The sequence below is a fragment of the Heteronotia binoei genome, chromosome 2 (assembly GCF_032191835.1).
Source record: "Heteronotia binoei isolate CCM8104 ecotype False Entrance Well chromosome 2, APGP_CSIRO_Hbin_v1, whole genome shotgun sequence".
NCBI classification, from domain to species: domain Eukaryota; kingdom Metazoa; phylum Chordata; class Lepidosauria; order Squamata; family Gekkonidae; genus Heteronotia; species Heteronotia binoei.
This window is the reverse complement of record NC_083224.1, coordinates 19,968,768-20,108,695: the sequence shown is the minus strand read 5'-3', so window position 1 is coordinate 20,108,695 and position 139,928 is coordinate 19,968,768. Positions and strand designations below refer to the sequence as shown.

General features: G+C 44.7%; 3 protein-coding genes across 8 annotated transcripts in view; 1 reads left to right on the top strand and 2 right to left on the bottom strand.

Moving 5' to 3' along the window:
• SLC17A9 (solute carrier family 17 member 9) overlaps positions 1-22,847 on the bottom strand; it is a 25,683-nt gene extending 2,836 nt beyond the window's left edge. Inside the window, exons 1-4 of the mRNA XM_060232938.1 lie at positions 22,810-22,847; positions 10,005-10,202; positions 7,740-7,879; positions 5,222-5,316 (exon numbers count right to left, since the gene is read on the bottom strand). Coding sequence (XP_060088921.1) covers positions 5,222-5,316; positions 7,740-7,879; positions 10,005-10,202; positions 22,810-22,847 — 471 coding nt within the window. The remainder of the gene's footprint in view (positions 1-5,221; positions 5,317-7,739; positions 7,880-10,004; positions 10,203-22,809) is intronic.
• Positions 22,848-30,353: 7,506 nt separating this feature from the next.
• On the bottom strand, positions 30,354-54,292 carry GID8 (GID complex subunit 8 homolog). The gene is made up of 5 exons (XM_060230648.1): positions 54,180-54,292; positions 49,117-49,246; positions 45,616-45,812; positions 37,153-37,350; positions 30,354-34,349 (listed from the first exon to the last, which is right to left on the bottom strand). The coding sequence occupies exons 2-5, from the start codon at positions 49,232-49,234 to the stop codon at positions 34,176-34,178; spliced, it is 687 nt and encodes a 228-aa protein (XP_060086631.1). The 5' UTR covers positions 49,235-49,246; positions 54,180-54,292; the 3' UTR covers positions 30,354-34,175.
• Positions 54,293-67,381: 13,089 nt separating this feature from the next.
• DIDO1 (death inducer-obliterator 1) lies at positions 67,382-139,613 on the top strand. 6 transcript variants are annotated; one of them, XM_060230646.1, is made up of 17 exons: positions 67,382-67,610; positions 83,437-83,635; positions 84,854-84,934; positions 86,017-86,893; positions 89,030-89,348; positions 92,957-93,163; positions 95,656-95,881; positions 114,283-114,766; positions 116,933-117,092; positions 117,492-117,608; positions 117,733-117,840; positions 118,683-118,818; positions 119,370-119,928; positions 120,848-121,001; positions 123,928-124,017; positions 124,736-124,931; positions 134,295-139,613. In XM_060230646.1, the coding sequence occupies exons 2-17, from the start codon at positions 83,461-83,463 to the stop codon at positions 137,612-137,614; spliced, it is 7,209 nt and encodes a 2,402-aa protein (XP_060086629.1). In that variant the 5' UTR covers positions 67,382-67,610; positions 83,437-83,460; the 3' UTR covers positions 137,615-139,613. The 6 variants fall into 6 exon arrangements, with proteins under 6 accessions (XP_060086629.1, XP_060086626.1, XP_060086623.1 ...); XM_060230643.1 differs by lacking the exon at positions 67,382-67,610 and adding an exon at positions 81,725-81,909 and having other exon boundaries at positions 84,857-84,934; positions 86,014-86,893; XM_060230640.1 differs by lacking the exon at positions 67,382-67,610 and adding an exon at positions 81,725-81,909 and having other exon boundaries at positions 86,014-86,893.
• The last annotated feature ends 315 nt before the right edge of the window (positions 139,614-139,928 follow it).

Sequence of the window (139,928 nt, the reverse complement as noted above, 5' to 3'; positions counted from 1 at the left end):
CACAGCTCTGGTATTCCTTGGAAGTCTCCCATCCAAGTATTTGTCAGGGCCGACTCTGCTTAGCTTCCAAGATCTAACGAGTTCCGGCTAGCCTAGGCTATAGGAACCCACCTAACAAGACAGAACCATCTGCTTGTGTTGGCTTTGTGGGAGGGAAATGCAGTGAAGTTAGTGCTGCTGTGACTGAGTGCCATTGTACTCCACCTTGAGTGCACAGGGGAAGGGACAGAGAATGACAGAAGTCAGTTGGGGTTTGAGATTTTTTTTTTTTTCCCCACAAGGAAAATATGCACGCTTAATGGATCTGCAGTCCACAGAGATAGGGTTGCCAATCCCCAGTTGATACGCCCTGGAAATGAATTTCTCACAATACAAGAGCTCGTGGGCATTCGATGAAATTGCTGAGCAGACAGGTTAAAACGGATAAAAGGAAGTCCTTCTTCACCCAAAGAGTGATTAACATGTGGAATTCATTGCCACAGGAGGTGGCGGCTACAAGCATAGCCAGCTTCAAGAGGGGGTTAGATAAAAATATGGAGCAGAGGTCCATCAGTGGCTATTAGCCACAGTATGTATATATGTGTGTGTGTGTGTGTGTATATATATATATATATATATATATTTTTTTTTTTGGCCACTGTGTGACACAGAGTGTTGGACTGGATGGGCCATTGGCCTGATCCAAGATGGCTTCCATCCAGCATCCAGACAAGAATAAAAGTACATGAAAGACACTGCAGACTTTTGCCGACCTGAAAAATCAGCCGTGGCTGAACATAAAGGTAAAGGTTGTCCCCTGTGCAAGCACCAGTCGTTTCCAACTCTCGGGTGACGTTACTTTCACAACGTTTTCACAGCAGACTTTTTACAGGGTGGTTTGCCATTGCCTTCCCCAGTCCTCTACACTTTCCCCCCAGCAAGCTGGGTACTCATTTTACTGACCTCAGAAGGATGGAAGGTTGAGTCAACCTTGAGCCGGCTACCTGGCCCCAGATTCCTCAGGGATCGAACTCAGGTTGTGAGCAGAGCTTAGGACTACAGTACTGCAGCTGTACCACTCTGTGCCACGGGGTTCTACGTGGCTGAATATAGCCTAACTCAAACAGGACACAGCATCTTATTCCAGGACACTGTAATGCTGGACAACACATCCAATCACCATGTTAGATTACAGTGTTCCCTCTAAGCTGAGTTGGTGTGAGCTAGCTCACAGATTTTTAGCCTCCAGCTCACACATTTTTGTCTTAGCTCAGGAAGGATGACCTCAGAGCACCCTAATTTATGCAGCAGCTCACAACTTTAATACCAGTAGCTCACTAAGTAGAATTTTTGCTCACAAGACTATCCAGCTTAGGGGGAACACTGATTACACAGAGAAGCCATTGGAATCCAGAAACATAAACACAATTTCAACAGGAAGGAAGAAAGTTTAAAAATGAATAGGGTATGGCTTCCAGTTCTGAAAAACGCATAATGCCCTACAGCTTACAACAGCACTACAGATAAGATTAGAATTTCAATAGCCAATCCATATACAAAAGAATCCCCCCCCAGGTAAGCTCCTCCATTAGCATGTCACAACCCAGGAAGCTCCCACAAGATAATGACTCAGTCCTACCCCACCTGCCTGAGTAAGTAACATGCCTACCATCTTCTTCTCAATTTGACCAAGAGAGACTCCAGTTCTCTGGGTTACACCTCTGAGGATGCCAGTCACAGTTGCTGGCGAAACATCAAGTCTCACAATGCCAAGACCACAGCCACACAGCCCAGAAAATCTACAACAGCCAATGAAGAGAATCACGGAAAGAGACTGAGATAAGCGAAGAATCCATGACAAATAGCTAATACAATTCCAGCACTAATTCTGACCAGTGTTCCCTCTAAGCAGTGTGAGCTAGCTCATGGTTTTTTAGCCTCTGGCTCACATTTTTGTCTTAGCTCAGAAAAAAATGGCCCCAGAGCCAACAGATCTATGCAGTAGCTCATAACTTTAATGCCAGTAGCTCATGAAGTAGAATTTTTGCTCACAAGACTCCGCAGCTTAGAGGGAACCTTGCTTCGGACCAATTCGTACAAAGTGTCTGGACAACATGAGTACACATATAAAAAAATCAAGTCACCAAACAGCACACAAAATTTGTAAGTAGCTGCAAGCTTCACAATTGATTTTTGACAACAAAGTGCTTGGGCAAAAAGTCTCAGTAATACTTTTGAAGTCTGCAATGTATCCAAATCTGGTGAGCAAACGTCCCAGTCAATGTTCCCTCTAAACTGAGTTAGCGTGAGCTAGCTCACAGATTTTTAGCCTCCTGCTCACACGTTTTTTTGTCTTAGCTCAGGAAGGATGACCCCAGGGCACAATAATTTATGCAGCAGTTCACAACTTTTAATGCCAGTAGCTCACAACTTTAATGTTAGTAGCCTCACAAAGTAGAATTTTTGTTCACAAGACTTTGCAGCTTAGAAGGAATGTTGGTCCCAGTATTGGTCCCTCGACATGGATTGCCAATGTATTCTGCTCTTTCCTCTCGAGAGATTTTTCTCCATTGGAAGGACATTGTGCTTGTTACTCTGTTGACGACTATGAATGGATCTGGCGAGATCGGGCTCGCCTGGGCTATCCAGGTCACAAGGCAACACTTGCTATTTGCTATATGTTACTGGGCACCACCTGTTAGGGCTTGCCCTTTTCGGCATGTCCTTTCTGATGGTCGCTGAAGATCCTGTCTCTACAACGGTTGCTATGTTCCTAGCAATTATGACTCAGTTATACCTGTGGCTGTAAAGTGGCTGGGTTTACAATGAATCTTTGTTTGTGAAAACTATAACACCTTGAACGTGGGTGTGTTTGTTTCCCCATCAAGCGATTTCACAAGGGTGTTGTCATTTATTGATTTGAATCCCCCACCTCCACCCCTCTCCAATCGTAGGAGATAATTCAGGAGAGAAATATAAGTAGTCAGGATTCCACTGGGTTATGCATGCAGCCCCCAATAAGACAAACAACACCCCCTGAGCCATTTCAGGTCATTAATATAGGGTTGCCAAGCTCTGGGTTGGGAAATATCAAGAAGAAGAAGAAGAAGAAGAAGAAGAAGAAGAAGAAGAAGAAGAAGAAGAAGAAGAAGAAGAAGAAGAAGAAGAAGAAGAAGAAGAAGAAGAAGAAGAAGAAGAAGAAGAAGAAGAAGAAGAAGAAGAAGAAGAAGAAGAAGAAGAAGAAGACGACGACATTGGACTTATATCCCGCCCTCCACTCTGAATCTCAGAGTCTCAGAGCAGCTCACAATCTCCTTTACCTCCCCCCCCCACACACACACACACACCAGACACCTTGTGAGGTGAGTGGGGCTGAGAGAGCTCTCTCAGAAGCTGCTCTTTCAAGGACAACCTCTGCCAGTGCTATGGCTGACCCAAGGCCATTCTAGCAGCTGCAAGTGGAGGAGAATCAAACCCGGTTCTCCCAGATAAGAGTCTGCACACTTAACCACTACACCAAACTGGTTCTGGAGATTGGGGGGTGCGGGGTGGAGCCCAGGGTAGGCGGGGCTTAGAGAGCGGAGGGACTTTAGTAAATTCAATGCCACAGAGTCCACCCTCCAAAGCAGTCATTTTCTCCAGGGCAACTGATCTCTGTAGTCTGGAGATCAATGATAAAAATAGGAGGTGTCTAGGCCACACCTGGAGACTGGCAACCTTAGGCACAGGGGGTAGGCTTAAGCTTCTTCTCTCTGGGTCCACACACATCTGGGATGCACAGAATTTCAAAACATTCTTCTCCACTTGACCAGGAGACATTTCCTGGAGAAAAGGTGTGGTTAGGCCCACAGAAAACCAAGAATTCTATGAACATAAGATAATAAGAAGAGCCCTGCTGGATCAGGCCATCTAGTCTGGCATCCTGTCTCAAAGTGGCCAACCAGTTCCTTTGGAGTGCCAACAACAGGGCAGAGAGGATGAGGCCTTCATAAGAACATCAGAAGAGACCTTAATCCAGTAACCTGTCTCACACAGGGCCAACAACAGACCTTAAAAGCCAAGGCCTTCATAAGAACTTCAGAAGAGCCCTGCTGAATCAAACCAGAGGCCCATTTAATCCAGCATCCTGTTTCACACATGGGCCAAGCAGTTCCTTTGGAGGGCCAACAAGAAGGCAGAGAGGCCAAGTAGGGTTGCCAAGCCCAATTCAAGAAATACCTGGCGACTTTGGGAGTGGAGCCAGGAGCAAGGGTGTGACAAGCATAATTGAACTCCGAAGAGAGTTCTAGCCATCTCATTTAAAGAGACCGCACATGTTTTAAATGCCTTCCTTCCATTGGGAATAGAGGATAGGGGCACCTTTTCGGGGGCTCATAGAATTGGACCTTCTGGTCCAATCTTTCTCAGACTTGGGGGGGTGTTTTGAGGACAGGCACCAGATGCTATATTTGTGCCTCTGTCTCAAAAAACAGCGCCTCCAGAGCCACAGATCAGTTCTCCTTTATTTCCTATGAAAACTGGTCTCCATGGGGTATTACGGAGTCCCCAGCAGACATTTCCCTCCGCCCTCCCCGCTTTCTGATGACCCTGAAGTGGGGGGAGGGCCTCCAAACTGGGGAATTCCCTGTCCCCACCTGGGACACAATTAACTTGCTGACCAGATGGAGGCAGCAGCGTTTCGATTCTGTGCATGAATCTGTGAAAGATCTGAGCATTGTGAATATTTTCTACACATATACCGCATGTTTTGCAAGACAGTCCCTGGAAGAAGGACCTGGCCATCCGAAACGGGCTTTACTCTGCTAGTGATCCGTATGAGCTCTTTTTGGATTTATGATTTGGACTTATTTATGATTTGGACTATTTGCACACTGTTGTATATAAGTGCATAAATATGCACATGCAGTATGTAAAATGATGAGGTTGCTGACATGCACTTTTTCCCTTGTATGAATTATGTTTTGTAATAATATTTTGCACAGAATGGTTTTGATTTATTTGGTCCCACCTGGGGATTGGCAACCTTAGAGGCTGAGGCCTTCCCCTGATGTTGCCTCCTGCTTCTGGGATTCAGTCCCTCTGAATGTGGAGGCTCCCTTCAGTCACCACAGCTAGTAGCCATTGATAGACTTCTCCATTCTGCCTGTTACTGTCAAGGCAGCCTCAGATAAAAAAAGATTGCTCAACTAGAATTTCATTTATATTTACAGCTACGCCATCTGTTCAAGGAAACTCACCCAACTTGAGATCCTGTTCCTACTGTGCTACAGGTGAATGCTCTTTCGCTCTCCCGCACCTTCTGGGAAAACAAGCTGGCGAGAGCAGGAAAGAAAACCCCTGATAATAAAAGGAGAAAGAATCAGCAAAGTATTGTGGGCAAGGTCTTCAAGCATCCTACAACATTTTTTGGTCTTAGGGTCATTCTTAAGGCTTTCCTTGGAGGAAAATGGACATTACAGTGCAATCGTCCTATGCAGAGTTACTCCTTTTTGAGCCCATAATCTGCATAGAACTGCATTACTGATTTCCTAGAGAAGTTGTAGTGTTTGCTAAGATTCTTTTGCTGACAACTTTCTCTGTAACATCTGTAGTGGTTGTGAACATACCATTTTATTTAGTTTTCTTGGCCTTATCTGTGGCAATTTGTTGTTTTAGCACAGGGGTGTCAAACATGTGGCCCGAGGGCTGAATCAGGCCCCCGGAGGGCTCCTATCAGGCCTGTGAGCAATTCATTGTCATCTGCTTCCTTCTCTCTCTCTTGCTTCCTTCTGCATCACAGCTTGCTTTGCCAGCCTTGATCAATTGCACAGGAGCTACAGAGCAAAGCCTATATTTTCTCCAGTAGCTGACTAACACATGAAACAGTTTATGTACATAAGCTCGCAATGCCCAGCCAGTTCATGTTTTCCCTTGGGTCTTAGGCTCAAAGCATTGACCATGAGATTTCTGTAATGAATGTCAAAAAATCAAAAGCAGGTTTGCAACTTACACATACTCAAGATTGCTACAGCACAGACATTGTCTGCAGATTGCGATGCAATAATCAAAGCAAGAGGTGTCAGTTATCAGAGTCTGTTAAACAAAATATTGCAAGGGTGCTGATCTTTTAAGCATCTTTTTTAAAAAAAAAATCTTTGTGTTTGTCTGTGTCCTTTATAAAGTGTATATTTCTGCTGGCTGCCATTACATTTTATGACATACATGGCCTGGCCCAAAAAAGTCTAATTTATGTCAGATCAGGCCGTCATAATAAATGAGTTTGGCAACCCTGTTTTAGCATGTTTTTAGTGTACTGTTAAACGACCATGTAGGGCAGGGGTGTTGAACATGGAGTTTGGGGGCCAAATCAGGCCCCCGGAGGGCTCATATCAGGCCCCCAGGCAATTGCCTATCATCTGCTTCCTTCTCCCTATATCTTGCTTCCTTTTGCATAACAGCTTGCTTTGCAAGGCTTGCTCAATTGCACAGGAGCTACAGAGCAAAACCTCTGTTTTCTCCATTGGCTGAGGCTCCTCCCTTGGGGAGGAAGGGGGGGAGGGAAAGTTTGCTTTGCCAGGCTCTCTCAATTGCACAGCAGAGCTACTGAGCCAAGCCTCTCTTCCTTCTACTGGCAGAGGCTCCCCCCCCCAGGTCCCCTGAGGAAGGAAGGAAAGATCCAGAGTTTCCTTTGCACAGTTCCCTGGATCCCATGGGAGAAATACAAAGAAAGCATCTTTAAAACCAGGGAGTGCTGTTAGTGTACTGTTAAACGACCATGTAGGGCAGGGGTGTTGAACATGGAGTTTGGGGGCCAAATCAGGCCCCCGGAGGGCTCATATCAGGCCCCCAGGCAATTGCCTATCATCTGCTTCCTTCTCCCTATATCTTGCTTCCTTTTGCATAACAGCTTGCTTTGCAAGGCTTGCTCAATTGCACAGGAGCTACAGAGCAAAACCTCTGTTTTCTCCATTGGCTGAGGCTCCTCCCTTGGGGAGGAAGCGGGGGAGGGAAAGTTTGCTTTGCCAGGCTCTCTCAATTGCACAGCAGAGCTACTGAGCCAAGCCTCTCTTCCTTTTACTGGCTGAGGCTCCCCCCCCCCAGGTCCCCTGAGGAAGGAAGGAAAGATCCAGAGTTTCCTTTACACAGTTCCCTGGATCCCATGGGAGAAATACAAAGAAAGCATCTTTAAAACCAGGGATTGCTAACGTTTTAAGCATTTTTAAAGTTTTTTAAAATATATATTGGGGTTTGTCTGTGTTCTTTAAAAAATATACATCTCTGCTACCTAATCTTAGATAGGTACACCCATGGCCCGGCCTAGCATGGCTTGGCCCAACCCAACATGGCCCGGCCCAAGAAGGTCTCATTTATGTCAGATCAAATGAGTTTGACACCCCTGTAGGGTTTTCAAGGCAACAGATGTTCAGAGGTGGCTTGCCATTGCCTGCCCCTGCATCACACCCCTGGATCTCCTTGGCAGTCTCCCATCCAAAGACTTGAACAGCATATTCAAGATTGCTACAGCACAGACATTGTCTCCAGATTGTGATGCAATAATTCAAAGCAAGAGGTGCCCGGTATCAGGTGTCAATTATCTAAAGACTAATCAGGGCTGACCCTGCTTAGCTTCTGGAACTGGGCTAGCCTGGGCCATCCAGGTCAGGGCATGCAAATCAATTAGTGGGGTGTGGCCTAATATGCAAAGGAGCACCTGCTAGAATTCCACCCCTGCCTGTCCCCATTCCTTGGGAGTCAAAACTGGGACAAACGGATCTTCTTACCTTGCAAGAGTCCTATGAGGAACCGAGAGATGGTGATGAGAACGAGGTGGGCAGAGCCGAGGTAGATGAGCAGAGGGGTGAGGGCAGTGATGGATCCCCAGGCGGATGCTGAAAGGAGGAGGACTTTCTCTCCTCCTATCCTAGAAAGACAGAAGGGAATCAGGACATGTCCGCAAGGGGGCTTCCCAGATGTCTGAGCTGGAGCTCCGACGCAAGAGGAGGAGGAGGACGAGGAGGAGGAGGATCTGGAGACTTTGGGGGTGGAGCTGGGAGAAGGCAGGGCTTTTTTTTGAGCAGGAACGCAGTTCTGTCTGGCTTGGCGTCAGCAGGTTTGGCCTAATATGCAAATGAGTTTCTGCTGAGCTTTTTCTACCAAAAAAGCCCCGGGAGAGGGTGCGGTTTGGGGAGGGGAGGGGAGGGGCCGCAGCATGGTCCAATGCCATAGCACCCACCCTTCAAAGCAGCCCTTTTCTCCAGGGGGGCTGATCTCTGCCAGCTGGAGATCAGCTGTGAGAGGGGGAGATCGCCAGGCCCCACCTGGAGGCTGAGCAAAACAACAGGAGCAGAACTAGGCTGAGTAAAACTAGAAGCAACCGTGCCATGATAAAGACATAATAAAGACAAGACTATAATGTAACGTAATCATTGCTGTGTGAGACAGGATATTTCTGCATTGCTGCCTTTTTCAAACTTGGCATTTTGAACTCTGAAGATGGACTTTCTCTTATGATGGACTTGCAATCAATCGTTTATTATGGAACCATATATTGTGTTCACAGTAATGTTTTGCATGATTATGTTGCATTAGAGGAATAATCGCTCAGAAAAGTTTTGGTGGTTATAAGACTTGACTTTATTGTGTCTATTATAGCAGAGGTCCTCAACCCCTGGTCCATGGACCGGGACCGGTCCATGGCATGTTAGCAACCAGGCTGGGAGTTGTTAAACTATTTCATTATATATTACAACTAGGGTTGCCAAGTCCAACTCCAGAAATATCTGGGGACTTTGGGGGTGGAGCCAGGCGACACTGGGGTGGAGCTAGGGGGAGGGGGGGAAACGGCGCTGGGGAACGTGGCGAGCCGCCCCATCTCGGAGCGGGCGACGCCGCTGCGCAGCTGCCGCCTCTTCTCCGCTCGCCGTGGCTGCTCCTCCGAGATGGTCTCAGGCTGGGCCCATCTCGGAGGAGCAGTTGCGGTGGAATCAGAGGGGGGGGGTGGAGGCGGGCCGGGGCATGGCGAGCCGCGAGTCCGGGTCCTAGAAGGGCCCAGATTCGCAGCTCGCCATGTTCCTGGCCTGCCTCCGCACTCCCCTTCTCTGGTTTTGCCTTGGAGGCGGGGCGGGCGATGCCGCTGCGCAGCTGCCGCCTCTTCTCCACTCGCCGTGGCTGCTCCTCCGAGATGGGCTCAGCCTGGGCCCATCTCGGAGGAGCAGCTGCAGTGGGGGAGAGGGGGCGGCAGCAGTGCGGCGGCGCCGCCCGCTCCGGGATGGGGCGGCTCGCCATGCTCCTTGGCGCCGTTTTCCCCCTCCCCCGCTTCCATTTTGGGGGGGAGCGGGGGAAGAGGCTGGAAATCCTGGGGTCCCCCGCCAGGGCGGGAGGGTTGGAAAGCCTAATTACAACGTGGTAATAAGAAAAATAATAAAAAGACAACATTGGATTTATAACTTTCCTTCCGCTCCCAATCTCAGAGTGGCTCCCAATCTCCTTTATCTTCCTCCCCCACAACAGACACCCTGTGTGGTGGGTGAGGCTGAAAGAGCTCTCCCCAGAAGCTGCCCTTTCAAGGACAACTCCTACCTGAGCTATAGCTGACCCAAGGCCATTCCAGCAACTGCAAGTGGAAGAGTGAGAAATCAAACCCGGTTCTCCCAGATAAGAGTCTACACACTTATTCACCACACCAAAATAAACTGCACAACTGTATCAACCGGAAACCATGCCCCCTCCCCTGGTCCGTGGAAAAATTGTCTTCAGCACAAAACTGGTCCCTGGTGCCAAAAAGGTTAGGAACCACTGTATTATAGTACGGTTTCCTCCAGTTTTGCCCCACCTGGAGATTGACAACTCCACACTACACTAAAAAAAAATGTGATTTTTGCAATTAGATTCTTACTGTGTAAGAATAGCAAAAATCCACGTGCAAAATGCATTATTTAGCAAAGCGTGAATGCACCCTGAACGTTCTAGGCAATTTCAAAAGAAGGTAAATTCTTATTTCAGCATGAGAGTGGTCGTAAGGCATGAAAATGGCGTGTTTTCCATACCGGTCGCTCAGGTGACCTCCAATGACCTGAGTTAAACAGTAGCCCCAGAAAAAGCTACTGAGAACGAGGCCCGACTGTTTCTTGTCCCAGTCGAAGCGAGCGCTCATGGCGACGGCACAGATGGGCATAGCAACCCTCGTGCAGTACAGAAGGCAGGTTCCCAAGAGCAGAATCACGGTCCAGATGCGAGACTCAGGCCTGCAAACAAAAAGGTCAAGAAACAAAATTCAAATGGGAGATATCAGAGAGTGGTCAGGTCTTCTGGGTTTGATTCCTCCACATACACCTGCTGATTTCATTCAATTAAACTGCTGAAGAAGATGATTTTGGATTTATATCCTGCCCTATACTCTGAATCTCAGAGTCTCTGAGCGGTCACAATCTCCTCTACCTTCCCCCCCCCACACACACACACAACAAACGCCCTGTGAGATAGGTGGGGCTGAGAGTGCTTTTACAGCAGCTGCCCTTTCAACGACAGCTTCTATGAAAGCTATGGCTGATCCAAGGCCGTTCCAGCAGCTGCAAGTGGAGGAGTGGGGAATCAAACCCGGTTCTCCCAGATCAGAGTCCGTGCACTTAACCACTACACCAAACTGGCTCTCTGTCGGGTTAGAACTGAGCAGTCGGGTTCGAACGGATAAAAGAAAGTATTTCTTCACCCAAAGGGTGATTAACACGTGGAATTCACTGCCACAGGAGGTGGCGGCAGCTACAAGCATAGACAGCTTCAAGAGGGGATTGGATAAGCATATGGAGCAGAGGTCCATCAGTGGCTATCACCTACAGGGTGTAGATGGAACTCTCTGTCTGGGGCAGTGATGCTCTGTATTCTTGGTGCCTGGGGGGGCAAAAATGGGAAAATGTGGCAAAAAATCACCATCACTGCAATAGAAGTGAGGATCCCCTGAGGATCCCCTAGAATTGCAGCTCATCTTCACACTACAAAGACCAGCTCCCCTGGAGAAAATGGAGGCTTGGGAGGGTGGACTCTATGGTGTTGTGCCGCACTGCAGTCTCTGTCCTCCCCAAGCTCCATTCCTAAATCTCCAGGTGTCTCCCAACCTGGATCTGGCAACTTACCCCCATCTCAAACCAGTGGCCAGGGCCAGAGAGGACTTGGCAAAAGTATCCATCAGTCAGTATTGTCTTCTCCGAGTGGCAGCGACTCTCCAGGGTCTTATGCAGAGGTCTTTCACATCACGTACAGCCAAATTCTTTTATACTGGAGATTAGGGCTTTTTTGGAGCAGGAACTCCTTTGCATATTAGACCACACCCCCTGATGTAGCCAATCCTCCTGGAGCTTACAGTAGATCCTGTAATAAGAACCCTGTAAGATCTTGGGGGATTGGCTACATAAGAGGGGTGTGGCCTAATATGCAAAGGAAGAAGATGATATTGGATTTATGTCCCGCCCTATATTCTGAGTCTCAGAACGGTCACAATCTCCTTTACCTCCCCACCACACACACACACACACACAACAGACACCCTGTGAAGTAGGTGGGGCTGAGAGGGCCCTTACAACAGCTGCCCTTTCATAGACAACTCTTGTGGAAGCTGTGGCTGACCCAAGGCCATTCCAGCAGGTGCAAGCGGAGGAGTGGGGAATCAAACCTGGTTCTCCCATATAAGAGTCTGCACACTTCACCACTACACCAAAGCATTCCTGCTATCAAAAAAAAGCCCTGCTGGAAATGCCAGGGATTGAACCCAGGCCCCTCTGCGTGCTGAGCCGCAGCCCTTCCTTCCAAGTACTGACCCTATTAAGCTTCCAAGATCTGATGAGATCAGGCTATCCCACACCACCTTCCCTCCCAAGGGAGACCTTGCCCTCCTATATATTAATGAGATATCACGGGACTCATTGTTAACAATGATAACTCCGTATAAACTAAAATGCATTTCAGGTCTTCAAAGCACTTTGCAAGAATCCCCATTGGGTAGACCAGCCTTAATATCACTCAGTCCCAAACGGATAGCTGGCTGGCTTAAGAACACTCAGTGAGTTCACATCTGGGACGACATTTGAACCCAGAAGAGGTTTTTTTGGGGGGAGGGTTGCATTTTTGTATCTGTGTGTGTGTGTGAGAGAGTGTGTGTGCACCTGGAAGTCATGGCGACCTCTGGGGACCTGCAGGATATTTAGGGAGGTGGCTGAGTAAAGCCTGCCCCTGCCTCCCGACTGCTGGTATTCCATGGGGGTCTCCCATCCAAGTACTTGCCAGAGTCGACCCTGCTTAGCTTCTGAGATCTGGGCTATCCAGATCAGGGCAAACCGGGAACATTTCAGTTCACCAATCAGTTGCTTGCAGGGGTGGGATTCTAGCAGGAGCTCCTCTGCACATTAGGCCACACACCCCTGATGTAGCCAATCCTCCGAGAGCTTACAAGGCTCTTTTTTGTAAGCTCTCGTAGGATTGGCTACATCAGGGGCGTGTGGCCTAATGTGCAAAGGAGCTCCTGCTAGAATCCCACCCCCGGTTGCTTGGCCGCTGTGCTCTTGCAGTGTGTGGCTTTCCTATCCCCAGCCACCCTTCATGCTTGTTACACCCAATCTGATTCACATCACATAAACACAGGCAATGCTGGATAGGCAGGCTTCCTTCAGGGCCTCCCCGTGCCCGTCTCCACCGTGCAGTGCCACATCAACGTCACTGCCCCCCGGGCTCCTCGCGTTGTCACAGCACTTCAAACAATCTGCCACTCACCTGTCATTCCAAACCGAGCTGGTGCGTTTGCCTCCGCAGTGAAGGAACCAGCCGCCCTGACAATAACTTGGCAGGACTGGAAAGGTTTTGCTTCAAGCGAATGGAGGAGCCTCTCTCATGCCACCTGCAAACATGGTTGCTGGCAACAGATGCCCTCTCTAACCACGTTTCCAAGCGTCCTGGAGGGGCCTGGACATGAGGCTGCCAGTCTCCAGGTGGGGCCTGGAGTTATCCTGCTTTTACAACTGAGCTCCAGATGCCAGAGATCGGCTTCCCCGGAGAGAACGGCTGCTTTGATGGGTGAATTTGATGGCATTGGACTATGCTGAGGCCCGGGGCCTTTTTTGTAGAAAAAGCCTACCAAGAACTCATTTGTATATTAGGCCACACACCCCTGACGTCAGCATTGTTTCACACAGGGTTTTTTTGTAGAAAAAGCCCAGCAGGAACTCATTTGTATATTAAGCCACACACCCCTGACATCACCATTGCTTCACACAGGGCTTTTTTTGTAGAAAAAGCCCACCAGGGACTCATTTGTATATTAGAGCGCCAGTTTGGTGTAGTGGTTAAGTGTGCGGACTCTTATCTGGGAGAACCGGGTTTGATTCCCAACTCCTCCACTTGCACCTGCTAGCATGGTCTTGGGTCAGCCATAGCTCTGGCAGAGGTTGTCCTTGAAAGGGCAGCTGCTGTGAGAGCCCTCTCCAGCCCCACCCACCTCACAGGGTGTCTGTTGTGGGGGAGGAAGGTAAAGGAGATTGTGAGCCGCTCTGAGACTCTTCGAAGTGGAGGGCAGGATATCCAATATCTTCTTCTTCTTCTTCATTTGTATATTAAGCCACACACCCCTGACGTCACCATTGTTTCACACAGGGCTTTTTTTGTAGAAAAAGCCCACCAGGGACTCATTTGTATATTAGGACACACATCCCTGACATCAGCATTGTTTCACACAGGGCTTTTTTGGTAGAAAAAGCCCACCAGGAACTCATTTGTATATTAGGCCACACACCCCTGACGTCACCATTGTTTCACACAGGGCTTTTTTTGTAGAAAAAGCCCATCTGGAACTCATTTGTATATTAGGCCACACCCCCTGACACCGAGCCAGTCGGAACTGTGTTCCTTTGTGTTCCAAAACTGGCAACTCTAGAAAACAGTGGCAAATCATACCAATACAGCTTTTAAAAGGCACTTTTAAATAGCTAACACAAAAGAGTGGAAAAGATTTCCAGTGACAGGTAACAAAAAAAAAAAATAGGGACAGGTTGGGTTGCCAACTTCCAGGTGGAGCCTGAAATTCTCATGGAATTACAGTTGATTTCTAGACTGCAGAGATCGGGGGCCCTGCTGAAAATGGCAGCTTCGGAGGGTGGAATCTATGACATCACATCCTTGCTCGGCTCTCTCCTAGGGTTGCTGGTCCCCTCATTACTCCAACAGGAGGATTTGGGGAGCATTCTCAGATGTCCCTGATGTAATAACATTGCCCAGAAGCGTCATCATCACATCAAGGATGTTGTGTGGCGACACTCCGGTTTGAGGGCAAAACTCTATGGTAAAACCAGCTTCAAACCATAGAGTTTTGCCCTCAAACCAGAGCATCACCATGCAATATCCCCTGACGTAATGACATCACTTCTGGGTGATGTCATTGTGTCAGGGACATTGCACAGCGATGTCGCTGTTTGGGGGTGAGGTTTCCCCCACGGCCAGCAGCAGGGAGAAGCCCCCAAATACAGGGAAACCCCCCATCAGGATCTGGGGACCAGCAACCCTACGCTCTCCCCTCTGCCCTCCCCAGGCTCTGCCCCCAGACCACCAGGAATTTCCAAATCCAGATGGGAAAACCTAGACCAGGGGTGGCCAAACTGTGGCTCTTTCACACATATTGTGCGACTCTCAAAGCAACTTGGAGAATGCATTTAAAGTCACTTTATTTCCACCTCTCTCTCCCTCATCTATTTTCCTTCCTTCCTTCCTTCCTTCCTTCCTTCCTTCCTTCCTTCCTTCCTTCCTTCCTTCCTTCCTTCCTTCCTTCCTTCCTTCCTTCCTTCCTTCCTTCCTCCCTCCCTCCCTCCCTTCCGCTCTCAAACATCTGACATTCATGTCTTCCGGCTCTCAAACGCTATTCTATGTTGCTCTTACACTAAGCAAGTTTGGCCACCCCTGTCCTAGAGAGAGGGCATTTGTATTCTAGAGACAAAACACATTGGCATTCACAGAATCACAGGGTTGGTAGGAGCCCTCTGGGGGCCTGAAGGATAATGAGAGAGCGCTCACATGGTATGCGCTCACGTCTAGTCCCCTGCGCAACGCGAGATCCACTTCAAAGTATCCGTGACGGGTGTTAGTCCAGCCGCTGCTTGCGGTCTGCCTGTGAGGGGCAGTTCACCCCCTCCCCAGGCAGCTGATTCCACTCCTGAACTGATCTTCCTGTAAACAAATTTCCCCTAATATCCAGCTGGTACCTTTCCGCCCGCAATTTAAACCCATTCTTGCGAGTCCTTTTCTCTGCTGCCGTCCCATTCATTTATTCCGTCCATTGATTCAAGACTGCCCATTACGTCGGATCCCTGAATACGTCCTCTCCCACGGGCTGCGGTTCTATCCGGCTGCCGGAACACAACTACACACAAACAGATGTTAATCATTAACGAGCGACGTGTGGACCAAATCTTTTTTTTTTTCCCAGAGGAATGATTAAGCCAAGGCTTTCACGCGCTCAGATTTCACGCATCGTGTCTTGGCAAAGAGTTATCCAAAGTGCCCTTCGGGGACGGCCGAAGAGAGACAGGAGAGCCATATTAATGGAATCCAGAACAAAAATTGTACGCGCTCACAAGATTCTCCCTCCACCTGACAAAGTGACCTTTTTTCCCTTGTAACACTTCTGAAATCTGACTCAGACATGTAGCATGTGACCTAGTTTGTTTAATGTAACAGCCAGGGTTTTTTTTTTCCCAGCACAAACACACAGAGCACAGTTTGAGCTGGCTTGGCATCAGGGGTGTGGCCTAATATGCAAATGAGCTCCTGTTGGGCTTTTTCTACCCCCAAAGCCCTGTGTGAAACCATGGTGACACCAGGGGGTGTGGCCTAATAGGCAAATGAGCTCCTGCAGGGCTTTTTCTACCCCAAAAGCCCTGTGTGAAACAATGGTGACATCAAGGGGTGTGGCTTAATAGGCAAATGGGCTCCTGCTGGGTCTTTTCTACCCAAAAAGTCCTATGTGAAACAGTGGTAACATCAGGGGGTGTGGCTTAATAGGCAGATGAGCGCCTGCAGGGCTTTTTAAAAATTTATTTATTTATTTACTTTTTCTACCCAAAAAGCCCTGTGTGAAACCATGGTGACACCAGGGGGTGTGGCCTAATAGGCAAATGAGCTCCTGCAGGTCTTTTTCTACCCCAAAAGCCCTGTGTGAAACAATGGTGACATCAAGGGGTGTGGCTTAATAGGCAAATGGGCTCCTGCTGGGTCTTTTCTACCCAAAAAGTCCTGTGTGAAACAGTGGTAACATCAGGGGGTGTGGCTTAATAGGCAGATGAGCGCCTGCAGGGCCTTTTAAAAATCTATTTATTTATTTATTTATTTTTCTACCCAAAAAGCCCTGTGTGAAACCATGGTGACACCAGGGGGTGTGGCCTAATAGGCAAATGAGCTCCTGCTGGGTCTTTTCTACCCCAAAAGCCCTGTGTGAAACAATGGTGACATCAGGGGTGTGGCCTAATAGGCAAATGAGTTCCTGCTGGACTTTTTCTACAAAACCCCCCCTGGTAACAGCAAAGCTAGGAAACTCATCTCAGTGTCCAGTTTTGCAAGAGGTACAGAAAGAGGCTGGCGAGGGATATCAATGCTGGTCACCACACCTCAACAAAGATATAATGACATTGGGGGAAATGCAGAAAAGGGCAACTCAAATGATGGAACACTTTCCTTATGAAGAAACCTTTAAGACGTTAGGGCAGGGGTGTCAAACATGCAGCCCGGGGGTGTCAAATCAGGCCCCCGGAGGGCTCCTATCAGGCCCCTGAGCAACTGACTGTTGTCTGCTTCCTTCTCCCTCTCTCTTGCTGTCTTCTCCATCACAGCTTGCTTTGCCAGGCTCTCTCAATAGCACAGCAGAGCTACGGAGCCAAGCCTCTCTTCCTTCTATCGGCTGAGTCTCCACTCCCTCCTGGTCCCCTGGGGAAGGAAGCAAAGAGCCAGAGCTTCCTTTGCCCAGTTCCCCAGATCCCATAGGAGAGATACAAAGAAAGCACCTTTAAGATCAACAAGTGCTAATGTTTTAAGCATGTTTTATTTTAAGTTCTTCTTGTTGTTGTTGTTTTAAAAAAAACCCTTTGTGTTTGTCTGTGTCCTCTATAAAGTTCATATCTCTGCTACCTGGCATTACATTTTATGACGCGCATGGCCCGGCCCAGCAAGGTCTCACTTATATTAGATCCATCCCTCATAACAAATGAGTTGGACACCTCTGATCTATAGAAGAAAAAAGAAGAGGAATGCAGATTTATACCCCGCCCTTCTCTCTGAATCAGAGACTCCGAGTGGTTTACAATCTCCTCTATCTTCCCCCCCCCCCCCACAACAGACACCCTGTGAGGTAGGTGGGGCTGAGAGGGCTCTCACAGCAGCTGCCCTTTCAAGGACAACTCCTACAAGAGCTATGGCTGACCCAAGGCAGGTGCAAGTGGAGGAGTGGGGAATCAAACCCGGTTCTCCCAGATAAGAGTCTGCACATTTAACCACGACACCAAACTGGCTCAAATAGCCACTGATGGACCTCTGCTCCCTAAAACTAAGATGCATATGTAGGGTACGTGGGAAGTCTTTTAATTTAAAAAAAAATAATCAGACAGACAGAAAGGCACAAACACACATGAAAATTAAAAAAACTATGAATTTGCAACACTGCAAAACAAACCGACCCAAACCTGTAGACTTGTCCATTATTTGTCCTGCCGATGCATGACAAACATTTCCTATTTGTCCACTCTGTACTTTGCTACTTGTTCTTCAATCACAAGTTACCTTTGACATTACCCCCCCCTCCCAGCTTTATATATCAATCTGAAACAGGAAGTGGCTGTGTTACAGGGGTGCCAGCCTCCAGGTGGGACCTGGAGATATCCTGGAATTTGAACTGCTCTCCAGATGGCAAAGATCCATTCCCCTGGAGAAAACAGCTGCTTTGGAAGGTGGATGCTATGGCATTGTTCCTCGCTGAGGTCCTCCCTAAATCCCTCCCTCCTCGGTTTCCAGCTTCTAAATCTCCAGGTATTTCCCAACCAAGCATGAAGAGCCCTATCAGATCCAAGTTCAATTCAAAAAATATCTGTGGACTTTGGGGGTGGAGCCAGGAGACTTTGGGGGTGGAGCCAATTGTGCTTGTCACAACCTTGCTCTTGGCTCCACCCCCTAAAGTCTCCTGGTTCCACCCCCAAAGTCCCCAGATATTTCTTGAACTGAACTTAGCCACCCTACTGCAGGGTCAACAAGGTTAAGAGATCCTTCGGTTAGATTGTCAAACTAGGACTTGGGAGACTCAAGCTCCAAACTCCATTCGGCCAGGAAATGTACTGGGTAGGGTTGCCAAGTCCAATTCAAGAAATATCTGGGGACTTTGGGGGTGGAGATAGGAGACTTTGGGAGTGGGGTCAGGAGACATTGAGGGTGGGGTCATGAGCAAGGTTGGAACAAGTACAATTGAACTCCAAAGGAAGTTCTGGCCATCACATTGAAAAGGACTGCACACCTTTTCAATGCCTCCCGTCCATTAGAAATAATGAAGGATAAGGGCACCTTCCTTGGGGGCTCATAGAATTTGCCCCCCTGGTTCAATCCTTTTGAAACTTGGAGGGTGTTTTGAGGAAAGGCATCAGCTGCTATGCCGCAAATTTGGTGCCTCTAACTCAAAGAACATCCCTCCCAGAGCCCCAGATACCTGTGGATCGATTCCCCATTATTCCCTATGAGAATTGTACTCCATAGGGTATAATAGAGTGCCCAGTAGACATTTCCCTCCCCCCACCATTTTCTAAAGCAGGGGGGGCCTCCAAACTAGGGAATCCACTGTCCCCTCCCTCCCTCACACTCACGCACACACTTACTGGGTCTGGTTCCTCCACAACTTTACTTGCTCTGAAAACAAAAGCAACACAAACAGAGGGTCTGTGCTCTGATGAAGCTGCTGCTGACCCTTCCCCATGAAGCGCTTCCTGTTTCCTGCTTCCTGCTCAACTTTAAAGGCACACATTTTAAAAACGGACCTGTTTGCAGGTTTCTAAACCTGCTGGAGCTCTAGAGGTACATGGTGACTGTGAAGGCGGGGCTTCCCTCTGCCGGCCAGCTGGCTGGGGATGGGAGGAAGCCTGTAAAACCAGGGGATCCCCTGCTGGGACCTGGGGATTGGGAAGCCTAGTACTGGGGGACATCTCAGTCATAACCTGCCTCTCAGGGTTGTGAGAATAACAACAAGGTGGAACCCGTATTCACTGGACAAAAGAGGAGTGAAAAAAACAATAGAGAAGGGCCTCTGCTCCATTTCGCACTACAGGAAAAACGTCAGGCTACTCAGTCTGAGATAGCTTAGGCTAGCCCAACGTCATCGGATCTTAGACATGAACCAGGGTCAGTCCTGAGGAGTTCTAGGGTTGCCACGCGGAAGCAGGCAATGGCAAACCACCTCTGGTTGTCTCTGACTTTGAAAAACCCATGAGGTCCGCGACGACTTAGAATCATAGCGTTGGAAGGGACCTGCAGGGTCCAACCCCCTGCACAATGCAGGGAATTCACAAAGACTTCCCCCGAAATTCACACAACCCACATCGCAAGATGGCAACTCCCACCACCATTACCACCAGCTAGGGTTGCCAATCCCCAGGTGGGGGCAGGAAATCTCCTGGTTTGGAGGCCCTCCCCTCCCCAATTCAGGGTCATGAGAAAGCAGGAGGGGGGGAATGTCTGCTGGGCATTCCGTTATTCCCTATGGAGACTGATTCCCATAGGATATAATAGAGAATTGATCCACTGATATCTGGGGCTAAGCGGGGGGAGGCTTTTTGAGATAGAGGCAGCACATTTTCAGCATAGCATTCAGTGCCTCTCCCCAAAGTATCCTCCAAGTTTCAAAAGGATTGGACCAGGGAGTCCAATTCTATGAGCCCCGAAAGAAGGTGCCCCAATCCATTATTTCCAGCGGAGGGAAGGCATTTAAAAGGTATGCGGTCCCTTTAAATGCGATGGCCAGAACTCCCTTTGGAGTTCAATTATGCTTTTCACAACTTCACTCTTGGCTCCACCCCCAATGTCTCCTGGCTTCACCCCCAAAGTCCCCAGATATTTCTTGAACTGGACTTGGCAACCCTACCACCAGCTCAGCTTCAAGTCCAGAAACACAGGCATGATGCACCTCTCTCACCCACACAGAGTGCCTAACATCCTCCACGACCTCTCTCACACAGGCTCAGGCTTACGGGTAGGCCAGGCAGTCACATATCACTACCTGCCTTGCCTCTTTTAAACATATATGGAGAGCCATGATTATTTCACACCCTGGAGCCTCCCTCTCACTCACAGACACGCTACCAGACAGGGTAGCCTAGTTCCTTTTCATCATCTCCCCTCACTCAGACACTGCACAGAGCTATTGGGGTTGGGGATTCAAAAACTATGTCATTCACATGCATATCCCAAAAATATACAGAGACTAGGGCTGCCAATTCCCAGGTGGGGGCAGGGAATCCTCCGGTTTAGAGGCCCTCCTCCTACTTCAGGGTTATCAGAAAGTGGGGGGGTGGGGAGAAAAATGTCTCTGGGCACTCCATTATTCCCTATGAAGACCGATTCCCATAGGGTATAATAGAAAATTGATCCGTGGGTATCCAGGGCTCGGGGGGGTGGGGGGTGCTGTTTTTTCAGGTAGAGGCACCAAATTTTTAGCATAGCATCTGGTTCCTCACCTCAAAACACCCTCAAGTTTCAAAAAGATTGGATCAGGTGGTCCAATTCTATGAGCCCCGAAAGAAGGTGCCTCTATCCTTCATTATTGCAAATGGAGGGAAGGCATTTAAAAGGTGTGCGGTCCCTTTAAATGTGATGGCCAGAACTCCCTTTGGAGTTCAATTGTGCTTGTGACAACCTTGCTCCTGGCTCCACCCCCAAAGTTCCCAGATATTTCTTGAATCAGACTTGGCGACCCTAACAGAGACTGAGATCTTTGCTTGTTTGTGTGTGTGTTTCTTTCCCTGAGACAACCAGCCCACAGGGTGAAACAGAAAGGAGTTCACTTCTATTTATGATTTGAAGAGAACACTGAAAAAGTCAAGTGGAAATTACAAAACTTCTTTTCAATTGAACTTTTGAACCGTTTCCCCCATTCCAGTATTTTGGGATATTTCGTTAGAAACTGAACCTTTTCAGTCAGCGTTAAGCTGCTGCTCTCCACAGCTTCACTCAGCCAGACGCAATCTCAGCTCCCTAACAGCTGCCTTCGGCTCACTTAACTGCTGTTTTCTGCTGTTCCTCTCACTAACACTCCACAGCCACCACAATAATTATGCTTTCATAGAAAACATGGGCGAGCCCTGTCTGTCTGCTTCCTCCTACCCATTATGCCTCAAAAAAGTGGCAACACAGTATATGACAGAAAAAAAACAACTGTGTACAAAACACACACTCTCTGTCTCTGTCTCTGTCTCTGTCTCTCTCTCTATATATATAGTCTCTCTTGTTTGTCTCTGTTTTCAATAATACCAAATACGCAGTATACAAAAATATGTGAGATATTTTTGAGCACTGTGTATTTGGTATTATTGAAAATGAACAGAGACAAACAAGAGAGACTTTCTATATAACTGAAAAGTCTCTCTTGTTTGTCTCTGTTCACTTTCAATAATATATATAATACTGTGTGTTTTGTACACAGTTGTTGTTTTCTTCCTCCCCATTATGGACAGAATGCTCTGAATAGGAACAGTCTCGCTCAAAATGCCAAATGTGCCACAGCCTTTCACTAGCCTTGCTGTGGGTGGGTGGGTACAGATGCGACACATGACGAGTGTGTTTAATATAAGGGAAGGCGAGCAGAAGGAAAGAGAAACAAAAGAGGAAGCGGCATGGCCCAGGAAGAACAAAAAGAGACAAATAGACCAGCAAGAGTTTTCCTGCTTATCTCTCTGGTTACACCGTGGATGCACACGCGGGGTTTGGACAGTGGCCCAGTTCTGCTTTTGTTCCCCAATCAAAACAGAACATCCTTCAAAACCTTTATTTCGTTTCCATCTCCAGACAACCCTGTAGCTAAGAGTCGGGGGGGGGCACAGGGGGCCCATAGTAGGCGGGGCATGGGGGTAAGAGCAAGAAGCTGGAAAGGGTGGGGGCCACCCCTCTCCCTCCCCCCTCCAGTGTGCTTTAAATCGCATGTAAGCGCCGATCCCCCTTCTACCTTTCCTGGAGCTCAGCCTGCAGTGATCAGCTTCCGATCCTGAAGTTCAAAAGATTTGTATCTCTGCGCTCCTTACCCATTACTCTGCTTTCCTGTGCCTTTCCCCAACCGGGAGCAGTAGGGAACGCATGCAGGTTGTACACGCTGTCTGGGGGAGACATGTCCTGGTATTATAACTGATTCCCCACTCTTCCACTTGCACCTGCTGAAACGGCCTTGGGTCAGCCATAGCTCTCGTAGGAGTTTTCCTTGGAAGGGCAGTTGCTGGAAGAGCTCTCTCAGCCCCACCTCATTCACAGGGTGTCTGTTGTGGGGGGGGGAAGGGAAAGGAGATTGTAGGCCGCTCTCTGTCCTTGAAAGGGCAGCTGCTGTGAGAGCCCTCTCCAGCCCCACCCACCTCAGAGGGTGTCTGTTGGGGGGGGGGGCGGAAAGGTAAAGGAGAGTGTGACCGCTCTGAGATTCAGAGTATAGGGCAGGATATAAATCCAATACAATCTTCTTCTTCTTTGCATTTCTGGCTTTCAAAGCCGCCCTGGAAGTTGGAACCCCAAGGAAATAACAAAAGACTGGCTTGAAGAAAGGCAGAGATAATCCCCCTCCTGCCCCCCATTCGCTGAGACAGACCACCGGAGCCTTACCTGGACCAGAAAGCATCCCCGGCTCCATCTTTCTTCATGCCTTTGTCGGGATGGTGGTGAAGGTGATGGGCACATCTGGCGGGCAGCAGGGGCTGGTGGAGGTGAGCGAGGAGCTGGCCGCCGTGCACCTGCGCTCCGCCTTTCCCGGGACCCAAGGCCATCCAACTTGGAGCCGAGGCGGAGCGATGCCGACCAAAAGCCCTCCTCTCTGCTGCCCGAAAGCTACCAGGATAACGGAGCGAGAGGCGCAGAAAGTCAAGAGAGAAAGAAAAAAAACGAGTGACGTTTTGCACTCAGTACTTTCCTGACTGCTTCTCTCTTTGGGATGCTTGGAAGGGGGGGGGGACACCCAGCGTTCCCTCTCAGCTGAGTGAGTGTGAGCCAGCTCCCAGATTTTTAGCCTCCCGCTCGCACAGTTTTGTCTTAGCTCAGGAAGGACGACCCCGGAGCACAATCATTTGTGCAGCGGCTCACCCCCTTGAACGCCAGGAGCTCACCAAGTCGCATTTTTTTGCTCACAAGCCTCTGCAACTTGGAGGGCACGCGGGGAGGGGGACCCAATCCTAACTCGCCAGACGCGACTGATTCCCGAGGACAGCTACACCCGCCGAGGAATCCTTACCCGGCTAGCCGATTGGAGCTGCGATGGGAGCTTTCCCCGGCTGCAACGAGAGACATACGCGCCACCAAGTCCACGTGTCACTTTCCGCGGCGTCTCTTCCTGTTTGGGACTTTTCCAGGAAGTCTAGGGGCAAGCGGGGCTAGCTCGAGGCGGTTCTTCCGAGGGGGGCGAAAGCAGCAGCGATCGTGCGCCCGGACGCAGGAGGAGAGAAGATCTTCCCGGGAAAGGAGAGATCCACTGGATCCCCCGAGAAGATCCGGAGCTCCCCAGGCTGCTGCAAGTGCCGGGGAGAGAAAGAGATGAGATCAACGGGGGAAGGGGGGGGGGGAATACCCAACCCAGCGAAAGAGGACGTTTCCTAACAGGTAGGGTTACCAAGTCCAATTCAAGAAATATCTGGGGACTTTGGGGGTGGAGCCAGGAGACACTGGGGGTGGAGCCAGGAGACACTGGGGGTGGAGCCAGGAGACATTGGGGGTGGAGCCGAGAGCAAGGTTGTGACAAGCATCTTTGAACTCCAAAGGGAGTTCTGGCCATCCCATTGAAAGGAGCTGCATTCCTTTTAAATGCCTTCCCTCCACTGGAAATAATGGATAGGGACACGTTCTTTGGGGGCTCATAGAATTGGACCCTCCGGACCAATCTTTTTGAAACTTAGAGGGTGTTTTGAGGAGAAGCACCGGATGCTATGCTGAAAATTTGGTGCCTCTGCCTCAAAACCCAGCCCCCCCCCGAACCCCACAGATCAATTTTCCATTATACCCTATGGGAATCGGTCTCCATAGGGAAGTTTCCCTCCCCGACCCCTGCTTTCTGATGACTCTGAAGTGGGGGGAGGGTCTCCAAACAGAGATCCCCTGCCCCCCATCTGGGGATTGGCAACGCTAGGAGCAAGATTGTGACAAGCATATTTGAACTCCCAAAGGAGTTTTGCCCATCACATTAAAAAGGGCTGCACTCCTTTTAAATGTCTTCCCTTCACTGGGGAGGGACGGTGGCTCAGTGTTAGAGCATCTGCTTGGGAAGCAGAAGGTCCCAGGTTCAATCCCCGGCATCTCCAAAAAAGGGTCCAGGCAAATAGGTGTGAAAAACCTCCGCTTGAGACCCTGGAGAGCCCCCTGGAGAGCTGCCAGTCTGAGAAGACAATACTGACTTTGATGGACCAGGGGTCTGATTCGGTATAAGGCAGCTTTATATGTTCAATGAAGGATAGGGGCACCTTCTTTGGGGGCTCATAGATTTGCAGGCTGCTTTGAGTTGAACCAGATGCATGCTGAAAATTTGGTGCATCTGCCTGAAAAAAACAGCTCCTCCCACCAGAGCCTCAGATACTCATGGATCAATTCTCCATTACACTCTGTGGGAATCGGTCTCCATAGGGAACAGAAGAAGAAGAATTGCAGATTTATACCCCGCCCTTCTCTCTGAATCAGAGACTCCTCTCCCCCCACAACAGACACCCTGTGCGGTGAGAGGGGCTGAGAGAGCTCTCACAGCAGCTGCCCTTTCAGGGACAACCTCTGCCAGAGCTATGGCTGACCCAAGACCATTTCAGCAGCTGCAAGTGGAGGAGTGGGGAATCAAACCGGGTTCTCCCAGATAAGAGTCCAGGCACTTAACCACTACACCAAACTGGCTCTTTTAATGGAGTGCCCAGCAGACATTTCCCTCCCTCCCCCCCCTCTTCTGGTGACCCTGAAGGGGGAGGGCCTCCAAATGGGGGGGGGAGAACCCTTCTACGAGTGCAGGGGAGGGAAAGAGATGAGATCAATGGAGGAGGGAGGGAAAAAACCCAGCCCAGCGAAAGATGGCGTTTCCTAACAGCCTGCGAGGCTGTGCATGTTTTACACGGGAGCAAGGCCTGGGGGCGTCATGGGGATTACTTTCCCAGCTGCCCTGTCCCTCTTTTTTTAGGGCCTGGCTCTGAAGCTTGAAATCAGAATTAAAATGCGTGGTGTCTTAAAGGTGCCACTGGACTCAGACTCCGGAGATCGGAGTTCAACTCCGCCCTGGCACTCAATTGCCATGCCGCTCGGAGGGCAAAGACGTCCCAGCCTCGGAAGCGAGCGGAAGACCGAAGGGGAAAAAAGGGGGCACCGCAGTTGCCACCATTTGAACAGCCATGGAGCCAAGAGGCAGCGTCAGGGAGGGTGAGGGACGGTGTGCTCCCTTCTCCCCCACACCTGTTCTCAGCCCCTGAAGGAAAAGGGGTCACAGGCAGGGGTCCTTTGGTATAAAAATAGAAGGTGGAGCTCATTAGCATATGCTGCCCCCCCACCAGCCAAAAGCGACCCGAGGCAAGAAAGGATAGCCCCAGGCTAATGAGGCCTACTTGGGCTGGCTAGAGATCCAGCCAGCCCAAGCAGACCTCGTTCGCCTGGGGCTCTCCTTGGCCGCCACCCCGTCAAAAGGCCAGCAAGCCACCTGCTGCCCAAAATCACATAAGAAGCGGAGACAGGGTGGGGTGGGCTTCTCCGGGGGTTAATGAGGGCTGCTGGGGGTGTGGCAAGGCCCCAGGGGCTGGCTGGCTGCCAACTCTCCTAAGCCAGGGATTGTTATGCAGCTGCACCTACTATTCAGTGGACAAGGTAGGTGGGGGGAGGAGGGGGAAACCTCAGAAAGGTTCAGGAGCTGTGCTCCTGTGAGCTCCTGCTGAATTCAAGGCCTGGTCATAGGACACAAAGCACCCCTTGGAGGTTGCAGAAATAGCCTCTTCCTCAGCCTACTTCTCAGCTTCACCACTTTTGTGGGAAGCGCAAGGGAGATCTGAGACAGCCAGGTTCAGACGACATCCCCAGAGCCAGAACCCTGTCGTCTGGGGTCACCTGGGGCCAGTCACTCAGCCTGGACCACCTCACAGCGTGGTTGTTGGTGAGGATGGTGTGGAGGGGGAAGTCCAGTGTGCTGGGCACTCCGTTAAGAGAGCCAGTTTGGTGTAGTGGTTAAGTGTGCGGATCTGGGAGAACCGGGTTTGATTCCCCACTCCTCCACTTGCACCTGCTGAAATGGTCTTGGGTTAGCCATAGCTCTTGTAGGAGTTGTCCTTGAAAGGGCAGCTGCTGGGAGAGCCCTCTCAGCCCCACCCACCTCACAGGGTGTCTGTTGTGGGGGAGGAAGAGAAAGGAGATTGTAAGCCGCTCTGAGTCTCTGATTCAGAGAGAAGGGTGGGGTATAAATCTGCAATTCTTCTTCTCCTTGAGATCCTCAGTGGTAGGATGAGACCCCAGGCCAACCCCCCCCCCCCACCGGCAAAGCCCACAGGCTTACCCAAAGATGCATGGCTGTGATGTGTCAGTTCAGGTTATCCTCTAGGCCTGGGGTGTCAAACTCATTTGTTATGAGGGCTGGATCTGACATAAATTAAACTTTGTTGGGCCGGGTCATTTTGGTCCATGCTGTGTGTGTAGCATAAACTTTATAATGGACACAGACAAAAACAATTAAAGGGTTTTTTTCTTAAACTTAAAACATGCTTAAACATAAGCACTCATTGATCTTAATATACAGGTGTTTTCTTTGCATTTCTCCGATGATATACAGAGAACAGGGCAAAGGAAGCTCTGGCTCTTTCCTTCCTTCCCCAGGGGACCAGGAGGGGGAGGAGCCTCATTAAACAGAAGAGATGCTTGGCACAGTAACTCTGCTGTGCGATTGAGAGAAAAATCACACACATGATTGAGAGAGCCTGGCAAAGCAAGCTCTGCCACCCCCCCTTCCTCCTCAAGGGAGGAGCCTCAGCCAATAGAAGCTTTGGTCTGTAGCTCCTGTGCGACTGAGCAAGCCTAGGAAAGCAAGCTGTGATGCAGAAGAAAGCAAGATAGACAGAAAAAGCAGCAGATGACAGCCAGTTGCTCGAGGGCCTGATGGGAGCCATCTGGGGGCCTCATTTGGCCCCCAGGCTCCATGTTTGACACCCCTGCTCTAGGCCTTGCCATCCAGCCAGCTCACAGGAAGTGACCCAAAAGCAACACGTTTGTTCCTTGTTCAAGACCCTTCGGGTTTCATCCCGAAGCAGCAAAAGAGGCACTAAGAAAGGCATTGGGTAGGCACACACATGAGGGAAGCTGGATCATCATCTAGCTCAGGGGTGTCAAACAGGTAGCTCGGGGACCGAATCAGGCCCCTGGAGGGCCCCTATCAGGCCCCCGAGCAACTGGCTCTTGTCTGCTTCCTTCAATATCTCAGCTTGATTTGCAAGGCTTGCTCAATCGCACAGCAGCTACAGAGCACAACCTCAATTTTCTCCATTGGTTGAGGCTCCTCCCCCTCCTAGTCCCCTGGGGAGGGAGGGAAAGCTCCAGAGCTTCCTTTGTCCAGTTCCCTGGATCCTATGGGAGAGATACAAAGAAAGCACCTTTAAGACAAATGTTTTAAGCGTGTTTTGTTTTAAGTTTTAAAAAAAATTTAGTCGTGTTTGTCAGTATCCTTTAAAAAGTTTATCTCTCTGCTACCTAATCTTAAATAGGTACACACAAGGTCCTTTCCCAACAAGGCCTGGCCGGACAAGGTTTCATTCATGGCAGATCCGGCCTTCATAACAGATGAGTTTGACACTCCTGATGTGGCTGAAACCAGCCTCTTAGAGCCGGTCTGTACATAAACAGAAGGGGGCTGTTATTATGCCACTTCTGGATGTTCACATAGCAATACTGGGCTACTGGTGTCATTCCTTGTGTGAACTGCACAGGCTGAGAATCCGCTGGTTCCCATTTTACCCAAGAGCCTGCTGGATCAGACCAGTGGTCTGTTCTGCTCTCTGGAGGCTACTGGATTAGAAGTCATGGCGCCATTCAACCAGGGGTGATTCTTTGCCAATTGCAATGTGACCCGTCATCTACCCATGTGAGAACACTGGCCATCAGCCATGAGTGCATGTACACTGCGATTCTGCAGGTTTCAAGCAGTTCCAAACATGAGAGCCAGTTTGGTGTAGTGGTTAAGTGTGCGGACTCTTATCTGGGAGAACCAGGTTTGATTCCCCACTCCTCCGCTTGCACCTGCTGGAATGGCCTTGGGTCAGCCATAGCTCTGGCAGAGGTTGTCCTTGAAAGGGCAGCTGCTGTGGGAGCCCTCTCCAGCCCCATCCACCTCACAGGGTGTTTGTTGTGGGGGAGGAAGGTAAAGGAGATTGTGAGCCGCTCTGAGACTCTTCGGAGTGGAGGGCGGGATATAAATCCAATATCTTCTTCAGGTGTGTATTCTTGAAGAGCCCAACTAGCTAGGTATTATCGCTGCAGAGGCGTGTTAATGCTTACTGAAATCACAGAATGAAGTAGCCAAGACTTGAGCTATGCCCTTGTCCGAGTCAGAACTATGTGCAATCAGAAATGACATGAGTTGATCCTACTTGCATATTTTGTACATTTTTTTAAAACAAAAATTTGGCCTAAACTGTCTATACACTTCCCCATCATAATGCTGCTGCCTGTAAGCAACAAGTATTTGGGGAGGGATGGTGGCTCAGTGGTAGAGCATCTGCAAGGTAAGCAGAAGGTCCCAGGTTCAATCCCCGGCGTCTCCAACTAAAAAGGATCCAGGCAAATAGGCGTGAAAAACCTCAGCTTGAGACCCTGGAGAGCCGCTGCCAGTCTGAGTAGACAGTACTGACTTTGATGGACCGAGGATCTGAATCAGTAGAAGGCAGCTTTGTATGTTCATATATATGTTGGAGAGGGATGGTGGCTCAGTGTTAGAGCATCTGCTTGGTAAGCAGAAGGTCCCACGTTCAATCCCCGGCATCAACAACTAAAAAGGGTCCAAATAGGTGTGGAAAACCTCAGCTTGAGACCCTGGAGAGCCGCTGCCAGTCTGAGCAGACAATATTGACTTTGATGGACGAAAGAGGGTCTGATTCAGTATAAGGCAGCTTCATATGTTCACTTACGGCATTCCTAAGACCACTGATTTGATCATGAAGTTGTTTCACAAGAAGCTAATCCTTTATTCTGGCTGAAGAAGCCTTCCCCTAGAGCAGTGGCGCCCAATCTTTTTGGCACCAGGGACTGGTTTCATGGAAGACAATTTTTCCACAGACCGGTGGGTGAGGTGGCACTGGGTTTTTTGCCACCCCAGACTGCCTCCCCCGCCCACACCACATCCCTGCCCCCTAAAGGGATCTTTAAATGGGGGGGGGGGAGACTAGGGCTGTTTCTGCCTCCCCCACCCATTTAAAGACCCCTGCCAATCAGCTTATCGGTGGAGGTCTATAAATGAGGGGTAGGCTAAGGTCACAGCAGTGCTGTCCCTTCTGCCGGCCCGGCCCGGGTCCCTGGTTGACGAAAGAGGAGGTGTGGCAAGGGGAGGCAGCCTTGGAGCAAGACTGTACCGTCTCTTTAGTCTGGGGCTGCTCTGCGTCGCTCCAAGGCCCAGTTGCTAGCAGGCCACAGCCTGGTATCGGTCTACGACCTGGTGGTTGGGGACCCCTGCCCTAGAGGGCAAAAAGCTTCCTGGGAGAAACCTCCTGTCACTGGAGAAAAAAATGTTGCCACTAAGAATGGATCTGCCAGATCCAACACCACCTCCCCTAGTTTGAAGAAGAAGAATTGCAGATTTATATCCTGCCCTTCTCTCTGAATCAGAGACTCCGAGCGGCTTACAATCTCCCATATCTTCTCCCCCCACAACAGACACCCTGTGAGCTGGGTGGGGCTGAGAGGGCTCTCCCAGCAGCAGCCCTTTCAAGGACAACCTCTGCCAGAGCTACGGCTAACCCAAGGCCATGCTAGCAGGTGCAAGTGGAGGAGTGGGGAATCAAACCCGGTTCTCCCAGGTAGGAGTCCACGCACTTAACCACTACACCAAACTGGCTCTGGTTTGGAACATACATCGAGCTACTGATTACACAGCAATTTACTGTAAGCAGAACGAGGGCATTTAAGGGTGAAAGGGAAAAAAAATAACACATCCAACGTAACCACACACATTGATCAAAGTGGTATTTTAATGCTAAGCAGGGAAGAGTGGTAATCTAACATTATGGAGCTAACAAAATTGCAACCATTCATCCATAGCCACCAAATAAGACATTTCTCATGCACATGTCAAATTTGTTTTTATGTATGGAGGACTGTGTTTCCTGTGTACAGTTTATTTCCATAAGTTACGTTTTCCACAGCCCTCTCCCATTTGAGAATAATTCAAAACCGATTATATATTTCGTATATGCAAACTATTTTATATACACACGAATATAAAGATTCCCTTAAAGAGTACCACTGGGACGACACCCTTGAACTTTCTGTAAAATGCATAGCTTTCTTTCATACCATTTTTAAATACTTCTCTCCGTTACCCACAAAAAAAAAAAAAGAAACACTCTATAGGTTAAAGCTGCTTCAGTGTGTGATGTGTTACAAAACTCAAAAGGAAATAATAAACCGTAACCGCGCCTGCGCAGGTCCCAGCACAGACGAGGAACAGCTAGGCTGGAGAAGATAAAGGGGTTTTTTTCAGTCCTAGCTAAGTCCCAGCGCAGAGGAGAAACAGCTAGGCTGGAGATGAGAAAGGGGTTTTTTTTCGATCCCAGCCGCTGGCCGAGATCCACGCCCCCCCCCCCCCCCCTCCCCCCCGCAGCTGCCAGACAGGATCATCACAAGATCACCACCAGCGATCCAGCATTGCCATCAATGAATCACCACCAGCCATCCAAGATGACCAACCATCCCAGGGGACAGCTATCAGCTGTCCGCCATCACTGCAACTGCTGCAGTGTACCCCCTCTCTTCCGGTCCTGATGGAAGATAACGAAATTGGGCGCTATGATCAGGCTAAGGACAAACTGGAGAGTGGGGGGAGGTCCTGAAGTGAGAATTAAGTCCATGAAGACCTCCTGGACCTGGTGACTGAGGGGCAACAGGCCAGCTAGCAATACAGTACTCTGCTGCTGAGACCAGCAAAACCAGTATACGGTTGATCTATTTGTCCAGGTGAGATGCTGTTCCACAAGGCATGGCAAGAGATGATGAATGGGATTGAATAGTAGTAGAACACAGGGTTGTTTGAGTAGTAGTAAAAAAAGAAACCATACACCTAAAATAACGTTATGTTTAAACCCTTTAGGGGGGACCCCCCCACACACACACATATTTGGCTTTGAAGTTAACGAATTAAACAAGATAGTGAAAAAAGTGCCAGTTATCTGTGCATTCGTGGAATCAGCATAGCGCTCTGAACATACAGGAAGCCAATGAAGTCGGGTTGCAGTGGGCCAACAAGGAAAAATGTAACAAACACACATGCTGTTCACCTTTATGCTAGAAAGTTGAATGCTCAAACCTTTTTTTTTTTTTTTTAAACCCAACTTCAGACTGCACGTAGCAGCCGAGAAAGGAGGGGGGAAGATAGTCCTATGCCTGACACTGTTGTATTTCTACGGCCTGTAATAACTGTTTCTTCCCCAAAATCCTACTGTCTGCAAACAATAAGTATTTGTGGTACTCCTGAAACCACTGGTTTGATCATGCAGATGTTTCACAAGAGACCAGTGCTTTCTTCTGGTTGAAGGAGCTCTCCCTAGAGGGCAAATAGCTTTTGGGAAGGGTGGGGGGGCTCCTACCACTGGGGAAAAAACATTGTCACTAAGAACAGATCTGCCAGATCCAATCCAATCTTCCAGCAGCAAACCCCGCCCCCTTCCAATCTGTGTCCATTTCCCTGAAGTCTGCATGAAAACCCATTCCTGTTTGGTTATGCCCAAAGTTTATTAGCTAGTTAGTAGTTCTGCAGTGCTTATGAGGCAGGATACATAATGGCTACTGCCTTCAGTGTACAAGTCACAGGAGCTGCTCCTAAATGTGACATTGGAATTAACAACATTTCCACGGGTGGCGCAGAGCAGAGAAGATGCACATCCCAAAGCTGCCGGGCAGCCATTATGATTTTCTTCCGCTGTCTTAACGGCTTTGCAAAATACTATCTTGGGCATTTGGGACCACAGTCCTGCAGCTAGCAGGCGGTAATGCTGAATGCCGCTCAGCCAGTACATCATGCTTGCAAGGGGGCTGCCGTACATTAAGGATACGAGACGCTATGCAAAGACACTGCAACGCAGCATTTGAATCAGGAGAGCTTCATGGAATGAAAGCCTAGCTCATGCGTGCAGCAGAAGGAAGCAGCAGAAGGCCGCATGGAGGGCCCTGCTGCAGATGGCGGATCCCCATTTCCAGGGGTGGAATTCTAGCAGGAGCTCCTTGGCCTATTAGGCCACACCCCCTGGTGTAGCCAATCCTCCAAGAGCTCATAAGGCTCTTTTTTGTAAGCTCTTGGAGGATTGGCTACATCAGGGGTGTGTGGCCTAATATGCAAAGGCGCTCCGGCTAGAATTCCACCACTGCACATTTCCAAATGCTGCTTTGCATAACATGCACTCCACGAAAACCAAATATGCAGTGTGTGTGTGGGGGGGGGGGGGAGGGTTTGTACCAGCTCCCATTTTCTTTCCGGTACGATTATTCTATTTCGCACAGTGTTGTCGTTTTTTCAAGTTAAGAAACATTCCAAAACTTTGACCCTCCATCTGTGGTCTGACGCAATATATAATCCATACTACCACCTCAGCCTCACGCCTCATACTGTGGCACACGTAACCCTCGGGCTGTAAAGGGAGGCAAGCCAACCCTAAAACACCACAGCAATTGCATCAGAATAAAGCAGGAATTTGGGAAGGATGGGATCTGTGAAACTCAAAGCTCTGCTTTACTGACGGGAAGAAGTGAAAGTTACTCCTTGCTAGAGCCAAAGAAATGCCACGCTATTCTAAAGGATCTGCGCTGAGACCGTTTCCAACGGCTTAAGACACCTTTGCTGTTTACATCTTATCCCTTCCAAACACACCCTGCTGGTTTTAAATGCTGCTGCTGCCATCTTCACCCGTACAATGACTGCAACTGGAATCCAACTAAAACCGAGAGGGAAAAAAACCCTAATTCTGGAGTGAACTCGTGTTTCAGGGGCTGTTTTGGTCAACCTCGAAAATTACCAAAAAAGCAAAGCCTTCATTTGTCAGCAATACTTGAGAGAGTTAGGCCCCCCCGTCACATTCATCCCCACATATAAATAAGTCACCGACGTGTGAAAAGCGAGGGCAGGGGGAGGAGGTTACCTTCTATTACAGCATACAAGCTTTCTACGCTATATATCCTATGCAGAAAACAAACGCTGCTGTGAGATTTTACAAAATTATCACTCAACCGACCGCTAAGTCTTTAAATAGGGAATGCTTTGTTTGGCTATAAATTAACACAGAGAAAAAGAGTCATCGTTGCAAGTGAAAAGACAAGGTTAAATTGAACTGGAGAGTCGCCTAGAGCTTCGACATTAATTCGCCGGCCACCAAAGTGAGCTTGGTAGCCTGCCGTTACAAACCTTGAGCACAGTATGCGTGTGTGTGTATATATATATATATATATATATATATATATATATATATATATATATATATATATATATTAAGAGAGACAGAGCGCGCCATGTTTTGTTTCTGCTAAGAATGTATGACAGTGCATAGCCTAAGTCAGATGGTCAAAGTGACACGATGCTTTTTTTCAATGCTCGCTTGCTGCATTTAAAAACGGACCCATCTCCCTTTGAGTATGCTTGCCAAGAAACAAAACAAAACGAAAGGAAACCCCACACACAACCAAAATTGCGAAGTCCTGAACTGTAGTAAAAATATTTCAGTCACAGACTGATTAAAAATGTATATAACTGTGCAGTTCCGAGGGTTTAGTGTCCACCTGCACACATTTTACTTGGGTTCCTCAATCGTCCCCTTGCTGAGGTCTGTCATTTTGGGATATTTTACTTTCTTCTGGTCCAGCTCGTTCTGAGCCCACAGTAGTAGCTTCAGTAATTTCGCCAGTTTGGGTGTCGATTCGCGGTTTTCGTAGTCTAGAACGGCCTGGTTCACTTCACTCCACACCTAGAAAAGAAAAACTTGGGTCACACAAGAAGAAAACTGCAGATTTATACCCCACCCTTCTCTCTGAATCAGAGACTTGGAGTGGCTTACAATCTCCTGTATCTTCTCCCCCCATAACAGACATCCTGTGAGGTAGGTGGGGCTGAGAGGGCTCTCACAGCAGCTGCCCCTTCAAGGACAACCTCTGCCAGAGCTGTGGCTGACCCAAGGCCGTTCCAGCAGGTGCAAGTGGAGGAGTGGGGAATCAAACCCGGTTCTCCCAGATGAGAGTCCACACACTTAACCGCTACACCAAACTGGCCATACACGTTTACTGAGAAGTGCCAGAAATATCTAAGTGAAAGCTGATCTTCAGGGAAGACCACTCAGGGTTCTGACACCTTACTGGTTATCAGGGCTTTTTTTGTAGCAGGAACTCCTTTGCATCTTAGGCCACACACCCCTGATGTAGCCAATCCTCCAAGTGTTTACAGGGCTCTTAGTACAGGGCCTATTGTAAGTTCCAGGAGGATTGGCTACATCGGGGGTGCGTGGCCTAAGATGCAAACGAGTTCCTGCTACAAAAAAAGCTCTGCTGGTTATGGTGGCTTCAGAAGATGATGATGATATTGGACTTATTATTTATTTATTTATTTCCGTAGATTTATAGGCTGCCCTTCCCCACAGTGGGCTTAGGGCAGCTTCCAACGTAATAAACAGTCAAAACAGTTTAAGAACAATTAAAACAGTTTAAAATTAAGACAATTCTATCCCACACTATACTGTGAATCTCAGAACAGCCACAATCTCCTTTACCTTCCCCCCCACACACACACACACATAACAGACACCCTGTGTGGTAGGTGGGGCTGAGAGAGCTCGTACAGCAGCTGCCCTTTCAAGAACAACTCCTATGAGAGCTATGGCTGACCCAAGGCCATTCCAGCAGCTGTAAGTGGAGGAGTGGGGAATCCAACCCGGCTCTCCTGGATAAAGAGTCCGCACACTTAGTACAGGGCCTACTGTAAGTTCCAGGAGGATTGGCTACATCAGGGGGGTGTGGCCTTATATACAAAGGAGTTCCTGCTACAAAAAAAGCCCTGCTGGTTATGGTGGCTTCAGAAGAAGATGATATTGGATTTACATCCCACCCCATACTCTGAATCTCAAGAGTGGTCACAATCTCCTTTACCTTCCCCCCCCCCCCTTCTTGGCTTCCTGCTCCCATTGCAGCCCACCAGTCTCCATAAAATGCTGTTCTCCGGGGGAGGGGGGGATCCCAAAGGATGACATGAGTCTTCTGCAGAAAGCAGGATGTGGTGCTAAGTGCAAATTTAATCTGGATCCAGCCAAAGACTTGCATCCTACAGTCCGGTTACAGAATGGCACCTCTGCTGGTGGAGGCTATTTTTTGCTAATCCCTCCAATCCGTTCTGAAAACTCCTTTGCATGTGGAGCAGAGGTCCACCAGTGGCTATTAGCCACAGTGTATTGTTGGAACTCTCTGTTGGGGCAGTGATGCTCTGGGGTTTTTGGCCACTGTGTGACACAGAGTGTTGGACCGGATGGACCATTGGCCTGATCCAACAGGGCTTCTCTTATGTTCTTATGTGACGCAGAGTGTTGGACTGGATGGGCCACTGGCCTGATCCAACAAGGCTTCTCTTATGTTTTTATGTGACACAGAGTGTTGGACTGGATGAACCATTGGCCTGATCCAACATGGCTTCTCTTATGTTCTTATGTGACACAGAGTGTTGGACTGGATGGACCATTGGCCTGATTCAACATGGCTTCTCTTATGTTCTTAAACCACTACTCTTCCCCAGTTATTTTTGTGACTCCTGGGGAAAAGGGAAATCCCATTCCATGATTTATTCTTAAATCTTGCAGCCATTTTATGTTTCTAATGGCTACTTATAAAAATCTGGGCACAGAATGTAGTAGTACAAGTAGCTGAACTAAAAGCAGCTAACACACACTTCTCTCCCTTCCCGTCAAGAGTGCTATAAGGTTCCCTCTCCCCTTAACTATTTGCTTCTTAAGTCCTTTATATTATACTATAATACTCTCATTGGCTGTGCGCCTTCTGTATTTTATGTAAATTAGTTTGTTTTGATCTATGCTGGCCATGGGCCCTAATAACAATAAACTCAAACTGAAAAACACTGAGAAAAGACCAGTTTTAGCCCAACCTCAATGAATTATGAATCAAAGTAAAAAGCAGAATTCTGAACAGTGACTTTAAATAAAGACAAAATTTGAAAAGGCTCTTTGGTAAAAAGATGTGCCAGACGAAAAAGTCACAACCAGTGTTCCCCATAAGCTGAGTTAGCATAATTTAGCTCACAGATTTTTAGCTTCCAGCTCACAGATTTTTGTCTTCGCTCAGGAAGGATAACCCCAGAGCACAATATTTTATGCAGTAGCTCACAACTTTAATGCCAGCAGCTCACAAAGTGGAATTTTTGCTCATAAGACTCTGCAGCTTAGAGGGAACATTGGTCTCAACGCAACCCTCTGCTACAAACGGGGCTTAACAGACCCTTTCTGGTCTCTGTCCACTCTCCTCCCCAGCTCCAACTGTTTAACTCCAGCAGGCTGACTCCTTCCAGCTTGAACTTAAAAAAAAACAAAAACAGCTCCCTGTTCCATTCCACAGTAAGCTGCCTTCATCCAATCAGAATGAGTTCTGTGAGCTGTCCATCATTTCTCAGCTAGCTCACCCTTTCTAAAGTAGCATGGCTTTAAAAGCCTGCCATTTCTTGTTGTCACATTCGTACAATATGAAATTTTTATCTGATACAAGATACAGGAAACTTACTTTCTGCCTCTGCATCATGTTCAGCAAATCTCCAAAAGGCGACTCCTCGGGATTATCGAAAGCAAGCAGAGCCAGAGTGCGTTCCATCTCCGTCAGGCATTCTCTGCTCTCTTCCCCTTGTTCCGCTAGCTGCGTCTGAGCAAACTCAAGGGCGGCTTCTGTCTCCCGTTGCCGAATCAACTCGATTAAATGCTGTTGCTGCACAAGCCAAAAAAATAAAAGATGTCAGCAGACAACATTGAAGAAAATGGTATACCAAGTTCTTCATGCGATTTACATTAATATGTTCAAACAGGATGGGTAACTGCGTTAGTCTGTTTGTACCAGTAGAAAAGAACAAGAGCACAGTAGCACCTTAAAGACGTAACAAAATTTGCAGGAAAGACTGGAGGCAAAAGAAGAATTGCAGATTTATACCCCGCCCTTCTCCCTGAATCAGAGACTCAGAGTGGTTTACAATCTCCTATATCTTCTCCCCCCACAACAGACACTCTGTGAGGTGGGTGGGGCTGAGAGGGCCCTCACAGTAGCTGCCGGTTCAGGGACAATCTCTGCCAGAACTATGGCTAACCCAAGGCCATTCCAGCAGGTGCAAGTGGAGGAGTGGGGAAACAAACCCGGTTCTCCCAGATAAGAGTCCACGCACATAACCGCTACACCAAACTGGTTCTCTGGGTTAAAGAAGCTTAACCGGCCTTAATAGATTAGTAGAAACCATAGAGCTGGGGGAGGCCAAAGAGCTGTGTGGCCAGATCCCTTCTCTAGGCTCTCCTCCTCTTTATGCTTAAGCAACTCATACTTTGAGGAATGGTGCTGAGATAAAATAACGGTGCTTGAAATCCTTCTCCACAGAAGAAGGGGGTGGCAAAAGATGAGATGGCTGGACAGCGTTTCTGATGTAACAAACACAAATTGGAGCGGACTTTGAAGGATGGCGGAAGACAGGAGGGCCTGGTGTGACTTGGTCCATGAGGTCGCAAAGAGTCGGACTCGACTGTGCAACTGAGCAACAACAATAATAATTATGGGATATCTCCAGGCCCCACCTGGAGGTTGGCTCCTCGTGGGGCCTGGAGATATCCTAGAATTACAACTGAGCCTCAGACTATTGAGATCAGCTCCCCTGGTGAAAAGGGCTGCTTTGGAGGGTGGATGATACAGAATTGCACCCTGCTGAGGTCCTTCCCCTCCCCAAGCCCTGCTCAGAACAAGAGAATCACAGAGCTGGAAGCTTGTCCCAGGCTCCACCCTCCTCAACTGAACAACAAAATGAGCTTTCAGGAGCCACTGTGTGAGAAATAAACAGTAACTCACAGAAGCTCATACCCTCCTGCCACAAATTTTGTTAGTCTTTAAGGTGCTACTGGACTCTTGCTCTTTTCTACTACTTTCAAACAATGTTTGTTGAGCACTCAAGTTGTGTCAAAAACAGGAGAGGTTATTAAATAGCGGGGGGGGGGGATTTCAAGCACCGTTATTTCATCTCAGCACCGTTCCCCAAAGTATGAGTTGCTTAAGCATAAAGAGGAGATCCTAGAGAAGGGATCTGGCCACACAGCTCTCTGGCCACCCCAGTTTGGCCACCCCTGCTCTAGCCTAAAGGCCCCCACCCACCCTGCTCGCAGTTTGGTGTAGTGGTTAAGTGTGTGGACTCTTATCTGGGAGAACCCATAATCATAATGCCCCTGTACAAATCGATGGTGCGGTCTCATTTGGAATACTGGGTGCAATTCTGGTCACCGCACCTCAAAAAGGATATTATAGCATTGGAAAAAGTCCAGAAAGGGGCAACTAGAATGATTAAAGGGCTGGAACACTTTCCCTATGAAGAAAGGTTAAAACACTGGGGCTCTTTAGCTTGGAGAAACGTCGACTGCGGGGTGACATGATAGAGGTTTACAAGATAATGCATGAGATGAAGAAAGTAGAGAAAGAAGTACTTTTCTCCCTTTCTCACAATACAAGAACTTGTGGGCATTCGATGAAATTGCTGAGCAGTCAGGTTAAAACGGATAAAAGGAAGTCCTTCTTCACCCAAAGGGTGATTAACATGTGGAGTTAACTGCCACAGGAGGTGGTGGCGGCTACAAGCATAGCCAGCTTCAAGAGGGGATTGTATAAAAATATGGAGCAGAGGTCCATCAGTGGCTATTAGCCATAGTGTGTATATATATATGTATGTGTATATATGTGTGTGTGTATATATATATAATTTTTTTGGCCACTGTGTGACACAGGGTGTTGGACTGGATGGGCCATTGGCCTGATCCAACATGGCTTCTCTTATGTTCTTAGCCGGGTTCGATTCCCCACTCCTCCACTTGCAGCTGCTGGAATGGCCTTAGGGTCAGCCACAGCTCTCACAGAGCTGTCTTTGAAAGGACAGCTTCTGGGAGAGCTCTCTCAGCCCCACCTATCTCACGGTGTATGTTGTGGGGGAGGAAGGTAAAGGAGACTGTAGGATGCTCTGAGATTCAGAGTAAAGGGCAGGGTATAAATCCAATATCATCATCTTCATTCTGGATGCCTCCTGGCCTGGCTGCTGCAGCTATCAGTTGTGACAGGTTTGTCTCAGCCAAGACGAGTTGCCACTGCAAGTCTGAGGTGGGTTCCATCCCCAGATAGTAAGCCTGAACCCGTCACACACTCTCAGCCTAACCTACATCGCAGAGTTGTCGTGAGGCTAAAACTGGAGGATGGTGTAAGCCACTCTGGATCCTTGGTGGGGAGAAAGGCAGGGCATAAACGAGTTGAATAAATGAACACACAGTAGAGAACACATGACTTCTGCATATGAACATATGAAGCTGCCTTATACTGAATCAGACCCTCGGTCCATCAAAGTCAGTATTGTCTACTCAGACTGGCAGTGGCTCTCCAGGGTCTCAAGCGGAGGTGTGGCGGAACCGGCCCGATTCTGCCTTCAGACCCGGTCCCGTCAGCTCCCTATGGAGTCGCCAACTCCTGGAGGGAGCTATGTCTCCTCCTGCCCCTTGGGCTCGCTGCCACCACCTGCTCAGTCCCGGGGTTCAGATTGAGAGGAACAGGACTCCCAACCCCCCTCTCCTGCTATGAGGCTAGGCCTCAAGGTCCTCTGCCACCCTGCACTTGGGTTTCACAGAGACCTCAGCGCTTCTTTGGGGCACCCCTGGAGGATTGGCACCTTATCCAACTGCATGCCTTCCCCCTTCCCCGGGGCCCCCTTCTCAAAACAGCGTGGTCTAAAGCGGTCTGGGGATCTAGGTGGTACAGAGATTGATTGCCAGCATTTAAACAGTAAAAATATATTTATTTAAAAAGAGAAAAAGATAGGAAAAGGAAAACAAACCAAAAACAGTTGCCTTTAAAAAGTTAACACAGCCTAGTACAGCACAACACAGCTCAGCAAACAGCATAACAAAATAAAGGTGGTTTTTAAACGCATCGTATTGTCCCTGGTCTATACTTGATCTGCCTAAGAGAATGACTTACTTTGTCTTACTGCCTGGAGCCTCCCAGGCAGGAGCCCACAGGCAAGCAGCCTCCCTTCCCGAGCGCCTGCTGCAAACTGAGAAACTCTTCCTGCCTAGCACATGGCAAGAACAACAGCACTTCCTGCTTCTCTAGGAGACTTTCCCCCTAGCGTTGTTGGTTTGGCTCTGGAAGGGAGGGGGGGAGTGAGGGGAAGGCTACAAAGCCTGCTGAATGGATTTACTGATCCCCGCCTTTTTGGATGAAGCACCAACACTCTCAGATGGCGTTTCTCCACACTTCCCCCTCCTTAAATTCTGAGCCGGAGGGGTTGCCTCCTACAGAGGTGACCCCGTAGCAGAATCCAAACAAACAAGGAGAAACCCGTTAACCAAAACATTACACAAACATTCAGGTATTTCTCCAATAATACATAAAGTCCAGCACCCTAGGTGCCCATGTCCCTTCTGGCCAACACGTCGCATTGCTGCATTCAGAAGGAATGTCCAGTCTTTAAGATGTACTCCTCCGTCTCCCAGGACCACCTCTGGAGTTTGGTGCTCTCCCTCCATTGCTGCTGTTGCTGGGGTGAGTGGTCCATCAAAGGAGGAAATCCCTGGCCCCACATATGGCGTTGGAAACTGCCCAGTTCCCACACAGTTGCTCCTTCTTTATCCCTCATTGGTGGAATGTTCCCTCTGTCCACTCTGTCCTCCCAGAAAACTACCTCTGGGGCTCCAAACAATTGCTGTCCCAGCTTCTTTTTGTCTCCTTCCTTCCTACCTCTATGCAACACCATGGACCTCGCAGAGACTGGCTGTGGTACATCCACCTGCACCACTTGAACTGCCTTTCCCGTCTTCTCCATAGCCACCACATAAGTAGCATCGCCCAGGTCATCCACAATCACATGGGGTCCCTCCCATTCCACTTTCCGTTCACCAGTATGAAGTGGCAGGGAAACCATCACCCTATCCCCTGTCTCAACTTCTGAGAACTCCACTTTCTGGTCCCTTGCCACCTCACACAGTGGTTCCAGCCTAGGGTCACTTTGAACTTCAGACAGGAACATTTCTGGCTCCCCCAGACTTCCTGTCACCTGTTCCTTCAAGCCACCCCTAGTCCCACTGCTTCCAGAACACCCAGCCAAAGTTTGATCTGGGTTCTCCGCCCCCTCAGTTGGTTTTTCAGTGTCAGCCAACTGAGCTCCTTCCTGCCTAGAAGACTCCACAGCATCCTGCTGCCCTTGCGGAAATTGGCACCCCTCTTCCCATTGGGCACACCCTCCTGCAGGGTTTGAGACAGACTGGTCCTCCCCCTCCCTGGTTGGTGGTGAGGTGGCTTCCCTAAAGTTGCCCTCCTCCCCCCACCTTCCCCTGAGGGTTTGGCTTGGGTTCTCAGTCCCCTCGGTTGGTTTTTCAGCACTACCAAACTGACCCCCTTCCTGCCTGGAAGGTCCCACAGCTTCCCAGGACTCCTGTCTGCCCTGCTTCAAGACGACCTGTTTTGAGAGCATCTCGGACGATCCCACTTCCTGATCCACAGCTACTTGGTGAACCGGTTCCAACCTAAGGCCGCTCCGGACCCCCTTCTGGAACCGCTCCCGTCCCCCCAAGCCTTCAGCAATGTGCTCCTCTGAGCCCACATTAGCCTTGCTGCTCTCAGAACCTCCTGTGAAATCTCCACTCTCCACCTCGGTCCCTTCAGCTTGCACATCCTTTACGCTAGACAGGTTCCCTTCCTCGCTAGGAACATCCACAGCCTCTTGCCGCACTTGGGGAAAGCTACACCCCTCTTCCCCTTGGGAACACCCTACTCCAGGGCTTGAGATAGGCTGGCCCTCCCCCTCCTGGGTGACTGCCCTCTCTTCGTCCTCAGTAACCTGGGTTATTTCCCCCTCCCTGGTTGGTGGTGAGGCGGCTTCCTTAAAGTTGCCTTCCTCCTCCCACTTTCCCCTGGGGGTTTGGCTGCGGGGTACAGCCTTGATAGAGTACTGGCCAACCACCAAATCCCGGCCCAATAACACTGGAACTGTTTGTTCCTTCATTACCCCACATTCAGAATAGGATTTACCTTCTTGTGGAGCCAAACCCCTGAACTGCTTTCGGGAGTGGTCTGGCCCCAGTTTAAACCTTTTAAATACAGTGGCCTTATAGGCCGCAAAAGTTATCCCCCCATCTTCCATAGGCATGCTGTAATAGATGGCTGAAAGCTCTCCAGTCAGGTTGCTACAGAGGTAAGACATATAGTCCTCCTCTGCAATCCCCCACTGTTTGGCTGCCCTCTCAAAGTTGGAGAGGTATATGGAGGGGTCTTCTCCCTCTTGGTACACTGCAAAGTCCTTGGGGGTGACTTGGATCTCTTTGCTTAGTTCAGCTTCCAGACGTAGCACCTCAAGCTCATGGCGACGTTGCTCCTCTTGCTCCCGTCTGCGGATATCAGCTCTCTCTTTTTCCTCCTGCCGGCGGGTCTCTGCTTCTTCCTGTCTGCGGATCGCATCCCTCTCTGCTTGTCGTTCCTCTCTCTCTCTTTCCTCCCATCTGCGCTCTTGGTACGCCTTGGTACGGATTCTTGCCAATTCCAACCGTAACCGCAAGAGTTCTTCTGACTGGGTGGGGAACATTTTTGCAAGTGCCCCTGCATGCTGATGATACTCCAACAGGAGGTCTTGCATATCTACTACAGTCAGGTTGTCACACTCCAGCTCGAGCTTTGCACACTCTTCCTGGAGCTGTGGCTTTGTCATCTCCAGGATTTCCAGCCTCTTAGCACGCTCCATCCTAACTAACTAAACTTTCCCTACTCCAGTTGACCCGAAAATAAAACAAAACCGCTGTTGCTTTCTCTGGGTGCTTGCACGTATAAAAAAAACAAAAATGCCTGGCCAATCAAGTTCTCTGTTTGTTCTCATCCCACCGCTGCCGCCAAGTGTGGCCGAACCGGCCCGATTCTGCCTTCAGACCCGGTCCCGTCAGCTCCCTATGGAGTCGCCAACTCCTGGAGGGAGCTATGTCTCCTCCTGCCCCTTGGGCTCGCTGCCACCACCTGCTCAGTCCCGGGGTTCAGATTGAGAGGAACAGGACTCCCAACCCCCCTCTCCTGCTATGAGGCTAGGCCTCAAGGTCCTCTGCCACCCTGCACTTGGGTTTCACAGAGACCTCAGCGCTTCTTTGGGGCACCCCTGGAGGATTGACACCTTATCCAACTGCATGCCTTCCCCCTTCCCCGGGGCCCCCTTCTCAAAACAGCGTGGTCTAAAGCGGTCTGGGGATCTAGGTGGTACAGAGATTGATTGCCAGCATTTAAACAGTAAAAATATATTTATTTAAAAAGAGAAAAAGATAGGAAAAGGAAAACAAACCAAAAACAGTTGCCTTTAAAAAGTTAACACAGCCTAGTACAGCACAACACAGCTCAGCAAACAGCATAACAAAATAAAGGTGGTTTTTAAACGCATCGTATTGTCCCTGGTCTATACTTGATCTGCCTAAGAGAATGACTTACTTTGTCTTACTGCCTGGAGCCTCCCAGGCAGGAGCCCACAGGCAAGCAGCCTCCCTTCCCGAGCGCCTGCTGCAAACTGAGAAACTCTTCCTGCCTAGCACATGGCAAGAACAACAGCACTTCCTGCTTCTCTAGGAGACTTTCCCCCTAGCGTTGTTGGTTTGGCTCTGGAAGGGAGGGGGGGAGTGAGGGGAAGGCTACAAAGCCTGCTGAATGGATTTACTGATCCCCGCCTTTTTGGATGAAGCACCAACACTCTCAGATGGCGTTTCTCCACAGGAGGTTTTTCACGCCTACCTGCCTGGACCCTTTTTAGTTGGAGATGCCGGGGATTGAACCTGGGACCTTCTGCTTACCAAGCAGATGCTCTACCACTGAGCCACCGTCCCTCCCCTTTGTGTACTAGAGATCTCGAGCAACAGTCATACGACACATGATTATGGTAACAAGTCACTCTGAACATTGTGGGACAGATCTAACACTGCTAAATAATCCACAGGATCCCTGTCAGCACCTCCAGGCTAGGCTTCTCCTTCTCCCCTAAATCCTGAGTTACTATTACAACTATCCCATGATCAACATTAATTTCTCTCTTAACCAGGAGCTGAAAATGCATTTCAAAGCCTAGTTAAGACAAGAACCGGTCTGGTGGAATCAGCTCCCTTTAGTGATTCGGGCCCTCACGGAATTGTTACCTTTCCGTAGGGCCTGCAAGATGCTGCTATTCCACCAGGCCTTTGGTTGAGGCATTGGGCGACCTACTCCATCGGCTGGCCCTTTGCTACGGTACCATCTCTGCTGTAATATGAATCTATCTACTGTTTTAGACTCTCAGTTTATATAACATGTGCCCAACTGAGCTGCTATTTATAACACATGCGATCTATCAAATTGTCTTGCTACACTGATTTGGTTCTTCTGTTGTTTTTATATTGTTTTTAGAATGTTGTGATCCGCCCTGAGCCCATTTTGGGAAAGGACAGAATAGAAATTGCCTAAATAAATAAAATAAACCTAGTGAGCTTCAACTATGGTAAGTACCGGTGCGGCTACAACACTAAACTATTGTTAAGGCCAACAATGGAAGGGAATAGACAATTCAAAGAATAGGGGGGAAGAAGAAAGTTGGTTTTATACTTCCCCCTCATTACCTGAAGGAGTCTCAGAGCAACTTACAACCAGCTTCCCTTCCTCCCCCCACAACAGACACCTGTGAGGTAGGTGGGGCTGAGAAAGCTCTGAGAAAACTGGGACTGATCCAAGCTGGCAGCGCTTGGAGGAGTGGGGAATCGAACCCAGCTCTCCAGATTAGAGTCCACTGCTCTTAACCACTACGCCACAGCTGACTCAGAAGTACACTGCTGGCTGCTACCCTCTTAACATATAGTCCTAACACTGGTAAAGTGCATTAAGGTATATTGTAAAAGCTCCAAAAAAAGACAAAAGCCTTTCTACTTTCCTTTACAATCTGGTTAATGCAATCAATACTGGTTTAATGCTGAGACTTACCTGCAAGTGGAAGTAAAGATACCGGTTGGTGTCTAACAATTCCGGATGGAGACTGTTGATTAGTGCGATGGCTTCCTGAATCTGACCTTTGAGGATCATCTCTCGGATTTTTATTCTTTCATCCAGGGTCTCTAAATCAACACTGGGCTCAATCCCAGACTCCATCCGGAACTTCTCTGCTGCTTCTTTAAAGCCCTCTGAAATGTAAGAACCATCTGAATTAGAATCAGATTGCTTACGAAGAAGGGAGGAAAGGAGGAGGAGAAGGAGAAGAAGAAAGTCACGAAGGTATTTCCTACCGGTGCTCTGGCTTTTGAAACCATATAAGCAGGCCTCGGATTCAGTGGGAGCTCACAGGAGCACAGCTCCTGCACCCTTCTGAGAGTTCCACCTCCTCATCCATTGAATAGTATGTGCGGCTGCATAACAATCCCTGGATGCGCTCCACCACCTATTTTTCTACAAAATGATCCCTGCATATAAGTAAAAACTAAGGAGTACAACCTCAGTGTCTATAGCTGTGATCACATACCCAAAATAATGCACTTTAAATCCACTTTCAGCACACTTTCCAACTGGATTTCACAGTGTGAACCTGCAAAATCTATTTGGAAAGTGGGCTGAAAGAGCATTATTTAGCCGGTCTGAGCCCGCTTGCGGAGAGGGTGGGATAAAAAATCGTAAGGTAAATAAATAAAAAAAAATAAAAATTTTGTGTGGGCGATCCCTATGTCTCTCTACAGCAATCAGAGAAGTGGACCGCACTCAATAAAGGCAACAGGATTTCTACAGCACCTTAATATTTATTCTGCTATGAACGTGCATGAATCAGAGTTCACTATCAGAGGCGCAGGTGTTCTGACTCACATACATTTATGCTAGAATAAAGTTCTGTTAATTTTTAAGGCTCTGCTAGTTTACTGCTTTATTTGGCTGCTATGGACGAGTAGAGCTAATATGAATAATCATGGTGATTTCCAGCCCCTCTGAAAATCCTAGTCAAGGTCATCTGGATCCAAAAAAAAAATAAGTCCTTCATGCAACCCTGGTCACTGACATACCCTATTGTCTACATTATTTCCTGAGTTACACTTTTCATCAAAGTTTGTTTGGAGTTGAATGACTAAAATGTATGATCCAATTGTGAACATAGTTACTCAGAAGCAAGACTTCTTCAGACTGTTCAGAACCAGCATGTTGCCTGTTAAGGTACCTCCTCAGGCCAGTCTTTGGGGAAAGGAAAAAAAAAAAACGCATGCCTGCCCACAACTGTGTAGGTAAGTCTCATAAGTTCAGCAAAAGTGAAGAAGGCACCATGACTTAGTTCTATGACACTTAGAATGATTTAGGAAATACTTTTTACATAGGTAGTCAGTCCCCTGTGCAAGCACCAGTAGTTTCTGACTCTGGGATGACGTTGCTTTCACGTTTTCACAGCAGACTTTTTATGGGGTGGTTTGCCATTGCCTTCCCCAGTCATCTACACTTTCCCCCCCAGCAAGCTGGGTACTCATTTGACCGACCTTGGAAGAATGGAAGACTGAGTGAACCTTGAGCTGGCTACCTGAATCCAGCTTCCACTGAGATCGAACTCAGGTTGTGAGCAGAGGGCTCCCACTGCAGAACTGCAGCTTTACCACTCTGTGCCACAGGGCTCTTGAGCTCTGTGTATCTTCCAATCAAATTTTCTGAAGTACCTCCGTTCTAAAATGTATATAAAACTCCTAGGGTCTGAATTTAGATAACAGTGTGGTAATCAGATGCAATCTTTCCTCTTGATAAAGTTCACAGCGGAGGACGTGCGACCATTTCAACTGCTTTTGCTAAGTTTCAGTCCAGCCGCCCCAGAGAAATGGACAAAGGAAAGGAAAGGTCCCCTGTGCAAGCACCAGTCGTTTCTGACTCTGGGGTGACATTGCTTTCACAACGTTTTCACGGCAGACCTTTTTACGGGGTGGTTTGCCATTGCCTTCCCCAGTCATCTACGCTTTCCCCCCAACAAGCTGGGTACTCCTTTTATCAACCTCAGAAGGATGGAAGCCTGAGTCAACCTTGAGCCGGCTACCTGAACCAGCTTCCGCTGGGATCGAACTCAGGTCATGAGCAGAGGGCTCTGACTGCAGTACTGCAGCATTACCACTCTGCGGCACGGGGCTCTTACTTTTTACATAGCAAGTGCTTAAAATGTAGAATTCACTTCCGCAGGATGTAGTGATGGCCACAGGCAAAGACAGCTTTAAAAAGGAACTAGGCAGATTCACTGAGGATAGCCATAGTAACTAAAGGGAACCTCCATGTTCAAAGGCAATCAAGCTGTGAATCCCAGAGCCAAAAGACAACATCAAAGGATGACCTCAGCCTCTGTGCACCATTGTTAGCCCTCCAGAGGAAGTGACTGGCCACTGTGGAAGACAGGATCCTAGAATAGATGGACCACTGGCCTGATTGTGCAGGGCTCTTCTGATGTTCTTACGACATTCCTACAGAATTTTACTGCACAGGTGGAAGAGCTCAAGGGCCTCTCGTGATGGTTTGTAGAGATTTCACAAATATGTATTCCATCTCTGCAGGGAAACTGCCCTAGGTGGCTCAAGAAATAAGCCATAATTAAAAACAAACCACTAAAAGTTATATATATGCCCAGGAGGTCATTACGTTCGGCCTCCCAACATCCGTTGGCCATCCCAGGCCCAAGAGACGCTCGCCTTGCCTCAACTAGGGCCAGGGCTTTTTCAGTCCTGGCCCCGACTTGGTGGAATCAGCTCCCTACAGAGATCCGGGCCCTACCTGGCTTATTAGCCTTCCGTAGGGCCTGTAAAACGGAGCTGTTCCGCCAGGCTTTTAGTTGAGGCTGCGGGTGTCTATTCTTGATCTGGTTGGCCTCCCCTGTCAGCACTGTCACCTTGCTATAAAATGGATTATCATCTGCCATCTCTATGAGATATCATGATGTGAGACGGCCAGGCTGGGCAATATGAACATATGAAGCTGCCTTATACTGAATCAGACCTTTGGTCCATCAAAGTCAGTCTTGTCTTCTCAGACTGGCAGCGGCTCTCCAGGGTCTCAAGCGGAGGTTTTTCACACCTATTTGCCTGGACCCTTTTTTGGAGATGCCAGGGATTGAACCTGGGACCTTCTGCTTCCCAAACAGATGCTCTACCACTGAGCCACCATCCTTCCCATCATATGTGATGATACGGTAAACTTCTCTGAGTGCGGCTGAGTTGTCTGTTTTTAAAAATGTTTTTATTGCATTTTATTGTTTTATCATACGTTGCACTCCGCTCTGAGCCCTACGGGGAATGGGCGGAATAGAAATACACTAAAATAAATAATAAAATAAACATAAATTTAAAAACTCAGCATTAAAAACCACACTATGCTTAAATAATTCACCACAGTTAAGTTCATCCCCAAAGGTATGCTAGACAGTGCTGCCTGGATATCTGTTCGTGAGATATCCGCAAACGTGTCCACAGGTCATTCGTTGCTAGTTACCTGTAACAAGATAGTTCATAATCAGGCGGTTCATGTCAGCTCTCTGGATGTGTAAATTATTGAGCTTTTCCATCCACTCGTCTTTCGTGATTTCATCGGGTTTTTCTGCATAACTCATTCTTGTCCCTCACTGGCAAGAAAAGGGGGATTGAGAAATGAGAAAAATCAGTGAAAGAAAACAGGCATTTGTAATGGTTCTAAAAGAAAGGTGAATAATTATACTCTCAGTATCCCATGATAGCGCTCGTCGTTAACAGTGACCGAACACGGTCAACTGAATTTTCCTTCTGCTGTGAACCTCAGAAGCACAGTCATGTTCTCCGTGTTGCAGCGGAAGAGATTCATTAGAGTTCAATCTTCAGCTGTCATGGATAGATAAAAGTATTGCAGACAGTGTTCCCTCTAAGCTGAGTTTGTGGGAGCTAGCTCACAGATTTTTGGCCTCCAGCTCACACATTTTTGTCTTAGCTCAGGAAAGATAGTCCCAGAGCAAACTAATGTATGCAGTAGCTCACAGCTTTAATGCCAGTAGCTCAAAACGTAGAATTTTTGCTCACAAGACTCCATGGCTTAGAGGGAACATTGATTGCAGACTGTACCACGCTTTTTAAAATGGTTCTTCAACAATTTTATAGCAATGCCTTTGCATTTTTAAGTTACACAGCAAGAACATTTTAGACATGTTTGGATGGTTCAGTTCACAACATCTCTACTGAAATGCCTTCCCCTTATCACAGGGCTGGGAAACACCCTCTACACAGGACCTTAGAGAACTACCACAATAAACACAGTAACAAAACAAAGAGCCATGTGGCAGAGGTGAACATGGCCTATCTCCTTGCACACTAAGGTTTTCTTGCTGTTCCTCTGCACATGAACTCAAGCAGTTTTTCAAGCTGACTCGGGTTGAAAAAGGTGCATGGAAGAAGACAAGAGAATTGAATTTGGGGGTTGGACTAGATGACCCTGGAGGTCCCTTCCAACTCTATGCTTCTATGACTACTTGGTTTAGAAACTGAAAGAAGGGTCAGTTAAAAAAAAGAAGCTTCTAAACATGAGAAGAGTGAACAAATCTAGGCTGCAATCCTGAATACACTTGCATTCACTGGGAATTACTTCCAAGAAAACATGCCTGGGATCAAACGATCACCTGTGCTGTTAAAACAGGTTCACTTCCTCTGCTTCCTGTTTCTAAATGAAATACTAGTCATTAGCCTATGATGATGGCTTTGCTGCAGGTATGAAAACAAAAGGCCTCTTGGCCTAGGCTACTTAGTATCACCCTGTTATGGATATCAGAAATACAATTAAGACGTAATTTGTTGCTAAATTCAAAGCGATAACATCTTCCAATTAATTAGTTGTTATTAGAACAAAGTTTGAATCCAGTGGCACCTTTAAGACCAACTAAGTTTAATCAAGGTATGCATTTTCATGTGCATGCACACTTTGTCAGACTCTATCCAAAGAAGTGTGCAGGCGTATGAAAGCTCATACCTTGAATAAAACTTTTGTTGGTTTTAAAGTGTCACTGGACTCGAACTTTGTTCTACAGCTTCAGACCAACATGGCTATCTACCTGGATCTATCTTAGCTGTCATTACTATAGCATGAGAGGCCATCAACTCTTGCCTCCATGAACATCTTTACATTTTCCCAGTTTATGACAAACACCTATCCTACACACTATTACACCAAAATCATCTCCGTAAAGTCTTTTCTGTATTCTAATGATAACAAAGGAATTGCTCTGAAGAAATTTAGGTTCTAAAGGACTCCAAATCAAGCACTTTTTGGGGAGATGGATCAAATCTGTTCATTAAAGCCCAAGGGCTCTCTTACATTTGATGGTGAGATTAATTAAAATCTGGGTTGGGAGGGGGAATCAATAAATCCCTATCTAAGCTCTTACTGGAACTTAATTTAATTCAGACCTTAGGTCTCCTTTTTAAAATTCCTGGATATTAGACTGTACAAACATCATACTGCTTTTTTAGACTTCTGGTTAGTTCCAAAATCCAAATCCTATTTCATTGTTTACTGAATGTCCAATTTTGTAGATTGCATCGACAATTTTGGAGATTGTATCGAGTCCGAAACCACTGGAGCTTGCACAGGGGATTGCCTTTACTTTAGGATGCCACTATAAATCATCCAATGACTTCCTGCAACAAAGTCTCAACTCTGAAGGGAAAAACAATAACAATGCCCAGCAATGTTCCCTCTAAGTTGTTAGTGTGAGCTATATCACAGTTTTTTAGCCTCCAGCTCACACATTTTTGTCTTGGCGCAGGAAAAATGGCCCTAGAGCAAACTAATTTAAGCAGTAGCTCACAACTTTAATGCCAGGAGTCCAAGTAGCACCTTTAAGACCAACAAAGCTTTATTCAGAATGTAAGCTTTCGCGTGCTAGAAACACACTTCATCAGACAATAGGATGGGATAAGCAAGCAGTCCTTAATACAGAGGAAGTGGGCAGTGAATTAGTATGCAAAATCATGGAAATGTTTTTTAGCAGATTAAAAGAATCACAAGTTGGGGTCTGGTGATTGCTAGTTTGGGTTGACTGGGCTAAAACAACTAAAACAAGGCAATATACGTCAGAATAGCAGATTGATGTCTATGTTTCAGATTGGTGTCTATACTTCAGACCAACACGGCTGCCCACCTGGACCCAACTTTAATGCCACTAGCTCACAAAGTACAATGTTTGCTCACAAGAGTCCACAGCTTAGAGGGAACACTGACACCCAGCTTCCTAACTGGGCATGAGACCATTGCCTGAATTAAAATTGTTTGAGAACATGAGAGGCCATGTTGGATCAGGCCGATGGCCCATCCAGTCCAACACTCTGTGTCACACACACAGTGGCCAAAAAACCAGGTGCCATCAGGAGGTCCACCAGTGGGGCCAGGACACTAGAAGCCCTCCCACTGCTGCCCCCCCCCCAGCACCAAGAATACAGAGCATCACTTGCTCCAGACAAAGAGTTCCAACAATAAGCTGTGGCTATTAGCCACTGATGGACCTCTGCGCCAGATGTTTATCCAATCCCCTCTTGAAGCTGTCGATTCTTGCAGTCATCACCACCTCCTGTGGCCGTGAATTCTTGAGTGGGACAAATAATTGTGTGGAGGGGTGGGAGAACAAGAGGGAGAGGAGTGACGGCAGCGCCTCCCCAGCCCCCACATTTTTGACTCAGCTCAGGAAAAATGGCTCTAGAGCAAACTAATCCAAGCAGTAAAGTTAGTCCCCTGTGCAAGCACCAGTCACTTCAGACTCTGGGGTGACTTTCCTTTCACAACGTTTTCACGGCAGACTTTTTACAGGGTGGTTTGCCATTGCCTTCCCTAGTCCTCTACACCAGGCCAATGGCTGGGGCTGATGGGAGTTGTAGGCAAAAAAAAAATCTGGAGAGCTACCGTTGGCCACCCCTGCTCTACACTTTCCTCCCAGCAAGCTGGGTACTCATTTGACCGACCTCAGAAGGATGGAAGGCTGAGTCAATCTCGAGCCGGCTACCTGAGCCCAGCTTCTGCCGGGATCGGACTCAGGTCGTGAGCAGAGCTTAGGACCCCATCCAGGCAGCAGCTCCCAGTTTTTAATGCCAGTAGCTCACCAAGTAGAATTTTTGCTCACAAGAGTCCACAGCTTAGAGAGAACACTGACTCCACCCCCAGCTTCCTAACTGGCCGTGAGCCCTAAACTCGTTTGTTTCCTGAGCAAGACAAATAATTGTGGTGTGGGGGAGGGAACAAGAGGGAGAGGAGTGATGGCAGCGCCTCCCCAACTCCCACATTATTGTCTCAGCTCAGGAAAAATGGCCCTAGAGCAAACTAATCCAAGCAGTAAAGGTAGTCCTCTGTGCAAGCACCAGTCACTTCAGACTCTGGATTAAGGTCGCTTTCACGACAGACTTTTTACGGGGTAGTTTGCCATTGGCTTCCCTAGTCCTCTACACTCCGCCCCCCCCCCCCCCAGCAAGCTGGGTACTCATTTGACCGACCTCGGAAGGATAGAAGGCTGAGTCAACCTCAAGCCAGCTACCTGAGCCCAGCTTCCGCCGGGATCGGACTCAGGTCCTGAGCAGAGCTTAGGACTCCATCCAGGCAGCAGCTCCCAGTTTTTAATGCTAGCTCACAAAGTAGAATTTTTGCTCACAAGAGTCCACAGCTTAGAGGGAACATTGACTCCACCCCCCCCACAGCTTCCTAACTGGCCGTGAGCCCGTAGCCCAGGAGTGTCAAACTCATTTGTTATGAGGGCCAGATCTGACATAAATGAGACCTTGGAGGGCCGAGCCAGGCTGCGTGTGTTCCCATTAGGCAGCAGAGATAGAAACTTTATAAAGGACACAGACAATCACAATTAAAGAGGAGGAGCCTCAGCCAATGGAGAAAATAGGGGTTTTACTATGTAGCTCCTGTGTGATTGAGCAAGCCGGGCAATGCAAGCTGTTATGCAGAAGGAAACAAGAGAGAGGGAGAAAGAAGCAGATGACAGCCAGTTGCTGGGGGGGGGGGGCGATAGGAGCCCTCTGAGGGCCTGATTCCGCCCCCAGGCCAGATGTTTGACACCCCTGCCGTAGCCCGAACTAAACTCGTTTGTTTCTTGAGCAGGACAAATGATTGTGTGGGGGAGGGAGGGAGGGAACCAGAGGGAGAGGCGTTCAGCAGCGCCTGAAAGGGGAGACGGAGAAGGCAGCGTCGTCCGTCAGAGAGCGCCCAGCGGAGGAGGAGGGTGGAGAGAGGGCGGCTCGCGCCTGCGAGGCTCGACTTTCCCGCCCACCGCCGGGCAGCAGCAGCCCTGAGCAGAGCGTCTTCTCGGGGGCTTCCTGTTTCTCGAGCGCGGCAGGCCCAAGCGGGGGGCGGGCCAGTTGTCGTCGTCGCCGCCAGGCAGGCCGGGCCTCGCTCGCAGCCTCCCACAGAGGCGCTCCCAACATGGCTCCCGCCCCCTCAGCCGCCCCTTCCCGCTCGGCGCCGCGCCCGACAGGCCGCAGCAACCGCCGCCTCTCTCGAGCGCCCACCCGCCCGGCCCACCGCGGCGCAGCCATTTTGCTCACCGAGCGAGCCCGTCGCCTCAGCCGCCGCCGCCGCCCGGACCTCGACGCCAGGCCCGCTCCGCCCCCCTCCCTGGCTTCCCTCAGCCTCAGTGGCTCGCGCGGGCAGGCCGCGGCTCTCGCGAGAGCGCGGCCCTTCCGCCGCCAGCCAATGGCGGCGCCGCTTGGGGGGGGGGGAGAACGTCGCCGGTCATAGAGAAAGGGAGGAGGGAGAGGAGAGGGAGGTTATAGAGAGGGAAGCCTAGAGGCGGTGCGGGGATCAGCCTAGAACGGCTCCCGGGGGGGCCGTTGCTTGAGGACGGCGAAGCCTACATCCAGTTCCATCGGAGGGTTGCCAACCTCCAGGTGGGGGCTGGCGACCTGGTATTACGACTGACCTTCGGACGACATAAATCGCTTATCTATTTAATGGAAACGTTTCTGTTTGGAGAGAAAACGGCTGGTTTGGGAAGGGAACTGTAATGCCGTTATTATACCCTACAAAGGGCCTTTGCCTCCCTAATCCAACCCTACAGCCTCCAGATATTCCGAACCCAGAGTTGGCAAACGTGAGGAAGCCGTGCCTCTGTGGTAGATCCTCTGTTTGGTATGCAGAAGGTCCCAGGTTCAATTCCCAGCATCTTCCTCTAAAACGGGTGTCAAGCTCATTTGTTATCACGGCCAGATCTGACATAAATGATAGCCCTTGTTGGGCCAGCCCATGTCGGGTTGAACCGGGCCAGGTCAGGCAGGGCCATGCGTGTACCTATTTAAGATTAGGTAGCAGAGATATAAACTTTATAAAAGACAAACACGACTAAAGTTTTTTTTTTTTAAACTTAAAATGTAACACTCGTTGGCCTTAAAGGTGCTTTCTTTGTATTTCTCCCATGGGATCCAGGGAACTGGGCAAAGGATCCAGGGGACTGGGCGGGGAGGGGGGAAAGGAGCCTCAGCCAATAGACGGCAGAGAGGCTTGGCTCAGTAGCTCTGCTGTGCAATTGAGCCTGGAAAAACAAGCTCTACCTCCCCCCCCCCCTTCTTTCCTCAGCCAATGGAGAAGATAGAGGTTTCGCTTTTTAGCTCCTGTGCAATTGAGCAAGCCTGGCAAGGCAAGCTGTGATGCAGACGGAAGCGAGAGAAAAGGAAGCAGATGACAGCCAGTTGCTCAGGGGCTTGATAGGAGCCCTCCGAGGGCCTGATTTAGCCCCCGGACCGCATGTTTGACACCCTTGCTCTACAAGGATTGGGCTGCAGGTGCTTAGAACGACCTCTATCTCACTCTACCAACTTTGATGGAACAGTGAGATGATTTAGTATAAAGATGAAGTTTGCCAGTGTCCAGGTGAGGCCTGGAGATCTCCAGGAATCCCGACTAATTCCCATTCTACAGAAATGAATGCCCATGGAACAAACGACTGCTTTGGGCTCTGGCATTATACCCTGATGAGGTTTCTGTCCTCCGCAGACTCCACCCCCAAATCTCAAGAAATTTCCCAACCTGCAGTTGGTGAGTGGGTGGTGTCAGGCGTCCCCCCTGTTCACTCCATAAACAGGGCATTTAGTTCAAAGGTTAAGATTATTCATGTGCTTCAAGCAGGTAGATTGCTCAGACTAAGTCTGAGTTAGAACTGAGGTGAATCCGTATACAGACAGTAATATACCTTAGCAGTAAACAACTATGAGCAGTAGCAAGCCACACCCCCCCACCCCCACCCCCCATAGCTACTAGTCTTTGGGAGTTTTCCCAAGGTTGCAATCTTGATATAAGTCATTTCTGTGAAACTCCCTGCACTAGACATAACAGGTGTGCATTTGCTAGGGTGGGATAGTTGAGGATAAAAGCTTGGGAACAGGGAAGAGAAGATACATTCACAGCATGGATAGAAAATATACTCACAGCATCAGGAATATCTCCAACATTAACCCTACGATGGCATGGCACTTGACTGGTGGGTAGCTCCCTGGAGCCTTGACCAGAGGCAACGTAACAGTGGCCCGATCCTGATCTGTGCTTACATGGCTGTGAAGTTCACTTGGTGCCCTTGGACCAGACAGTCTCTCTCAGCCTAGCCTACCCCGCAGGGTTGTTGTGAGGATAAAACCGAGGCAAAAGAGAACCTTGTACACAACATCACCCTGAGTTCCTTGGGTGAAGAGAAGGTTTAAAACAGGGGTGTCAAACATGCAGCCTGGGGGCTGAATTAGACCCCCCCCCAGGGGGTTCCTATCAGGCCCCCAAGCAACTGGCTGTTATCTGCTTCCTCCTCCCTCTCTCTTATTTCCTTCTGCATCACAGCTTGCTTTGCCAGACTTGCTCAATCGCACAGGAGCTACAGAGCAAAGCCTCTGTTTTCCCCATTGGCTGAGGCTCCTCCTTTGGGGAGGAATAGCGTGCTTTGCCAGGCTCTCTCAATTGCACTGAGCCAACCCTCTCTTCTATTGGCTGAGGCTCCTCCTCCTGGTCCCCTGGGGAAGAAGGGAAAGAGCCAGAGCTTCCTTTGTCCCATTCCCTGGATCCCATGGGAGAAATACAAAGAAAGCACCTTTAAGACCAACGAGTGCTAATGTTTTAAACATGTTTTAAGGTGTTTTTAAAAAATTAATTGTGTTTGTCTGTGTCCTTTATAAAGTTTATATCTCTCCTACCTAATCTTAAAAAGATATGCGCATGGCCAGGCCCAACCAGGTCTTATTTATGTCAGATCTGGCCCTCATAACAAATGAGTTTGACACCCCTGGTTTAAAATATAATACATCAGGTGCAAAGTTCCCCTTAAGCTGTGGAGTCTTGTGAGCAAAATTTCTACTTTGTGAGCTACTGCATCAATTCGTTTGCTCTGGGACCGTTTTTCCTGAGGTAAGACAAAAATGCGTGAGCCAGAGGCTAAAGAACTGTGAGCTAGCTCACACTAACTCAGCTTAGAGGGAGCACTGACCAGGGGTTGGCGACTCCCAATGTACACAGAGTCATAAAATTGCAGAATTGGAAGAGGCAATACAGGCCATGGTCCAACACCCTGCTCAGTGCAGGGTCAACCTAGAGCCACCTGTGGCTCTTTCACACATATTGTGTGGCTCTTGAAGCCCACATTGCTCCATCGGCTGGCTTGGAGAAGGCATTTGTCTCTTTAAATCACTTCTCCAAGCCAAGCCGGTCAGTGGCTTGGAGAATACATTTAATTGCTTTCTTTACACCTCTCTCTCCCCTATCTTATTTTCCTTCTTCCCTGCTCTCAAACATCTGAAGTTCATGTCTTGTGGCTCTCAAACACCTGATGTTTATTCTATGTGGCTCTTATGTTAAGCAAGTTTGGCCATCCCTGGCCTAGAATATCCCTGACAAGTGTTTGTCCAGCCCAGGGGTGGCCAAACTTGCTTAACGTGAGAGCAACATAGAATAAACATCAGGTGTTTGAGAGCCGAAAGAAAAAGAAAGAGAAAGGAAGGAGAGAAAAAGAAAGAAAGAGGAAGGAAAGAAAAAGAAAGGAAGAAAGAAAGAAAGAAAGAAAAGGAAGGAAGGAGAGAAAGGAAGAAAGAAAAAGGAAGGAAAGAAAGAAAGAAAAAGAGGCAAATAGATTAGGAGGGGAAAGAGGTGGAAAGAAAGCAACTTTAAATGCATTCTCTTCTTCGCTTGGAGAAGTGCTCTAAAGAGACAAATGCCTTCTCCAAACTGGCCAACAGGGTGGTGGGGGCTTCAACAGCCACACAATGTGTGTGAAAGAGCCACAGGTGGCACCCGCGCTGCGATTTGGCCACCCCTGGTCCAACCGCCGCTTAAAGACTGACAACGATGGGGAGCTCACTGCCTCCCAAGGTAGCTGGTTCCGTTGTCGCAACTCTTACTGTTAAAACAACAACTCTTGAATAGCAGCACACACCAGACCATTTTGCGGACCACCATCTTCTTAGGTAGGTGGTGCATTTGGGGGGAAATTCAGGCCCAAAAAATTGCCTTCTCCTGTAACAGAATGCGTAAAGCTGCCTTAGACTGAGGGCATCGGTCCATCTAAACCAGTATTGTACACTCTGCTGGCAGTAGGGTTGCCACTTGCCAGTCCCCAGTTGGGAACACAACAAAAAATACAAATTAATGACCCAATTTACTAAGAAATATATAGAAACCTCATACTGGGCTGTAGCCGATGTGAAATGGCTGTTGGAGATGCTCTGCGTTCCCTTTTTTAAAAATTATGTAAAGAATCTATATCAGTGAATCAATATTGGTCCCAGGTCTGATGAAGACTGGCAATAGTTAATGGGAAATTAAAAAAAATGGCAAATCAAAGATGGGAGAAATGATATGATTGGATACAAAACAGAGTCAAAGATGAGAAAAGCAAGGAAAGGGTTAAAAATTGTAAGAAATGACTAATAGAGGATGAATATAAGAAAAAGGGATGGCTGGATTGGGAGAATATTAAGCATTGTAGGAACTTAGGAAGCAATCTTCCTTTGTTCTGTTTTAATAATTTTGTGGATTTTGTATTTTATTGTTTTTGTTTATTTATTTGTAACTGGATTATGAAACAGGAAACAATAACAGGATGTATGGCATACAGATGTAATGTAATGTATTTGAAGAATTTAGAATCAATAAATTATTTTTTTCCCTCAAAAAAAAAAAAAAAAAGACCGGAAAGAAACAAGTACTTAATCGATTGGCTTGTCACCACACTACTTTGGGACTTGAATGTACCGTGTTTTGGACACTTGGACTGGTTTCTATATATTTTTTAGTAAATTGGTTACTAGTTTGTATTTTTTGTTGTGTTATCCACTATAGTGACCTCTCTCGGTTTGTTTTCTAGTCCCCAGTTGGGGGCAGGAAATCCCCTGGTTTGGAGGCCCTCCCCCTGCTTTAGGGTCATCAGAAAGCCGGGGGGGGGGGGGAATGCCTGCTGGGAACTCCATTATTCCCTATGGAGACTGATTCCTGTAGGATATAATGGAGAATTGATCCATGAGTATCAGGGTCTCTGTGGGGCTCTTTTTTGAGGGAGAGGCACCAAATTTTCAGTCAAAACACTCATCAAAATTTTCTCATCAAAACACTCCCCATTTCAAAAAGATTGGAGCAGGGGGTCGAATCCTATCATCCCCAAAAGAAGGTGCCCCTATCCTTCATTATTTGCCAAATGGAGGGAAGGTATTTAAAAGGCGTGCGGTCCCTTTAATGTGATTGCCAGAACTCACTTTGGAGTTCAATCATGCTTGTCACGCCCTTGCTCCTGGCTTCACCCCCAAAGTCCCCAGATATTTCTTGAATCAGACCGGACAATCCTAGCTGGCAGCCCTCTAGAGTGTCTTGGATAGGGGTCTTTCACATCACAGAATCATAGAGTTGGAAGGGACCTCCAGGGTCATCTAGTCCAATCTGCTGCACAATGCAGGAAACTCACAAATTCCTGCCCCTAACCATGGCGCAGAGTGGCAAAGCTGCACTACTGCAGTCGGAGCCCTCTGCTCACAACCTGAGTTCGATCCCAGCAAAACCTGGTTCAGGTAGCCAGCTCCAGGTTGACTCAGCTTTCCAAGGTTGGTAAAATGAGTACCCAGCTTGCTGGGGGGAAAGTATAGATGATTGGGGAAGGCAATGGCAGCAAACCACCCCGTAAAAAGTCTGCTGTGAAAACGTAGTGAAAGCAACGTCACCCCAGAGTCGAAAACGACTGGTGCTTGCACAGGGGACTACCTTTACCTTTTAAAATTCAGCCTCTGTTTAAAAACCTTCAAGGAAAGAGAACCCACCACCTCCTGAGGAAGCCTGTTCCACTGAGGAATTGCTCTAACGGTCAGGAAGTTCTTCCCAATGTTGAGCTGGAAACTCTTTTGATTTAATTTCAACCCATTGGTTCTGGTCCTACCTTCTAGGGCCACAGAAAACAATTGGATTAGATGACAGCTCTTCAAGTACTTGAAGATGGTGATCATATCACCTCTCAGCCGTCTCCTCTCCAGGCTAAACACGCCCAGCTCCTTCAACCTTTCTTCATAAGACTTGGTCTCCAGACCCCCCTCACCATCTTCGTTGCCCTCCTCTGGACTCATTCCAGCTTGTCTATATCCTTAAAATGTGGTGCCCAAAAATGAACACAATACTCCAGGTGAGGTCTTACCAGAGCAGAGTAAAGTGATACCATCACTTCACGTGATATGGACACTATACTTCTGTTGATACAGCCAAAATTGCATTTGCCTTTTTAGCTGCCACATCACACTGCTGACTCATGTTCAGCGTATGGTCCACTAAGACCCCGAGATCCTTTTCGCACATTCTACTGCTAAGACAAGTCTCCCCCATCTATAACCATTCATTGAATTTTTCCTACCACCCGCTATATGATCCTTTAGAGATGCCGGGGTTGATCCTGGGACCTTCTGCATGGTAAAACATCCCCTCCCTCAAAAAAACTTAATACAAACAAGATGGCAGCCCAGCAGACCAATCTTATCTATGTGGAAGGAAGATCATCAGTGTCTATAATGGGCCATCTTTAATAAAGCTGCAGTCGTAGGCTATGACTGAATTCATACATGCTGCTCAAAACGCATTTCAGCCTCACTGCTTCTTGGGTATGCCAGCCAATTGCCCGAAGGGAAAGAGAACAAAACAAAAAAGCCCTGTCCCCACATAGAGGCTAAATCTATGTTCCTTGTCTCCATACCATGAAAAGCTTCAGCTGCCTTTCTGTTAAAGGGACAGGATTTTTTCTTTCTTTCAGCCGGCTGGCAACCCTACTCAGTGAGCACTTGTGTGTGTGGTGGGGGGGGGGGGAGGAATCAGCCATTTAAAACATTTCATTACATAGAATCACAGAGTTGGAAGGGATCTCCAGAGTCATCTAGTCTGACCCCCTGCACAATGCAAGAAATTTACAAATACCTCTCTCCCTCCACACGCACCCCCCCCCCCCATGAGCCCTGCTCTGTGTCCAGAAGATGGCAAAAACCCCTCCAGGATCTCTGACCAAACTGACCTAGAGGGAAATTGCCTGGCCCCAAAGTGGTGATCAGAATTTCCCTGGGTCTATAAGAAAGGGCCGTGAGAACTAAGCACTGATGCATACACAGCAGACATCTCCCTCCCTGCCCGATTTCTGATGACCCTGAATTGGGGGGGAGGGCCTCCAAACCAGGGATTCCCCTGCCCCCATCTGGGGATTGGCAGCCCTATGTTTTGAACTTGTCCTGTGGCTGCAGGGGTGAGAAGTGGCATCTGCAGAAATTCCCTGCTCTGCACCACTCATTTTGTTTGTTCACTTTGTGATAATGCAGCCTTCCAGGCAATCTTATGACATTGCACTTAAATGTGGTTGCAGGTTGACTTGGGTAGCCAATCAGAGGACAGAGCTGAAATGTTCCAACCAACCAGTGGGTGGTGGGCAGGCGGGCAGGCAGAGGTATTTTTAGACTGAGTTATTTGTATCCCACAAAGCTATAATTACTCAGGTATCTTGAGGAAGCAATCACCGTTAAATTGTTCTAAAGTCAATTTAGGTTTGGACCTTTTACTGGATTTTCTTATGTGCCTCCCAGGCTCATAAAGGTAAAAGTTCAAGAACTGGGTTGTTAACTGACCCATGGGATGATATATCACATCAGGATGTTTTCTGCAGGGTGGCTTGCCATTGCCTTCCCCAGTCATCTACACTTTCCCCACAGCAAGCCGGGTTCTCATTTTACTGACCTCGGAAGGATGGAAGGCTGAGTCAACCTTGAGCCGGCTACCTGAACCCAGCTTCCGCTGGGATCAAACTCAGGTTGTGAGCAGAGCTTAGGACTGCAGTACTGCAGCTTACCATTCTGCGCCACGGGGCTGCTTTCATTGAATACAGGGCACTCTATAATCATATGTTTGATGGTTTTGATTTTATCATACGCACATCTGCATGTTCTAATTAGAATATGATTAATATCTGCCCTCTAAAACCACAGCAGGAAGAACGAATTCAGTATTCAGATTCCAATAGGGTAGCAATCTAAGCCTAGTTGCAGCAAAAGAAGAACTTTTGAGGAATTGGCTGTTGAAGACCAACACATTTAATGTGTAGTGTCAGCTTTGATGTGCTTGAGCCAGCCAGCAAAGCTGGCAATTTTGTGATTCTCTGGTTGGAATCTAGCCCCATCAACCTTTCTTTGAGGGAAGCCATAGCATCAAACTGGTATTTAAAAAAAAAACCTGGTGAATCACCTGGGTCTATTGTAAGCAGTGTTTCCTTTAAGCTGAGTTTGTGTGAGCTAGCTCACTGTTTTTTAGCCTCTGGCTCATACATTTTTCTCTTAAAGGTAAAGGTAGTCCCCCTGTGCAAGCACCACTCGTTTTTCGACTCTGGGGTGACGTTGCTTTCACAACGTTTTCACGGCAGACTTTTTACGCCATTGCCTTCTCCAGTCATCTACACCAGGGGTGGCCAACGGTAGCTCTCCAGATGTTTTTTGCCTACAACTCCCATCGGCCCCAGCCAGCATGGCCAATGGCTGGGGCTGATGGGAGTTGTAGGCAAAAAACATCTGGAGAGCTACCGTTGGCCATCCCGATCTACACTTTCCCCCCAGCAAGCTGGGTACTCATTTTACTGACCTCAGAAGGATGGAAGGCTGAGTCAACCTGGAGCCAGCTACCTGAACCAGCTTCCGCTGAGATCCAACTCAGTTCATGAGCAAAGAGCTCTGACTGCAGTACTGCAGCTTTACCACTCCGGAAAAAAGGCTCCAGAGCAAACTAATTGATGCAGCAGCTCACAACTTTAATGCCAGTAGGTCACGAAGTAGAATTTTTGCTCACAAGACTCCACAGCTTGAGGGAGTGTTGACTGTGAGGTGGGGAGGGGGTGGGCAAAAGAAGTTTCACTTGGGGGGCGTTTATATGCTGCGGCTGAAAAGTGATCTCTTTCCTTTGGATAACGGAAATGTGACACACCAATGAATTTTCTTTAAAAGAGGCTAGTATTTGGAAGAGAGGCTCTATAGAGGGCAAGTGGGAAGTAGTGAATTGTAATAAACTTTATTTTAATTTTGTTAGCCAGTTAAGGTTTTTAAAAATCATTTGTTGGAAACAAGTATCTCTGAGTGTATATGTGTGCCACATACACACACACACACATGTCTGTAATACTTATAGGGGCTGCCAACTTTCGGGTGGGGCAGGAAAAGGTAAAAATACCTTCGCCGAAAAACCAGCCTCAATAGTAACGCAAAACTTATCAGTGCTTTATAGATATAGAACAAGATTTAAATATAAGGTGAAATTAAACACAAAAACAGAAATAGAACACTGGCCACGCCCACATCCCAAAGTTTTACAAATGGCCAATTAATGCCGAATTTCCCAAAGAAAAAGTCCAGGCTATGGCAAAGGTCAGTTCTTGAACGGAGTCCGAAATTCCAATCCTTCTTCACAGTTGAATGATAAAGTAATCCAGTGCAGCAAGGCACATATGGTACCATCGCTAAGCAGAACCGGATCTATATGTTTTTTGAGGGGGGACAAAATTAAAAAAATGACGCCCCCTTATGGGCCATTCTATCTTATGGTCCCATAGAATATAATGGACTCCATACCCAATTTGACACACACACCCTTCCGTTGGCACCCGGGTAAAGCACCCCCCCCTCCGCCACCCCCTAGATCCAGCCCTGTTGCTAAGAATTCTGAAGCTTTGCTCTCCTTGAAAATTGCATAATGGCATTGGAAGAAGAAGATATTGGATTTATATCCGGCCCTCCACTCCGAAGAGTCTCAGAGCGGCTCACAATCTCCTTTCCCTTCCTCCCCCACAACAGACACCCTGTGAGGTAGATGAAGATATTGGATTTATATCCAGCCCTCCACTCCAAAGAGTCTCAGAGCGGCTCACAATCTCCTTTCCCTTCCTTCCCCACAACAGACACCCTGTGAGGTAGATGAAGATATTGGATTTATATCCCGCCCTCCACTCCGAAGAGTCTCAGAGCGGCTCACAATCTCCTTTCCCTTCCTCCCCCACAACAGACACCCTGTGAGGTAGATGAAGATATTGGATTTATATCCCGCCCTCCACTCCAAAGAGTCTCAGAGCGGCTCACAATCTCCTTTCCCTTCCGCCCCCACAACAGACACCCTGTGAGGTAGATGAAGATATTGGATTTATATCCCGTCCTCCACTCGGAAGAGTCTCGGAGCGGCTCACAATCTCCTTTACCTTCCTCCCCCACAACAGACACCCTGTGAGGTAGATGAAGATATTGGATTTATATCCCGCCCTCCACTCCGAAGAGTCTCAGAGCGGCTCACAATCTCCTTTACCTTCCCCTCCCCCCCAACAGACACCCTGTGAGGTGGGTAGGGCTGGAGAGGGCTCTCACAGCAGCTGCCCTTTCAAGGACAACCTCTGCCAGAGCTATGGCTGACCCAAGGCCATTCCAGCAGCTGCAAGTGGAAGAGTGGGGAATCAAACCTGGTTCTCCCAGATAAGAGTCTGCACACTTAACCACTACACCAAACTGGCTCTCCAGTTGTAGCTTTAAGTGAAACAGGGCATCAAGTACAACTCTGTCGTGTTCTATATGTGCCTTGCTGCACTGGATTACTTCATCATTCAACTGTGAAGAAGGATTGGAGCTTTCGATTCCATAGCCTGGACCTTTCCTTTGGAAAATTTGGCATTAACTTACCATTTGTGAGACTCTGGGATGCCGGTGTGGCCAGTGTTCTATTTCTGCTTTTGTGATTAATTTCACCTTATATTTAAATGTTGTTCTATATCTACAAAGCATTGATAAGTTTTGTATTACTGTTGAGGCTGGTTTTTCGCGGAGGTATTTTTACCTTTTCCTGCTCCATTTTCCGCGAGCTTCCGGGTGGGGCCTGACGTCCCAGGATTCCAGCTGATCTCTAGACAACAGATATATCAGATATTTTCCCAGTGGAAACAGTTCCAGAGGGTAGCCATGCTGGCCTGTGATAGAAAAGCTAGATACAAAGCCAGTTCCACCCTTTGAGTAGAGCCCCGTGGCGCAGAGTAGTAAAGCTGCAGCACTGCAGCCCAAGCTCTCTGCTCATGACCTGAGTTCGATCCCGGCGGAAGCTGAGTTCAGGTAGCCGGCTCAAGGTTGACTCAGCAGGCTCAGGGCAGCTGGGGAATGCCATGGCAAACCACCCTGGAAAATGTCTGCCGTGAAAACGCTGTGATGCGACGTCACCCCAGAGTTGGAAACGACTGCTTGCACAGGGGACTACCTTTAACTCTTTTTTAGCACCCTTTGAGAGCCAGCAAGATTTACAAGATATAAGCTTACAAGAGTCAACGCTCACTTTGTGAGATAACTGCTGGAAGCGGCAACTTTGTAAGGAAGAGTCTATAGCAGGGATAGCCACATTTGCTTAACTTAAGAGCCACATGGGATAAAGGCCAGATGTCTGAGACCCGCAAGACATGAATGTCAGATGTCTGAAGGAAGGCAAATAGATGGGGGAGGGATGAGGGTGGGAGAGGTAGAAAGAAAGCAACTTTCACTTTAAGTGCATTCTCCAAGCTGCCAACTGGCTTGGCAAAGTGATTTAAAGAGAGAAATTCCTTTTCCAAATAAGCTGATGGGGCATTGGGGGCTTCAAGAGCTACACAATACGCGGGCCTGGAGCCACAGGGGGGCCTCTGGGGGCACTGCCCCCTGACTCCCAGGGGGCCTCCGACACGCAGTCTTCTTTTTTCATTCTCTTTTTGTCATGGCTGAGCCAGCGAAGTGTCGCTAGTGGCAGCCAGAGCCAGGAGAGCTGAGCAGTGCACAGTGCAGTGTAGGGTTGCCAAGTCCAATTCAAGAAATATCTGGGGACTTTGGGGGTGGAGCCGGGAGACTTTGGGGGTGGAGCCAGGAAACATTAGGGGTGGAGCCAAGATCAAGGCTGTGACAAGCATCATTGAACTCCAAAGGGAGTTCTGGCCATCACATTTAAAGGGACGGCACACCTTTTCAATACCTTCCTTCTATAGGAAATAATGAAGGATGGGGCACCTTCTTTTGAGGCTCATAGAATTGGACCCCCTGGTCCAATCTTTTTGAAACTTGGGGGTATTTTGGGGAGGGGCACTAGATGCTATACTGAAAATTTGGTGCCTCTACCCCAAAAAACAGCTCCCGCAAAGCCCCACACACCCGCAGATCAATTCTGCATGATTTTCTATGGGAATAAATCTCCATAGGGAATAATAGAGTTCCCAGCAGACATTTCCTTCCCCTCTCCCCGCTTTCTGATGACCCTGAAGCGGGGGGAGGGTCTCCAAACCGAGGGATCCCCTGACCCCACCTGGGGATTGGCAACCCTAGTGCAGTGCAACAGCAAAAGCAGCAGGCGGAGAGGAGGGAGGCGGAGGAAGCCATAAGGAATGGGCTGGGGAGGGGGTGGGGAGATGGATGGAGCTCCTGGCTGCCAAGCGCCAGGGTGAGAGAGAGGGAGGTGGAAGGAAACTAGGGTTGCCAATCCCCAGGTGGGGGGCAGGGGATCCCCGGGTTTGGAGGCCCTCCCCCTGCTTCAGGGTCATCAGAAAGCGGGGGGAGGGAAGGGAAATGTCTTCTGGGAACTCTATTATTCCCTATGGAGATTTATTCCCATAGAAAATCCTGACTCCAGGAGGACTGGCTACATCAGGGGCATGTGGCCTAATATACAAAGGAGTTCCTGCTACAAAAAAAGCCCTGCAATACCATCGCTTTGACTATATTACTACTGGGAATACCATCGCTTTGACTATATTACTACTGGGAATACCATCGCTTTGACTATACGGACTTTTGGTGGCAGGCTGATGTCTCTTTTTATTATACTGCCCAGGTTCGGCATAGCTGTCCTCCCAAGGAGCAGACGTCTTTTAATTTCGTGGCTACGGTCCCCAACCGCAGTGATCTTGGATCTCCGGAATGCGAAATCAGCAGGGATTTGAGGGCAATTCCCACCACCCCAGTCCGAGGGAAGGCGCTCCCTCCTCCCCTCCAGAGGGGGCGCAGGTGGGCTGAGGCCAACTCCGCTCCTCCTCTCCTCTCCTCTCCCCTCCCGCCGACAGCTCGCATAGCAACAGCGCCGTTTGCCGCTCTCTCTCAGTCCCCCTCCCCGTCAATTCGCTCTCGCTGCGCCTGCGCGAGAAGCCGAGGGTTCAGCGCGCGCGCGCACGAGAACGAGAGTAGCCTCCCCCCCCCCGTCTCCCAGCTAATCTCAGTCTCGCGCGCGCTGCTCCGGGCCGCCATTTTGACGGCGGGTTCTCCGAGCTTCGAGGCGGGCGGAGGCCGCGAGTTTCTCCTCCCCCCCCTCTCTTCCGACTAGGCGTTGCTGAGAGAGGAGCCGTGAAGAGAAGACGAAATGGCGGCGGCTCGGCTGGGCTGAGGCGGCGAGGCCTAAGCGAGGCGGCGGCGACGGGGCGATTCCACCCCCTCAGCCCTTCCCCCCCAATCCCCGCTCGGCGCCGCCTCGCCTCTTCTGTGGTGAGTGAGGACTCGGGGCTTGCCAACCTCCGGGGGGGCCCTGGAGATCTCCCGGGGCGGGTTATAGTAGATCTCCACAGGGGGAAAATGGCTGCCTCGGAGGGTGGGGAAACCCGAAGCCTGACTCTCCCCAGGGCAGGGGGAGGTCTGGCCGGGGAAGGGGAGGCGAGAGGCGGCGGTTCTTCGCGGGAAGGAGGGAGCGTTTCTGGGCCCCCGCGGGGCTCCGAGGACCGCGTGACGTCGGAGGGCTCTGTGACGTCACTGTGGTCGCCATTTCGCTGCCCCCGAGTTAGGCCTCGAGAGGTGGCGGCGGGTGGGCGGCCGCAGGATCGGGGTCGTGGTCGGCTTGTGATGCTCCCAGGCCTTCCCTGGCGGTTCTCCCGGCTTTTGGTACGTTGGGCGCTAGTCTGGGCTTAGAGTCCGCTCGCTTTTCTCTCTGCAAAGGGGGGACATGGCGTGGAGGGATGCAAAAGGGATCTGCCTTTTAAATTCGCCTTTCCCCAGAATTGTTGTTTTTTGGGGCAGTGTTCCCTCTAAACTGCAGAGTCTTGTGAGCAAAAATTCTACTTTGTGAGCTACTGGTAGTAGAATTGTGAGCTACTGGCATTATAGTGGTGACTACTACATAAATTAATGTGCTCTGGTGCCATTTTTACTGAGCTGAGACAAAAATGTGTGAACTGGAGGCTAAAAATCTGTGAGCTAGCTCACACTAACTCAGTTTAGAGCTGCTTAGAATCCCTCCTCCGCCTAAGACTGTGCCATCGATAGAGCTTCTTGCCATCGGACATTTTCTTCTCTCTGGCTCTACGGAGTGACCAGTTCTCTCTCTCCAAGCCCCGGGAGAAAATGCTTCGGCGGTATTAAACCTAATTTTTTAAAAGAAAATACGCACACACACACACGCAAATTGGGAGGACCTAGGTCGATTCCGCGCTAGGCCTTCAATCCTGGTTCATCCCTATCCCCAAAGAGACGTTCTGCACTCATATCATGGGGTTATAGAAACCAACTCTATGAGTTTATGATTCTAGTGTAGGAAATCAGTTTTGGGACAGGGCTGAACCAGGATTAAAGGTCTAGTGTGGAACTGACGCTAGTGTTGCAGCTCTTCTCCTGTAGCTTGTTTAAGCTGATAAGATCCAAGTGGGCAGCGGTGTTGGTCTGAAGCAATAGGACAAAGCAGTAGCCAAGTGGCACCTTTAAGACCAACTAAGTTTTATTCAGAATGTAAGCTTTCATATGCACTTAAGCAGACTTCATCAGACCAGATCAAGCTGATTTGTGTTCTCCCCTTTGCATTATATTTTGAGAGTAGGGTTGCCTTTTTCACCAGTTAAGGATTGCTTTCTTGTCAGTTTCTTATTGCCATTTTTAGTAGCTAAACATTACCTGTCTAGTCTAATAGACCCGTCACCTAATTCTTGGAAATTAGCTGTTCATGGGGAAAATCACATGCAGGGGTGGCCAACGGTAGCTCTCCATTTGTTTTTTTGCCTACAACTCCCATCAGCCCCAGCCATTGGCCATGCTGGCTGGGACTGATGGGAGTTGTAGGCAAAAAGAACATCTGGAGAGCTACCGTTGGCCACCCCTGACATAGGTTCTACGTTCAATCCCATCATTTTGTGATCAGTGAAGGTTAGAGCCCTTATTTTGGCACACAGTTTGAATAATTAAGTAACAGGCCTCTTGTTGTGAAAGGCATGGGGTGCTTCTGTGAACCTTGCGCAAATTAAGGTCTGTTGCATAAACGTTTTCAGAAGGAGTAGGCTTCATAGAAAAGGTAGTGTTTTTGTGAGATTAAAATACTTTATAAAATGCATTTGATCAGCTTTTAAAACCAGAAATTCCTAGTGGAGTCTTCATCTCTTTTGTTTTACTAATATACTTCTGTAAGATTCCCCATAAACAGTTTGCTTAATAATAGAACTAAAATGATAATTCAGGGTCATCAGTACTGAGCAAGATTTTGTAGGTGAAAACAAAAATACTTTTCCACTTTTAATGAGTTTAACATCTTGTTATGTTCAGTCTTCTAAAAATGTGTTTCACATTTTGTGCATAACAAACTCCTATTATTATTTGGGGGGGCAGTTTCTGGATCTGACTTTTGGAACATTTAATAAGGTTTGCCCAGTTTTGTAATTAGATGTTATTCAGTTTTTGCCCTGTCTTTTTCTATAAGATACATACAGTATTGAAAGTAGTATCATAAATTATGAAGTGATTTTAGAACATTTGAGTTTGACATTTTTTAGTATGATGAGGTTACATGGCAATACTAGAAAGTGAAAACAAAAATTTTGTGGCATGGCTTTCCTTACTTTGAAATCTGACTGTTCTCTAAGTTGAGAACTTCACCCAAAATCATATTACAAGTACTATTTGCATGATTAAAAATACGGTAGGTGTCCTTCAGTGGTGGCCAACAGTAGCTCTCCAGATGTTTTTTTGCCTATAACTCCCATCAGCCTCAGCCATTGGCCATGCTGACTGGGGCTGATGGGAGTTGTAGGCAAAAAACATCTGGAGAGCTACCGTTGGCCACCCCTGGTGTAGTTGGTCATGACAAATGCAGAATTAATTTTAGAGTCAAGTAGCCCTGAATATGTACAATTGTGTGAAATCAATTGGAAATTAAGGTAATGTTTAGGATTATAATACTGGATACTGTTATTTTGAATAACCGTCATCTTGCTTTGATTTAGTCTTTTAACTTATTTCAGAAATCAGTCATGGTGGCAATTTAGCTTCGTTTTAGTTTAACAGGTCTCCTGTGATGAGAACAGTTCTATATTATCTACTTGTTCAAAAACATTAAACTAGTAACAAAAATATCTTTAAAGTGTTATAAGTGGTAGTAAACTTGGAATGATTATCTGAAAAAAATGTAAAATTAAGAGATAAGCTTTTCAGGCAAAAGTCTTTCTAAGGTGCTTTATGTAACTGAAAGAAACCTCATGTGTATAATTTCTTAATTATAAAAACAATAGAACAAGAGGAATGCCATGCTGTTTTATGAATTCTGGATATGTATTGTGATTAAAGTTCTAACAGCCTTATCTCCTGAAAACTTCAGAACAGTCCACAAGATTGTAGATGTAAATTATCCCAGTTTTCTTAGTTGTACTGTAAGGAAAGGGGGTGTGGCTCAGTGGAGGAGCCTCTGCTTGGCATGCAGAAGTTCCCAGGTTCAGTCCTCAGCATCTCCAGTTAAAAAGATCCAGTGGTAGCTGAGACTCTGGAGAGCTGTTGTCAGTCTGAGTAGACAATGCTGACCTTGATTGCTTGATAGTCTGATAAGGCAGTTTTTATGTGTTGCTTTCTGTTAATACTACTGTTCCAACATTCACAATTTTGGGGGCATATTTCCTTGAAATTCACAATTGTGGTGTGGCGTTATTACACGGCCGCTGAACTTTTGTTATGTCACTACTATAATGGTTATATTTCTAATTATAAAGTATATAGAGAATAACAACAGTAATTCAGAGAACGTGGAAGCATAACACATAAGTTTTGTCAAAGAGCTGTTTTGCAGAAATACAGACTAGTAAAGGATGGGGGAAAACTATGGTAAATGCCATATTATCAGATTTTAAGAGCGATAGTCACCATTATAAAAATTAAAAGACAAAATATAAAGATTTTTTATTGTCTATCAATTAAAATGGAACTATATATAGTATAGAGCCAGTTTGGTGTAGTGGCTAAGTGTGCAGTCTTTTATCTGGATGAACCTGGTTTGTTTCCCCACTACACATGAACCTGCTGATGGGACCTTGGGTCAGCCACAAGTTCTCTCAGCTGTTCTGCTCAAGAGCAGTTCTGGGAGAGCTCTCAGCCCCATGTACCTCAAAGGTGTCTGTTGTGGATAAGGGAAGGGAAAGGAGACTGTAAGATGCTCTAAAACTCCTTTGGGTAGTGAAGAGCTGGGTATAAATCCAATCTCCTCTTCATAAACCATTGTGATTTTTTGTTGTGACAGGATAGATATTCTTTGTAGTCCATGCGTCTTTTGTCCTTCATAGTTTCTTCTGCAGTTGATAAAGAGATTTCTGTTTAGCATCCTTACTGAGATCATGTTATATTGCATGATAGGTGAAGCATTTGGCAGCATAAAACCTTTCACTACAGCAGTGTTTCAGTGGGAAAAGCCTCAAAGGACCCCTTTGGAGATTCTTACTAGCAATAGGGACTTGAGATATCCATTTTACATTGCTGTCCTGGCAGTTCGACAGTTTTCCTTCCAGAACATATTGTTGCTGTTTCTCTTGTATGCTGTACTTAGCTTTTTCTTTCCTTACAGTTTCTGTATAGAGGGGAGGCTAAGGGGCTAACACAATTCTGTTACTGAATGTTTACTAACTTTTGAAGGCTGTTATCTGAAAAATATGGTTTAATTCAAGAGGGTTTTTTTTTTTATAGCTGTAGTTTAGTGGGGATTTCTTGAAGTATTTAAATTGATGCTTTATTAACTCTGATGCTTCAGAACTTGCACCTTAGTCTTGCATTGATCGCTAAGGCTTTTAAATATTTTTCTCACCTTGGCCAATTATGCTGTCATGTAAAACGGAAGACTTGGATGTAACGTATCTTAAGTTGACAGTTCAGCTATTTTTTAAAGTTACACCACTCCAGATTTTACAATAATATAGTTTTAAAAGAGAGGCCAGTGCATGTATACTAAAATTCCATGCACCTTCTTCCTTCACCCATCACTGAAGATGGCAGATATATAGTAATGTAACAGTTAAGCGTCTTCTGTACCTGATTGCCTGCTGATGGTCAGTTGATGTTTCTTAAATGACTCACTGAGAAGGTGGGAGGCTTTAGCCTCAGGGGGAACACCTCAACCAAGGTAGAGCTAAATGTTCTACAGGAGAAATGTATATGTTGGGTATTGTATGTTGCTAGCAGAGGCCACAGATGGAGTTTTGTGGCAGACCTGAAAGAAAGGTTTAGGCAGGATTTTAGTGATTCATATAGGCATAGCATGGACATTGCTTTTTCTTGCCATTTAATTTGGCCTTAGGCCACAATCACAGATTTCCTTATTTTCCTCCCATGCTTTAAACAAACACCAATTTCAGATTCCATTTTTGAGGTCTCTGCTCCATTGCACTTCATTTTCTTACATCCTCTGCATTCCTTAACACCTGTGCTGCTAGTTAAACTGAATGGCGGTGGAGTAATCTGATTCTGTGCCATACAAAATGACTCATTGCTGAGTCAGCCCCTTCACCAAGCTTAGCTCCGATAAGGATCCAGGCCTTGTGTTTGACAGCCCTGATTCATGTCTGCTTTATAGGCTGCCAGCCAGCTAGTGCTAGTCTGTCTGCTTTCCATAAGCAGATTACATAACTCCCAAAACACAAACACGAGGTACCTGGTGCAGTGGTTCTCAAACTGAACACAGGTGAAACCATAAGGTCTGCTTGGTGGTTGCATATCTCAATCATGTCCTTAGCATAGTGGCCATATGCAGCCTCTGTTAACTGTAGTTCTGGTAGTTTATTAAGTGAATTTTCTTCAGTGTCATTGTTAGCAACAGTTAAATGGGTGACTTCTTTCAAGTCACAACTGAAGTAGCACTGCATACCTCAGTGGGCTTTAAGTCAGTTCAACATCAGTAATTGATTTACTGTCATTTTGAATTACTCACTAGGGAATTTAAGTTAGCATTAGAAATATTGTGCTGCAGAAATTGCACAAATCATTGGACAACTACATGTTTAACAGCCGAGCCTCAGAGTGTTTTCACTGGCTTAAGATCCCATTGCCTTATTAAGATTTATGCTGGCGGAAAAGCAGTTAACATTCTACAGTAGGGTAGGCAGAGAGGAAGAAAGTACAAGAGGAACAAAAGATATCAAAAACATGGCAACTGTTCTCAGTAGGTTAAGCATTTCCATTTAAGCTGCTTAATATGCTGGTGTAAATTTTTTGAAACTGGGTTCCGTTCTTGAATGCATGGAATCACAAGCAGTAAAATAATCTTCTTTAAATTGATGGGAGTCAGGTTTGAAAATAACTTGCGCATAAATAGCAGTGGGCAGGAAAGTTTCCATTACTCTATTTGTAGAACACTTTCCAGTTCTAAAAACTCATTGCTTTGCAAAATGTGTAGATGCAAAACGTGTCAAAAATTTCTGGTTGAAATCTGAACTCTGGAGAAGTATATCAGTAAAAAGCAGTGGCATTTCATGCATAATTCTTTGGGTTTCCCAAAATTTTTATTCCTAATTACTTAACAATTGGAGCACTCCCATATCAGCATCTCAATATGTTAAATATTAGACCATGTAAGAGATAATATATGCTATTGAATTACGTCTTACAATATTTACATTGTTCCAGCAAAATAATTTCTAAAGTAATATTTTTATTGAAACAATATTACATGTGATTTTAGACCCCCGCCCGTCGAATATTTCAGCTCAATTGCATCTCTCTGGTGGAAATATTATTTACTTCATTTATATCCTAGCATTCTTCCCAATGGAAACCCAGAGCAACTTGCACTGTTCTGTCTTTCATTTTATCCTCATAACAACTCTAAGGTAGATCCAGGTGGTGGGCAGCCATGTTGGTCTGAAGCAGCAGAACAAAGTTGGAGTCCAGAGACACCTTTAAGACCAACAAAGTTTTATTTACGGTATAAGCTTTTGTGTACACTTGAAAATGTATACCTTGAATAAAACTTCATTAGCTTAAAGATGCCCCTGAACTCAACTCTGAGGTCGGTGAGGCTGAGAGTGTGTGTCTGGCCCAAGGTCACTGTAGCACAGTAGGGATTCAGACCTGGGTCTCCAAAGTTGTAGTCCGAAACTAACCACTGCACTGTATGAATACATAAAACGCATACAGTTAACATAGTAGTGTCTAACATTTTGTTCATGAAATGTGTTGGACGTGCTAAATTGGATCCTAGTAAATTTAAATAGTGAAGGTTTTCTAGAAAACCGTAGTAAATCAAGAAGGAAGATGGAATCCAGAAAAGCACAGCTTGCTAGAAAGGCCTACTGTTCAGGTTGAAACGAATGGAAGGTATTGGCAGGGAATCTTCTACCTGACTGATTGTGGCCAATACTTACAATACATTTTCCATCTACAGTTTTACCAACACAATGAAAGAACAATTAATTATAGCAGCTTGGTGTCTTTATTCACATTGAAATAAATGTTCATGTCTCATAATGTATCTAGTTTGGCTTTCCATCGTTGGCAATAATGCTCACGCTGGCTCTGAGGAATGGGTGCATAACCAAATGCTGCAAAGTGAGCTGGTCTAGAATAATATCAGTGTAAGAACAAAAACCCATTGTATAAAAACAGCCGGAACAAAATGGGGAGAGCAAAAATACCTGTGCAGTGGCAGACTTAAAAATAGAAACAAACATAAAACAAGGCTCAAAGTAATAGTGCAGTGTTCCAGTTGTTCAGTAATTAGGAAATAAAAATTTTCACCTGTGTGAAAGCCAGGGCTTCATGCCAAGAACATTTCTGGTGTGAGACTGTTGAAAAAACAAGATGTCACAACAGATATACACACAGGCCCCTCTGCTTCTGTCTTTCCTCTGAAAGTATGGGCACATGGAGCAGTGCCTCTGAAAATCTCAACTGTTGGGCAGATTCTTATGGGAATTAGAGGTTTCCAAGACTGTACAGAATTTAAAGCTAAGAACCAGTGCTTTGATGGGGGGTGGAAGGGCTTTTTGTAAATGGAACAAACATACATTGTAATGGTCAATATTGTAAGAGTTAATAAAAATAATAATTTTTTTTTTTAAAAAAAAGAACCAGTGCTTTGAATTGTGCCCAGAAATGATTTGGCAGTTCATTCTGGTAAGAGACGTTTCCTGTAATCTATCAGCTAGCAGTGTTGCTGTTGAATTTTGAACCATCTGGAAATTTAGAGACAACCTTATGCATAGCATATAGCATTACATCTCTTCAAACAAAAGCTATGTTTCCTTTGATGCCTTAACTGCCAGCACAATGGTCAAGTTGTGTGGTGCCAAAGGAGAGTGCATGTTTTGGGCAACTATTAGAAAGCGCTTTAATTAAATAAACAGAATGAGATAATTGCATCTGGAAATCCTCAGCAGGATGTTGTTTGTAATAGAAAGGCCCAGTGAAGCTTGCTGACAGTATCCTAATGAAAGCAACATCTCCATCAGTCACCGTGTATGAAAAGATGCATACTTGGTGCATAGCTTTCAGAAATAGCTCCATGTACCAAATTAAAGCATGTGTGACTATATATTTAAAGCACCCATTGAATTGGCATTTTGGAGAAGAAAAACCATTGGAAGACCAGTTGCAAGTTGCACGTGTAAATTGCAAAACAGACAGTAATTCACTACAGATATGGGTTTTAAAATAAAGCTGCATGAAGTGGTAGTAGTTATGCAGTAGTTGATTAAATTTAGGAAAGAAGCATACATGGTAGCAAACACTTGTATTCATCTTTGCTGCACTTCCACTCTCTAGTGCTCTGGACAGGATTGTGTGAATGGCCCCATCCTTTCCGCCTCTAATTCTGTTAGTCCAAGATCAAGATGGGTAGCCATGTTTTTCTGCAGCAGTAGAAAAGTGCAGGAGTCCAGTAGCACTGTAAAGGCTAATGAAAATTTGGTATGAACTTTTGTGAGTCACTGCTCACTTTTTCAGATACTATCTGAAAAGCTTTTTAGAAGTCTTTAAGGTGTTACTAGACTCTTCTTTTGTTAGTCTGAGGTTTGATGTCTGTCATGTATGTCATAGCACCATTGGACAGGCTTCTATCTTGGTCTCTGGAAAGTGGTATAAGTCTTTCTGTCAGTCAGGCTTAATAGTACTAAGGTACTCAGACTGTGCTTTGCACTGTGGAGGTTAAGAGTGTTGAGCTAGGATCCGAGAGATTAAGGCTTAAATTCCCACTCTACTATGAAAGCATGCTGGGTGATCTTGGGCCAGTCAGCCTATCCTATCTCACAGGATTGTTGTGAGGAGAAAATTAAGGAGGAGAATGATGTCTACTGCTCAAAGTTCCCATTTTAGTAAAAGCAAAGTGAGCATCACTCCTTGATACTTCTTGCCCTGACTGGTTGTCTCGACTAAAAGGCATTTGCTTTGAGGGCTGGTGTGGCATAGTTGTTAGAGCACTGAACTAGGATTGGGATCCTTTGCTTCGCCCTTGAAGCCTGCCAGGTAACCTTGGGCTCATCCCAGTCTTTCAACCTCATCTATCCTTACAAGGTGGTTGTTAGGATGGGAGGGGGGAACCATGTGAAAAGCTGCTTTGGGTAAGAAAATGGAACTTAGGTACTAATTTTTCACCTCATATAATTTTGGCTCACTTGCTCTAGAGGGGAGCCTGTGTTGCCAAAGCAAGCATGTAGCTACTTGGGGGAAAGAGGTAGAACCTAAAGGTTATTTCTGAGAACAGCTGGAAGGTGATCTTGTGGGTGACGGTAGAACCCTTTTGACCAGGGAGCTTGTTTGGCAATGAGGTGAACAAGCATAGAACATTCACAAAAGTACTAATGAGCTGTTATCTGAATGGAAGGAACCACCTTCTGGAGACCTTTACAGAGAGCGAGTTTCATGTGGCTTAACATGTGAACCAGACACATCTTTTGGGAAGACTCCCACCCTGCTCCAGGAGCATTTTTCCTATAACATGTTGGAACGCAAAGTCCTCTAAGTATGGTGAACATGACAACTCTTCTTTCAAAGTTTGAGGTTCCCTTAATAAACAACTATAACAAGATTTATTGAGGAGATAAAACTCCTAAGTAAGTCTGGTTTTGATACAAATTAGGCTGATGTGTGAACACTAAAGCTCATCTGTTTGGAATTTTATTTGCTTATTTACAGTTGCTTACAGAAAACTAGGGGTGGTCATAATTTTCTTGGTGGATGCAGTCATAGCTGGATAGCTGGTTTTAGAGAATGTGCTTCAGATTTTGTTTGCCTTTTTGAATGATGTTGTCCCTTAAAATTGATGCTGCCATTTCCAGATACGTAAAGTCATGTTCAGAATGTTCCAGTCAGTGCCTGCTTAATCACATAAACGTAAGAAAAGATTGCTGGTGCCAAACTAAGTACATTTAGAGAAAAACAGGGTGTCATCTTAAGTATTGTTGGACTGAGCATAGGTTGCTGTTATGAGAAGCAAAGAGTAGATGTATTTGTGGAATGGTTGGCTGATTTCTCTATACTTATTCTCCTCTTGAAGGCCAGTTCAAAGTGCAGACGTAGCAGTAATAACACTTTCTGTAACTGTACCACCATAGCTACAGGTGGGAAAAGCATATTCCCTGTACATGTTATGTATACAGCAAACTGGCATATGAGGGAGAAAGCTTAAATCTTTGTCTCTGCCACTCCTGTTTTCTGTGTACAGATAACTTTCTAACCCATTTGAGCAATGAAACATGTATCAACTGCAGCTTGAAGACCTGCCATTCTGAAAGGACTGTTGCATGTACTGTTTCTTCCAGTTTGAGCTGGCCCCAAGGACAATTTGTGATTTGTTTCCCTGGAATAAGAGAAGTAAATTCTGGTAATCCTTTATTTGTAAAGGGAGATGGCTGAGGACAAGAAAGGGCTCTTGACCTACCTTTTCCTTTGAAACATGAAGTATTGTTATCTTTGGCAGACAGTTCTGTAGAGGAAAAAAATGTAGTGACATGCTGGTAAGAAAGTGACTGAACAATTCTGGGCATCCTGTTTTGGGTGTGCTGTTGACAGTTGCTTCAGCTGATCTCAGAAGTCTGAGGATGAAAATGAACATTACATGCATATCATTAATGTTTGTTGAAATCCTTGGGTTTGTTTTTTTTTGTCTTAACTGTACCAGTACCTTTCTTGAATAAAAATATTACACATAACATAGCTTTTTGATGTGTAGTATTTGACAAAATATAGGTGTCTTTTGAGTACATCAGGACTTTCAGTAAGATGGTCAGAAAAATCAATACACCTAGTCTGTGTTCAGCAGTCAGTGTATGTGCCCTGTATCAGATACATAGAATAGGGAAATAACTAATTATGGCCCCAGAACTGTCTTGACTCTTCACAGTGCTTTTGTCTGTGTTATATATGTCATATTTTGAATCTAGACTGGGATTCCACAGGGGAAAAGTGAAGTCACACACCATAAAATGTTATGTATTTGACTACTGCCTACTTCTAGTGAACCCAGAGACAGCCATCACAAGTGCTAAGATCGAGAAGATTTTCCTTTAGCTCTTGTTGAAGTTACTGGTGGAATAATAGAAATGTGAAGGATAACTTGTATGTAGTAACTTTAAGCTTGCAGTTTGCCGGAGAGAGTTAGGTGGAGTTGTCTGTGTCAGCCTTTTAAAGCAATCATTATTTGAGCACATCTGATAGTGCTGGAATTTTGAAGTTTTAGCATCTGCTTTCTACATAGCATTCCGCTTTGTACAGATGTAAAGAGTCCCAGGGAGCAGTTGTTTACTCTGTTGGGAAAATCAGTGTGTATACCCAGTGGAGCTAATAGGGGCTTCCCTGTGGTTGTTTCAGGTTAGGAAAAGAGGGTGTCTCTCTGTGTGTCTTGGTTCTGCTCCGAATTTGGTCCTTGTGCATCTGTGAATTAAGTTCTGATCTTGGTATTCCTAGCACACACATAAATGATAGGCCCCCATTGAGAGATATAAGAGAGAAGTTGTAACATATGAATTGGCCCTTAGGCTAAAAGATTTGCTACAGCGTGTGCTTTTCATGGGGTAGACACCATTTTACCAAATGCATAAAATGAATTCTTAGTCATGATTTATATTCACAAGCAGGAATTTTTGTTTTTGAACCAGTTGATTTGCCAAGTTGAGTTTTGCTTATCTATATGCGTTTCTGTGTTTCAGTGGTTATTCACGACATTTGTGATGAATATGAGTTACATTAAGCAAGTTACAGAACAAAGTTTGAGTCCAGTGGCACCTGTAAGAGACAACAAAGTATTATTCACAGTACATAAGAGAAACCATGTTGGATCGGGCCAGTGGCCCATGCAGTCCAACACTTTGTCACACAGTGGCCGAAAAACTCAGGTACCATCAGGAGGTCCACCAGTGGGACCAGGACACTAGAAGCCCTTCCACCATTGCCCCCGCCCGGCACCAAGAATACTGAGCATCACTGCCCTAGACAAAGAGGTCCATCAATACCCTGTGGCTAATAGCCTCTGGACCTCTGCTCCATCTGTTTATCCAATCCCCTCTTGAAGCTGTCTATGCTTGTATAAGCTTTTGTGTGCCAAGCACACATTGTCAGATTAAACAAGTTAGTGCCCATGCAGGCTTAGAAAGTCAGCAGACCTATTCATGTATTGATTTGAATCCCATCAAAGTTTCTTCGCTGAAGACATTATGATTGGAGCAGTATCCTGGTGGATTAAAAGCTTTCATTTTTAAAAAATGTCACATTGTATATCATGCCGTATGATGAGCAGGTGAATGAACCCCTGGTGGCACCAGTGATGTTAGATGCTGTCATAGCGTTTCCTAAATACATGCTGGGGTAGAGTCGGTATCTGGCCTTGTTGAAGGTTTGGTCCCTGTACTGATGGCGCCACTGTATGTTTCAGTGTTGCTAGTGCATAATTGAGTTTAAGGGGTCATCTCTCGGCAGTGCAAAGCCTACCATCAAGGCCTGTGAGAAAAGTATCCCTGTTCAGCGTGAGCCATAATAATTAAAGATGCATTGCTGCGGTAGAACAGACTAACATCACTTCCCACTGGAAATAAGCTACATAGCTTAATATTGAGTCCAACCAGGGACCTGTCTACAAAAAGTTTGTCATGTCTACCAGTTGGGAGAGAAACCCCATCTCAGACCATGAGAATTAAATTAATCTGTTGTTACATTTTTGAGAAACTTTGTGCATCCTCTGACTTTGGTATTAAATCATTAAATAATGAAGAGTTTGAAATAATTTTGTTTTTATAGTTATGGCAGCCGATTAGTGCACACTTCTGTTTAGCGTCTAGTAAATGCATAAGCGAATAGGAGAGGCCAATAAATGCTGAACTTGGAGGGAAAAAATGTTTTCACCTGGGGGCCATAAGGTTGGCAAATTTGGCATAATGAAATTTATTTGGGAAGGGATAGTATAAAAGGAAAAGCTCCCTCCTTGGTGTTTGCTTACCTGACATACAAAGCAGTTCCTGTGGTGCTGATGGGGTGATTCCTATGGGGGATATAGGGTTGTATAGTGTGAACTACAATATTCTGCAGCTCCTGGAGTTTCTGAGTTCTCCTTAAGGTCAAACCTGTGAAGAGGCACTATTACTACAGTAAAGTGTAGCGCTTTGAATTGTACCCAGAAGCAAACAGGTACACAAGTGTAGATCGTTTAAAACTAGCAAAGGAAGTTCTTGATCACTCCTCTGTCACAAGCCTCACAGCTCCATTTTCAACCAGATCAGGCTTCTGAGCAGCAGAGTGCCTTAAAATAGTCTTAACATGAATGCTGTTGGAGCACTGATTGATCAGATCCTGTTTCTCAGGGACCTCAGCTGACACATCAGCTACATTTGACTTGCACCACGCTACTCAAATTGCAAACTTCTTTCTTCAGGCAGAGCACCCTGAACAGATTAAAACTGCAATCCCTGAATGACTGTATTATCAACTAACAGTTTCTCAGTCTGATCTGGACAGAGCTTTCAGTTTTGGCCCTCATCTGGCCCATTACTTCCCTTTGACATTCATTTAGGACATAACTGATTCACCTGGCAAGGAGAAGTGGACTGCATATCACATATACTTATAGAAATGCCTTGGCAGTAGGCACAGCACAGAAGCTAGTGGGAGAACTGGAGAGACTGTTCTGTTGTAGATAACTCTGGCTTTGGTCAACTGGATTGAGTCCACTGTTCTTAAAGTGTAGTATATTACCTTAGAGATTTACGTGATATTCACATATATATATATATCCGTTTTTCTCAGTACCTAGTTTTGATCATGTCATTAAATATTACTGTGGGTTTTTTTAAAAAAAAGGTGACTGGCTTAGTTTTTGTTTAGAACTGAGTAGAAGATTCTTTAAAAGTAAAACAAGTAATGATTAGCCAATGTTTCCCCCTCTTCCTTTTGGCAGATCATTTAAAATTGCATGATGTGTGATGAGCTGGAGATTCTTAACAGGGAGATTGAGAGGTTGTTACAAAGCTGCACTGTGGAAGAAAGCTCTTTAAACTCAGAATCTCTTCACCCATCAACCTCTGATTCCTGGGATGTAGTCACTGCTTCAGGCAATGAATCACAAGGCAGTTTAGTGAAGGTATTCACATACCTGAATGTTGTTGCAGGGGTCTCAGTATCACCCTGTATTTCCTTCATGTGACTTTTATCTAAATAACATTTATTTAGAAGGCCATTGTTGATAGAGGTTAACCTGTCCTTATCCATATGCCTGCCAGGTTTTTATATAAAGACTGGAACAATTAATAGACTGTTAGTTTTTGATCACTGATTTGCATTTTAGCTGAGAAGATGCTGCTTAAATTGTTTTAATATTCTTTCCTCTTAATAACAACAGCAGCAATAATGGCCTTTTAAAGTCAAGCAATAAGCAAAGGTAATTTGCCTTAGTCTGCATAACAACCCCAAGTCTTCCTCTGGTGGTTTCCCACCCTGGTATTAACTGTAGCTGACCCTGCTTAGCATTTGAGCAGTCTGGGCTAGCAGACTTTTAAAAAGGTAAAGATAGTCCAGTGTGCAAGCACCAGTCATTTCTGGCTCTGGGGTGAAGTTGTAACGGTCGCATCACGACGTTTTCACAGCAGACTTTTTACGGGGTGGTTTGCCATTTCCTTCCCCAGTCATCTACACTTTCCCCCCAGCAAGCTGGGCACTCCTTTTACCGACCTCTGAAGGATGGAAGGCTGAGTCAACCTTGAGCCATCTACCTGAGCCCAGCTTCTGCTGGGATCAAACTCAGGTCATGAGCAGAGTGTTTGACTGCAGAACTGCAGCTTTACCACTCTGCTTTTTTGCCTTTCCCTTAAGTCAGAAAATAGCCTGTCTCAGTGGTCTTTTGAACCCATTAGTAACGGTGCTTTCTGTGTGTGGCAGGACATTTCAGTACAAATACATAAGAGACAAAGTTATTTGTAAGAAAAATTATTTTGGTAGTCATTTAAAGACATTATTAGATATTGTTTGTATCAGCCGTTTAAGCAGTAGCTTAGTTTGAGTTAATGTTAGTTCTCGGTGCTTAACAAAATAACACTGATGCTGCACTTCTGGTTGCTGGCCTTAAAGTTGGGGGATGGTGTTAGAATCTTCAGGCTTTTGATTTGTGGTGGTTGAGATTTGTCGGTTAAAGAACCGACTGCATTGTTGATTACTGATGAAACCGACAGGGAGAGCAGGATAAAGAGAACATGTAAAGTAAGCACAGTCTAGAACAAATTCAGTTCTTAACATTTTAAAAATGGTCTCTATGGTGTAGTGTACACTGGGAAGTTAATTTTATATATTTGTTTCATAAATGTTGGTTCTGGGACTCGCATAAATACAGTTAAATCCAAGGAAGGATTTCTGATGGATAACTGATTGTAGTTCTGCTTGATTTTTACAGAAAACTGGTGAAAGAAAAAATAGAAAAGAATGCTGTCAAGTTACAGCAGTTAGATGACAGGTTCTTCCAAGTCTATATAATGTAAAGAAATGACATAGAATTACCCTTTTTAAAAACACTTGTGGGAATTTTGATGCTCTAAAATCACTGTGCTGTTTGTTACTTGAAACTGGTTAGTTGATTATGTGCCTGAGGAAAAAATGTAAACTCGTTTTCCTCTAACAGGCGGCCTTATCAAGTGGAGCATTGATGGTTTTCGAGTCTTCTGAATGGCATCAGGAAGACCCTTGTGCTTCTGACTTCCCCAGGACAGCTAGTGCTGTAGGGGCTATGCTGAGTGTCTCTGACTTCCTGCAACCCTCCAGCAATTCTTCTTTAGGCTTGGGTCGAACCACTGGAAAAATCCCAGCAACCTCTGTGTCAGGTAAAAGCATCTAGAGGACATTGGAGACTCTTCTGTTTCTCTAAACTTCTTCTGGAGATCTGGATTTCTCAGCTGTCCTCTTAATCTCTCTTCACCTGCCAAGGTAAACAGCTGCATTGGCATGTTCATTACTTCTTTTACTATACTGTGATTTTTCGCGGACAGGGGTGGCCAATGGTAACTCTCCAGATGTTTTTTGCCTGCAATTCCCATCAGCACCAGCCAGCATGGCCAATGACTGGGGCTGATGGGAGTTGTAGGCAGAAAACATCTGGAGAGCTACCATTGGCCACCCTTGTTCTAGGGCATTATTTCATTTATTTCTTGGGTCCTTGGCAGATCTTGCATTTGACATCCTTTGAGGATGCATATTGCTTACAAGCTGCAAACTCTAGCCGTTATATAATTTGAGGTTTCTTATCTGAAAATGCTGTGTGGCCCCCCTCCCAAGGTCACCGATCTTCTTAGCCCTAAGTAATAGATGGGCACAGGTCCTGTCCTTGTTATACCAACCTCTTTGGCCCTGCTTGATGCATAGGCTAACAGCCAGTCAGGATCCCTGGAAGGGTTAGAGGAGGTGGATGGGAAGTGGGGGAGTGAGAGAGAGAAAGTCTTTAAACTGTCTGGTCAGGCAGAGACAGTCTGAACCTTCAGAGAAAGAGAGACTGGAAGGGATCCTGTCGCAGATTTTGGCTCATACGTAAACTGCTAAATCAGTGAATGTGTGGAGATAGTGTTTGCATCTGCAGAATTTTAGTTGGGAGAAAATTGGTCTCAGAGTCTTTAGAAGTCTCAGATCATGTCTTTTGGGGTAAAGCAGACTAACGTGAAGAAGAGACAGAAGCTGTCTTGAAGCCCCAGTTTTTGAGGGAAACCAGAGAATGATTTGTAGTTTCTGAGAGGAGCTGACATTTCCAATGATAATCCTGAGGTTGAGGGAGGGCCATTATTCACCTCAGGAATATAAACTTGTCTGCTAACTGCGCTCTCCTCTCAACTGTGTTACATCTGTAAATAGTTTCTATTCTCTTTTTCCTGTCCTTGGAAGTAATTAAAAGTTACTGTTCTCTTTCTGTTTTCCTCATGGATGCTGAACTTGTTTTATTCAGAGGCTATTTGTATAACAATTTATTGGAGGCAGGACTTTTTAAATCGATCGTTAATTTTGAAAGTAGATCAATGTATAAATGCGTGTGTGTGTGTGTGTGTATTTTTCAGAAGTGAAATCTGGAGCAGAGGAAGGGAATTTGAAACCTGTGGTCCTAGAATCTGAATCTAATATGGAAAACGTTTCTTTTGGTATGTTACTTTTCCATTTACAAAAGTGGGTTTGAAAGTTTATAGCCTGCAGTAGACAATTTTCATTGGTAATTTGGTTTTTAGGAATCCAAATGAATATTCAGTTCGTGTGAACAGGTAAGCACATAGCCCTTTAAGAGCCTTGTACGTACGCAGCAGTCACATGCATTCTGCATCGGTTGTCTTGTTCATTGCTGCCCTAGGACTGTTTGTTGCCATGGTGCTGCTGTGACTGACACAAGACTGCTGTGGTGACACCCCTACTTCCCTCTTAGCTTTATGGCAGTCAGCCAGAAAGAGGACAGACATAGCAGCTGACATACTGTTGAGCTAAAGGGAGTACAGCACATCATTATAGGGGCTTTATATGTACTCTGTTTATCCTGCCCTAAAAAGTTCATGGCCGTTCACTTCAAAAGACTATAGAAGAGATTAAATCCATGATCAGTCCCCAGAAATAAACTTGTGCTTTCAAGAAAACGCTATAGCTGGTTTTTAGGATGCCTGAGGAAGACCTAGTTAGCATCAGACAGGTCATGTGAACACAAGAGTTGCAGATGGGGTTGTGTTTGCTGTAACGAGGCTAGAAGATTGCCTCAAAATCTTGCAGACCACACTTTGCATTCCTTCCAAGTATTGTGCACAGGAAGAAAAGGAGGCCCAATTGAAATCAACTAAAGACAAGGCCTTCTCAGTTGTAGCCCCCTGCTGGTGGAACCAACTGCCTGATGAAGTGAGGGCCTTGCGGAACCTTGTGCAGTTCCTCAGGGCCTACAAGACTGTCCTCTTCCAGCTGGCATTCAATTGACTTGGCACCGGTATTTAAGAGAAGTGGAAGAAGGCCATCACCACCAGAATAGCACCAACTCAATGTTCTGTTTTATTCTGTTTTAACTGTTTTAATCGTAGATTTATTTTATTATCGAATGTGTAATTTTAATACTCATTAATTTAATTGTTTGTGGGATTTTATGTTGTGAGCCGCCCTGAGCCTGCTTCGGCAGGGAGGGCGGGATATAAATCAAATAAATAAATAAATAAAACAGTTAAAACATGCAAATAATACAGTTTTTCTTCAGCAGCTTTGGATGACAAAGGTGAGCAAAGCAATGAAGATGAGCAAAAGACAGTTAAGCCCACTAGCAAGGAGTTCAAGAAGACGTGGGGTTTTCGGAGGACCACAATTGCGAAGCGTGAAGGCTTAGGGGATGCAGAGATGGATGTTGCTGAACAGCAGCCCTCTCCGCAACAGAGCTTGGCTCTTAGACGTAGCGGGCGGCAGCCCAAACGCACCGAGCGAGTAGAAGAATTTCTTACAACGGTGAGGCGCAGAGGGAGGAAGAACCTTCCTACGGCGCTTGAGGACTTGAGTGAGCCGACATCTTTTCACGTAACTGATGTCGAGACAGCTTCTGAAGGTAGCGTAGAAAGCTTGACAGAGATAAAACCTGCCTCTCAGAAGTGCAGCTCCAAGGACGGCAAGGGCCAGTTGGCTCAGAAAGGCAGGAGCGCAAAAGAGCAGGAGGAAGAGGAGGAGGACGAGGATGAGGAAGGCACATCCGACAGCGACAGTGATGGGTTAACCTTGAAAGAACTGCAGAACCGTCTGAGGAAGAAACGTGTTGAGCAGAAGCCGAAAGAGCTGACTTTAAAAGACTTGCAGAATCGCTTCAGAGGAAAGCAGCCCCCGCAAAGTGCTGCTGATGCGGTTGATGTCCAGGCTGACAGTCAGGTCAAGCTTGAAGCAGCTGTGAAGCAGGAGCCCAAGAATGCAGAGAACATTCAGGCCGGCGATCAAGAAGTTGCTGCTGAGGAAGTTGCGGAAGAGGTTCAGGTGAAGAAGGAGCCTCCTGAACAGTCGAGCGATGGAGCTGGAGAATCAGTAAAGAGCAAGTCAGAATCTGAGGTTTATGATCCAAGTACTTTGTACTGTATCTGTCAGCAGCCTCATAATAACAGGTATTTACAGACAATATTTTTATGTTTGGGAGGAGGGAGGGAGTAAAAAAATCAGATGAAGCATTGATTGATGAAGTGTGGCTTTTAACAGAACCTTGATTGCCAGAGTGTAGATGTGCAGTTGCTGTAAAGCATGAAACAGTAATTGTTCTGCACCAGTCGACTAGGAGTATTTGAGTGTGCTGCAGGTATCAGAGCCTTTGTTTTCATTGTAGAAAGCAGATGGGAGGTGATTTTGAAATTGTGCTTTTGTAGCCTTTCACAGAGAAGAAGTTTAAACATGGGGAAGGAGGAGACAGGATGGCTAGAATGAAAAAGACAGCTCTCTGATACTGTTTGAAGCTGTTTTCACAATATGTCAAGTCCTCGGACATTCAGTTCACAATGCACTCAGTGATCATTTAAGAGTTTTTATTGAGAGACTGAAACCGCAAGGCAAGAGGCTCCTTGCGAGAACTGACAATGGCGGGAGCACATCCCTTCATATTCCTTAGGGTAGCCATTAAGTTTCAAAGCAAAAAGGCGCCAAGCTGCTCATCCCCCCCCCCCATAGTCCCATTCCCATGTTCTCCAAGCGGGTGCAGGCACTGACCTTGGCTCCTAGGTGGACTGGTTGACTAGACGGAATGATACTTCTGTTTGGTACTGAAAAGAGATAGTGATTGCAGGCTGCGGGAGTGTAAGCAAAGGTAAGGCCTAAGGTTACTGCGGGACATTAGGCGACATAATAAACAATGACAAGAGACCCTCTTCACGTTCCATTGATGTATATGTTTGGATTAAAATTAATTTTTTTAAATGCTCTCGCTTTGCTTCCGGGTGGGGGGCGGGCGGACTTCTGCAAGTGTTTCATACCTCCCTTTCTCTGCTCTGTTTCCACTCTGTGAGGTGCAGAAGGCTTACCGTGCAAGTTGGGTTAAAACTGTTGGGGGAACTAGCGGTTGAGCACATTAGGGGGGAAAAAGCAATCTTGGGGAAGGGAATAAATGGATGAGCCAGGAAGGCCTGCAGGGCTACAAAGAAGAGACTGGTTGCGCAGTTGGGCATGAATGGCTTCACAGGGGACCAGGGGTCAAACAGAGCATTGGAAATGACATTGGATCATGGCATTAACTCAGACATTTTGGGCATGGAATTCTTTCAAAAGGAGAAGACTGGATATTAAGGAAGCAAAAGTTTTAGTCTGATGAATAGCTCAGTTTTGTGTCGCTTACTCTCCTGGCCTCTTCAGGCAGGCCATTCCAGAAGCCGGGATCCACAATGAAGAAAACACATGCATCGGCAGTTGTTGCTTTTGCCCATTTGCAGGCTGACATCTGTAGAAGCCCCTGCTGACTTGAGCGAAGTTGTCATGATGGAGCATAGAGAGTTGAGGTGGTCCCTCAAATAAAGAGGGCCCAAGGACAGTGGAGGGCTTGGTATGAGACAGCCAGTACTTTAAGCTGAGCTCAGTCACAAATGAGCAGCCAATGGAGTGTGTTCAGAATGGGAGCAATATGTGTACATGTGATTTCTCCATTGTGGCTCCCACCTTACACAGCGGGCTGCCTGAGAGGTCAGGAAGGCTCCTGCTCTCCTGGCCTTCCACAAACTGCAAAACTATACTATTCAAGAAGGCTTTTCTGCATAGGTGGACACAAGTACATTTGGGACTCTTGGTCCAGCAGCCTTCTATATTGTCTACTCAAACTGGCAGAGGCTCTCCAGGAGTGTTCCCTCTAAGCTGAGTTAGCATGAGCTAGCTCAGATTTTTAGCCTTCAGCTCACACATTTTTGTCTCGGCTCAGGAAGTATGACCTCAGAGCACACTCATTTATGCAGTAGCTCACAACTTTAATGCCAGTAGCTCACAAGGTAGAGTTTTTGCTCACAAGACTCTGCAGCTTAGAGGGAACATTGCTCTCCAGGATCTCAGGCAGAGGTCCGTCATACCACCTATGGTCAGGGGCCATGACTTGGTGGAGCATCTGCTTAGCATGCAGGTTCAATCCCAGGCATCTGCAGTTAAAATGATTAGATAGCAGGCGGTCAATGAAACTGCAAAACTAAAACTACTCAAGAGCTTTTCTGCACAGGTAATGGTTTGTTCGTTTAAGATGCTTTGCCAATATTTTTTTCAATGTTTTCCTTCTTTAGGTTTATGATTTGCTGTGATAGATGTGAGGAATGGTTTCATGGAAACTGTGTAGGAATTTCAGAGGCACGTGGGCGACTGTTGGAAAGGAACGGGGAGGACTATATCTGCCCAAATTGCACCATTCTGCAGGTTCAGGATGAGCCGGTCACTGAAACACAGAGACAAGAAACTGTGCTGGGGCAGTTAACAGCCGATGGCACAGAACTCACTAGCATAGGGACAGTTGAGCAAAAGTCGAGCGAGGACCAAGGCATCAAGGGTCGGATTGAAAAGGCTGCAAATCCAAGTGGGAAGAAAAAACTCAAAATATTTCAGCCAGTGAGTATTGTCTCCATTTACATGTACAGCCATGTTCAATTTCTAATAGGATGCATAAAGATTTGGATCAAAAACTGAACAAGTGAAGCCAACGTTGTGGGTTTAACTTCATATTTTGGGGGATATTGGGCATTTCACTTCACATGGCTTGGATCTTGCCATTTCAGAAGAAGGAGAGAGTTTTTCACTTTCCATTTTGCTAAATACACAATTCCTGTATTTTCTGCTTCAGTCCCTTGTCTCTTCCCTACTGTTTCCCTTATAGAGACATTGATTGGGGGACACACTTTGAATTTTTAATTGTGTCTCTTTTCTCTAATTGCTTACCTGTGCAATATGCATTTTTGTTGTAAGGATAAGAAGGGGGAAAGGCACAAGATAATGGATGGGACCATGTAAATTGTCAGTGGAAGAAATAGTTCCTTTTCTCCCTTCTCACAGCATCTCACAGTAAGACAAGTGAATTCGCTGCCATGTTCCCAGTGTCAGAGATTAGAGACAAGCTCTCTACTGATGCTGCATGAGGGCAAGAGAGCAGTTTTGTCCAGTTCCCCATCCTCAGGGCAGCCTCCTCTGCCCTTGCATGGCATCTTCTCCATACAGCTTTTCTCAGGTCATGGGGGATGCTTGAAGGAAAGTGGGGAAAGATCAGCTGTTGGCAAACTCCCATGGGTAGGCAGTTCATATGATCCCACCCATAATATGCACGGCCCTCTACATAAATTTTGCAACTCCAGCTAGTGTTTAAACAGAACAGAGTATTAGTGTTAAAAATAAGACATGTAACTTTTACACTTCTCCATTGCCTCATCTTTGTTGGAAAGCCACCCTTTAATCATCTACTAATCCTTACCAAGGCTTCTATATGTAGAGAGTTTCCACTACCGTCTTTCTTTCAGAGCCTGTGAAATAATAATGGGGTTCTGGCTAATCTTTACCAAGGTTTCTATACTAAAGTGTAAAGGTTTCTATATTAAAGTAACCAAATCATGTCAGAATCTAAACCAAAGTCTTACAATTTCTTGTTTTACAATTTACGTTGCATCCTATGAAACAAGTAAAAACCGACCAGTAGAAACACTGGCGATATGCAGATTTTTTTTCCTCTCATATTTGATGGTTAAACAGAGATGATTCCATATTGTAGAGGAAAACTCAGAATAGGTAAATTACACTTGTGTCAATCACACTTTATCGACTTCGTGTTCTACTGTGTCACATTTTAATCCTGTTCTTGCAAAGAGTTTTAGTGTACATTGTTCTCCCTCACTCATTTTATTTTCATAAGCAACCCTGCTGGGCAGGTTAGTTGAGGATGAGTGAGTAACTTGAGGTCACCAGTGAACTTTATGATGGAGTAGAGGATTGAATCTTTCAGATCTTAATCCAATGCATTTTTGCTTCCATTCTATAAATGAGTTTAATGCATATCAGTTCCTGCTATGGAGTGCACATCCTCTTCTTCTAAAACTTGCATTTCGATAACGTTTGTGGTTTTCAGCATGCCCCTGTGAGACATTGTAGCTTGCACAGAACTTTGTTAATAGGTTCCAGCCTTATATCTCTGTGAAGTGAAAGCAATCATGAACTAATTTGAAATTTACTAGCCACAGCAAACATTTCAGTTGTTCATGATTGACATAGTAGAAGAGCTTCATGTGTTCTGAAATGAGAATCTGGAGTGCAAAAGGATAACAACCAAACTTACAGAATTGGTCCACAGGCCTTACCTTCTGTTAACTTTTGAGAAACTGTAGGAGGTGAATACTTCTGGTTGTTGAAATATGTGTAAGTTTTATTGTTAGTTGTTTTGATTATGGTTTACTGCTATGACTACTTCAATATATATTTTCTGTATTTGGTCCAGTCTTTTATGACTTTATAACAAATTTAGACACAAATTCCAACTTTTATTTAAGGGTTGCAACCATTTTTATTTTATGTAAAATATCTGTACACTGCCTTTCCACCCAGTTAGGGCTCTCGGTTATTTAAAAGACATTGAAAACCAACTTTTAAAAAAATGCATGTCTGTAAACCAACAATTAAAAACAATCAAGGAGGGATCAGTAAGGGGATGCCAGGCAAGAAAAGTTCTCACCCACTGGTAGAATCTCTGGTGGACAGTGATCAGGAGAATAGAGGCATCTTCCATAATTTCAGTGCTGTGGCTGAGAAGGTTACTATGCATTTAGTTTCAGGCGCCAAGAGTATCCAAAGCAGGGCCTCTGAAGATGATCATAATGGTTGGGTAGGTTTGACTGGGAGTAGTTATGCAAGTCCCAGGCTATATAGCAGGGGTGGCCAATGGTAGCTCTCCAGATGTTTTTTGCCTACAACTCCCATCTGGCTGGGGCTGATGGGAGTTGTAGGCAAAAAACATCTGGAGAGCTACCGTTGGCCACCCCTGCTATATAGGGCTTTAAGATCAATTCTGGCACCTTTAGTTGCCAGTAATAACGAAATGACTGAATAATTGTCAATAATTAATTAATAGGCCTGGAAACTAGAAGTTAGTCCAGATGGAACAGGAGGGGACTATTGAATTTTTATCTGAATAGTCCCACCATTTTTGTAGGTGGTTTTGTCTACCTGAATTGTAATTTGCAGGGCACATCTCTTTTCCTAATAATACTAGAAGCTAGTAGCCTAACAGTTAATCTCTGTGTGGTGGCTCCATGTTGATTTGTGGAATAACAAGTTCATAGGAACAGTCATTTCATGTAAGGCTTTTGAAATAGACAGAAAGCTGTTGCAGGTGATGCATGAGCTCCCCATTGGTCTTGCTTGCGATAGGTGCTCTTGTGTCTTCCAAGATGACTTGTCTCCTGTGTTACTTTGCTTAGTCAGGTAGACTGCTTGCTTGAACACATGGGAATGTCTGTTTGGCTCAGTTGATAATAACTCGTGAATTGGTTCTTGGAGGTATCCTTCTAGAGAATCATTTGTATTTGGTTTCTGTATCCCTTCTGCAGCAAGAGGTTTGCATCTTTGGAAATCATACTGGCTTTTAGTTTCCTTACAGGCTTTATTGTAATTATAGAAACGTATTGAGTTGTATCCCCCTAGTTCCTTCCACCAGTGATGGTGATTTCCTGTGGCACAAGGAACCTCAGGGGACAGCTTCTTGCTCCCAAAGGTATCCAGCCGCCGCGAACATGTGTGTACATCCTAATTTTTTTTAAAAAACCTTCTAGTTAAAAGTTCTTCAGAAGGTTCAGGCCCAGGGAGAGAACAATGCAGTGAAAGTTGCTCCTTTGCAGACTGAAATCTTGTGATGGGACAATTCTTGGAAATTTAAACATATGAAGTCTCCTGGGTATAAACACTTTGGATTCTGTGTATGCTTTGAGTCTCCCTTCCCACCTTAACATACTTCCTAAAAATGTACTAAAACATTTTAGCACAGCCGCTTTAAAAAAACCAGCACTAAAGTGGCAGCAAACTATTAAGAGAAAATTTTACAGAACATGACAACTTTGTCAAGCGACCAAGTATTAAAGTTTGGTGTTCACTACTACTGCTACTACAGTTGTTTCAGCTTTCCCAGTGTTGTGAGGTTTGAATGACTTTCAACATCTCTGTCAACTTCTTGTGCTATCCTTCAGGTAGTTGAAGAGCCTGAAGCAGCCAGCTGCATTGGACCTGGTTGTTCTAATGTGGCTCAGCCAGGCTCTGTGTACTGTGGACATGAGTGCATTATCAAGCACGCTACAGCCACCATGAAATTAATGAGTGAAAGCAAAGAACAAAAACCAAAGGAGAAGACAAGAGTAAAAGTGGAACGATCTGTTGTCCCGAAATCTCAGCCTCCGGTAAGCCTAAATAAGTTTTGACGCAAATCTCTTCATGTGTAGAAGATATTTTGTGTGCAGCATGCTGCCACTTTGAGGTTTCAAATTATTCTTCAAATGGGTCTGCAAATATTCTTGAATATCTCATTTACACTCACATGATTAATAGTAGTAAGTAGGCAGTGTTCTGTAGCAACATTCTTAATCTTAAGACGAGCCTAGCACAGAAATGTCATATTGATATCTGCCCTTCTTGATACAATCGCAGAACGTACAGTCTTCCCTACTAACTGTCCACATCTCTTGAGTAACGACTGCTGTCCCTTCAAGTAAGAATATTCAATTTTTGCATTGCTACTAAAAATCTCACTGTATGAACTTAAAACTTAACTATTTTCAGACTATTTTCAGCAGTTTGTTGAGAATCAATAAAATTACTTTGGAAAGTACAATAAGTGGCTTACTGGCACAAAAAGATTAACTGTTTCTGTATGTTATGTCCATCTCGGCGCACCGTTTCCAAAGTATCACCCCTTGCCCCAAGGCTTCAGCTGTACTGTGCTGTGGTCATAAATAATACACAGCATTGCATTTCAGGTGTCCTGCAGAGAGCATCCAACTGCAGCTCAGGCATTTCTTGTGGGCAGTTACCCCGAACCAGGCAGTTGCCGTGCTGTAGCATCACAGTAACTAGAATAAACTCTAGGCTTTTGTGTACATGTCTGTTCCACTTGGAATGAGCTTGAGTCGCGTTTATAACGTTAGTATCATTTAGCATTTTAGAATGTCTGAAGTTCTTCATGTTAAAAACAAAGAGCAGTCTTTCTGGGTTCAGCTAAGGATCTTTCTTAGCTGTTTGTAACACTGGACACCCAGAAGGAAGCTCACAGGCGGAACATGGAATGATTTGCCCCCCCACACACACACCTGATATATAGAGATGTACTTCCTTTGAACGTGAGAGCTCATTTTGCTGTCGTGGTACAGCCATTGCTATCCTTTATGACTTCTTGAGAACTTAAGCTTTCTCAATAATCTTTGGATTGATATTTTAAGGCAGACAGTATTATTCTCACATTGCTGGGGGTATCTGGGTAGGGTTGGGGCTAGGAGATGGTGGCTTACTCATGGCTACCTGGTCAGTTCATGGCAGAGGAGAGGTTGTTTGACCCAAGGGCTTCATGGTTCACAGCTCATTCTCAGCCGCTGTTAAGTTCTTTCCACCCTGGGTCTCACATTGATGGGAAGTATTTTTCTCCCCCTGCTGTGCTGTATAAGAACATAAGAGAAGCCATGTTGGATCATGCCAATGGCCCATCTAGTCCAACACTGGGTCACACAGTGGCAAAAAAAACAACAACGGTGCACACACACACCTGAGTGGAACAATCCTTAGGATTGTAGCTGAATTATTGCCCAAGAATTCAGCTTAAAATAGTTTTGTCTAATGGCAAGACTTTAAAAAAAAAAAAAAGAGCAAGAACAGTTCCTATGTATTTAGGTGGCATAATAATACTGTTACTGGCAGCTGGATAGTACCATGCTGTCGATTCTTGGGGATTCTAGACCAGTCCAGTAATGGACATAATCAAACTGCTGGTCTTTGCTTAGAGCAGGGGTGGGGAACCTTTTCTCTGCCAAGGGCCATATGGATATTTATAACATCATTTGCGGGCCATAAAAAATTATCAATTTAAACAATGCCCTGCTGAGGGGGAATGATTCAGGCCAGCAAAATTAATGCAAATAATTGTTTTTCTACTTGAAGTCGTGTGGGAAGAACCTAATCTGGCGCACACACGGCCTGCCGCCCTAGGCAAATGCATAGGTCCAGGGCTTTTTTGTAGAAAAAGCCCAGCAGGAACTCAGCATATTAGACCACATACCCTAATATTAGCATATTAGGTTATGCACTCATTAGCATATTAGGCCACACCATCTGGGATAATCAAGTGCAAACTGAACTGTGACAGTAACTTTTCCAGGCCCTGCAGCAATTCTGGCCGGCCAGCCAGGCCCCAGGGAGGCTGCCGCACAGTACATCTGGGCCCTGTGATCCTTGCCTGGCCCTGGGGAGGCTGTTGCACAGCGTGGCTGGGCCCCATGATCCTTGCTGGCCAGCCAGGCCCCAGGGAGGCTGCCACATGGCTCGGTTCAGCCCAGCAATCCCCGAGGGCCACACCAAGTGATCTCGAGGGCCGTATACAGACCTTGGGACAGAGGTTCCCCACCCCTGACTTAGAGGCTGGGGGTCTGCCACTCGGTTCCTCTCTACAGAAATTCAGATCTGTAGTGGCTTCAGCTCTAATTTCTGCTTTTGGTGGTAAAAGCTCTTAGACTCCCTTTCCTTTTTATATATATAGCTGTTCATTTTAGAGCGTCCAGCTTTGTACTTTGGGTCCAGAGCTGTAACACTTGTTTTTGTTGCATGAGATGTTTGCAGTACCTCATACGTACTTGACCCAGCTTTATAATTGCGATGCTTAGTGATTCAGGTTCTGCTGATTACACAGGCAGGTTCCAAACCTCCCTCCACACAGAAGAGACCAGCTCCTGAGAAAAGAGAGATGGCAGTGAAGAAAACAGCAGTGGCGGCCCTTAAGACCGAAGGCAATGCTCAGACAGTTGCTAAAGAGCCAGCCCCAGAAAGCAGCACTCCGTCCTGGGCAAGCGATCATAATTATAATGCAGTAAAGCCAGAAAGGACTCCTGCCATTTCATCAGCACTGTTGTTCAAATGTATGTATCTCACAGGATATTCCTCTGCAGTCGTTTACCTTTTCCTTGGTCACCTTTCCCACTTTTTGACTTTGCCAAGTTAGAAGGGGCTTTTAATTATTCCTTCACCTCCTCCCCATCTTCAGAGATTGCACATGTACCTCTCAAGAGCTTTGAGGCTCATACATGTTATTGGCAACTTGGGATTTATTCACAGGTTGTGTAGACAAAATTACTTTTACAGGCATATAAGAGCAGGTTAACTTACATAATACTCTCCATAGATCATATCTAGGTAAGTACTATAGGTGATGATATCTGCAGATTTCCTTAGGTTATATATGATGTACAAAGTAATGGTTATGTTCATGTCAATTTTGGTCCCTGTCCATCTTTGCCTTTTGGATTGGGAATGCCAACACACAAAGGTTTCTAAATGATTCTGAATAATGTACACACATGCACAAATACACAAGTGTTAGCTGTCAATTTTGGGGAGAAACCCTCCTTCCAAGCAACTGACTTAATATAAGGATGCCTGTTTCTTTCTTTTCTTTTTTAAAAAAGACTGCTGTAAGTTGTATGCTAGGCAGCCTGTCATCAAGCCACATCACCATATATTATAATTTTGCAGTATTTGAAGAACATCCTTGGGCTCTTGTTAGCTTAGAAAGGTAAGTAAATGCTTTGCAGTGTAAAAAGTCTTTGCTCTTTAAAGACCTTTTTGCTGTCTCCACTTTAACAATGTTGCAGTATAGCCTTTGTCTTTCCATGTATCACACAGTGGAAGGTAACTGATTCTGATTTTAATTTTATATCTGCAAGGTCTGATGTAAGGCTCTGGGCAGGAGTCCTTTAGAAAAGGGTAAAACTATTATGTTTGCTACTAAAGTAACTTCACCATTGTCCACAAAATTGTAAATGCTTATATGATGAATGCATCTTACACATGATCACGAGAAGATGGCTTTGGTGAACCTCTGGAGGGACGGAGTTCCAAGGCTGATGAGAAGCTACTGAGAACCCTTTTCTGCCTGCCTTCATTTTTTGGGTGTGGCACGCACACAGATGGATCTCACTGGAGTGGGAGAAGGATGGGTGGTGTATGTTGGGGGTGGGGTGGGTCCAGACCACCTTTCCAAAACATAAGGTCCGAATGATTTGATTGAAAATCAGTGATAGTTTTCCCTCCACCTCATTAGCTCTCTGTTGTTCGTGTGTACTATTATTTTACTTAGTAACTTATATCTTACTTTTGTCTCCGATGGGGATCCAAAGGAGTTTGCAACATTGTTCTGCCCTCCATTTTATCCTCACAACACCCCTGTGAGGTTTTTAAAATAACGTATCCTACTTCTCAGATGTAGCTTCTGAGATGACCCCATATTATCGATAAAGCAACTTAATGCTCCTTTCTTGATTAAAAATGTTGGTTAACATTGGGTCTTTGTTTACACAGTAAGATAAAAAAAATACAACCATTAATTTGAGAGCTGGGAAACAATACAGTTACTTACAAAACACATCACTCGTATGGCACATCAACAGCCCAAAAGAATGGACCAGTTTACTTGACAGGAAAAGTGACTGTCAAGAAAGCTGATACTAACAGTGTAATTTTCATGCAGATTTCATGTAAGCTGTACATTAGAAGTTTAACGCTAAAACCAAATGAGCATTTTTGTAAAATACCATAATTGAATAGGAGAGTTTTGGGATTGTTTTTATTGTTGCTGCTGCTGTTGTACTTAAAACTGGACAATATTTGATTCACTTTGTATTTAGTGAAGAGCATTCAGCATCTCAAGAAGGTACCACCATCAAGGTAAGTCTTACGGATGTCTTGAAATTCTTGTATCGCTGCTAAAACTACTAAATATATAAATACTTAGAACGCCTGGTTGAGAGCACATCTGTATTATTAAATTACCTGTTTAGTCCTGGCTTACTGTGGGCCATTGTGACTGCTCATCGTCTGAAGGAGTAGCGCTGGATCTTACACATACATCCATGGAATTCTGTTGTTCACACCCCTGTGTGAAAAAACCCAAAAATATTGTAGAGAGGGTAAACTCTACAGTCAAGGCACTCTGTATTTTTGTATTAGACACACAGCACTATACTGAACTCCAGCCAATTTTGCATCTCTTTGATTTCTGCACAAGCATCTAAAATAACGTGCCTCCTTTCTCTGCTGTCTGCCTAGGGTGCGTACTGATGGCCCAGTGCTGACCCAGTGCCTCTGTGTCATAGTTCATTTCCCTGAGAAACAATTTTTAGTGCCATTGAAGTGTTAACTAGATGTTAAGAGTTGGGGATTGCACTAGGCCTCCCTTCCGAAAGAACACTTAGTTATTTTAGAATGGTGTACAGCCGATCCATTTGGTTCTGCTGAGTTACTGCAGGCTGCATCTGGTGGTATACATTGTTCTTGAAGCTAACACAGGATAACCCAGTGCCCCAGGAGACTGTGAAATTAAAAGAATTGGGGAGAATAAGCATAAAGACGGTTGCCACAGGAGCCGCCATGTGATCATGTGAGCCCGCTTGCAGGATAGGGCAGGGTATAAATAAAAAATTAAATCAGCATCAGGGGCTGATCAGACTACAAAAAGAGATGAAGCACTATATCCTTTTGAGGTGGCCAAGTACCTTGGTGTTCACTGACCGCCTTTACCTAAATTCCTGGGGTCAGTATCTGTATGTAAGAAAGGCAAGAGGGTTCTGGTTTACCCACCGCCACCTGTACATGACTCGAGTTGAAGTTTCTTTTGAGATGGTGTCCCATTTTTCCTCCAATGATATTGGAGTGATATTTATTTATGTATAGTTTTCACTTATTTATTTATCAGATTTATATCCCGCCCTCCCCCGACAGACTCAGGGCACTTAACAACAGTTTAAAAACATTAGCAATTTACAAACATATTAAAATTAAATATATGAAAACATTTCCATACATATAAAAAATCCAAGATGCCAAGCTTCTGATTTCCGTTATATTAGTTCAGTGAGATTGTCGGTGCTGAAGGTAATAGCCACCTTCCCCTAACCATTAAAGACGAGTTTGAATAGTTCCGTCTTACAGGCCCTGCGAAACTGTGGCAGGGCCCTGATGTTTTCGGGGAGGGCATTCCACAAAGTGGGGGCTATTGCCGAGAACGCTCTGGCTCTAGTGCTGGTCAGTCGAACTTCTTTCGGTCCAGGGATCTTAAGGAGATTTTGAGACCCTGAACGTAGAGCTCTCTGGGGTACGTAGGGGAAAGGCGGTCCCGAAGGTAGACAGGTCCCAGGCCATATAGGGCTTTAAAGGTTATAACCAGCACCTTAAAGCGAATCTGGAACGCTACAGGCAACCAGTGTAACGCTTTCAGCACAGGTTGAATGTGCTCCCGTACAGGTAGCTCCATTAACTACCTGGCTGCTTCGTTTTGCACCAGTTGCAGCCTCTGAAGTTGAGTCAAGGGCCTCCTCCGTGTAGAGGGCGTTACAGTAGTCTGTTCTTGAGGTGACTGTTGCATGGATCACTGTTGCCAAGTCATCGTGCTCCAGGTATGGAACCAACCGCCTTTGTAGCTCATCTTTCTTGCTATGACTTAAGACAGATGGGAGGTGGGAAGTGCCCTCAAGCAACAGCTGACCTGTGGCGACCCCATCATGTTTTTAAGGCTAGACACATTCAGAGGTGGTTTGCCATTGCCTGCCTGTGTGTCACAACCCTGGTATTCCTTGGTCTCCCATCCAAATAGTGGCCAGGGCCAACCCTGCTTGGCTTTTGTGATCAGGCTTGCCTGGGCGCCGTCCAGGTCAGTGTCAAAACAGATTCCACAATTTTAAAAGGTTTGATCAGGAAGCATAAAGCACCAAGTAAGCAATGCATAGGGCTAGGGTTACAGAATTTGGAGCAGTGCAAAAAACAAAGTCTGAGACATAACATGCCATGATGTAGGGTCAGTTGCAAAGGTTAGAGGCAAATGCCGTGAAGGCAAGGGGATAATGCATAGTAAGCATAGGCAGCAGTCTATTTTTCCTTAGAAAAACCACCTCCTGAGTGATTGCTATACTTCGCAGGAGTAGTGGGCTGGAGAATGCAGAATTTCCAAACCTTAAGGAAACTCTTGGGTACGCAGCTTAAACACTTAAGCAAATAAACCATGTTCTGTTGCTGTAAAACTGTACATCTGTATTCTGTGTTAGCGTCTCCACTGCAGCCGTTTAAAGTGGATCATTAGTGAAGTGGGCGGGATTTTATTTTATTTAGGTACTGTGTTATCCTGTAGCGGTGTCCTAAGTTCTCTCTCAGCCCTGAGAAAGCTTCAAGGCACAGTCAAAACAGACGGTGGCACAGAAAATCCCAGTAATGACATAAAGTGATTCAAGAGGGTACAAGAAACAAAACCAATCAGTTGTTTCTGAGAGCTGACACAGTGCCACCAACTGGACAGAGAAAAAACTTGGTGATTTCTCTTCTCTTGATACCCTGCCAAAAATCAAAAATTCAACCATAACATTAAAAACAAATCTGTGTTTAACTTCCACATACCAAGTGTTTGTCTTGTACAACAAGTAAAAGAAGTCAGTGTATAAGCCCTTGATGTGCTTCTGGCTGTAAAACATCGTTTACTTGTGAATGCCCCCCCTCCCCGCAAAAAAACGTAGATGGGTAATTGGGGATAGAAAACGTGTTTGGTTAGTGGAAAAATGGATAGACTTGGGAACAAAAACAAGCAACAATAAAATTAGGAGTAAGGATATTGATTTAAAACATTTTTATGCTACTTTTCTACCTAGATAGGGTACGTAAATTGGTGAACATGAAACCACTTGGACATTTAAACAGCCCTGATGATATAAAATTATTCAGTGGAAATGTCTAAACACACATTTATTATTTGATAATAGGAGACCTTAAAAACCTTTTCACCTTTAAAAAAAGCACAAGACCTAAAGTGCCGGGGGGGGGGGGGGCGGGTTTCCATATAGCTTCAGTGTCTTTATCTGATTGGGACAGTCGTCAAGGTAGAGGGGGAAAGGCAAGTGGGCCTTAAAGTGCATATTCAGAGTACTTTTGCATATCACTTAAACTGGCTCCAGAATTAACCATAGGAGCTCTCTGAGCGGATGTTTATAAGCTGTGAATGCTGAAAAGATTTTTTCTAAGTCCTGCTTGTCCTAATATAAACAGTTTTCCATTATGCACAGAAAAAGTTCTATTCAGTATTTGAAATCAGCTGGTCCCACTCCTTCAATGGAACAGACCTCAAGATATTCTAATAGAGCTTTCAGAGATAGCTGTAGTTCTTAGATCCCAAGAGGAAGTGCAGTATTTTTTCTTTATTAAAAGCAATCGGGGTTACCCAAATGCATGCTGCTTGCTCAGATGAGAATTTGGAAGGCAAGGAGGTCAGGTGCTAATAGATGATGTCTCTGACGGTCTTTTGTTCTTACCTGAACCGAAGTGTGTTGCATTCTAGAGCACTAAAAACCAGTTGCCCAGGGTGGGGCAGGGGAGGTAGTGCGGTCCAATTCCAACATGCTGCTCCACCTCAATCCTTTGTTTATCAGATACTGAGTACAATGGAAGAGTGATTGCTATTTGTATAGCGCTGTTTGTATTTTTATGAGTATCTCCTTAAATTGGCTTGAGTAATTAGAACTCTCCCCACCTCCCCCAATAAAAAAGGGTTCTCTGTGCTGGTATTGCACCTCTCCAATTTTAGAGACAATGGTGCAGATCCTGACTGCTGGTGGCTTCTTGCTGTGCCTGAAAGCAGTGAACAGGAGCTGAAGATGGCCTCCATGGAGCTACATTTTCAAGACCTCTCTATGAAGACTTAAGCAGTGGGCTGCACCATATATTGCAGGAGAAGGTGTATGAGCTGCGAAGTCACCTGCTCACCTGGTGTGGGGGATGGAAGTGTGAAGACCATTCTTACCCCACAGGCTAATGAGAGTCTCAGTGCTTTAAGACATGGTAGAATGTTCCCCAAGATAAAATGTTGCATTGACCTTTAGCGCCAGGCTTCAACTGTTGGGCACTGCCTTTGCAATTGGTGCCATCTTGGATGACTCGGCGGAAGAAAAAGAACCGGGAGAGGGCATTCTTCCCTGTCCCCAGCACATCACTGCAACCTCCTCACACAGCACTTCACATTTATCCAGTTTCATCTTTCTGAGCATTAGGAGAAAGGCCGCGTACAACAAACATTTAGATAGAAAGCTATAGTTTATCAATTTGTACCACTTCCAAAGAGCATGTTATCTCCTCAGCCTCCTTTGATGAGGCTTTGGGGGTGGGGGGAGAATGGATTGCTGAAGCACACAGTAATTGAAGTAGATTAATGACGTTTCCATGAACCAAACGTTCAGGGCCACGAGAGGGTGCTTGAGTGGTGCCCTTCAAGCAAATGCCTCTTCCAGGAGCTTCTGATGCTCCGCTGTGTTGCGTGCATCTCCCAGCAATGCGACCATGCAGCAGCAACAACACTTGAAGTGTTACAGTGTGTGGTAAGTAGTCTTGTGGAATGTCTACAGCATCATGTGTTTTGCTGTTTTTTAGCTGTATCAAATGAGCTGCTGTTGTAGTCTTCAGATATTCTGCCTGCAAGAACTCGAGCCCGTCATTTGCGTTATGAAGATTGAGGGTTATGGTGTTCTTGCTTTGTTTTGATTTTTTCTCTCCCTGGGAGTTAGTCATTCCTGCAGGCATACCCTCGATTCCCAGTTCAGGGAACAGTTAATCTGCCATTGATTCCTTGAGGTTGAAAATGCAAGAAAACCATACGATGCAAAAAAGATTGTGGAGCTGATTCCCGTCACATCTCCCATCTGGTCCGACGGATGCTTTATTTCAGGGGTGGCCAACGGCAGCTCTCCAGATGTTTTTTGCCTACAACTCCCATCAGCCCCAGCCAGCATGGCCAATGACGGGCTGATGGGAGTTGTAGGCAAAAAACATCTGAAGAGCTACCGTTGGCCACCCCTGCTTTATTTTATTAGGCATACTTGTGGTCTTGAATGCTACAGGAGGTGAAAATACATTTTAGCTTTAAAGTTTTAGACCATGCAGTGTTAGTAAGACCTGGCTCCTAAGGGAGGTGTACCTTTGGTGAACAGTTCAGCTTTGTTATTTCCCTTTCCCCTACGGAGCATAGTGCAAAGAGATTAATTCAGGACCGTAAACGTGTTTTGAGGTGAGGGGTGGGAATGAGAACAACGTTCTTACTGCTGTGGAGTGCTCATTTTCTCTCTTGAGACCAGCAGAAATTGAAATGAGGCCTGTGAAGGTTTCCCATCTGCTGCATGAACTTGCACTCCAAGCCTCCTCAGACAGTGGGCATACATGCAAGACTCCCACAAACCACCGGCTGTGAATTAGTCTAATTGATGGTTGCAGAGCAAGTCCGTTGAGACCCTGCAGATATCTTCTCTCCAGAGATCTGCCAAATACTGTATCACCCTTTATGCATCTTGGACAAATGTCCAGTTTCTCAGCTCTGTTCAATTTAAACACTGGGCTGAATTCAGCTGCCCCGTTCCAGGTGGTTGCTGAGAAGCTTCTTGAGATCAAACAGGTTAAACAGGTATTGCATGCCTTGAAAAGGGTATTGGCCCAAGACTTGAAGCTTGTTTGTATGATGATTGCCAACAGCATTCTCTGTTGCATGGTGTCCAATCTGCAAGGTTGGCTATGTACAAGAAGCAGTTTCATGCAATAGGGTGGTTGGGGGGGAAGGGGAACACATTGCAAGCTATTGTGCTGATATGGCTGAAACGGCCATTCCAAGTGAAATCTTTCATACACTTCCCAGTTTGAAGTCAGTGTGATAGGTCATAATAGCTCTACCACAAAGGTAATGAAAATTATTCCTTAGTTCAAACTAAAATATTTTAAAGTGGCATTGTTGCAGTCTCAAAACAAAAATAAATAGAAAACTCAAGTTTCTGTCCACAAACACCTGACCTGTTACCTTTCCATTCAAATATCTTCTGTGAACAAAGCAAAAGAATTCAAATGTATGAACTAAACCAGGGGTGTCAAACTCATTTGTTATGAGGGCCAGATTTGATATAAATGAGACCTTTTGGGGCCAGGCCATGTATGTCATAAAATAAGGCCAGGTAGCAGAGATTTAAACTGTATAAAGAACACAGACGAAAACAATGTTTTTTCAAAAACTTAAAAACATGTTTAAAAGATTAGCACTCTTGCAGTATTTTATTTAACAGGCTCTGATAACTGACACCTCTTGCTCTGAATTATTGCATCGAAATCTGGAGACTGTGCTGTAGCAAACTTGAGTAAGCTGTTCGGGTTTTGTACTGGTTTGTGTCTGTAAGTTACAAGCCTACTTTTGATTTATTGACATTCATCAGATTAATCTCATGGTCAATGTTTTGAGACTAAGATCCAGGGGGAAACATGAAATGGCGGGGCATTGTGAGCTTTTGTACATAAGTTGCTTCGTGCTGGTCAGCCAATGGAGAAAATAGTTTTGCTCTATAGTTCCTGTGCGATCAAGCAAGCCTGGCAAAGCAAACTGATGCAAAAGGAAGCAGATGACAGTTGTTTTTGGGCCTGATAGGAGCTCTCTAGCAGCCTGATCCAGCCCTCAGGCCACATGTTTGACACCCCAATCTAAACTGAATTAGGTACATATAAGAGCTATTGGAATAGATTAGATACCACAACTACAGAGGGCACAGAAGTAAGGTGGGAACAGGTTGTATATGGCATAGGCTTGTGAAAGATTTGTAGTAAGTCATAGTTGTAAAGAATCCCTGTAAAGTAGGTGCCCCAGACACTTGTAGATTAGCAGCTTTTAGCAGATTCTACCATCACTTTTAAAAACTTATTTTTAATAATCAGGACTTGAGTTAAATCAAGTTTTCAGAAATCTGTGGGCACAGTGCTGAAATCAAGTTCGGGAATACAGCCGTAGTGTCTGCTAGACTGTATTTACTAATCTTTTCCTTATTAGTTTCCACTGCAGAGCTTGGATCATTACCTCTTAGGAATCAATATGCTATTTTCTAAAAATGAGACTTAATGGTCTCTATGTGAAGACTTCTCAAAAGTGCTCTGGAAAAGGTCTGGTTTTCCAACGTTAGGCACATTTTTAAAAAATTGTGTACTGAACCATTAATGCAGTATCAGGATGTCAATAGGATGTAACTTTGTGCTGTTTGTAAAGAAAAAAATAACTTTACTGATGGTGAAAAATACCAGCTGACAATGACAAAGGGTCTCCTTTCAAAAGAAAAAGGAAAGGAAACATGCTAAATAGGATCAATTTGAAATATTCTCCAATAACTTAGCCGATATTGGATTGGAGCCAGTGGAAAAGGTTTCCAGCAGCAGAATGGAAATTTCTCATCTCCGTCGTCCTGCTGCTCCCCTGAAATGCTGTTCTTGGGAGACTTCCATTACTGGAAATTTGCTGGATCAAACTGAAGTCCCAGCATGCTGTAATACGTGCATGCTTAATCTTGTAACGCGAAGTAGTTGTAATAAATGACTGTTGATGTGAAAATAATAGGCTAAGGACCACACATGAAGCATATAGGAATGGTGGTGATGGAAAATGCTGTCAAGATATGGCCAACTTATGATGTTGCCATAGGGTTTTCATGGCAAGATATAAACAGGTGGTTTTGCCATTTCCTTCCTCCACGTAGCGACCTTCGTGCTCGCCCCTCCAAATACTGATCAGAGCTGACCCTACTTCCCAGGTCTGATAAGATAGGGCTAGCCCGGGTCATCCAGGTCAGGGCATTTCTGTGGGTTCTGCACTGGGCTTTTTGAATTCCTCCTTAAACTCGGCAGAGCACAGACTCAACTGTGAATGTGTTCTTGTGGCTCAACTGCTTCAGTGAAGTACCATGCAGGACTCTGTCAAACACTTAATTCTGCTCGGTATCAGTTTTAAGAGAAGAACATAAGAGAAGCCATGTTGGATCAGGCCAGCGGCCCATCCAGTCCAACGCTGTCGCACAGTGGCCAAAAAAACCAGTGGAGTCAGGATTTCTGCAGTCCTAATCCTATTACATTGCTTATTGCATGTCTCATCTTACTGATGCATTGATTTATACTGTAATCTGCCTTGGGCTTTCGTGAGGAGAGCATACTGTAAATGACATACTTTAAGAAAAAAATAGGCTTTTTAAAACTTTGGGAAACTGACCTGTATCCAGCCACACATTCTGAAGATTTAAAGGTGATTAAGGTTTTTCTACGAGAAGCAGTTTCTGCTGCTCTCTCCCACTATGGAACTTCACTTTGCTGTTCGGGGGGGGGGGGCTCATTGGGGTTAGCAGAAATATCTCCCCTCCCCCTTGAGGAAGCTAAGTGCCCATAAAACTTTTGAACTGTGTGGCTGGATATAACCCACTTTAAAATCCTGATTACTCTGCTGTTCCAAATACAAGGCGTATGCGACCTAAGTGCAAGGAATATAAAACCTTATCACTGTCCTACTTGTGAATTAAGCAACCCAGCTCTTCCTGAAACCTAGTATTTAAAATCATATAATCACTTAATGGCTCGCTCAACTAGTAGCTAAATAGCATAGATCTGTGAACCCCTTTGTGAAGTAGAATGGAAGCACAATATCTATGGGGAAATGTGAACAAGGGACAGCAGCGAGGAGCTCTTTCCCCCCAAATACTAAGTTTCCGTGTTCATGCTGCTCCAAGCACAGAGTTCTTCTGCGGCAGGAGAGCTTGCTTACAGCTTTTTTTCTCCCACTCCCCCAAAAGGATGCTAGTGCTGATCAAGCACAGCATTGCCATTGTAGAGTGTCAGTGTGTCCAAGTCATTGTGGAAGCTGATAGTGTAGTAGAGGCTGTTCTGCTTGCTATGGAAAATGATTTCCTGGCTAAGATCCATTAACTCTTCACCACGCTCCAGTCAAGTGCAATCCAAGACAATGGCTTCTGCCACTGAAAAGCCTGCTGGCACAATGGACTGGCTTTGGAAAAGGATTCTCAGGCGCACTAGCAAATTAAAAAGTGGGCTGAGTCTGGGCTTGTACCAATGCTGTGGGGAGAGAGATTATCTAGGACAGGACAGCCAAGCTAGGGGACAAATCTTTAGTCACATTCTGGGTCCCGAGTATAGCCATAACTTGGCCAACTTCTACTTATGTCTGACAATGGGGAGCTTTAACTCTTGAGAACGTAGACTGGTAAACTCTTGTTGATCTCTGAGGCACTACTGGACCCAAATCTAACTGTTCTATTGCAGTTGCCCTCTGAAACTTGGCCGTAGCCATCTAGGCTGTGGATTTTCAGGACTGGTTGTCTGCAAGGCTGGCGAGCTGAAGGTACACATGAGGGACTTCATGTCCAGTTGAAATTCAAGAAAGATCGTAAGCAGAACATGTAGCACCTTTTCAACAGCAGCAGCTCCTAGTGCAGGAAATCCCTGAATCCTCTGGCCTATTCTTTTAGGCAGCTGCGGATGCATTCTGTTCCTCGTGGACAAATGGAAGCATGTACGACCTTGATACCCATGATGTGAACTGGACAACCAGTTCTCAGTGTAGATGTGGAAGTGATATAGGAATTATATGTACCAGTACAGTGTAGCAGCTTTAGATACTTTCAGTGTTATTTTCACCTAATTCTGTGCTAGCATATTTTTGCTTACATGGCGAATCTCAGAGCAAAGTGTCCAGCTTGTCCAAGTCGGCATTCCTGCTGCTCCTGAGTGAGGGCAGGAGGGCCTGCAGAGCTGCAACGCTGGCCTATTGTATTGTTGCCTGTGGCTCAGCTCAGTAGAATATAGTCAGTATCATACTGTGTGCAGGAAACTGAAGAAAGTTCCCAAGAACAGAATAATTCCTTTAAAAGATGGCAAGTTTACTATAACCTTGAAATCTTTTTGTCAGTTTGGCTTGTTTCCAAAGGAAGACATTCGCTAATGAGCCCTAAGGGAGTCCTCTGCTTGAAATCCAAAACAAAAGATTGATCAAAATAACAACAGAAAGCAAGCTTTTGAGTGCTCCACTTTTTATCTGAGTGGCACCAGGCTTTTATTCACTTAATATAGGTTTGAAAAGCTTATCCTGGAGGTGCAGAGCTGTTTTGGAAGACAATACGCCGTCTGTGTTCTGGGTTAATTAGCAGTGAGTAATGCTTTTGTGATTCTCCTACCTAGGGGGATGCTGGCTGTTGTGCATCAAACTGCTTGCAGCATAGATGGAGTTGCTTAGCCCTTTTATTTTGCAGGATCTTTCCAGGTTCTTGTGCGACTGGGTCTCAGTGATCTGTTGTCTTGCATGTAGAAGTTAGTATGAATCTATACAGGTAAATATTTTCCTCCCCCCACCCCCTTTGTCCAGAGATGGAGGAGCTTGGTTTGTGTGCAGATGTTTGTATTGTGAACAGATCTGTATTATTCGGGATGAAATGAAATCCCATGATGCTTACATTGGTTTTATCTCCAGGCAGAAGGTTCTTTGGAGCACACCTTGTTTTTCAGGCTTGCCAAGCAACAACTGTGCCTTAAATCTCGTGACCTCTTCTTCCCGCACGGAAGCCTCAAAGCTTCCTGCCCACTGCCGACTGATCTGGACTGACTTCTGCTGTGGTTGCTTTCTGTGCTGCCAAATGTCTGCCTTCTCTCCCCCCCACCCCCTAACTCCGGACCCTGCTTCCTGAGTAGGAGCGTAAGAATCCTGGAAGCAATATGAGACCCCATCTGTTTGGGGTTTTTTGGTTTTGTTTTTTACATCTGCATGGTTGCCTGGAGATACAGCCTGTTTGTTTTCCTGCACGCTGCTATTGTCTAAGCCACAAGAGAGTGAGTGTGTGTATATCGGCACCAGTACACTCAAGGTCTTTTGCTTCAGGAGAGGAGTGTGCTGAAATACCAAGCTGAACGCATGAGCCCTGTCTTTAGCATCTTGTCCCCTTGCAGACCACTTGGTGGTGCTGGGGCCCCTCCTCTGGAAGTGCTCTGAAAAACTTGTGTAGGTGGGCTCTTTTTGCAAGATGTCTTTTTAAAAAACAAACCCAGTGAAACCTTACTTGCTTCCACATGGATACCCAGGAACTGCAGATTAATATGTCTGGTGTAGTATTTTTGAAGACTGCTGCATGACTGGGATCTGTTTTTGATGATGGCACAGAGGTAGTCAGGAATTGACTACCCCAATTTGTCTTTCTTTGTGAGCAAGCAGCTCCACAGTGTGTGTCAGATTTATTCATGACTGGCTGTTTACATGGGCAGTTCTCTAGAGATTAGAACAGGAGAGGAGCCTTTGATCCCCAAATGCTCTTTCCTCTGTGCTTCAACCTTTGACACAATTTGATGGTATAAACAAATGTATGCCTGACCTAACTTCAGGACTTAACATTACAGGCCCTGCTTTTTCCCGATTATTATTTTCACGGCTTCCCTCACTGCTGAAGAGATTTTACAGGTAGTTCTGTAACTGTTGAATTGCTTAAATGCAAAAGCAGGAAATCAGCAATCAACTTTCATTAAAGGAAGTTTCAGTAGCAAAAATGTACCCAGCCACATGAAATGCGTTACCCATTTTCTGGCACCTGCTGAGAAAGGGAGCACTGCAGCCCTTAGAGGATCTTCCTCCTCTGACCTAGAGAATCCAGCTGGAAGGGGATCCTTTTTTGGAGGGGGGGGGGGTCTTAATATTTCTGAAGGAAAGCAAGTAGAAAGCAGCTTCTGAAAATGATCTATTTCTCATTCAGGCAGCAATTTCTATTGCACTGCATGTTCCTAACTTGCACAGTCAACCAGTGTTTACTTTAGCAGAGTTGTGCCTTCATTTAAGATCCAGTGGGAGAATATGTATATACTGACCACTGAAAACTTTGTCACGTTGCCTGCCCAGTTTTACACCTATCCTTGCAGCAGTAAGGATGAGACACTTGCCATCAGGATGATCCAATTAAATTTCCTGAAGTAGGTCACATGGTAGTGGTGGTGGAAGGAACACGAAGAATCAGAGAACACTTGCAGTAGATAAAAGCCATCACCTGGGACTCCAGGGGCCAAGTATAATTGGCTCTAAATGGGAAGACGGGAAAACCAGCGGCAGTGTCGAAAAGCAAGATTGTAGTACAGCGGGAGTCACACCACTCTTCATGGATTGCTGAATTCACAGTTGCTAAACTAAGCCAGATCTGCTTCTCTCACTGGGATGAGGCTGGCACCTCAAGAAGGCTTGCAGTTTATCCATTCTGGTTGCAGAACCAGCTGCCAACTACATAACTCTTCAGGCTAGGGCCTTGCCCACTTTGCAGAAATATGGGGCAGCTGCCACATGGACATGACACTACCAGCTCTTCTGAACACTGTTACCCCAAAAGCCACATGTGGATCCTGAGTAGCTTTGCATGGACACCTTGTAAACTGAGGTGGTATTTCTCTAATGTTATTGAGGCAGCAAGTTTTAAAAACAAAAAAATCTCTTCCTGAAGCTGTTGCTGGCCTTCAAGCTGCAATGAAACCAAGCACAAATACTTTGGGAACCTTAACATTAAAGTTTACGATAAAAACCTGAAAATGATTGTCTTGAACTACTTGCTATCAACAAGTCTGTTTTGCCTATAAAGGCAACAGTAATTTTGAATTCAGAGGTTGTAGATTTATCACTCAAATGGTAAAACATTTTTGAGATTCAGTGATATGTCTTAGGCATCTGCATTTCTAGTGGCCTGGTTACATCTAGTTACTATGTTCTGTAGTTGTTTAGAATTGGCTGCAATGACCGCTGTGTTAGCATCAAACGTTTGTTGTGCTGACCTTTGGCACTACTACTGCAGCTGAATTGACAGCAGTTACTACTACCGGATGGCCAAGCGCTGTTGTCAAACTTTTGTTGTGCGACAGAGAAATAGGTTGAGGAAGGTGTGGCAGTAATCCCAGTGCAACTTGGCTGATGGTGGGCAGAGACTGGTGGTGTCAGGGAATGGGTCTGTGCTTCTGCAGTGGCAAGAGCTACTATCACCTGACTATATTCAGAGTTAGCATCTGCAGTTCTGTGCAGAACGTTACAGAGCTGTAATAGGGGGACTGTTTCTGGCACATGCCTGGTTGTATTGGGAAAAGAATAGATGCCAAATATTTCCTAGCAACCTTTTATAATTGAGGTTGTAGGATGGAGCAGTCAAGCACATGACAGCCCTTACTTACATGAGCACAAGCCACTATGACCCTGTCTACAGTTTAAAGGCTAAATATGTTTTTCATACCTGACATCCTGCCCAGGCAAGCCAGATTTTGCAAGCTAAGCAGGGTCGGTCCTGGTTAGTAGTTGGATGGGAGGCTACCAAGGAATACCAGGGTCATGAAGTGGAGGCAGGCAATGGCAAACCACCTCTCGATGTCTCTTTCCTTGAAAACACTACAGGGTCACCATATTGAAAGGAAAGGAAAGGTCCCCTGTGCAAGCACCAGTCGTTTTTGACTCTGGGGTAACGTTGCTTTCATGTTTTCACGGCAGACTTTTTGTGGGGTGGTTTGCTGTTGCCTTCCCCAGTCATCTACACTTTACCCCCAGCAAGCTGGGTACTCATTTGACTATCCTTGGAAGGATGGAAGGCTGAGTCAACCTTGGGCTGGCTACCTGAAAACCCAGCTACCGCCGGGGATCGAACGCAGGTCATGAGCAGAGCTTAGGACTACAGTACTGCAACTTTAACACTCTGCACCACAGGGCTTGATGGTATTGATGGTCACCATATTGACTTGATGGTAAAAACAAAATGACATAGTTAGAAGTGTATAAGCAGGAAGCCAAACTGCTGTATTGCATCTTGTGGGTTTAAGGAGCTGAAATGGGTTTAAGGAGCTGAAATTTATCTTGCTCTGGATTGTGGCTCCTAGTAGTTTGTCATTGCCTATGGGATTTCTGCAGATGAAATGCTTTTTGCTGCGGCGTTTAGATTTCTGACTTTGCATCACATGCTTTCCATTATTGAACAGGAACCGCACACAAATTAAGATGGTATACATACATGTTGATAAGATGAACATACATTAAGATGAACATACATGTTGATAAATAAAGGCAAGTGTCATCGACATACATAATTATACCAAAGTAAAAATACAGAGTGCCTGAATGAGTGATCAAACTATGCATTGTGCAGGAGGGTTAGGAAAATGAATAAATAATGCAATATTTCCACATTTAGCTCCAATACATTTTTGCATAAATTTACTGGAAAGCATTTTGGGGGTAAATGTTGTACTATGTAAGAGATACTTGTGCCATAAAGCACTGCTGTTGGGCACTGGATGGTTGGAATGCAGCTAAATTTATTGTCTTCCATTTTGCTTTGATATTAGGATTGCCAATGCTGGGTTGGGAAATACCTGGAGATTTTGGGATGGAGCCTGAGGAGGGGTGGCATTTGGGGGGGGTGATATCAGGGGGTTATAATGCTGTTATAGATTCCATCTAAAGTGGCCATTTTCTCTAGGTAACTGATCTCTGCTGCCTCAAGATCACTCTTATCCTAGGAAATCTGTAGCCGCTAATGGAGAGTGACAAACCTATTTGACGCACTTACAAATTCATATAGCTGCCTACTTGGTTTGGTTCTGAATTAAGATAGTGTATGTTTTAATAGTAGCTACTAGTTGTATAGAGTTCAGTTCAGGCCTGTTGTCACCAACATGTACTCTACACAGGGCTGGCCCCAGACTGTCTGGCACCCTAAGCAAGGCTGACTTCTGCCACACATCCCGCACTGCTAATGTCACCAAGTCACATGGGGGGGGGGTGCCCAATTCATCTCCCCCAGAAGACTGGGTCCTAGGCAATTGCCTAGTTTGCTTAGTAGGAGGGCCGGCCCGGACTCTACATACACAGACCTGTGTATGTAGAGTCAGTGTCTAGGTGGCGGCTCATATGGTTTAATCTTGTTTAGCTACCCCCCCCCCCCCCAACTATTTCTGCGTGTATAAATGTCAGGAGAAGGCAAGATTATGAACCCACTCCCCGAGACTTGATTTTCTAGATAGAGGTCATGTTTTTGTATGAAAGAGCATTACATTGTGCGAGTGCCCCACACTTGCAGTCTACAGTTGCTTCTGGTTCTGAATATCATATTTAAATATTTGTTATAATACATAGGTTTGAGGTATGTATTAGAAATGTTTAGCAAGTAAAATAGCAAATTAAGATATATTTTAAAATACGACATTAAATATCACTGATAAGCACATAAAGCAGAGGAATATGATACAGCAGATACAGAGGGATATGATACAATATTTGTGTTTTGCGCTTACTTGGGGCTCTGCTTCTGGGCACTTCCCCCGAGAAAGCATGGTGCCTCACTGATCTCAAAAGTTCCGCTATTGGTCAAGGCAGAATTCTTACACTGGCTGTTTTCCCAGCCAACTGCTCCTTTGTTAAACCTTATCCTGCCTCCCTCTTTAGCAAACATGAACCCCTAGATAACTTGTATTTGTTGTTTGTTGAAGCAGAAATTAAACTCAGCAACTTCATGCATATCAAGGTATATGAAATAAGACATGTGGCAGAAATCACACGTTTCTGGTGAAATGATACTGTGGAGATGCATAATACTGTTACCCTCTAGTACTTATTCTGAGATAATTTAATCTTCACCTGTTTTGTGGTTATTACATAATACTGGTAATTCAACATATGTTGGTACAAGACAAGTCAGCGGAGGTTGTATAGAGTGGGAGATAAGTGTTTCTCCCTTCTTCTGTTTGTTGTAATAAGATATATAGTTGGGGGTTTGATGGGACTATGTGGAATAAATGAAAAACATGAGAAAGGGCCTGGCTGTAAAGAATGATAGCTCTTAATTTTAACCAAGGGTCTCTATGCTCACTGGTTTCTGTTTTATCTTGACATACGTGTGCAATCCTTGAAGATGGTTCTAGTTTATTTTGAAAAACATGAAAGATTTATACATGAAATTATCCCCCCGCTGTACATTTTGACTTTCTTGTTAGTGAACATTGGGCACGATCGTGTTGCAGATGCAGCATAAAGATGGTCCCAGTAGGGCCTAATGGAACCTTGTTTGCCGTCCTCTTTTCAAAACTACAGTGCAACGGCACATGAGGGGAAACGAAAGCTCTGACTGCATCTTGTGTGCTTCTGTCCAGCTGCCCCTTTGCATGCTGTGCCCAATGATCATAAGCAAAAATGCACCTGTTCATATTTTCATAACAATGCATAGAATTCGTAAATGAATGCAAACTTAGAAATCCCACTGTGATATCTATCATTGGGGAAATGATCTAGTTAAAGGTGAGCTGCTTTACATCTCTCTGATTTATTTGGAGAGTTAAGTACATACCTGGCCTTCACTTGATCACACCCATTATGATCTATTCTAAAGATTTTTGTTTTCTCAAAGTAGTAACTTCATGTTCATCTTGTTGTATTTTGTTCTTTTAATAGCACTAAAAGAGGAGCGGAAGAATGAGGATAAACCAGTAGAATCTTCAACAGCTTCAAAGAAAATTATTGTTTCCACTTCTTCAGTAGAAAAACAGATGTCTTCCCAAACTAGAAATGTGCCTCCAAAGAAGCCCTCTGCATTTACTAGTACTTTACTATCTAAACACCCTATTAAGCATTCTGCTGCAGGCTTCAAAGGGGTAATACCAAAGAAGTCCTCAGTGTCAGGTGGTTCACCTGCAGCAAGCACTGTGTCGGCATCGAAGCCTTCACCTCTGTCCTATGGTACATCCTCCATTCCTAAAAGAACACTTGCATCTTCTAGCATGGGTGGAGGATATAGAAAGCCCATGATGTCACCTGCTTCATCTTTTATGATGTCTGCAGCACAAGCTAAATCTGCAGCAAGTGTTGGTCAGTCGCAGCCTAATTCCCAGATTCGACAAAATATACGGCGATCCCTTAAGGAGATTCTGTGGAAAAGGTAGGAACCACCAGCATATTTCAGAATACTTTGTTTGCATTGCTGTAGTGATATGGAGTCATTAGTTTGGCAACTCTAAAGCGAGTGAAGTGTTTAATGTTAAAATACAGGAGTGTTTTGTAGTGACATGTTTTACAGTGCAATTCTGTACAAAGTTACTCCTGTTTAAGCATTTTGATTTCGATGGGTTTAGACTGGAGTAATTCAGCATAGGATTGTACTTTTTATGAAGGCAGAGACTTACATTAAATTTAAATGTTAGGGAAAGGCTCCAAATGCAAAAGATCATCTTAAATCTCCCCAGAATTGTTATACTGCAGGTTCTGAAATCTATATGCGATTAGCCACATATGGCCCCTATCTGTGGATTGCAGTTTTGGGGCCTGTGGAGACTAAACAGATCTTTCTGCAAACTTGGGGCACTCCCCAGCTTGGTAGAAAAATCTACATTGCTAAAAAAAATACACAAGGAGTTGAAATCCCCCCAAAAGTAAAGTAGCACTATTTCTTTCTTACCTTGGAGTAGTAGCACAGGCCATTCAGGAGCCACTCTGGGCTCAATAGCAGCAGGCACTAGGAGCAGCTTGGGGTTCAGAGTTCAGGTGGATGATTAGACTTGTGAATGGTCAGTGGTAGGAAATCCCATTCTCCCTGTGAATTGCGTGACCCACTACTTGTAATTTACATGGTTCCACAGTATAGAGACAGGTGTCTGCTGACTAATAAGTGGCATTCCTACCTTGGACAGCATAGATCACCAGTTGAAGCCAAAGGGATGGGAGATTTTATTCATTACCTTCATCCCTCGCGCAGGTCATCATGCTAATGTTGGCTTTTAATGCAAGCTCTGATAGTCACTACTGTTGAATGTTAAAATTTAAATGAATCCCAAAGTGATTACTGTACAAGCCAGTTCTGCTTCATTCTAATTAGTGTGCTACTCATTTATCCATTGTACTTTTAACAGTTATACAAATACATAGTTAGACAGATACAATAGTGCTGGTTAGCTTTTGTAGACTTCTAGAAAAGCTAGACTGTCATGGAAGAGAGTTCCAGTGTTGATAGGAGACATATATTTAGAGAAACTATTTGTCACCCTAAAATCAAGCACTTAATTGTCAGATTTCAGTGGGGACTTCAACATCCTTAATGTGCACCTTAACAAATCAGCTTTAGGAGTCAGCCTGAAAAATTTGGAACCAGTCTATTTTCAGCCTTCAGGGTTTTGTATTTTATTAACCATCTTATATGCCAATAAAGGGCACCTTGATCTTGAATAACCCATCTTTTCTAATTATTGCTACCACAAAACTGAACCTTAAGCTCTTCACATTTTCTTTTAATTTTATTAAAGCTATGATAAAATTGTATAAGTGTATAGGTAAACATGGATTAATCCTGATTGTCATCATTGCAACAGAAGGCTAATCTCTTACCCTAAATATCAGAGCCAGTATAGAAAGCAATTGATTGAGAAATGTTCTGCCACCATTAAAGTGTTGTAAAGTTAACATATCAGCAAGAACTTCATTCACATGCATTTTATGTCATGCAACAAAACAATTTCCTGATGTGAAATATCAGTAAGCTTTGCATATTTACAGAGGATTGCTGAGAGATTACGATAAAATAATTGCTGAAAATACTAGGTGCCACAATGAAATTTCTGGGGACCTTGGTATCTAAGCTTTGTTGAGCCCTGGCTTTAACGTTCTCTGGCTCATATAAAAAAAACTAGGCCTTCTTAATGGTCCTTCCCTTGTTCAAAATGCCAACAGAGGTTCAGGCTGAGTGAAGTCTCGAAAAAAATATGGAAGTTTTCTGCTCCCTGAGAAATGAAGGTCCAGCTGACTGTAGCTTCAGAGGAAGAGATAAAGAGGATGGGAGGTTTATTTCAGATGCTGGGTAGATCATCAGGCCAGCAGTCTCAAGGCCATCAGAGTGGGCCTACATATTCTATGATTATATGGGCAGAACTGACTATTTGTAATGTCAGGGAGGATACGGCAGCTGTGGGAACTGAAAGCATGAGAATTCCCTCTTGAGATCAGTACGTTGTTTGAGATTGTCTGCAGAACAATTTGCAGAAGTCTCAGTGCATTTATATTAAGATATTTACTCGTGCTGCTATTCTTGAATAATTTTTTTTTCGCTTTTTGGTAGAGTAAATGATAGTGATGATCTGGTCATGACAGAGAATGAAGTGGGAAAGATTGCACTGAACATTGAAAAGGAAATGTTTAACTTGTTCCAAGCTACAGACACTCGATATAAGAGCAAATATCGCAGCATTATGTTCAATCTCAAGGATCCCAAAAATCAGGTTTGTGTGTATGAAAGTGAGGGAAGAGGGATATCGATGGCCAGTTTTATTGAACTGCAAGCAGGCATTGATCTGACTGCACCCTTAATATAAATGATAGCATGTATCTTAGGAAGCCTTTGGTGGAAGAGAAATATTAACCAGAATTTTTTTCCATTCAGAATTGCTGATGAAATCTCAATGACTTAGTCTCTTCAGTATGTAGAAAGTATCACCAAAGAGAATGTTTTATGAAACTAGCAATTTCAAAGCCAATTCTGTATCTTCTGATCTTTGGTCAGGATCCGTTAGAAGGGATTCATAAGTGAGACTTCACCGTTCACTTACCTACTAGAAGATGTTTGCTAGTTTTGTAAGCAGGAGTTCAGGCTCTAATGTAGATTCTCTCTGTCTCTTCAGGGCCTTTTCCATCGTGTTCTTCGGGAAGACATTGCTTTGTCAAAGCTAGTGAGAATGAAACCAGAAGAACTTGCATCCAAAGAGCTGTCTGTGTGGAAAGAAAAACCAGCCAAATCAGTAAGTAAGAAATGTATGTGGTGCACACAAAGTATTAGTGGTGATTGATTTGATAACTAGCTATAGAGTAGTGATTAAAATTGACCCATATTTATTGTTGTATGAATTTTTCTTATTTTCATAGATAATGACATCTAGGCGTAAATCTAATGAAAATAAGAAATCAACAGTAAAACAAGAGCCCATCCCAGATGTTAACATGGAAGATTCCCCACCAGTTTCTGACTCTGATGTAAGTATAAGTCTCTTGAACTGTACATTAGTTACCTGCATTGTTTCACCAAAGATTAATTTATACCTACTAGTAAAGCGGGAAAGTGCCATAAACTCTTTAAAAGAGACGCTTTAAATTCCAGTTTTTTGATATCTAAAGAGGAAAATAATCTGTTAAAGAAGGTAGAGTCTAGTAGTGACAGCAGCTGCAGGTGCACAGTGGGATTCTCAGAGGGTCCAGCCCAGTTTTGGATTTTGTCCATGATGAAGTGCACCTGGAACATGATTCCTATGGGACACTGACAAATAAATGATGCAAAGGTATCAATTTCTGTAGAAGAGGATTATGTACCCTTCAGTCCCTTTCTCTTCAACATAGAGTTCCATGGGGAGGGGATGTCTGCAATCTAGACGTTTTCTTCATCCCGTCTGCAGCTGTATGCTGGTATACAGCTGAGCCACATTCAGACCTGAATAGCAGTGATTGCCTATATTTTGCTATAGTTTAAACTATGCTCTGATATCCCTCCCCTTCAGCTTTTTTCTTTTAAACTGTTGTATGTTGAAATCAATAGATGTAGGAATTTGTTAATTAGGATACATTAAATGAATGAAAAACACACATCAGATAATTTCAGACGGGCAGCCGTGTTGGTCTGAAGCAGCAGAACAAAGTTTGAGTCCAGGGGCACCTTTAAGATCAACAGAGTTTAATTCTGGGCAGAAGCTTTTGTGTGAAGATGTTCACATGCACATGAAAGCTTATGCCTAGAATTAAACTTCATTGGTCTTAAAAGGAGCCATTGGACACAAACTGTGTTCTATCAGATAATGGTTTGAATCTATGCATTCATTTTTTAGGAGCAGCAGGAGTCAGATCGTGCAGCCCCTGAGAAAAGCACAGCACCTCTTTTGGATGTTTTTAGCAGTATGTTAAAGGACACAACAAGTCAGCATCGAGCCCACCTTTTTGACTTGAACTGCAAAATCTGTACAGGTATGTCCATTTAATAGTAGTACTGCTTGAGCACCCACATGGTAAGAAGGCAGGGAAGATATGTAAATGAAATAAAATGAAGTCAGTTTTCCTCTGAACAGAAGCCCGAGTGTGAAAACACAAAGGGCCAGTTCAGTGCCATTGGTGGAAAGAATGTTACACACCTCAATGCATTTGTAGTGGCATCCCCATGATTCAAACTTCACTGATCAACAAATGATCTGGAGACATTTAGAAGAATTTTTTAAAAATAAAAACTTAGCAGGAAAATAAAATTCTCTTGCCTTCTGAAATGTAGCATGTTTTCTTTGTGGCCCTATGAGGGCAGAAAGATGGAGTAAAAATTTCTGTCCTCATTGTTGATAAATGTCTTTGGACTTTCTGGCATGTTGCGTTTCCGAAGGCTTTCCGTGTTTATCTTGGTTTTCTTGCAATAAGTCCACAACCTGTATCACACTCATTCCAGTTTTACTGAGACTGGTCCAGTACTCTGTCCATCAGCCCTCACTGGCTCACCGTGACATTACTTAATCGTGTTGTCTAATGCACAGGTCAGATTTCAGCATCAGATGATGAACCAACTGTAAAGAAACCAAAATTTTCATCTTCATCTGTTAAGAAGCTGGAACCGAAGCTGGAACCAAAGCCAGAAACAATAACTAAATCTGAAACCTTGACGCAAGTAGAGGATATGGATATTGAAAAAGAAGAATCGGATGATGCTCCAGAACCCATTACTGGACCGGCTGCTGAAGCAATGCCTCAGCCAAGCTTTGAAAGAGCTTATGTCCCGTTAACTCAAACGCAAAATAGCTTGGAATCTTCTCTGGCAAGTGAGAGCTCTCTCTATCCCACCTCTTACGCTGGAGGAGTCATCACTACTGTAACAGTATCTGGCAAGGATCCCAGAACAGCAATGAGCACTTCGCTAGCCTCAGTTTCTACAGGGACTTCTGTGTCGCATCCCATCCCTGCTCCTGAGAAAGTTTCTTTGGGTGAAAGTAAATCGGAAGTTTCACGGTCAATTTTGCAGCCTCCAAAATCAATATTAACAAAGCCATCCTCCTCAGATCCAAGATACTTAGCAGTTTCATCATCGCTAAACGTTGGGTATGTATGTGTTCTACTAAGGAACTATATTTAGAAGATTGGCTTCCATTGTGTTGTGATGGAGCTTTCCTCTGTGGTGCAGTTGCCATCCTCAGTGGTAGTGCACATACAGGAGCCAATGTGACAAAAGCATCACCCAGATGCATACTGCTTGCACCTAAAACAGAATCCTGACTTCACACCTCTTCACACCTGGTGCTCTCTAGGAATGGGCATGAACCAGGGGAAAATGGTGGTTTGTTTTGTTTTGTGATTCGCTTGACCCAATTCATGGTTTGTTTGGTTCAGGAGGTGTAAAACTCACTGGAAGTCTTCAGCAGGCTCTCCTCCACCCACTAAGTTTGGTGAAGATTGTATTTGGAATGTCCGAGTTTAAAGCCCCCCCCCCCCCAAGCAGGTCCCCCCAAGAAAGTTCAGCTTCTGCTCTCACTGACAGCTCTTCTTGCTGTAAGATGGGAGCTCTGTGCTTGGCTCCCAGAGCTGCCAATCAAGCTGTAGACAACTGCTATGGGTATTTCTAGGGTTCTCGGAAACCCACCGCAACGTTGCCTAGCAATTGATTGAATCAGCGCCAGCCTGTCTGGGAAAAAACAAACTACAAAGACAAAACAAATGAAGCAGCATGGTCAGAAGTGGCTCAAAAACAATCCACGGGCCAGCCTGATTTGTGCATGATCACGATTCATGGTTCAGTTCATGCCCATGCCTAGTACTCCCTCTCCCTTATACAAGAGGAGCTGACATGACTCTTACTAACTAAATTCTTAACTCTAATGAAAATTATATGTCTAGGTCAGTGAACTCTATATTGTTGTGACCACTAAACTGTACATAGAAGCATATGAAAACCTGTCTTGCTCTTGGTTGTAGGAAGATTTCCTGTCTAACTGGTCTTTCCCTTGGTTTTTCTGCTTTTCAGTATTTCAGAGACACGGTCGCCTCAGGAAGGAGACACTTCCCAATTCCTCTCACGTATCAGCACCATTTGGAAAGGCTTTATCAACATGCAGAGTGTGGCCAAGTTTGTCACCAAAGCATACCCTGTTTCTGGGGCCTTTGACTACCTCAGTGAGGTCAGACTTTGATGTGCTTATGTGTTTGTGGGTGAATTTTATCTGAAATTATTTTTCTTATTAAAGGAATGGTATAGAAATACTTTTCTGTTGGAAGACAGTATTGCGCTTAGAGCACTAGGATGAAACCTAAACTAAACAATTAGATAATTATCTGATGCTCATAATTTTAGTATTTGAGTTATAATAAACCAGTGTCCCTGACAAGGATGCTAAAATTAATAGTACTGGGCACTGCAGCTATATTAATAAAGGGAGATTCAAACATTTCTACTGAATGTAACTTATCTTGCTAAAGCAATATAGCCATTCATTTAGAAGAGAGAGGGAGAGGCAGAAAAATCTCCTGCTACATTGTAGTGGGCGCATGCCTCATTCATCATCAGTAGAAGTGGCAAGAGTTAGCCATGCACGGTGAAGCTTTGGAAGTGACATGAGGGCTCATGAAATATTTTCATTTATTCTTATTTATATTGTTTACAGTTTGCCTTTCTCTCCAAGACTCAAGGTGAACTACATAATGCAATTTAAGCAATAAATAAGATGAAGAGATGGCTAATAAACAATGTAACAGGAGAGGGATAGTAGTAATTAGAAACAAGGCACAAATATAAAACATGACATGTTTACTGTATGCATTGCCTTGAGTATTTTATAGAAAATCAATCTTTACATTCTAAAACCCATAAACATTACAACTGACGATAAGTAAAGTAATGCTAATCATCCCAATGATACTATATACATTACTGTCCCAAGCAATATTTTTCAGGATTTCACATTCAGTTATCACACAATAAATTATTATTGAATATTACCTCTTCCCTTCATCCTCTGTTCCATTTTGGAGTATTTCCAGAGGCATAAGCAGGGATCTGTAGAAACCCACTTCGTTTAATTATCATTTAAGTGATCATTTCAACTATTCTTGCTTTGTGGTTTTGGATTACAACTGTAGGGAAGACTGTATTGTGAATTGTTTTCACACAATCACTGTTTGTTTTATTTTTTAAAAAAAATATTTAATAGGGAAATTTACTTTGCATGAAAGAGCTAAAATCTTTCTTACCTTAGTCTGGGAGGGCAATTCAACAACATATAGAGCACATAGTCCTTTAAGTATCCTGGTCTCACATGGTTTAGGGTTTTGAGTCAGAACTGGCATTTTGAATTGTGTCTGGAAATTAATTGGCAGTCAGTAAAACTTTAAAAACGGTCAAGATCTTCATGGTCACAGCTGGCATACCAACCCAAACTGGCTAAGGGTGCTACATGCTGCTGAGAAGACCAGAGACTGTTCCTGTAGTGTAACCCTGATTAGTCACATAACTGACCAGCACTGTTTCATTTTAATCTTGGCTGAGCTTCAGTTCATTGGGCCTATTTCAGACTTCTGCTGTCTTGTAAAGGGCATCCCTTGCCTTACATGACTCAGCTGAAATGGTATTATTCGCTTGATTCCTAATCTTCAGGCAACATTTCTGAGAAGTTTCTTGTGGATGCTGAAAAGCATAGAGTACAAGATTATGACGGACCCAGTACTGCAGACGTCACCAGGTCAAGCAGTTGTCCTATAATACCACCCTCTGGTCCCTGGTCAGCTAGGTAGGATTGAACCACTGTCCAGTCAACATCCATTTCAGCCAGCTGCTCCAGAAAGATGTGATTGATGGTATTTGACATGCATACACAGATTCAGGAGAATCAATCAGATTGCACTCTTTCGTCTTTCTCCTGGCAGATAGTCAGGTTGGCCAAAGTTGGTTTAGTTTAAAACAGGAGGAAATTGGATTGAAATAGGTTGAGTACTTGCGTACATTGCCGGAGGAGATTAATTACCACAAGCTGATAGTTCAGTTTCCAGGACAGCTTCTTTAGGCAGGGTTCACAATCACCACTTTGAAGCTGGTTAGGACTGTTTTTTCCCCCCTCAGTGATGGATACAAGACGCTCTGAACCTAACCAAGCAATTCCCTCCGCCTGTCTACTTCAAGCAGGAGTAGAGAGACTCTTAATCTGCATGAAAGAGTTTTTAGAGGGCATAAGAATAAAACTTTTTGGTCTACATTGGAAAACAATAACGTGTTGACGGTTGGTTCAGTAGACAACAAACTTAGTATTGTGGCAGTTATAATGTTGAGTTCTGAGAGCTGTGATTAATGAAACAAATAACAGCCAGTTTACCTTTCTGATCATTTCTTCTGCATCCTGGAAAAGATGCTCTGCTTTATGAATCTAAGCAAGATGTGGGTTTATTGAATGTAAAAGTAGACTAGGAAGGTTTTATTATCATTTCAGAAAGTTACATACTTAAGGAATAACTTTTTAATTATATTTCGCAAATATTTGTTTACATAAAGTCCACATGTTTCTCACAAGAAATACAAAAAGGCCTGGCCAGATGTTACTTTTTGAGTCTAGAATGGGAAGAAAAGAGCCTCAGGTGCTCACAAGTACTGTGTTCATCTGCACCCAGGGTCTCCTGTCACCTCTTCTCCATAAGAGGAACAAAAAGGGAGTTTAAGATTAATCTACACCCAGATATTCTAGGCCAGATGTTAACTTTCTCCCTTGGTAGAGGAGAGAATGGCTGTTTCCAGTCTTGAGACTTGCATAGTTTTAATACTGGCTTTATAAACTAATATTTTACTAAACCCAGAGTCTGAGCATCTGAGCATTGAAGATAACAGCAAGGGGACAGTTTTCTGCTAGATGTGAAGAGGTGAAGGGAGAGCATGGAAAGAACTAGGAACACTGGCTAGTGGCTATATATATATATATATATATATATATATATATATTTTAAAGTTTCTACATGCATTTTGTCAGTCTAGTTCTGTTTACCAGGAACTGGAGGAGGAACAGTATAATTGGCCCTCAGATTATACTTTTCCCCTCACGTTGTCATGTAATGCTTCTTATTTAGGATTTACCAGACACAATTCACATTGGAGGAAGGATTTCACCGAAGACAGTGTGGGATTACATTGGCAAACTTAAATCATCTGTGTCAAAGGTACTCATTTAAAAATCATGTCTGGTAATGATAAATGAATTTCTACTTTATTTGAAATAATTAAGGGCTTCAAGTAGCCACAGGACAAGCTCTGGGAGGTTTGATGCTGCAGTGTGATACAGCAAAGCAAGGGGGAGTACATACCCTTAGAAACTGACAACTTTGTTCCCTGTTCCCCTATTAACTTCTAATCATTGGAATGTAAAATCCTTTAAGGCAAGCAACAAAACAAAAGTGGCTGCCCTTTTCCATTCTGTGAATACTCTCCCAGGCCTGGGGCAGCCAGTCCTTCCCACCTGCAATCCCGTCATTCCCTCCCTGGACTCCCCACCACTCATTTCCTTCCTCTTTCCAGTTAGGCAGTGGTAACAACAAGGTCTTCATCTGCTCCCTTTGGAATACCCAGAACTACATTGCCATGGCAGCATCCAATGCACAGGGAGCCTGGGAAACACAGTTCTCTAGGGATCCCAATTCTGCACTGGCCTCAAGCTCTGGAGAACTGTATTTTCAGGGTCTCCTTGTGCCTTGGCTGATGCTGTTGTAGCATTTTGGGGTCATGATTACTTTTTGCTGAGTATTTGCAAGAAAAGCTCTTCGAAAGTGAGCCATGGGGAGGTTCTGTAATCCATTGTAACATAATTTCATTCTCCCCTTATTTACAGTTTTATCAGCAGTAGGGTCAGCATTTATTTATTGATTTATTTTTGTGTTGTAGGAACTATGTTTGATTCGTTTCCATCCTGCAACAGAAGAGGAGGAGGTTGCCTACATTTCTCTATACTCCTATTTTAGCAGTCGTGGTCGATTTGGTGTTGTAGCTAATAACAACAGACATGTCAAGGACCTCTATCTGATTCCTCTCAGTGCTAAGGATCCTATTCCACCAAAACTTTTGCCCTTTGAGGGACCAGGTAAGCAATGAATTATAGGAAACCCAGAATACATCCAACCTGCTAAGTTAAAACTGCAAGTGTTATGTCAGTCATCAATGGCATTTAGTCATACATAACACATACCTTTGTTAAATACACTCAAAAAGAAACATTTTATGTACAAATGAGTTTTAGAAACATGGCTGCAGTAATTTAATTCTCCCAAAGCTGGCCTGGGGTGGCAAGCACTTTTATAGATGAACGTTCAAATCAGTATAACGTTTAGTATATCACATGGAGACATAAAATATTGCAGCAAAACACACCATGTTTTGGAGAAGCAAAGATGGGCATCATCCTCAAATTGGCAAGCATGACAATCCACAAAATACCACTTGGGCTGAAAGGAAAGCTCTGTATCTTGGTTTCCAAACTGTCATGTATGCCTAATTTCATTCAAATATGGACAGGATGTCCCACTTCAGTCACTTTCATCTCACCATGGTGTGGGAGCCAGGTGAGAGAATATCCAAGGCCTACTCTCAGTCTCTCCTGAGGAAGAATCCTGGGAAGAAGGTAATATCCATGCAGATGCAGAGATTCAGCAGGCTTATGAACACCACAGCCATTCAGTATGTTTTGCTTTCATATAAAAATTCTAACTTCTGCTTAAACACATAGTTGTGCACATTTGTGTTGAATGTGTGTGTGAGAGAAAGTGGGATTAACCCATGCAATTCATCCCCTTAATCATTTTTTTTTCCTTACTGACTTGAGCACTTAATGGCAAACATGCCTAAATCTCAAAAGCCTATTCTTCCTTATCCAAAGACAGTGTAGTGCACCATATAAATACCAGGCACATTCATATGCCTGCATTTTCCCTTTGTACTAAGTGACTGGTGTAAGCAGAAGCCTCAGTTTAAATATTTTTCATCTGAAACATCTGAAGGTAAGTGGGGTATACTTCAGCTTTTAAGCAGCTAAAAGGTGGAGGATGCCAGGAGCTGAGCCAGGCAGTACTGGAATGTTATTCTTTAAACACTGAAGTCACCTTCTCTAAATGTTCAGTGTAAGGGAAACACTGAATCATAACACATGGTTAAAAACAATGGATGAGTTGTGTTCAGATGAATTCTTAGATGGATACTGTTATCTTTTTTAACTCCCACATTCCACTCTCAGCAGCTGAAAGTAATTGTGTTTGCTTTTAAATCATCCTTATAGTTGCTCTCTGTTGTTTGGGATATGAAGATTGTCTAAACTCACAGGGTGAGGTAACAACAAACCACGAGAACCAGCCTCCAAATTAATACACTGCAAGCAACTCTTAGAAAAAATGCAAATTGTTTTTGAGAATAAACCAAACGGTAGGGTATCTGCACCCTACCATTTGAAAATACTGCACAATAGGACATCGGACATTACTGCCTCTTGATGACTTTGGGTGTGGGTGTATGTTCCTTTTGGATTTGTTATAATTTGTGGTCTATTCTGAGAAACATTTTGCATTTTTTCTAAGAGTTGCTTGCAGTGTATTAATTTGGAGGCTGGTTCTCGCAGAGGTTTGTTGTTACCTTGTTTCCCTGCTCAAGTATCTGTGTTGCTATTTATTGGTTGCTAAACTCACAGGGTGGCACCCAAAGCAACCAGGAGCTTCCACAGCTCCCACTTCCTTTCCTGTAAGTTCCCATATCTCCAACAAAAAATGCTTCAAAAAGTAGGGCAGTATCTAGGGGTACTATAGCGAGTTGCAGTATTTAGTGACTGTGTTTCTATAACTCTTTTCTTCATTTCCCAAAAGTGACCTACTAGTAAATCAAGCCAATTAAAATCAGCCAGAAAACTGACACATTAAAGCACTAATTTAATTTATTTTTTTTCTTTATATCCCGCCCTATCCTGCAAGCGGATATGATGAAACACCATTAAAACCAAGTCAGAAAATCTAACCAACACAGCCATAAATTACTACTTAAACTAGGGAAAAGAAGCAGCTCTTACTTCATATAGTAAATCATGGTGCACATGTAGAAGAGCATAGCAGTGTGCATGAGGCTAAAAATAAAAACTAACTTTTGCCTAGCCTCTCTGCGTAGTAGCAATTCATACTTAACTGCAATCAGGCAGAAGGCTGCTGTCAGGTTCTACACGGTCTAAAATGAAAGTGTGCCCTGTTTGTGCTTTGTGATGGCCTCAGTGGAGACTTGGGATTCAAGGAACAAAATCAGGCAGAAGAGTGTGCGCAGCCAGACAACACAAGAACCCGAAGTTCTTGCCTTAGTTCATATGCGGAGCCTTTTCTTTTTAAAACAAACTTCAGTCAAACAAGAGATATATTACCAAATCATGTGAGTTTTTTGTAACCTGTGTGTGGGGCCCAAATGACTGCTTATGCAAAAAGAAGGCAACATTCAGGAGGGTGGAGGAGGCCCTACAGGGGGTAGGGGGAAGTGGAAAAGCTGTATTCTGCTTGCAGTTCTAAAGATCCAACTTTTGGTAACTTGATATTCTGCTTCTGAATCTCTGCTCCAAAGAGAGAGCCTCAGTATCAATATTATCTTCTTTCAAGATTTGTCTGTTGCTGATCTTGAGATATGCTTCTTTGGATATGCTTCTGATCAGTATACAGTTTGAAAACTGGCAATGTAAAGTCATGCAAATTGGGTCAAGACTATAGGCAAAGAGCTTGACTTCAAAATACTTATGTCAAATTTCATTAGGTCTCTCTGATCTGCTGCACTTTCTTAGCTAATATAATTTTCCAGTCTTTGTTTATGCCCCAAAAATATAAACTATGGGTGTACACCAGAAAAAAAATATTTTTCAGATCTGGATTTTGTGGAGGGCAGAATTAGCAGTATTCTGGGTGGGACTCCAGTACTGGTTCAGTATTTGGATTCCCCCCTCCCTTCCAATTTCTGATATTATTTGGGTCTCTTAATCTCTATGGGGCATCTTTGGGGGAGTGGGTGGAGGGGCTGTTTTTCAGCAGAGCTGGTGCTGCTCATCCACTAAAGAACCCAAAAGCTTCAAGTGAATTGGACTAAGTGTTCCAGTTCTTTGGGCCCCAAAGCAAGGTTCCCTCAGCCATCCTCCTTTGTTTTGTATGGGGCGGGGGGGGGGGAATTCCATGGTTTCTCCAGGGTTAACAAAAGCCAAACCCAACAAGAGCAAGCAGCCATTGGCCAAAAGCCTCCCAATGCAAACAATCCAGCAGAACCAACATCAAACCAGAGAATCCCAGCAGAACCACAGACCAATGTTGCACACCTGCCACATCTAATGTCAAACTAGAGAATCCCAGCCAGCCCACCTGGTGGGAGGGGCACTGTTGCAAGCCTAGCCCAAAACCAGTGTTAAACCACAGAAGCCAAGCAGCACCCATTACCACTGTGGCAGCACCAGCCCAACAGAACAAGAGAATTCCAGCAGGAGCAACCTGGTAAGCTTCCCCTAACATAAGACCCCATTTGTCTATGAGAACTACCTCCCTCTCTCCTGTTGCTTGTGAAATCAGCAAAAAAACAAAGAACTTTTGGCACTTTCAAACTTTGGCCATGGATATCCCTATAAATGTTTGGGATCTGGATACCAGTATTAACTAGGATTCTCTAATGTGGATCTGAATATACCTCCCAAACCTGATAAGGTGTTTTTTGGCTTATATTTTTGGACTGAATATATCTGAGCACACATATCTAGTATGAACAAAAGTGCATTCAGATGTTTAGGGGGAAGGACATGATGTATCACCACAAGGCTTCTAAAAAAAGGCTGCTTTTATATGGTAGGAGGGCCTGGCGTGACTTGGTCCAAGGGGTTGCACTTGACTGTGTGACTGAACAACAAAAATATGGTTTTGGATTGGAGGAGGCAGCAGGTGGATGCCACCAAAAAGTATGGCTTCTGATGTACATTCTGAAATTATGTTCCTGTAAGAGTGTATAAAGAACCCAACTGAATGTTTGAATTGGCTTTTATATCAAAGGAGAGGCAGTATCTTAGTAAAGAATCTTCTGCAGTTTGCATAAAAGTTTTTTCAGTGATCCTCTCCTCTGCTGTGATTTAGTTCTTACTAGAGAAGATGAAATGACAGCATATTTTATGAAAGATGTGGATTTACAGCATAAACCAAAGAAGGTCCATAAGTAGTATTTTGAAGACCTTAGAAATACTACGTTTCTAATTCTAAACTTAAGTTCATTTGTTCAAGTTTGTGTTCATTTATTTCCGTATAATATACAGAAAATGAGCAGGATCTCATATCAGTTTATTTCTGTATGTAAATATGTAGGAGGCACAAAATTCACAATTCAGATATTTCAACTTGTGTTAAATGGAATTTACTGCTTTCATTACATAATCTCAATAAAAGTATTTGCTACAAAGTGGTTATTGTGTCTTTCAATTTTTGTAAGCCTAATCATACCTCTGACTACTACTGGTCTGTGAAATAAACCTCTGGTTAAAACAAGATTTGGTAATGTACTAAAAATTTTATTTCACAGACTACTCCACTTCAGAATTGGTTCTGGATTTTTGGTTATTGATAAACCTAAAAACTAGAAAATTATTTAACAAAACAAGCCAGTCCCTAAATATGATATCTTTACTTTAACCGTAGCATTTATCAAAATATTTTTAGATTAGGGACCACAAAGTACTTTAAAAAGAGAAAAAAAGGAAACATGTTACCTTCTTTGAAAAGTGGTGATGGGTTTCATGGCTGACATACCTCGTGGTGACAATAGACATCGGAGCTGGAATACATCTCCTGAAGTCTCCATCTGTACTTCAATCAGTGGGCCAGTCTGCTGTAGAACTGATGTCCTTTTTTGCAAGAGAATACTTCAACTGTTATCAAAATCAAGAAAGGGAAGAGGAAACACCATTTGTGACATGACAAACATTTTAATAAACCTTGTGGGCTACAGTTGTGATTCAGTCATGCGACTTCTAATGCAAGCAGTCTCAGTTGGGTTAGCTGTATTTGTCAGTAATCAGGGATGGTGATGAGGAAAAGAGACTGAAATTAATGTTCACAGCTCTCTCTGATGGATTCTGCAGTGATATACCTTCTTAGCCTACACGAATGATAAATCAGTTTCTTCACCCATCATTCTCACATGTATGTTTTTACATTAATTAGTCACCCCCTACAGTAACATTTGGCCTTGTATATCTTTCTCAGCTATTACTATGCAGTTCATCTCTCCCATCCTTTCTCCATTGTAGAGGAGTGCTGGGAGAAGTAATGTGGAACCTGCAGGTATAGTCTTCCACTAACGACCACAGTCATCAAAAATCTTGCCCTAGTAGCATTGATTTTTATTCAGTTCCCATAATTTTAAACATTTATTTGGGATATAATGAACAAGCGTTTTTCCTATTGCATATCTTCATCCACAGATTGTGGCTGGTTTTTTTTTTTTCAGGAGTTAGCATGCTTTCAAATTCAGTAATAATGAAATCATTGGTGGTGGTATCAAAGTGAATATTTTTCAGAGTTATTTACTTCATTTATTGCCTCTTTCTCCCAAAATTGTCTTACATTGTTCTCCTCTCCACCATTTTATCCTCACAACAACCCTGTGAGGGGTTGTTTAGGCCAAGAGCATGTGACTGCCCTGTGGTCATCTAGCAAGCTTCCATGACTAAGTGGGTATTTGAACTCAAGTCTCCTAGATCCTACTCAAACACCTGGCCACTTCACTGGCTCTCCAGAAATCTCCACAAATATATCAAGTTAATGTTTGACAGCATAGAATGAAAACGTATCTCCAGACCAGACCATAGTTTCCCTGTTTAAAAGCAAACAAACTTTTCCCATCTGTTAGTAACTGAAAAGGGATCTTCTCATGACAGCATTACCTGCCCCTCTGGGAATCTTTGCATACATTTTAATGCATTTATATGCATCAGTATTTCTTAAGAGACATACCTGTTCCACACATTGTGGTCTCTCACCCAAACTGCTTTTCTTATTCCCTCAAAAGCAAGCATAACTGATATTGCCAACTAAATATCTAGCAATCACTGACCAGGCTATGAGTAGCTCCGTTTTCAAAGCTGAGCAGAGTAAGTCCCCAAGCTGCTGCCAGTGTCTGTCAAAGCTAAGTGAATGTAAGGGATTAGAGGGCTGTAAGCAAAGCCACTAGCAACAATCCTGCTTAATATCACTGCTTTATTTTTGCTATGAAATCTACTTTTATATCTAGATCTAGCATTAATATCTTTGGAGTGCTACAACCTTTTCAAAGTTTATTATAGAAGAGACTACTTGAAAACATAATTCCTATGTAGAAATCTACACATCTGGATATGCAGATGCCCCTATCCCAACATTTTGGTTTGGAGGAAGGCAATTTATATAAATATATGTCTCCAAAGCCAAATATGTCCTTAGACATCTAAAATCTCTATTCAAAAAATACATGCAGGAAAAAAGGTTTACATTAAACCAAATGTTACCAATGTTACACCCATTATGAAGATGAACTTTCTCAGTTCCAATCAAAATTTGTTTCTGAACCAAAATTACAAATTAATTTGGTTTCCTAATTTGATTGCCAAGGGTAGTTATTTGATGTTAGCTGAAGATGAAAGAAACTGCTCAACCCCTTTTAATGAGTATGTAACAGCATTGCAGTGAGCACTATGCAATTCTTAAATACACAAGTCCATGCTCAGAGCATTAGAGCTGAAGTCCTGCACACTTGCCATTTAAATATCGAGTTACGTTGGCAGATGGAGAACACTGGAGAGGGAATAGTCTTTGATAGATGAGATATAAATGGGGAAATGGGAACAAGCTAAGGTTCAACTAAGTAATATTTAGAAGAATGTATGACAATACAGAGGTCAATGCAAGTCTTTCTCTAAGGTGTTTTGCATATCCAGATATAGCAAGTATTTTAGAGGCATGTTAGATGTCATTGCTAGAAATTTTAAAACTAAAGGCAAAATCTGATCCATGAGAAATAATGTGAAACTAATTTATTAGATGACTCAGCAGATCATTTGCTCACAACAGTACAAAGGAGGCAAATTGCAGCTTTGACATTACAGTAGGCTCATTTTATGCTTTCTCGTGAAAGCTTAAACATCAAAGTGTTGGTCACCAAAGCACCCACATTATATTTGTAAACACTGGGCTGGGTGGCACAGAGCCATTCCATTGCTGATGGTGCTTTTCTCACATGAGCCTTCCCCAACTTGAAGCTTTTGACCCTCTTGCATCAGGTGAAAACTCCTTGTACCAGAGGAAAGCACTACTGCTAGGAGCACAGATCATGGGATCCCAGCACTTAAGTTGACATCCTGCATTAATTCCTATAGTGCAAGTCTAAAGCATTTCATCTAAAGATAACTACTCTCTCATTTCATTCAGCACTTGTTTTTAGGACCTCATTCAGCAGATTCTCTAAACATGTTTGCAATTGCAATACAAATGCTCTCAATTGTAGGGGAAATGCAGCACAATGTTTTACTATCCAAAATCAAGCCAAACTTGATAAAAGAGAAACAATTTTAGGATTAAAGATGGTATGTAAAGAGCAAGCAATGGAATGGAATGTTTGCCCTATGTTTACTTAAAGGAGGCATGTGGGAAATGAAAACAGGAGGAACCATCTATTACTAAATTATTGAAACGTAGTATAATAGCAATTTATATTGAAAGGATGAGTTAGATCAGAGAGCTTACAGGCTTTCAGAAGCAGAATTTTGTTTATAAATGCTGGGGTCTGACCTGTAGATTGTTGCATTTTCCCTAACCACCAACATTTGAACAAACTTTATTTTAGCTAGAAAAATTATTAGAATATAATTTTGCTCTTCAGAATTAGAATATCATTACTTAGCACTCTTATGGAAAAGTCAAATATAAATACCTAATTTGTTGATTCTGCAACCAATAATTATCTGATTATTGAAATAGCATGGCAGCTAGTATAGCATAGTGAAAATTATCTGGGAACCAGGATGTTACCAGTTAAAACTCATATTGGCCAACAACCTTACTAGGTGACCTTAAACAAACCTCTTTTGCTTTGATCTCAGGTCTCTCTGCAATATGCAGATAATCCTGGCCTATTTTGCAGGGCTGTTAGGATTACTTTGGTAATGCACATGAAGCCCTTCCAACAATGAAAGTGCTAAGTAGTAGTTATTCTTTGATCTGTAACATTTACATTGAATGTTCTGGGAAGGTTCTGTGAACAGCAGAGCTGGGGCTGGAGTATAGAAACTCAAATTGTATGAAAAAAGAAGCCTTGGGGCGGGGGGGATGCCCCCATCTACATAAACAGTGTCTAGAGCTTGGGCTTGTGTTATATATAGAAAATTAAAACTTGAATCTTTATGAAACAGAAGCACAAATGTTTTCATAAGTCATCTTTAATACACTTAGTTTGCATTTGTATATTGCTGTTTATTTAGAACATGTATATGCATTCTATTCAGTGTATATTGAGGTTCCTGGCATATATTTATCGTACAAAAGGAAAAGGCTTAGTTTTGCATTTGTATTGTGCTTTAACTAAATGCTCACCTAAGGGTTGCAGGGTCAAATTCCCATTTGTTCACCGTTCAAACCTATAACAATATAGGTATTATGATTTAAAGCCCTCTGTACCACCAAGTCCCATCTGTAACTTTCTTTGGCCCACTTCTATCAAGAAACTGAGTAACCATATGTTTGTTTACTTCATTCCTCTTCCATAAAGCTACTATGCAATGTTCTCTTAATTACCAAGAGGCTAGATCTTACCACTCCATTAGTGGTGTATTCCTCCAGTAAAAGGAGCGCTCTGCTGGTACAAGAGGTTGTTTGGAAGAGCTTCTTGCCTCAGTGGAGGGCTCCTTGTATGCACCATGGCCAATGGAATACAGTGGCAGGAGTCAATGGAACTTCTCTTCCAGAAAGACTGTGTTGCTACAAGCTTTGACCACTTTTGCTTCCAGTATTTTCTGTAGCTGATCTTTTTAAACTATTCCTGGTATAATTTTATCCTTATTATGCCTATTTGAACGAAAGATGTGAGGATTACTTATCTTTTGTTACAGCTGCCAGTTCTGCAATATATATGTATATAGAACATTCACACTAATTTTTAAGGAAACTGCACTCATAAAAGTTGAAAACTTTTTTTTTAGTGAGTTGTGGAATGCTTTCTGGTTTTCATCTCCAAATTATTATTCATTTTAATAACATTAATACAGATACAACTTTGTGTACTGGCATGAGTATTTTCAGAATGCTTTTTAATGTCACAGTTAATAAAGTATTTGCCAATTACAGTAGCTCTGTTTAGTGCTAAAACTGCTATAATGTGTCATTAGTTTAAGCTTAATTTTTTTTAAAAAAAAACTTACATAAAATCTTCTTTTGTCTTGCAGGTCTTGAATCAACACGTCCAAACTTAATTCTTGGATTGGTGATTTGTCAGAAAGCTAAGCGTCCTGCGACTGTGTTAGAATCTGAAAAGATGGAAGAAAAACGTAACAGAATTCAACTACAGGATGAAACAGAAGTATCTACATATCCTAAAGGTGCTTCATTTTCTCAGCAGGAGAAGAAATCTCCAAAATTCTCCCTGTATTCTGCAGACACTGTTGTCAATACAACACCACCTGGTTCTCCACCCCCTCCACCCCCACCTCCCTCTTCAGAACAATCTTCAGTGGTGACACCATCTGTGCTAAAAATATTATCCTCAATTAAAACAGGAAACTCAACTCCTGCCACCTCATCAAATGTTTCACTGCCAGGAACGAACACAACTACCCCATCTTCTGCAGCTTCCTCATCTGCAAAATCAGCCACACCTCTCGATCACATCCTGCAAACACTGTTTGGAAAGAAGAAATCTTTTGATTCCAAGGATTCCGAAACTACTCAGACATCTAAGACTGAAACTCCAACAGTTATTGAAGAAGGGTTACCAACCGTTCCCTTACTGGATCCCATTGTGCAGCAGTTTGGGCAGATGTCAAAAGACAAAGCTATAGAGGAGGAAGAAGATGACAGACCTTATGATCCTGAGGAAGAATATGCCCCAGAGAGAGCTTTTGCAATGCAGAGTGGCGAAAGTGGACTTGAAAAACAACGGGAAGCTTCAGAGCAAGAAGATGAAGCCTATGATCCCGAAGATGAAACGATCTTAGAAGAGGCAAAAGTTACTGTTGAAGACTTACCTAATAAAATGTATTTGGAAACTAAAAACAGCTCCTTGGCAACATCTGCTCCATTTGTCCCTGATATATCTGCTCCAGCATCTTTGGTAGAGCAGCAGAAAATGTTAGAAGAATTAAACAAACAAATAGAAGAACAGAAAAGGCAGCTGGAAGAACAAGAAGAAGCTCTTAGACAGCAAAGGGCAGCTGTTGGTGTATCATTGGCTTGTTTTTCAGTATCTGATGCTTTACTGTCACCTCCTCCTCATCTTGATCTACCTGCTCCAAAGCCAGCCATAGCAAAAACTGAGTTATTTCAGAATGAGAATCAAGCTACTGAAAAATCTGAATTGACGACTTCCTTAAGTCAGGGAAATGATCCTAGACAAAGTAGAGATCCCCGACAAGCTCGAAGGACTGTAACTGAGTGTAATGAAAGCACTGACTCCAGTTTAAAGACACAAATGAGAGAATCCTCCACACGTGACAGCATTCTACCTAGCTATTCAGGCCCACCACAAACAGTACTTAACAAAGATGATAAAATGCTGATGTCTGTTACTCAGCCAGGTCATAATGAAACATGGGTAACAAGTGACAAAGGTTCTTCATTGCCTGAACAAGATGTACCCACTATCAAATATGAAAATTCCCCACAAGTTCACCAGGAAACCGTAAATAAATCAACCAGTGAAGCACCCATAACAGCACCTGTCCGTAAAGTGCTGCTACCCACGCCTCCCAGTCCATGTTTCTTGCCTAGCTTCTCTGCACCTAATAATGCCCAGAATGTAAGCTGGTCGAATATGTCTCAGGACAGTAATTCAGCAGGGGTAGGAAGAGATTCTTTTCCAGGCACTGTGTTCACACCCCAGGAAAAAGTTCCTGGCCACTTTGAAACAGAAGGAGGGCCCTCTTCTTTGCAATATGAAGGCCAAAGAAATCCTCATTCTGGCCACTTTTTTGAACAAGTGGAATCTCCAGCAATTCAAAGTGAGGAAGAAAGAGGTGCACCCCTATTTTCTTCCCTTGGGCAAAAAGGTGTTCCTTCTTCAGTAATGTGTGGTGCTCCTGATTTCCATGGACAGAGGGGGCCACCACCACAGTTTACAGAGGGGCATAATCCAAATAACGATGGACAAAGGGGGCCGCCACCAAATAGATTTGGTGCCCCAAGAGCACCTATTCCTTCATTATTTTCTTCACAACATGGACCACCTCCTCTCTTTAATGAAAACAGGGGCCCTTCACCATCATTTCCTGGAGGCCCAAGAGAAGCAGCACCCTCTCAGTTTGAAGAACATAGGGCACCCCACATGGAACACAAGGAATTTCCAGATCCCCAGTATCATGAGATGTCTGGACCTCCTAAAAAATTTGAAAGCCCTGAGCCTCCCCAGTTTATGGGGAATAGAGGACCTGCACCTTTTTCTTTTGGGGGTCAAAGAAGGCCTCCTCCATCTCAATTTAAGGGTCAAAGAGGAGGTCCACCACCTCAATTTAGCGGACCAAGAGGTCCACCTCCTAATCATTTTGGAGGTTCGAGAGGTCCTCCTCCAAATCAATTTGAAGGACAAAGAGGTCCTGCTCCAGGTCACATGTCAGGACAAAGAGGACTCTTACCAACACCATTTGAAGAACGGAGAGGGAGTCCGCCACCCAGATTTCCAAACCAGAGAGGCCCAGGGCCACATCAGTTTGGACCAAGAGGAGCTGCACCTGGTCCATTTCCAGAACAAAATGAGCCTCCCCCAAATAGACATAATTTTCAAGGGCAAAGTCAGCAAGGCATGAAACCGACCCCAAGGCCACTTTTGGATCTTCCAAGTCATCCACCCCAGCACAGGAAAGAAATGTGGGATGAAACTGGGCCACCTACCTCTCATTCTAATACTTCAGGACAGGGATCTGACTCAGAAGGACAGTGGCCAGCATCTGATTTTCGAGATGGCCGAAGTAACGAATATAGAGCTCAGACTTTTGAAGGGAGGCAGAGAGAGAGATTTGAGGGGGGTAATAAGGAGAAAATATTAGAGCAGCCTGATGTCCAACAATCTGATAATCGACCAAACAGAGGAACCGATGATAGACGGCGAGACCGTGATCATAATCGACCTTGGGAAAGAGACCGTGGGAGAAACTGGAATAGAGGCAGGGAAAGGGATTGGGAGAGACATAGAGAAAAAGACTGGGATAAAAACAGAGATAGAAACTATAACAAAGACAGAGAAAGAGAGTCAGAGCGAGGTAAAGACTGGGAACGAAACCGAGAGAGACCCAGAACCAGAGAAGGAGATGCATACCGAAGAAGAGACAGATCAAGAAGCAGGGATCGGGATTATGATAGATACAGGGACAGAGAACAAGCTCGAAGCAGAGAAAAAGATCGAGAAAGGGACAGGGACCGTGACAAGGAAAGAACCAGAGATCGCAAGGATCGCAGTAAAAGTAAAGAATGTGACAAAGACTCAAAGCCAGAAATACAAACAGGTGGCCAAAGGCCATCACATTCAGAAACTGTTTCTTCTTCCAGTAAGACATAGAAAGGGAATGACCACTTAATAATGAGTGACTCAGAAAAAAGGCAACTGTAAGACGTGACTGTAGACTCTTTGTAAATATTGTATATTCTGTAAGACAAATACTTTGGTAAAGCCTGTTCCACACACATCCTCCCCCACCATTTTTGAACAACTGTAAAATACAGCAGATATTCAGACATTAGGCAGGTACTTGCTGGGCTAGCTACACCATAATGTTTTGTTTGGTTGGTTTTTTACAAAATACAATTGACAAAATCCTTTTCTGTTGGTTTAATGCTAGTCTTTTGAGGGATTCCTGTAGGGCTTAACTGGAGCCCTGGCTTCCCTGTTTAGCCCGCATGTACAAATGTGCATGCAGGCAGTCAAGACTTCTCATTGTTTCTCAAGGAAAACCCAAGTATCTCTTGAGTCTTATGGAGATACCTCCATGTGCATATTCTGTGTTCATGCAGGGAAGGATTATGCCTGTAGCATTATACTTGTGAAATGTTTCTTTTTCCTACTTCCTTTATCTTAAAATTTCCATTTACAGATAATAAAAATGGAAATGTCTTCAGAGAGCACATTGCTTTTTAAAGATATAAAGTTATGTTTTCTAATAACTTGAACTGTAATTTTATGAGAATTTAAGCAAGATCTTAGAAGCCATAATCTTTACATCTTCAATATGTAGTATTTTTTGTTTGTTTCAAATTGCTCCTACATAGAAGAAAACCAGTATTTCTGTCCCGGGTGTATCAAATTATGGATGGATTTTTTGTATTTATGAAGCTATTGTAGAGGAGCGGTGTTATTTCTCATTTGTAACTGTCAGAATATTTGGATAGGAAATGTTAAGCTTCTAAGTTCAGTTTCTTCCTTTTTATATGTGGGCCTTTTGACTTACAAACCATTTAGAGTTCAGATGAGGATGAATATTTCTAAATAAATACTTTTCTTGTGAGTAAGAGATTTTAAATGTTGCATTTTTACAAAAAGATAAATAAAAATGAATAAAACGTATATATAATGTAACTAAGGCTTTTGAAACATACCTGTTAGAAAATGCTTTATAAATTATTGAACTTTCTGAATGAAAGAGGGAGGTAGTTTGTCAGTTATAATACTTCTGTAGATGTGGAACGGAATGTTATACTTCAGAATTTAAGCAATTTGGCTTTCCTTGTAAATTTCAGTCATTAGGGATTAATGAAGATTAAGAAAATTCTTAGTCCTAAATAAAAATATCAGTGCACATTCCAGTCAAAGATAAGCACTTTTAAGTCCCATTGGTTTAAGCAGAAGTGAGATTTAAGCATGTGTTTAAAAATCCTGTTGGCATTAATATAATCTAAATGTGCTTAACTTTTGAATTTGCCCTGGGTTATGTTCTTGTTAAAAAAGAGTCACATTTATTTTGATGAGTAATTAGTTATTATTCAAGCAAAGTTTGGAGTGGTAAAGCCACTGCTGATGAGTTCATTACTTTAAAAGGCACAGCTTTTTCACATGAAACACAGTATGCTATTTTCTTGTATTCACGTTCATAATTCTAAACTGTACATAGAAAAAAAAATCACCAGTTAAACTGGGTTTGTACATTTACATTTGGGCAGTTACTTTGATATTTTTATTTTAAAAATTCAAATGTAAAATAAGATTCTTAACTTTTGCATTTTGAAGCCTGCATTACAATTGGCACTACTCCATAAATAAATCACTATGGATTTACACTTCACATTGGTACATCTTAGTCTTTTAACATCAATGGCCCATATGCAAAAACTTTTGCAGAATGTTAGACGATAGTGACCACAAATATCTACAATGATTAACTTTTATTCAAGGTGTTTCTAACAGGAGACATACATTTCAGTATGCAAAATCAAGTGTTGGGTTAGGTTTACTTGACAGGATTCTGTAAATTGTATTTTATATTTCAGAATATTAACTGTACATTAAATGTGGGACTTCACAGAGTTTTTTGTTACTGTATATCAAATAAAAATCTAAGAAAGTCTTTGTATGGAATTTATACAAATTAGTTATGATCTACTAGTGCAATTTTTTACTCTTTGGCAAGCATGACAGACTAGAAAACAATTTGCAAAACAATAATTTCACTCAAATGTTTTCTTTAAAGCCAATATTGACTATTTTGTGTGATTTTTTAAAAATGCAATCTGAAGGTGGTCACCACACAGTGGGTTCAGATCTGGACTTAGCCTGCAGGTCTAGAAAGCCATGTACATATATATCTGCGTAGCAAGCATTCTTGCAGCTTGAATAGTCAAATTAATTTTAAATTGAAAAATGCCTTTGACCTTTCTGCTGA

Bases quoted from the DNA above. Each gene is read 5' to 3' on its own strand.
- DIDO1 (XM_060230640.1), top strand. From the start codon at position 81,742: ATGATGTGTGATGAGCTGGAGATTCTTAACAGGGAGATTGAGAGGTTG. The intron at 117,609-117,732 runs GTAAGTAAGAAA...TTATTTTCATAG, and splicing joins AAGAAAAACCAGCCAAATCA to ATAATGACATCTAGGCGTAA. The intron at 124,018-124,735 runs GTACTCATTTAA...TTTGTGTTGTAG, and splicing joins TTAAATCATCTGTGTCAAAG to GAACTATGTTTGATTCGTTT.
- GID8 (XM_060230648.1), bottom strand. From the start codon at position 49,234: ATGAGTTATGCAGAAAAACCCGATGAAATCACGAAAGACGAGTGGATG. The intron at 45,813-49,116 runs GTAACTAGCAAC...CTTACATTTCAG, and splicing joins TATGAACTATCTTGTTACAG to AGGGCTTTAAAGAAGCAGCA. The intron at 37,351-45,615 runs GTAAGTCTCAGC...TGGCTTGTGCAG, and splicing joins ATCTTTACTTCCACTTGCAG to CAACAGCATTTAATCGAGTT.